This window comes from Papilio machaon, chromosome 9, assembly GCF_912999745.1.
Source record: "Papilio machaon chromosome 9, ilPapMach1.1, whole genome shotgun sequence".
Taxonomy (NCBI): Eukaryota; Metazoa; Arthropoda; class Insecta; order Lepidoptera; family Papilionidae; genus Papilio; species Papilio machaon.
Genome location: NC_059994.1, coordinates 8,196,921 through 8,304,800, shown reverse-complemented (window position 1 = coordinate 8,304,800; position 107,880 = coordinate 8,196,921). Strand labels below are relative to the sequence as shown.

Here is a 107,880-nt window from a genome sequence, read left to right as displayed (position 1 = left end):
TAGCTAAAATCCCGGTAACGCATGGGCATGGATGTCAAAGTTCACCTCAATATTCCTGACGTTTACCCACTTCTCATTTAAAAATGCACTAAAAAGTAACAAAATAATGTCATGAAAACCCTCTAAACTCTAAAGAAAGTTCTCTTCTTTCTTGTAACATGTCTATATTGTATAATTATTGTTATTTCGCAGTCGGTGTCGGCCGAAGTAAATAGGTGACATTTTATATTTGACATGTATTAGACATACTTACGTAAGTTATCATTCCCTAATAATTATTTTTACAAAATCACTTTGTTTTCTTGATAGGTAAATATTAAAATTATAAATCAACAAAAAGGTAAAACGGAACTTTTAAAAATAAATCTATTCAATACCTAAGTTTATCAATATCATCCTCGTTCCATTCAAACTAATAAATAATTCTGCAACTGTTGAAAACCCAGTAATTAAATTTTACAACATTATGTTCTCCTTGGAATTGTTTATATTGTAACCATCTTAGCTACGTTGTTTACCAGCTTCTGAGAACTTCTTGGAAATTAAATCCAGTTAATTAGGAGACTAACAATACAGTCAGATTTAACATTAACCACTTATATCTAAACGTTAAAACTTACAATGTATCATGATAAATTGCAGTAACTTCCCGGTACAATGTCGATCTTTAAAATAAACGAAAATGCTGTTGCAACCTTTTTTTTTTTATAAGATTTTTGTAACTAATACGTGACAAATAATAACTAATTTATTATTTTAATAAAACAATCTTTCTAGCTAAGGTCCTCCAGGATATAACACGAATCAAATGGGACTTTAAAATCGTTTAAGATACGTAAAAGCTACAGGTCAAAATACAGTGGACAAAAAAATGCGAAAATTTAACGCATTCCTAATGAATTTAAATAGTGATTGCTTTAAAAAAATAATTAAATCTGAAATAAACATATTATTCAGATTCTTATCCTGTTTAAAATAAAATGATCTGCTCTAGTTCAAAAAAAAATACTTACTACATGTCTCTGCTACGCATAAAAATATTACTACCACCAAGTCTAGCCTTTGTATGCAAACCAACCACAATATCAGCAAGAGTAAACCTAAGCCTAACAAAAATTAACTAAACACACAATGAATGACTTCTGGCCTTACGTGTCTGAGGTCTCGAACTCGGCAGGTAGGTGTCATGTCTACCGCGCAGTATCGTCACGTCTCTCATTGCCAAGGTTTAGTTTGCTTTTCCACTAATCGTATCGTAAATGGGACATACACTGTCGTCAGGCTAGAGAAAAGGGAGTTTTAACGTTTACAGAAAATAATGAGCTTTTAAAAATCAATATGTATTTTAGAAAAATATTAAATACGACCAAAGATTACGTTATAATGGACTTGGTGTTAATTACATTTTATAGTGTTTTTTTTTTTTTTGGAAAATATTAATTAGTACAGAACAACGAAGTGGTCAGCGTTTCAGCCCAACTACGACGTGAGGGGCTCTAAGAGTAGAGTGAAGAAGCACTTACTAATCTAGCCCTTATCATCTTTGTAACACATTACTACATATCATTTAGTAAGATGATGTCAAACGCTGGTTTAATCATTGTACAAAAGGCTAGAAAACGGTTTTTTTATATCATAACGTGGCAAACCAGTGAGTGGCCACCTGAATTTGCCGAAATAGCGACGCGATCGCTTCCCATAAACATCCGTAATTTCAGATGCGTATCTGTAATCTACGGAGGAGGGACCAACAGAAACAGTAAATTTCCCTTTCCTATGCATTCCCTCCTCCGTAAAATCCACTTCCCCTTCTCAGCCTAAAGGAAAGAGGACTAAAATGAGGTGTAATAACTTACTGGAACTTAAGAGCGAATCTCATTATTTTTTCTTCTTCCTTTACCTTAGGTAAGTAATTTAATCCACTGTCGCTTAAAGGTAGGCAACGCATCTGCAATTGCGGATGTCTATGGGCAGTGGTCGCTTCGCTATTTAGGCGGATTCAGGTGACTGCTGGCTCGTTTGCCACCTTATGATATAAAAAAAGCGTAAACTCTGACCGTATAACTTGTGTTTATGACTAAGATCAAACAACTCGTTTGTTTACCGACATCTGTCATAAAAAGACGTAAGCATCTATTGTTAAAAGATTTGCGGATTTTTAATTTGAAGTTTTTTTTTTTAATCGAATGTTATCGAATGTTCTTACTTTTGTATTCAAAAAAGTTAACATAGACGTGTTAATTATGCGTAAAACACACTGTTTCCAGTAGATTCTATCTTTATTAATGAACTAGCTGTCGGATGAGACTACGACCACGCGGAATTTAAAAAAAAAATAGTAACTTATGTGTTCTTCTAGACTATGTTCTACATCTGTGACAAATTTCATCAAGATCCGTTGAGCCGGTCTGGAGATACCTTCTAACAAACATCCATCCATGTAAACTTTCGCATTAATAATATTAGTAAGAAGTAAGGTTAAGTAAATGTATCATTTGTTCCGTGTCTTCAGTCGCATGAAATTTTTCTAGAATGATTTGAATTTGTTTTTTCAAATTAACTACTATATAATTCTTACTACATAAATAAATACAAATAGACGAGTAAGGTCGGAAAGTTTTCCGCACATGTCATGTCATTCACTGGTATTAAAGTATGTAATGAAAAAAATATATAAATCGTGGAAAGTTTTAAAATTCGGACTAACTTGGTAAACCACAATTCACAAGAAAATGTTTACAGAAAAACCCTTCCGTAGGAACAAGTGGAAAGAACGATACCCCGTGGAATAAACCCAATATTTAATTTGCATAGGTTTTTTTACCGTACTTATAAGGTGGCAAACGAATAAATGTCCACTTTCCAAATAAGAAAAGGGTGGGAAAGGTAAGAGGACTAAAATTAGCTTCCGGCACACACACTCTATAGACCAAATTTCAAAATACTTCCACTCCACGCCTCTCCTTTGTGGTCGTGTTATTGTACCGGCCGAGCGAGTTATTGCACAATAAAAAGCTTATCCAATCAAATAATATAAAATTATTTAAATTTCTTGAGTCTTACAATTAATTTGGTGTCGGTAATGACTAGTTTTGAACCCATCAGATGTTCTTCTTCAGGGTGAGTGCGACTGGAATTATTTCGCGGTCGCGGTTTTTCTCTGACTGTATGAAATCTTACTAATATTATAAAAGTAAATGTTTAGATGTATGGATGTTTGTTTGAAGGTATCTCCGGAACGTCTCAACGGATCTTGATGAATTTCGGCAAAGATGTAGTACATAGTCTGGAAGAACACATAGGCTTCTTTTCAAATTCCACACGGATGAAGCTGCGGGCGACAGCTATATAAAAATAAGATTAAGTTTTTTACAGCTCATTCATTAAGTAGTGTTTTTGCGGGAAGTAGTACACTTATATCCAATGCTAAATCAACGCATCGTATTACGTCGTAAAACATCGATTACGTCATCAAACGAAGACCACAGCAGAATCAAGGGTCGAGACAAGCCATTGAATACGTCTACGCTATTAAAATGCAATTACTATGAAACTATTATACTAAAGTACATACGATGTCGGCGACATCTTCCGGATAAATACGTGCAAGAAATGTTTTACGCAGGAATATATTAAATGTTTATTTGCATATATTTATGCAGTATTTAATGATAAAACATCTTGGAATCTATACATGTCAATTAATTTGATTTAAGATGTGTCCGGTTTTCATCGTTAACTTTATTTATTTCTGAGGTATATAGAGTACAATATATGTAAATACTAGCTTTCAACCGCGTGTCCTTCCGCCCAGAATTAAAAAAAAATTGTGACCTGTGTTTTTCCTGACTATGTTCTATATCTATGCCAAATTTCGCCAAATTTCAGCAAGATCCGTTGAGCTGTTCTGAAGATACCATCCAACAAACATATATCAATCTATCTAAATATTCGCATTTATATTATTAGTAAGATGTATGTAACAAACAAGAATGTGGAAGAAAAGTAAAAAGCGCGTTAAAACAATCGACAAACAAAATAATGTATATTCATTTTTAGTAGGGTTAAGAGCCGACTTACTCAAGTGGGTATGTTTTTCGCCCGTATGTATGTATGTTTTGTTAGAGAGAAAATCAACAGTGTACTGGTGTATCGGCGCAACACTAGACCTACAAAAATATCAACGCTTACGTCCCCTCTACATGACTATCTGACATTAGGTTTTGGTAACTTTTAGCGCGCCATTCGCTCCAAATTATTTTAACTAACATTGTCTAAAAGTTTTTTATGTATGGTGGATCTAATTTGTATGTATGTAATTTGAAGCTGCCAAGTTTCATTATGTATTTTGACTAGTGAGACGTAATTTGATTCGCGTTTCTCCTCTATCATAGGATACAGTCGATTTTTTTTTGTTTTTTTTAATTAAAAAGTAATCATTAGTTTATGTAACGTTGTTAACATTCCCAACGGTTAGTTTTTAATAATACATGAAGCACAAAACTAAGAAAAAAGAGTTTATAATTCGACTTTGTCCCGACCACCATTAATAATCTTGACATAATGATGTACATAACATGTTTACTTGATTTTATTTATATAACCCTTTTAAACTTAAGACCTAGAATTAAGTTATTACGACTTATGTAATCGCATTAAGTTTTAGATATTAATATTGTTTAGGTAAGTTTAAGTTAAGAATTATAAAAACTGTGTAAGCTCACTTCAACACCTGGGAACTAAATGTACACGAAAAAATGTAGTTGAAGTTTACATAACTGTGATTAATTTTTAATACAAAAGATGACAATGAGATTAAATCAATAAAAAACACCAAAGTCAATGTTGATGTCGTCAAATAAATTTTAGCATTTTTTGACAGCGCACTATGTGTTTTTACGACAAACATAATTAAACAAACAAAACGCCATCGACAAAGGAAGTGCAGTTATTTACACCAACAATTCAAAATCTATTTGCGTGAATTTCTTTTGATGACAGCAGGCTACGGTTTTTATAACATGGAGTACTTACCGTATAAGTACCTACTTCATATAACCCTAAGTATAGGGTTGTCAAAAAAAGTAATTTTTAATTACATAATTTTGTGACCTCTGTGACAACCTAAGCAAATATGTTACTGGATCGAAAATCGACTTGTAATTTTTTTACTGCAGCAAAGAAGCTGTTCCAATATGCGGAAAAAACAAAAAAACATTGATTTATGTTATGTTAATTTTTTCGATAGTAATTAAAATTTACAACATAACAAAAAAAAAGTTCTGGTCAGATCTATCTATCTATATATCGAATTAAAATTTAATTTGTAAAGACTAATAAATTTCGGTAAATTGCAACAAAATTATAAATAGCCATTTAGCCATTAATTTGAAAATAGAAACAAGGCAGATTGTGTACAAAGCTAACATTTATCTATGTCATTGTCTGCACTTCGTTACTCAGTCGTGCAAACAGACCAATGTAAAGTGACACCTCACTCTGACACGGTCAAGCATCGATTATAAATAAATATATACATAATAAATGGATAAAAGGTTTCGGTATTTCCCGGTGAATAATATATTTGTAATCGTCATTCGATATTTTTAATATAATATTTATATTCAATTTAAATCTCCTGGTTCAAAATATAATATTTAATTTCTTGAAACGTCACGCATGACAAACAAGACGTCAGGAAAATTTTTCAGATTTTTTACAAAATATTTTAAAATGAGCGTGAAATTAAATGATCGTATAATGGAATAATATTCTATATCCGTGGATAAAAATATATTTGTGTCTACTAATAAGCATCACCTCAAAGTTGGTAATTGATCCTCTGCGCTTACAGTTCCGCGCCACAGTTCGAAAATTTTTATTGAAACATCAAATGCCTGTTTTTCTAATCAACGGTTCATCATCATCGGAATCCTCAATTTTAATGTGATTTTCGCCGTTATATAATCTTCCTTGGAGATGTCAAAATCGTCAGAATCGTAACAAGTAAACAACAAGCATAGGTTTTTTGCGCCAAGCTGTGGTCTGTTCAGACGAATGTTTGTAAATCTAGGGTTAAGACAAATTACAGTGTACATTTAACATTAATTATTTAAATTTTAACATTTACCTAGTTATTATTATATATAGTCCTATTATTATTTTATATTTTATTATTATATGTTAACGTTAACTCTCCCGACCCCTGAGCAGGCTACATCCGCAAGTCAGTCCGGTGCAACCTCGTCACAGGAACTCGTGCAATGCAGAGAATGCTCCCAGCCGCGTTTTTTCAAAGGACAAAGAGGTTTGCACATACACAAAAGTAGGTGCCATAAGGGCCGGCAACCGCATGTAGGTAGCAATGAGGATTTTCATAATGTAACTGACAATGAAGCCCCCACCGGGGGCCCCTTATGGCAAAAATTAAATAACTTGAAGAGAAACCTCCCCTTGGTAAAAAGAATCCCTCGTGGGGCTAGACGGTGCGTAGCGACCTCTTTATCTTCCTGCGTCAGAGATGTCATCGACAAGAACGATAAACATAGCTGGGAGAATTTTCTGACATTCGCGTATAAAACGCTACATGTTAGCCAAGACAAGCATGGCAGTTCCCTTGCACAAAAAATAAAAAACAACTGTTCCCCCAATTTTAGGCCTACTTTAGACAATATTCAGGAAAAACAAATATCGTACAACATTACAAAAAGGATTGAATCAAAATTTGATGAGGGAGACATTAAAGGTGCTGCCGACCTTTTATTTACTAGTGACGTCATTGCTCCCAACTCACCAGAGACCTACGCTGCCTTGTTGTCTAAACATCCGCAGCCTTTAGCAACAACTCGCTTGCCGGATGCCCCCGAGCCTTCTGAGCCTACCCTGAGGGCTACACCGGAGGATATACGAGCCGCGATTATGTCTTTCAGGAGGGGCTCTGCTGGCGGATTAGACGGTATGTCCCCACAACACCTTAAAGATTTGATTTGTGGTGTTGTTGGTGACGTCGGCACTGCACTTCTGGAAGATTTGACCAGCCTCGTGAATCTTATGTTCTCTGGGAAGGTGTGCAAAGACATCATTGATGTCTTATATGGGGCCAACCTTTGCGCGCTTCGGAAAATGGATGGTGGCATCCGACCAATTGCCGTAGGCAATACAATTCGTCGTGTGGCTTCCAAAATCTGCTGTAGGCACATCCTGCAAGATTTGCAGCAGGAATTTCAGCCAACGCAGTTAGGTTTTGGAACCAAGGGAGGGGGTGAGGCTGCTGTTCACGCTGCGCGCACCTTTCTCAAGCAAGGTTCAAGCGAAGTGTTGCTAAAGGTAGATGTAAAGAATGCATTTAACTCTTTGGACAGGGGCGTCTTGCTGACCCAGGCAAAGGACCAGATACCTCTTACCTTTGCTTACCTGTGGCAATGCTACAGCGGATCAACCAGCCTAGCGTATAATGGTCAAGTTATACAATCAGCTGTCGGCTGTCAGCAGGGCGACCCTCTCGGACCGGCAATATTCAGTTTGGCAATACATCCCCACATCAAGAATTTGACTTCTAAATTCAACGTATGGTATTTGGACGACGGGACCTTGGGTGGAGACGCTGCTTCTGTTTTGTCAGATTTGGAAAAAATTACAAAATCTTTCAGTGATATTGGTTTACAGTTAAATTTTTCTAAATGCGAGTTGTATTTCAGCGAAAGATTACCGGCACAATGTCGCTATGAACTAAATTCTAAATTTAATGTCCTAATATTAAAATTATTGACGACCAGTCTCCTCCGTCTCCGTCTACTGGGGGCCCCAGTGCTGGAAGCGGCTTTCACCAAAATTGTAGAGGATCAAATATTAAAATTTCAGGAATCTTCCAGCCGCCTAAAGGACATAAATCCTCACATGGCTTATTTTATTATAAAATTCTGTCACTTTGTTCCCAAGACTACCTATACGCTTCGCTGTACACCGCTTTGGGCCCACAATGACCTTCTCTCTCGTTTAGATGAGACAATAAGAGTAGTTTTAAATAGCACATTCAATTGTCCTTTGAATGATAGGTGCTGGGCCCAAGCAACCTTGCCGATTCGCCATGGTGGTCTTGGAATACGGAAAATTTCATGTGTAGCACTGCCAGCCTTTCTGTCCTCGGTTTATAGCTCGGTTAACCTCGTTGGTAGCATACTAGGCCCGTCGTTCTGCGGCGTAGAGGTTGCCTGTTTAGCCGAGGCCAGGGATGCCTGGCTCAGTGCAACCGGTCCGGACCTACCCCTGAACCTGGCTTCACAGCGGCAGTGGGATGAGCCACTCTGCATGAAGACCCGAAACCAATTGTTAGAGTCTTCAGAAAACGAAGCGGAGCGGTCTCGTCTTTTGGCCAGCTGTGAACCTGAATCAGGATACTGGTTAAATGCCATTCCATCGTTTAGCGTAGGTACCCTTTTGGAGAGGACTACATTTAGTTTGGCGGTGAGCTTACGGCTAGGGGCCCGGACGAACGAAGCCCATCGCTGTCGTTGTGGGGTAGACGTGGATCCTCTAGGTCATCATGGTTTAGCATGTCGTCGCAGTGCAGGACGCATTCCGCGTCATGCCGCCTTAAATGACGTCATCCGTCGCGCCCTTGCCTCTTCCGGGGTGCCAGCAGTGCTCGAACCTAATGGCATCGCCCGGGACGATGGCAAGAGGCCAGATGGTATGACGCTCATCCCTTGGAAAAACGGGCGGTCACTAGTGTGGGATGCCACATGCGTGGACACTGTTGCCCCATCCCATGTGAGAGCGACCGCTCGCAAAGCCGGTGCAGCTGCGGCGACAGCCGAAACCAATAAAAGGCGTAAATATGCAGCTTTGGGAGAGCCGTATATATTTGTGCCTTTTGCCGTGGAGACCTTGGGGCCTTGGGGTGCGGAAGCCCGTCAGCTCTTCAAGGAGATTTCCGTACGCCTTATCGACGTCTCAGGGGATCCAAGGGCTGGCGCGCATTTCGGACAAAGGTTGAGCCTGGCCATTCAACGGGGAAATGCCGCCAGTCTCTTGGGCACCTTACCCTGCGAGCGCAGCGATTTGGGGTCGATTTTTTACATAATCTAGTTTTATTTTTAGTTTAGTATAAGTATATAGTTTAGTTTAGTAGTTTTAACATATTATTAATTAATTAACATTATATTCTTTAGGCGTACATATTTATAACTGTATGCAAGTTAAGACAATTAATGAATTAAAACTCAAAATTTCTTTAATAAATTTATTTATTATATAATTTTAAAATTAGAGAAATTTATGTACAGGTCGACGCAGCGCGGGCAGGCCTCTCGCAAGATGATGATGCAGCCAATATTGCGGGAGTATGGAATTAACAAAAAACTAATCTGTAAATTGTGTTCGGATGTATCTCTACAGTTGCGGTTTTGTGGTCATAATTTTGATGTTTTTGAGTTATTTTTGTGACGTATGCTCATATAAAAAAATCAGACATGCGTCATTAGATCTTTGAGTGGTCTTTGGATTTTATTACCTTATCGTAGCTTTTAAGATCGCTATATTATACTTTAATTTACATAATAGTTATTAAGAGTCAAAATTATTATAACTTCAGACCGCATAAGTAAATAAGTCTGGTTATTTTAGTATCATTAAATTATATATCTCCATTTTATGTAAATTATTCACTAGCTTTCGCCCACGTTTCCGTCTGCGCGGAATTAAAAAAAAAAACGTAATAAGTAACCTATGTGTTCTTCCAGATTATTTTCTACATCTCTACCAAATTACATCAAGATCTGTTGAGCCGTTCCGGAGATACCTTCATACAAACATTCATCTATCCAAACATTCGCATTTATAATATTAGTAAGAATTAATACTCTTGGAACCAGGTCAAGTTTTGTTGTTAACGTAGTAGTAATAATTAAAAAAACCTTAAAAGTTTTTAAATTATAATATTTAAACAGTTAATCTTTAGTGAATTTTAACTACCAAAAGAATTACAATTACATTAAATTAATACAATATAATATTTTTTAAAATGCAGCAATACTTTATAAACTTTTGACATTATTCATTACATCGTATTTACAAATTATGTTATAAAAAGTTATCTTTTCCGGAGTACAGGTCTATTTTATTTTGATTATCACAAATTAACATAAAAAATCTAAAATGCAATCTTAGTAGCGATCGTCGGTGGCTCAGGGGTTAAGCTAGATCCTGAGTGCGATTTTCGTTTTACATATATCGAGCGTTCTTACGGTGAAGGAAAACATCGTGATGTAACCTGCACATATCTGAGAAGAAATTCAATGATATGTGTTAAGTCAACCAACCCGCACTTGGCCAACGTGGTTGACTATTTGCCTATTCACCCCTAACTTGGGGTAGGCTCCGAGCCCCTCAGCGGAGACGTATAGTGAGCAGATGATGGTGAATCTTACTAATATTATAAATGCGAATGTTGAGATGGTTGGATGGATGGTTAGATGGATGGACGTTTGTTAAAAGGTATCTCCGGAACGGCTCAACGGATTTTGGTGACATTTTACGTAGATGTAGAACATAGTTTGGAAGAACACATAGGCTACATATAAAGCTTTTATTTAATTCTGCGTGGCGACAGCTAGTATGTTACATGATAATAAAAAATAACCAACTGTCGTCCGCATAGACACAAAAAATTCCTGATTTATTACTTTTGACGCCATTGTTTGCTAATGAAGTGTAAATTTTTTGCATTAGCAGAAAAAGTTGAAAAAATGAAATATATAAGCCAAAAATTATTCCCGTTTCTTTTCTTTTCTAAGATTCGTAGACTAACTTTGTCAATGAAAGTATTTATGTATCCAAAATTTATTACATTTTAACATATTTAAAATAATTTATTTAGTTTTTACCTTTTTAAAACTACCACTATAAAAATATTTAAAGGTAGGTTTTCACGATTTTAGGATTAAAATCAAGACTTAAAAGGATACCTAAAAAGGTATTCGCTTAATAATAACGCTAATACAAATTGATATCATCTTTCAAATCTGTCACCACGTTGATCTAAAAGTTCAGAACATTACATAATTTAAGGAAAAAAAATATATAAAAATAATACTTTACAATGTTTAATACTTTTTGTCTCTTTCCATCTGTTTAGAAAATTCTAGAATCTCATATCTCAGCATTACGAGTATAAGTTCACATTCGTGTAGAAATAAATTTGACGTAACAATAGAACAATACAAAGAAAGTATGGATGGATTGTGTGAAAGAGGATATGCGTAAGAAGGGGGTAAATTCAGATATGACGGCTGATAGAGATGTATGGAGGAGTAGTACATACTGTGCCGACCCTCCATAGGGATAAGGGCAGGTTGATGTAACAAAAGAACAATACGGACAGTGACAGGAAAAATAGAATCAAAGTATAGCATGTTTCAAACTTTTTGTCAGCTCGTAGTTAGCTGAGAGCAAGTCTGCCCTGGGTACCAGGAGGGCATAAAGTGGTAGGAAAACGTGCGCAATATTAAAATGAGAGTATTATTTATGAAATTTATCAGAAATATTTTGAAAATTTCTGCGTAAAATTAAGTTTGTCAGTTGTTGGGTTTGAATTGTTACTAAGTAGGTATAAAATTGTGTTCTGTGCATTGTTTCGTTTGAAATAACGAGCCGCCGTAAAGTTGGAACGCAAGATGGCATAAAATGTTTTTACTTTTGGTTATTCTAAAAAGAATATCTTGCTCACACAAATTTTTTAGCCTATTTAGTTGAAAAAAAAAACAAACAAAATTCGAATACACATACAAAAGGAATAAATTACAAGAGATCTATTTCCGCAACTTACTTATTGTAATATATACCTATATTGAACAACGTAATATTGTTTCCAATGTATGACAAATAGGTTGAACTTTGACACGTAATACATTAAAATTAATAAACATAACTTCTATATAATTATTTAACAGTAAAATTGTTTACCAAGTCCCATAAGAAGACTATACAAAAAAATTAAAATTTTCCGTCAACGTTTTTCTCGATCATTCTTAGACGGTGATGGGTTTAAACATAATGAATGTCACAAAGGTTTGCGATATTTGCGACGTTTTAGAGCGTCAACTTGTAATTAGCGTAATAAAAAACAGTTAATAAAAAATATGACGACGTTATCAAACACAAAATAACAACCTAAATAAAAAACGTAATGACTGAGGATAACATATAACTAATAGCTCCATCTACTGTCTGATTTAAATATTAAAAATGGCAAGTCGAAAATGTGTTTAGATTTGAAACTTACTTTTAAGTAATAACATATATAATACTAACAACGGGTCAAACTTTGCTAGAAAATAATATGTAAACTCCCTTTAAAAATTTAATAGCAAAGTTGCTTATTCGCATATCATCTTGAAATCGGAATGGTACAGAATGGTTTAGTTCTCTCATTTAGAGAACTCCTAAAAATTAATGTCTAGTTTTGTTATAATTACCTCAAGTCATTATATGTTCCCAGTGCTCATGTTAGTAATGTTATGACTCAGTGTCACTGTCAGATTATAAGATAAAACACGAAAGGAAATAAATATGAGATACTAGCTGTCGCTCGGACTGTGTCCGCGCGGAGTAAAAGTAAACATAATAAGTAGCCTATGTGTTCTTCCAGACTATGTTCTACACACGTGCCGAATTTCCATCCATCCATCTAAATATTCGCATTTATAGTATTAGGTCCTTACATATGAAATTGGCGTTTTGTATGGGAGGAACAAAAAGTCGAATATTTTTTAATATAATATATTTAATTAATCAAAGTATGAACCATTATTTTCTATGCACTTTTGCCATCTCATAGGTAGTTCATTGATCCCTTTACTAAAAAAACCAGTCGGGCGGGAATCAATAAAATCTTTGAAGGCGATTTGGACTGCCCCATCGGAGTTGAATTTTTTCCCTTGCAAGAAGTTATCCAAATTTCGAAAAAAATGGTAATCTGTTAGAGCAAGGTCCGGGGAGTACGGAGAATGTCTTAGACTTTCCAATTGAAGCTCTTCTAATTTAGTAGCCGTCTGTTGCGCAGTGTGTGGTCTAGCGTTGTCGTGAAGCAGCAGTGGCGTGGAGCGATTGACCAGCCTAGGTTGTTTAGCCGCTAGCTTTTCCATCATGGTTTGCAATTGCTGACAATAGACATCAGCCGTAATAGTCTGGCCAGATTTGAGAAAACTGTAATGAACAATACCGGCACTAGTCCACCAAACTCTTACAAGTAACTTTTTTGGGGTTAATTTTCGCTTGGGGCAGGATTTGGCTGGCTGGCCAGGATCCAACCATTGCGCTGAGCGCTTCCGATTATCGTAAAGAATCCATTTTTCATCACAGATAATGATTCGGTTTAAAATACCTTCATTATTGTGCCGGTTTAGTAATGTAACGCAACAGTCGACGCGCGTTTGCCGGTTTGCTTCAGTCAATTCGTGAGGTACCCACCTTTCAAGCTTTTTAATCTTCCCAATTTGCTTCAAGTGAATTAAAACAGTTTTATCACTAACATCGCAGCCTGCAGCTAACTCGGACGTGGTTTGCGATGGATCCGCTTCCACAATAGCCTTCAACTCTTCATTATCAACTTGAGTCTCAGGCCGTCCACGGGGCTTGTTCTGCAGATCGAAATTTCCAGAACGAAAACGTTGGAACCAAAAACGAACTGTGTTTTCTTTTGCAACACGACCGCCATACACATCATTCACCCTTCGAGTCGTTTCCGCAGCACTAGTGCCACGGCGGAACTCGTACTCGTAAATAATGCGATATTTTAAGTTTTCCATTTTGTAAAATGAGTGACGCAAACAGAAAAAAACAGAAGAAAAAAAACAAATGAATGACGGTCATCGAACCACAAATACATGAGTCTATAGCTGTACAAATTTGAATTTGGAATTCCTTACCAAAGAGGAGAAATTCGTGATTAAAGTGGCCAGTACGAAAAACGCCAATTTCATATGTAAGGACCTAATATTTGTAAGATGTACGCGATGTTCACATCTTTTCGAGAGTAGATAAATCAATAATATCAATCATAAATTAAATATTTATGTGAACACTCAATTGCTATTTTATATTTGGCAGGCGTTATCTTCATTTCACTTAAATATTACTGATATAATTTAAATAATAAATTTAATATAATAATTTAATATAATTTAATGATTATTAAATTAATTAATAAAATTTAGTTTAATAAAGTTTGTAAGACAGCTTAGCGATAAAATATTGTGATGGTCTTGCCAATGTAGACCTAAAGAACTAGTAGTAAAATAAAAAATAAAAAATTTATTGATCCACAAAATTATTTACAATTTCTTAGGACTCTGCCACCTGTGGTAGGTGAGGACCTGTGTTACAGGAGGTAGTGCCTTCTCTTAATCTATGTCTTAAAAAAATACCTTTAATAAGCAACTGGTACATACATTAACAACAAAAATTGTATTACCACGCATGCTCTTTTGTAATAACATCAGAACATTTATCTATTTATTTTAGTAAGTTATCTATTTCTTCACATATAAAGGATTGCAATACATAGGTTTATTTGTTTGTATGCAGATTAGATGTTCTATTTTGTGGAAATCAGAATTTCAACAAAGATGGCACAACCTTTGGGTTTATGTTTTACTCGTACTACTTAATTGTCTGACGCGTGTATATTATATAGTACGTTTTATATATAAATGTACATGAAATCGCGGCATATGAGATCATAAATCTCAAATCGAAGAAACTAGATACAGTCAGAAACTAATAGATACATTAAATCTGAATGACTAAATTAAAATAAAAATTTACAGCAATTTATCTATTAATTCATAATAAAAAAATATTTATTTCATTTATTGTAAAAAAATATATAACATTAGGTTAAAAAAGACTAAAACTGAGTTCCCAAAAAAATGATAAGTCAAGGACGTCTGTTTCTTAATGCAAACATTAGTGTAATACGAAGAGATTAATTTATGCATCAATGTGCGCATAAATTGTAAACTAAATCTTATGCACGAAGAATAGAGTCTAATATGCCTTGATTTGTTATCGCTGAACGCAAATAAAAAATGTATATACGATTACAAATGACAACAAAACAAACTTAGTTAGCCGCGTGCGTCGCTGGTGTGCGCTTGTGTTTTGATTTTTTTAAATCTCGTTTCGTAAAATACAACATGAATATTATATCGTTGACCGTTTGGACATTGGAGAATAATTGTTTTATAATCTATGCCGCCATGATAGTGTGTTTTATAGCGTTTACAATGTTCCACAAGAATAGAATGGAAGCGCATTACAGCAGAACTTCGGCCAAAAAGAAATTCGCGCCAACCGCCGGTGGAAGAGGTTAGAAAATTAATTGTAACCAATTTTAACAAAACTATATTATCCCTTGTGTTATATTCAATCTACACAACATCTTTTTCGTGATATAAATATGTATTTTCATAAATCAATTAAATATTTTTGCAATCTTTATATGCTTGTTAAAGCAAATTATTTTTAGTTTTGTTTTAGTCGATAAAATTTATTTCGTTTTATGTATTTTTTTTAATTTAATATTATGATTAAAGTAATGGCATTACGTTTAATAACAAATATATATTTAGAAATAGAATAAGTGGAAAGATTACTTCTACTGTACAAAACTACCGATCAGTTTTAGTTATTCGCAAATATTAATTGACATTGTTATCGTTTCGCATTACCCAGGACTGTAATGTCTGGATCTTGTATAATTTTTTACCAGTTACACTTTGTCTTGGTCCGAGTTTAGAAACAAGTAAAACCATAATTAAGTTTGTGTCACATTATCGATGCTACCCAGAGTTCACACTTCCGAAACGTTCTCATAAAACATGTTATTATCTGACACAGATTGATAGTTAAATTTTTATGTAAATGTTTATATTTAATTACTGCAATGATATGATTACAATCACTATGGTGTATTTATTAAATACTAGCTTTTACCCGCGACTCCGTCCGCGCTGAATAAAAAAAAAAAAGAAAACGGGGTAAAAATTATACTATGTCCTATTCCTGGTTCTAAGCTACCTGCCCACCAATTTTCAGTCAAATCGATTCAGCCGTTCTTGAGTTATAAATGGTGTAACTAACACAACTTTCTTTTATATATATAGATAGATGATCGAACTTCCACAGATAATCCATATAAAATTTGAACAATGGTAGAACTACACCTACGAAGCCTACAAAACCGTAGGTATCCGCTGCACAAATATATTTGCTTAGACTCATACAAAAATAAACTTTTTTTATATTATAAGGTGGCAAGCGATCAAGCGGCCACTGCACACAGAAATCGGCAACGAAGGATACACAGAAAGAAAATATTTCCCCCTTCCTATGCGTCCCCCTCTTCCGCCAAATCCACTTCCTCTTATTTCGCACCATTTTCTTATAAGGGAAGGATCGGAAAAGTGGACTACAAGTAGGCCTATGGCATGCACACTCGTCAGACTATACACGGAATTGCTTCCACATGACGCCTGTCTTCTGTGTGGTCGTGGTATTGCACCGGGCGGCCTATTCGTGCAACAGATCTTGTTGTTGGTGTCTACTACTGTTGAATTTTTGTTTTGAACCTTATTTCCCTAAAATAGTGACGTGACCACTGCCTGTAGACTTTAATAATAATAATAATAATAATAAACTCATTTAATCCATTCAGAAAGCAAACAATAATTGGGAAGTAAACACTAATAATGTAAAAAAAAAATAACAAAATAACAAAACATGCTGAAGGGAGGGAAAAACACAAAAGCTATATATAAAAAAGCAACAGGCATGTACATATTAACAGGTATAAAAAATTAAAATTCCTACTAGATTTGCAATGCTGAATGGATAAGGCCTTTACTCAGCATTGTGCTTATTACTTTTCAGAAATAAGCGCTGATATTCTGCAAAAGCCTTAGCATCAGTGCGTCAGTTACAGCAGTAAATAATTGTTAATTTTCATACATGTATAAGTGAAATAAGGTGATCCAAAAAAAAAGATGTACATATAATTACGAATTTAGGTTAGGTTGAGAGTAAAATCAAGTATAATTTGGAAAGGGGAAAAAATAATAATTGGGGAATCTTCCGATCATTGCTGAAAAACAAATGAGGGGTCTGTAGGTCTGATTACGCATTCACAACTCTTTTTGAATTTTCATCAAAAACGATCTCAATTTGCTTTTAAATGTAATTTTGGTGCGTGCGCTCTTAATCGGCGGCGGGATGTTGTTCCAACACTTTGTTGCCGCATACCGAAAGCTACCACGGAACGCGGCGGACTTGTGACGTTGGGTGCACAATTGCGGAAAACGTCGCCCCTGTTCGGAGCCCCTGCTCCTTGTAAAAATCAGTTTATTGCTCAGGTATTTTGGAGCTTCTGTGTTAATAATCTCAAAGAGCAAGCATGCTAAGTGAAGTTTTCTGCGATAAGTGATTTTTAACATGTTATGCTCATTTAGGAATGGCGTAACGTGATTTCGCGGTGGTATCGAGAAGCAAAATCTAGCACATGCATTTTGTACCCGTTGGATTAGTTTTTCAGTCCTAGCATATAAACGAGGTCCGTACACTGCGTCTGAATAATTTAATTTCGATAATACCAGCGCCTCCACTAGTTGGATACGAAGCCGTTCACTTAGATACCTCCGAACTTTGTACAACACTTTTAATCTGTAGAAGCAGCTGCGTACGACTCCCGAAATATGCTTTTCGTAGCGCAAGTTTGGTTCGAGTAGTAGTCCCAAGTTTTTGGCTTCGTAAACCCGCTCAACGACTTCGGACCCCAACGTAACCTGACAGTCTGGCGGAATATTGTTGATCTGATATTGTGATCCAAAGATCATATATTTCGTTTTAGAAGGATTGAGAACGAGACAGTTATTCTCGGACCAACGTTGTATTCTGTCGAGATCCTCGTTAAGGGACCGTACGGCGGAGGCCCATTCGTCACTCCTAAATGAAACGTATATTTGTAAGTCATCGGCATAAAGGTGATATTTGCAATTTTCTATACATTTTATGATATCCGCTGTGTATAAAATAAACAGGAGAGGAGAGAGGATGGTTCCCTGTGGGGTTCCTCTTTCAAGAGATCTGTAAGCCGAGCGTTGTGTATGACCGCTGTCCCGAGTTATTTCCACACACTGACCACGGTTTGTGAGGAAGCTCTGAAACCACTGCACTGTATCCGACTTGAAACCGTAATATGACATTTTAGAAAGAAGTAGGGATATATCTATGCAGTCAAAAGCCCTTGAAAAATCTAGAAGTACCAGCAATGTGCACAGGCCTTCGTCCTGAGCGGAGATAATGTTGTCTGTTACGTCTAACAGTGCTGTGGTGGTACTGTGACTTTTCCTAAAACCAGACTGAAATTCGGGAAGTATGTTGTTATTTTCTAGATAGTCTGTTAGCTGAATCCAAACGACTTTCTCAACGATTTTCGATAGAAATGGGAGTACACTGATCGGGCGAAGATCTTTCAATTCCTGAGGATTAGGGTTTTTTGGCAAAGGTCGAATTATAGCGGTCTTCCATATTTTCGGAAATGTGGATGATGTTATTGAACAATTTACAATAGAGGTTATCGCACTTAGAGACTGTGGCAGCGTCATAAGCAGCATTTTCAGAGTAATACCATCAATGCCCTCTGCATTTGATTTAAGATTATTAATAATTTTGGAAATAAACAGCTCGCTAACAGGATGAAGGGAGAAAAAGGTATTATTCGGATGAAGGTGTGTGTCGAAATAACTCAGAGTAGACGGGTCAGCACGGGGAATTCCCGGTATATTTAGAAAGTGACAATTAATATTGTCAGGGTCAGCCAGATGGGCAGGTAAAGTATATTTGTTCGGTGGCAATATTGTAGACTTTAAATTATGCCATAAAATTTTAGGTTTATGTAAATTATTATTTATGTTATGATCAAAATATGCCCTCTTTTCATTGTGAATAGAATTAATAACTAAAGTTTTCAGATTTTTGTAATACATTTTATGGGAATCTAATTTTGTTTTTAAATACCGTTTATGGGCTGCATTCCGAAGATTCATCATTAATTTAATTATGTCTGTTATCCAAGGTTGGTTTTGTGCCTTGATTATACTGGTTTTTATTGGTGCAAATACGTCAAATAAATAACTAACAAAGAAATTGAATGATGATACCTTACGATCTATATCCTGTATACGAGTTACTTCGTTCCAATCGATGGAATTTAATGTTAAATTAAAATCTTCTATTGGTATATCTTTGAGTGGCCTGTATCTAATTTTTTTCGCGTGTATCTTACTTCTTTCACTGAGTAATTCACAAATTAATAAGGAATGATTACTCAGAGGTGCGACAGGTTCAACCTCAATCCTACGCGTTCTCGTATTGGTACAAATAACATCAATCAGGGTTTGGCTGTGGTCGGTAAAGTGAGTAGGGGACGTGACCAGTTGTACTAAGTCCAAGCTATATAAGAATGTGTTAAACTTACCCACCTTCACATCATTAGGGCGGAGCATATCAATGTTAAAATCGCCGAGAAGTATAATGTCATCACAGACCGCTAACGAGTTAATTGATACAGTTAGTGCGTCAAAAAATGAGTCGGCGTCGAGCCACGGTGGACGGTACGCGGTGCCTATAGCAAGCATCTTGCTATCGATCTTTAGCGTTAACCACATTTGCTCGACATAAATAAGCGATGGGTCGACGGGATGAGCGTATATGCGCGCATTTATACCGCGTTTTATGTAGAATCCGACCCCGCCACCTCTGCCATTGCGCACGGAACGTGGACGCGGCGCGTGCTGTAGTCGGTAGCCGGCGGGACGCGGAGCGCTCTGCTCCTCGCCTGCGCGTAGCCACGTCTCGCCCACTGCCAACACATCTAACGCATGGCGCTCGACAAGTGCCACGAAATCATCACAATATGTGTTTAGTGAGCCGACGTTAAGATAACCTAGCTTTAAATATGACTTAAGGCCGGTTAATGAACGTACTCAAATTTTGCTTTAAATAAAATAGATTTATCGATGATTTAAATTTAATATATAAAAAGGTTCTGACCGGTCTATTTATGAAAACATAATTTATATTTTCCGATATAAGATTAACTAACACAATAAACTTCCCACATAACACAGACATATATAATAACATTATAAGATTCCATATACACCTAAATAAATAAGATTTGAAATAGTTGAAAACAAAATAGCAAAGACCCAACCAAACAGCATTGCGACAGACATATGATATACAAGAAGAAGGGAAAAAGACATACAAAAGTACAGTTTTATTCAAAATACAAAAACATGTAAACAACGAGAAATTAATTAACTGTACATAAGTCGTTGGCGCACCGGTTGTACAAAAGTAATGTGTCAAATATTGTGCAAAATTAATATAAGTTAACAAGCATTTTTTTTTAATATTACAATAACTACTTATTAAATACAATATCGCAAAACAACATTGGCAACAAAAAGGGCAAGTGCAAGCGTACTGGACCCGAAACAGTGCAAGACTAGTACACCCTGTGATGTAAAAGCGTTTATGTAGTGAACATATTACTGACCAACTATTTAAGATCCAAAAATTTTTTTAATGTCTTCTTCACTACTGATTCGTTCAATAGCCTTACCTTCTTCCTTCCTTGTGAATATTCGGCCACCTTTTGTCCACACGAACTTCCATTGCAAGCGGGAAGCCGCTTCGCGCGCCTTACCGAACAGCTGCCGATTATTCCGCGTGAGTCGCTCATTGACGTAGAATTTCCTCGGCGTCCCAGCAATGTTCATGTCGGCCGTGGTGATGCCGCGACGGACGCGCGCGGCGCGGAGCAAGGCGTCGCGCTGAGCCCTGCGCGCCAGCCGCACGACCAGCGGTCGCGGTTGCTGCGGCGCGCCTTCACCGTCGCCGCGGTTGCGTCTCACGGCGCCCCGCCGCTCCGCGTGCACGATGTCGCGGTCCTCTAGGGTCAGCCCCAGCTTTGCGGCTACAACGCTGACGACATGTAGGACGTTCTCGTTTCTCTCCTCAGGTAGCCCTGCTATTTCAACATCATTCAGCAGCAGCTCTTGGTCTCGGTCATTCAACTGTATCCTCAGGTCCGCTATCGTATTCTCGAGGTGATCAACGTTGTCGATAGTTTTAGTGGCAATTTTTTTTTCTACTTCTAGAACCTTTTCTTCGACCGAAGTTATGCGTCTACAGCAAGCTTGCAGATCGGCCTTAAACTGTTTTATCTCATCTCGTGTTTCCTTGAGGTCGCTACGAAGTCCCTGGACCTCCCGGATGAGCTCGCTGAGCATTCGGGTACAGTCGGCCTCGCCTTTTCCGGGGGCCATTATGTCATCACCGGGGCTCGAGCTTTCTGACGAGACGTCGTTCTTGGCCTTGCAGCCAGGGCAAGCGAACCGTAGAGGGATAGGACCAGCAGGCAGGCCGCTGCAGCCGCGGTGGTACACATTTATACACTTGGTGCAACGCACACAGTCAGCATTCGCCGTATATTTGCCACACGCACGACACTTCGGCATTGCAGTCAACAGATGGCGCCACTTTATATTTTACAAAAAAGTTTAATTAATAGTTTAACTAAAAGTTTAGACGACCACTTTTTACCTTTAAATCACTAATAATTGTTTTAGAAAAATAATATATACAATCTTTAAAGATTAAATTTACTGCTGCCGAGATTAAAATTATACCGATATTGTAAGGTAAGACTAAGAAACAGTTTCACACATATCACAAACTATTTAGTGAAATTGAGCGAATTATGATTGGATAATAATCACAGATGCTGTTATCACACTTTACTTCACTCCGCGAAATAATTTAGAAAGCAGATTACTTGTTTACTATTTTTTTTTACGCAATATAGTTCGCAGTAAACCGCTGCCACTGACGTACGTGACGTCACCTTCTTCTTCATACTTCATTCCTTTTATTACCATTTGATAATAATCAGAGATAACAACATTTTGTACCATATTCTAGTCAATCTACGATACACATGAATATAAAAATAGTAGACGTGGTCATACCACAGTACTTATAATAAGTACATTAAACAGACAAGACTGCCAGATGTTAATCCAGTCTGGTTATATTGGTACCAACGCCACATATAGCACAAGATCTAGGCAATGTGGCATTATAAACATTGCAATGTAATTATCACATTTCTATAGTAAAGTTATAATATAAATTATTTAATGATAAGAAATCTAATGCGAATATAACAGGACTTGGTGGCAGTAAATATAAATTAAAATTATGGCGTACTAAGTTAACAACAAAAATTAATGAAGTGTATAAATCGCCCTATCTGACGAAAACAGTTCTATAGCTTAAGGCTTAAGGTAGCTTAAGCATGTTATGGAATGTCTTAGAAAATGTAACGCTTTTCATCGCATTGATCAAAGTTACTTCTTACTAATATTATAAATGCGAATGTTTGGATGGATGTTTGTTTGAAGTTATATCCCGATAGCTTCAACGTATCTTGATGAAATTTGGCACATATGTAGAACATTATCTGGAAGAACACATTGGCTACTAATTATTTTTTTTAATTCGGATAGAATCGCTGGCAACACCTAGTATTATTATAAATCTGGCTTATATTCGTCGCTGTTGTTGTATTCAGCCAGTTATGTTTCGAACCTGAAATCAATAAATTTACATTAATAAAACACATAGAATGTACTGCAGCTGTGCTCGTAGTCCCAACTGTTAGCGTGCCAAATAATCTTGATCGTTGCCACCCACGACCTGTTTAATATATTAAACAGAATAACGACCACTTGTCTGTGTACTAAATGTAGTACACATTGTTGCCATCCCTTTCGTTATCTTTGGAAATACTGAGATAAGATTTTGGTAAACGTAAAAAAACGAATATTTAAATAATAAAATTAATCCCAAAAACAATGTACGAAGAACACAAGTAAAATCAATAATTTAAGTACAAATTTACTTTGTTTCGAATGCAATGACCTTCAATGTAAAACAAAAATTAGCAAAGAACTACAACACTGTTCATACAAGGTATATTTGGTTTAACCGACCTTATGCTTTCGATAATAGTGTCAAGATTGTTTTCAATATAGTCCGGTCACGTGCGAGGGCAACTTGCGTCCTTTGCAAATACTTTCCTTAAGTTTTTTTTTTAAGTATTCGCAGAAAGAACTATAACTGTTTTATTTGTACACGAACTGTTTCAATTTGGATAAAACAGCGTAAAATATTATATTTCATAAACAGATAAAATAATTAATGCACAAAAACCTTTTTTAACAACCCTAGAAATTTCTTAAAATTACCCAAAAATTAGGTACAAATTATGGCATGAAAGAATAAATAATAAGTTAAGTAAACTCTACTAGTTTTTAATTATATATTATATATAACTATATCTTACTTACTATGCACATACAAAAATATACACAAACTATAATACAGACTATGGGCTATCGGTTTCACAAAAAAATATAATCAGGAAGAACTGTACGTCAGTTATTTTATAAATAGAACATTATCGTGCATTGGTGTTGTAAAGCAGAGGATATCCAATTACAGGAAAACTGACCTACTGGTAAACACAGTATAAAACTGTGAGTTTTGCACTATACCTTTGTATAAAAACATATCATCGTCTCTCTCATTCACTTTGAGAAAAAGAGACAACAATATGTGCCACAGCAGGGTAAATTCACAGTAACGTCCATATTTACTCAAATATGTACGTATTATATTACATTTTACGCTTGTTTAGATTGTCGTAGGATATTGCTTGATAAAAGTCGTTTTTTTAATAGTTTAAAGGTGACAAACGAGCAAACGGTCAACTGTTATTGCTAAAAAAACAAAGAAAACATTGCCCATAGACATCTGCAATGACATTTAATGATGTGTTGCCACAGCCAAATAGGGTTACCAGTCTATACTTCCACTCCCCCTAGCAAACCCATTTCTCCTTATATTTTGTGACAGACATACAAAATGATTACAATTTTCACTAGTTAAGTTAACGAAGTTAATAGCCACATGCCACTTTCGTGTTTAGCATGCATTGTGATAAATCGTTTCAAAGGTTATCAAATAGCTTATTAGAGCGAGGGAGGAATAATTATTCTACGAGTTTTTAATTAATTATGTAGAACGCTTTTACTCGTAGTTTTAAACCTAAAAAACATCCTATTAGGCTTGGAAAAGAATATGAAGTATATAAGAATATGTGCGAATGACATTTACCTCATAAAATCGGTCTTTTTTGTGACTAGTCTCGGTTTGCCTTGAAGAGACATTTACAGTTTCAACGAGCTTGAGGTGGCCGGGCGTAAATGGCGCTTAACTTAAACCTCGTTTATGAGTAACTAAGCTCAAGGGCTCCCTTAGGAGCCTCAGCTCGGGCTGTTACTTCAATATTATAACCGGATTGGGAGGCCAACGTGATCTTAGATCGCTTTAGTGGACGCTCCATGGAGTGATTGGATTCAAGGGCCACCGAGAGTTGACCTCAGCTTGGACTGTCACTCATTACGCGTTAAATTTCGGTCAAGCCGCTGAAATTACAAGAGGTCATAAATAGACTCCTCTCCAATCTTTTCTATGGAAAAAAAAATATATTAACAAATGATTACATTTATAATCATTTGTTTCTTAAAGCACTTTTAATGAACTATATCCCAAGTAAATAAAACTCAATCTAGACGTACTTAAGATAGCACACAATCTAATCTCTAACAATATTTATTTTTGGAATATTGGACATTGGAGTTGTTTTCCAAATCTCTAATCAGTAAACACCAGATGGTGTTTGTATGTATAAGTTATTTGTATTTAAGTCTTTGAATACAATATTTATTTTGTCATTCAAACAATGTACTGGTAGTACTGCTTCATTTAATTCTGTGTTTTGATAATGTGATAATTGTCATTTAGCCGGCACGTAGCAAAGGTCATATTTCTATTTAAATATACTTCAATCTATGAGATAATTTTAAATTAATGATTAATATTCATTAATATTAACTATACAATCGTACAATCGTAATAAACTAAACAATCGTACGATAATAATCGCCCACGGTACAATTTTAATAAGTGCGATTACCCGCAAGTAAAAGCTGACCTTAGAGATATTGATTGGCACTCGGTCTTAACGCAGGAAGACGATGTAGACACAAACGTTAATTCATTTTACACAATACTCAATGACATCATAAAGAAACACACTCCCTTATTTAAAAACAGAAAGAATTCTTATCCTACATGGTTTAGTACTTCATTAATCAGATGTCTGTCAGAGAAAAACAAATACCACAGACGCTTTAAGAAGTATGGAAACCCTAGGGATTATGACACGTTCGCAATGTTGCGGTCGCGATGTAAGGCATTAATTAAGTCTTGCCGTAAGTCCTTCCTCTCTACAACTGAAGACAGCCTGAAAAGTAATCCCAAGTTCTTTTGGAAGTATGCAAACACCCGTAAGCCTTTCGCCCTACCCCAAACAATGTCCTACGGTTCGCAATCAGCAACAGATGATAAACATATCTGCGAACTATTTTCTCAGTATTTCAGCTCCGTATTCAATAACACTCAAAACGCCTCTTATACTGAACCTGATCAGTTTCTTTCATCTTTTAATCTTTCTAACATAAGCGTTAGTACCAAGGACGTAAAAGTTAAACTAAAATTATTAGACGCTAGTAAAGGCGCAGGACCGGATGGAATACCGCCGAAATTTCTCAAAGCTTGCTCAGATGAATTAAGTTTGCCTTTATATCTAATATTTAACAAATCTTTGTCACAAGGAGTGTTTCCCACTATCTGGAAAACAGCACACGTGATTCCAATTTACAAATCAGGAAATAAAAACTTATGCGAAAATTATCGCCCGATAAGTATCCTAAATAGTCTCGCAAAAGTTTTTGAGTCTACAATTTACGAACACTTTTATTTTCACTTCAAATCTATATTGTCACCTTCACAACACGGTTTTGTTAAAAATAAGTCGACGATAACAAACCTTTTGGAATATAAAAACTTTTTATGTAACGCTTTTGCTAAAGGAGGACAAGTTGACTCTATATACACGGACTTTTCTAAAGCCTTCGATAAAGTCCCACATGACCTACTATGTGCAAAATTAAATAAATATTATGGCATACATGGAGCCTTACTGCGATGGGTACAATCATACCTAACCAGAAGAAGCCTAATAGTGTTTGTAAGAAACTCAAGGTCAACTTCGGTAACAATAGCATCTGGTGTCCCGCAGGGTTCCCATCTTGGCCCTCTCTTTTTTAACATATTTATTAACGACCTTGTAAGTCAGTTACACTGTCGTTCTTTACTTTATGCCGATGACCTTAAAATTTTTAACCTAATACAAGATAACCAAGATTCTAAACTATTACAGGATGACCTAAATCGTATCTTGTCGTGGTGTCAAAATAATAAAATGGTACTAAACATAAAAAAGTGCTTTATAATATCTTTTAGTAACAAACGAAGAAAATCAGATTTTCTATATAGTCTTGATGGCCACTCACTGGAACGCAAGAATATAATCAGAGATCTCGGTGTTATATTCGATGATAAATTGACATTTCGACAACATATTGATCACATCTCCAAAAAAGCGTATCAACTAATAGGTTTCATCTCACGATCAACTAAGGGCTTTTGTAAATCCCAAAGTTATCTAAGTATATATAACACTCTAGTTAGAACAGTCCTTGAATACGGATCTATCATTTGGTCGCCATCGTACAATATACATACTGCAAGATTAGAGGCTGTCCAAAACCAATTTCTTAAAATACTAAGCTTTAGAATGGGACTTGGACGTTCTCTAAGTTCTTACACCGCAAGGTGCAAAAAATTTAATGTTACTACCCTTGAAATACGTCGTAAACGCCAAGACTTATTATGGCTTCATAAAATTATTCACTCTTCTGCTGATACACCTACACTCCTAGCCGAAATCTACATAAACGTGAGGCATGTAACGCGGTCACAAAAACCATTTCCACTTTGTACCTATAAAAACAATACTTCCTATTACAATCCTATAGTAAGAATGAGGCGTCTTTATAATAGCACATCCAACGATCTAGACATCTTCAATCCTAAATATATTGTCTTCAAAAAGTCTGTCTCAAAAATATTGCAGTGACAATACCTGGATGTTCTCATCCCTTTATTTGATGACTTTTCTAACCCTATAAATATAACTGTTAAACATAATTAATTTTTAAGTACTTAATATGCACTTTACCACTTTTTTATCACTCTTTTCATTTTGTTTCTCATTGTATAATCATGTTGTGTACACTCAGATTGGTTTATAACCTAGTTTCTTGAACTTACTTTATGTTATTTTTTAACTATGTAATGGTTTTAAACTGTATTGTGTACCTATTAAAATAAATAAATAAATAAATAAATAAATATTGAGTGCAGAATTAAACATTCTGCCAAAGAGGTGGCATACTAGCCACCAAGACCTTTGCCTTTTTCAGTTAAGTAAAAATATAGAATAAAAAAGCGCGGGAAGTCGACGAGTTAACAACGTGATGTTATATGGAATTGTTAGTGTAAATATGTAAATAGTTTTTTTAAGTGTTTTAACAATGAATAAAGCATTCAGATCAATGGATAAATAAAGAAAATTATCGAAAAGTTTTGTTCTTTTGGTAAGATAAAAGATAGAGAGAAATAAAAGAGATGTATGAACCCTCTGGTATTTTTTAAAAGAGAGTTAGTAGAAAATAAACATGTATTTGAAAAGTTTAGGTCAAGGAAACTCACGGTTACATAAATTTGTTATTTAATGAAATTGTCTTCAAGTAGCTTTTAAAATGCTAAAATCTTACTACCATTAAAAATGCGAATGTTTAGATGGATGGATGTTTGTTGACGGTATAAATTTGTCAGATGTAGAACATAGTCTGGAAGAACACATAGGCTATTAGGCTACTAATTACGTTTTTTTTTATTAAGTGCCGCGCTGACGAAGTCGCAGACTAGTATTTATATATAATCGCGTTTTAATATGAATCTGGTATAGATAATATTAAAGTAATACATATTTGAAATGGGGGGTGGATGAAAACCAGCTCGACACTGTATCCTGATCGGTGTTGGCGAAACTGAGCCACCCCCTTTTGCTATCACTGAACATTGTAAATGTCTGTGTTATAAAAATTTGTTAATTTCTATGGCAATTAATAAAGTTTATTATTATTATTACTGAAATCATAATTTTTTTTCACTTTGTTAGCTTAAATTTCGTAACTGTTTTTCTACGTTGTAAAAACACTGACAAACGAGTACCTAATTGTTACTTGTTTTTGCGTAGATTTTTAGCAAATCGACGTGCGTGAGAGATGCTCACAAAAACTAAGTATTTTATTTGAAATTATGTACACGCTCATTTTATGCAATGAAACTTGTATAATTACTACTAATGTTTAACGTCGTTTATTCTTTATAAATATGCTTCTTGCAAGAAAACGATTTCAGTCTTGGCTTAAAGATTCTTGAATTATAAAATACAAATTATAGCTTTAATGAGGTTATAAAAATGTCTGAACTAAACTGATGGATTAACAGCAGTGGAGTTCGCAATAACATCTGTTGCATGAATGGACCTCACGGTGCAATACCACGACCACACAGAAGATAAGCGTCAAGTGGAAGCAATTCCGAGTACAGTCTGATGAGTGTACGTACCAGACGCCTAATTTTAGTCCTCTTTCTCTTCCCAGCCTTTTAATAGAAAAAAGGAAGTGTTCTAATAACGTGTATTTGGTAGAGTAGGGATAAAATCCCTTTTCTGTAAGTTTTTCCTCTCCTCTGTCGATTAAAAGTAAACAACTAATTTCCAAATGTAATTGTATGAGCAATGGACACTTCGGTATTTTGACGTATTAAAATGGCCGCTAGCTCATTTCCCATATTTTACTATAAAAAAAGTATTAGTAAATAGTATTTTTTAAATATACGTACATTTAAAATAATGTAACAGATAAGTTGCCCTCATTTGTAACTAGTCACTATATTTCGTTAGGGATTGGCCAAATAAGATAACAATGGAAAGTAAACCAAATGTACGTACATTATAAGACACATGTACAAATTACTGCTCAGAAATAGTGTAGATAATACAGTGTACATCGACTAAAAACTAACAAAATAACGTCGCTAACTGTCTTATAAATATAAAACGTTACGCAGTAATTTGTGGTGAGAAATAAAATCAAGAAATTGCTAAAAACTGCAAAATAAGAAAGTATACATATTAAAAAACATTATAATAGTTGGTAATAATCTCGTTTCAGAGAGAGATTATCCTAACGACGAAGATGATCCCGACGTCTTATTGCCCGCTATTCCAGAGAACACCCCACATATTCCCTACAGACCCCTTCAGAGGTCTGATGAAGAGGTCCTTCAAAGGTCTCGTGAGTACTACGAACTGATGGCGAAGAGAAGGACTGTTAGGAGCTTCAGTACGGAACCGATACCTCAAGAGGTTTTGGATAATATAGTTAGAACTGCAGGTAAATTATTAGAAAAACTATTTACTTGAACCTATTTATAAAATAACAGATTTATAACAGAGTGGTTTTCTTCTAAATGTTTAAAAGCTAAAAAAATTATTTATATCATTTTTCTACTGTTATTAAACCTACTTTTTAATTTAATGTTCTCGAGGCGAAGAATACGATAATAAATTTCATACGGTATTTCAAGGGGATATAGCTCAGTGGTAGAGCATTCGACTGCAGATCGAGAGGTCCCCGGTTCAAACCCGGGTGTCCCCTGATATATTTTTTCACTACTTTTTTCTTTTTTTATTAATAAATAATAAATGAGAAAACATTTTATTATGTTTATTATATATTTACAACATCAACAAAACCAGAACGCAGTACAAAAGTAACCTTGTTACACAACAATCAATAATTTAACATTTAATTCAAGGTGGAATTTTGCAATGCTCATTTTGTAATTCTTTAGAAATAATTCGAGTTTTATCTCAAAAAAAAAAAAAATAGGTACAAAAAATACACAATTACATTTTCTAGGCACCTCACCATCGGGAGCTCACACCGAACCGTGGACCTTCATAGTGGTTCAAGACCAGGAAACAAAAACTGCAATAAGAAGTATCGTAGAAGAAGAGGAAGATTTGAATTACACCAAGAGGATGTCCAGGCAATGGGTGACGGACCTTAAACCATTCGCCACTACTGCCACGAAGCCATACCTGAGTGATGCTCCGGCTTTGATCCTGGTCTTCAGACAGACTCACTCCTGGAGAGAAGACGGGAGAAAAAGGATGCATTATTATAGTGAAATTAGTGTTGCAATAGCTGCTGGGATTTTACTTGCCGCTATTCAGGTAAGTGATAGTGAGATGAACTGTTGTACAAGGTTTTTAATATTTAGTCATCAGAGAAATAACTTGATAACTTAATACACAAGCTGTAGACATGAAATGAGTTATTGCTAATAATTCAGATCTAGATAAAAAAGTTACCTTTTTAAAAATCTTGTTTATAAGACCATAATTTTGTGATAGTTGAAGCGCAACGTTTATATTTGGTAATACTCTACTAGTACATATTCTTCACTTCAATAGATGGCGCTACTTGTATATAGATGACGCTACTTGTATACAGATTGCGCTACTAGTACACAGATGACGCTACTTGTATACAGATGGCGCTACATGTATAAAGATGGCGCTACTTGTATATGGATGACTTTCAAACAATTCAAACAACTGTAGTCACAAAAACTAGTATTTTGTCAAAATTATGCGGACTTTAAATTAATGCTTGCTTTCAGTACTGCGGTCTTGTGGCTCTTACATCCACACCTTTGAACTGCAACTCCCGGCTTCGGGATCTTCTCTCCAGACCAGTCAACGAGCGATTAGAGCTCCTCCTACCGGTGGGTAGACCACACTCTGAAGCTACGGTCCCTGATATAACCAGAAAACCTTTAGAAGAAATCATGATCAAAGTTTGAATAGTTTAGTGTTAAAACTTTAAGTTGAATTGATTTTTATAAAGTATGTTAGAGAAAATGCGTACATATTTTAAAACTTAAAGGAATTGCTATGGCTATGAATTTTTGTACTTTATGTAATCGTTGTAATGCCAAAAATGTTTTGAAAAGAACAGATATTAATATGCTCAATAAAATACTAGTAAGATACTGAAAAAATTTTTTTTAATTATTTCATGAAAGTTAAAAAAGTTATACCCTAATAATATTTTCCAATATTTATAGACACTTAAGCGAATTTTAAACAAAAACATTGCTTTTTGGGTACAAGAAACGTCTTGCTTATAAATCTTGTATGATGTATATTTTCATTTATTAAATTATCAACTAAATAATAAATAAATATTTGAAGTTTGCTTCATTAAAACTATCAACACTCAACTTTTATGAAAAGAAGGATCATTTACTTTAATATCTGCCCATACCTCTGCTTTATTATCGTATATGGTTCCATGCAAATTCAAACTTTTCTGTTATCTACTACTTCCGATAATTATTTGAAAAAATTTAAATTAGCGCCATCTTGCGTCAAGTAGCATATTTATTTGGACCGAGTGCTTGATGTAATTCATGTATTAATCACAAGAGTGCGTTACAAGTATTTGAAATCTTAGGGAACTTGGAAATGGCTTCGATCTTTTGTCTTTTTCTCTCTTATCTATATAACGGTAAGAATGACAAGAATAAACAGCGACCAATTGAATATAACAAAACGTAAACATGTCAGTTGTGACTGCAATTCCACGGTGGCGGGTTATGTGAAGTTAAAATCGACAAAGTTTTACGCGGTCAACTGAGTTAGTGCCATTTTTAACTTAACGTCTTTGTTCTTTATAATTATAATTTGTGAATGAAGTGCGTTGATCCGTATTCAGTGGTATAATTGGCTTGTGGTGATGTACACAAGTTACCAAGTTAACGGTATTGCTTTGTGAACTTTAGTGGTGTCAGAATTTTGAGACACACCTACAGATGCAAGAAGCCTGTTTTTGTGGCACAGAATCCGGATGCCGCAAAGTCATGTGTGATTTTTAAGTGATCGCATTATACTGTGAGTGTTTGTAATAGTTTTAATTATTATTCTAATTTATTCTTAATTAATGTAACTTCAAATACAGTAATAAACATAACATAAGAGGTTAAATAATAATACTAATGCGATGTTTTTTTCGTATGTATTAGATAATTATAAAATTTTTAATAATTAAATAACATTAGATGATAATATTTAAAAAAAAACAAATTATTACTTTAAGGTGACTCAATCAAACTAGTTTTTTGACAGAAGACTTTATTTTGACCTTTTAATTTGGTATTTTAATGTGTGAATCAGTATTCTTAAGGCATTTATACGATAGAGAGTGAATAAACGACCTTGTTGGCTTGTTGCATAGCTCCGTTGTCCGTTCTCCGGTTGTCACGCTACGAGAGGGTTTCCGAATGATTCACAATTACTTTCAAATAAGTATAAAATTAACTGTTTTAAAGACAGTTCCGGGAGACAGAGATGTGTTTCTTTTCACCTGGCAGTCTGGATATCTGCAGTTATTTAGATATTTTTATTCTTTCAATATTTGTTTCTGTAGAGGTCAGTCTTTACTAATACCTTTTTTATTACAAGATTTAAATCCCGCATACGGAATTAAACTTTTTTGTAGAAACACGTGTTGTTGGCATTGAGATAAAATATTATATTAAATAAATTTTTACAAAGCAAATGAGTAGGATGATAATAGCTATATGTTTTGCAAAAGTTTTTCTACAGTTAAAACTCACTTTTATGATACGACTAGCTGTCGCCCGTGACTTCGTCCGCGCGGAATTAAATTTAAACATTAATAACCTATGTGTTCTTTCAGACTATGATCTACAACGGTGCCAAATTTCATCAAGAACCGTTCAGCCGTTCTGGAGATACTTCAAACAAACATCCAGCCATCCATCCATCTATCCATCTATCCAAACCTTCGCATCTATATATATATAAAACAAAGTCGTGTTAGTTACACTACTTATAACTCAAGAATGGCTGAATCGATTTGACTGAAAATTGGTGGGCAGGTAGCTTAGAACCAGGAAACGGACATAGGATAGTTTTTACTTTACTACAGTTTTTACAAACTAGCATTTACGCGCGGACGGAGTCGCGGGTAAATGCTAGTTTATAATATTAGTAAGATGTTAGTAAGATTAACGGCATTTGTCACGGAGTTTACAACCGAGTAATGTGTAGATATGTGTGTAATGTGTCACTAGTCACCATTGATGCTTCTTGATTCAATAACCGACCATTTTACAGCTGTTATTCTCAATCTTCTATTATTTATGGCCTATTTGGTAAAGTGTTCGTACTGATTCACTTTGTTACGAGTTTCCACTGTTGGTAGACAATTACAAATACATATTGTGATCTGAGTTCTTCCTAAGAGAATTACGAAGGTTAATTTGTTTTAGCGTAAGTATCGAAGAAACTACGTTTCTAAAATCTAAAATAACGTCATTAGCAACGGAAATGCTAAAGCTTGGATAAAATGGATGACTTCCTCTTTTTCATACAAAATATATACTTTGTAATGAAAAATTATTTTCGACTTCGAACAGCTCATATCTAAGAATAGAAAATTATTAGATCAAATATTTTTCGGTATTTAAAAAATCCTGAAACCTACCAAAATTACGGCCCAAAGGTAGGACCTAAACCTAGTAAAAAAACAAAAATACCTAAAACGAGTCAAATCTAGGACTTGCCGTTTGTTTATTAGACCAAAATCTCTGTATAAAACATATCGTCATCATTGTTAGTATCTTTGACAAAACAGAGATAATATGTTTTAAACTGGGATTTTAGTCCCAGAAAGTCATGGTCAAAGCATAAGAAGTTGTTCCAATCCGGTTGTAACAGCCCGAGCCTAGGTTCCTGAGGGAGTCCTCGAACTTAGTTACTCATAAACGAGGTTTAGGTTAAGCGTGTTTCGCGCCCGGCCACATCAAGGCGGGTGAAACTGTAAATGCATCTTCAAGGCAAACAGTGGCTAGTCGGTCACAAAAAAAACTAAAAGACCAGTGGTGACAATGAACGCTACGTCATTTATTTTGTTCATCACTTTAATGGTGAGAATTGATTGTGCGTTCAAACGGTGCCAAATTTTGTGTCCGCGGTAATTTGCACTTGTACTTCACAAGCGGTAATTGACCCTCATATTAATTATGATAGCGTGGGATTTAGGATGCTTCTTTATTTTAGTAACGGTGACGAAGCTTTACATTGAACGGCTGAATCCAGTTGCCTATCTGAGATAGTAATTAACAATTTGTCTAAACCGACTTAAACATCGCAACGGGTTAATAGACAAAAAGAAGTTTCAATACAGTAAATTGATTTAACCTTAGTTATTGTAAGCATCAATATCATATATCCTGTTATATATTTGTTAATAGAAACTGAATGACTGGCAACTGAACAGACAACTGACTGAACAACTAAGAGAGTTTCTCTTTATATAAAGAACAAAGCTGCCTACTCCACAATGAACAGCATGAACATTTGTTTGAAGGAAGAAAGCGTTTCGTGTTATTAACTGGTTTGTATTATGGATTTTGTAATCAAGTGTCCAGTTAACTGAGTACACCGGTACTTGAGACATCAGGTTTAAATGAAGTCAGTGCGAGATGTTATACTTAAAAGGGTAGTACACCTAAGGGTTGATAAATTACATTCAATTATTAATGACCTAATTACTAAAACCTTTATTAATTGCAGACTGATAGATAACGAAATACTAAAAAAACCTAGAAATTGGTCTAAATTTTTACAGAGTGCTAACACGATGAACTTAAAAATTTATAACTTAGTTCAGTATAAAAGTGGAAGCAATTCCCCGTTTCGTCTGATGAGTGTGCGTGGCGGAGGTCTAATTATATTTCTTTTTCTCTTCCCACTCTTTTATTATAAGAAAGGATGGAGAACAGCAGACCCATAGGAAGGGAAAATGTCCTCTTTCTGGACGTCAGTAGACGTTCGTATGCGTTTCATACCAGTAGGCAATACATCTGTTATTGCGAATGTGAATGAGCAGCAGTCGCTTCGCTATTTCGACGAATACAAGTCTTCATTTGCTCGTTTGAAACCTTATGATTAAAAAAAATACCACATCGTCCGCTAGAGAATAGAAATAATAAACTTAAGATAACTTAAAGCTGAATTAAAATATTTTTAGTATTAGACCCCTGCAGTGAAACACGTTGTGAATATAAAGATTTAATTACGCTTAGGTCATAGCACTTGAGGCACTTACAGTTCGTTCACATCGTTTTATATTTACGTCCATTCTGACTTACGACTCGCTTGCGTTTCAGTGCGTGCTTTGCTAATTTTACAACGTGACTAGAGTAAGCAAAACCAGCAATGTATTCCGTGGAGGTCTAATTAGTCGAAGTTGCATGGATGGAAAAATGTTGCAAGTCCTTTTGAGATACTTTACGCTTTTGTTTCAAAGCGCTTGTTAGTTTTGTTCAGTCTCTATCGACATAAAGAAGGTTTTGTTCGTAAAAATTATGACTCAATTACATTTTTGCTTACGAATATCTTTATACATTCGAGCCAGTTTACATTTTATCTTTAAAACGCAATTTAAATACAAAACAATTAACATAAAAACAGATATTTAAGATTCTGAACGTACAGAAACATTACTTTTTTATTTTTTAAAACCTTTAAACTAAAGATGAACCAGTATTGATGAGATTTAAATTACTTCCTTATTCCAAGTTACAGATTCTCTCAGTTGCCATCACTGGCGATATCTTCAGTGTACCAACATTCAGCAAGCAACTATAAAACAATGCAATATGCAACTCTTACGTAACCCACACTCAGTTTTGTATTTCGATTTTCTTGCTCACTTCTTACTAGTTACCGCATCTTGCTTAGGGCTGTGCTAACTGTCGCATTCAATAGTTAATTGTACATTGTACATACATACTGAAACCTCTTAGATTTATCATACTTACATAAACAACCATTATGGCAAATTTACCATAAACTACTTCGATAAAGAATGTGTCGGCCGACTAGGTAGACAGTACAATGTTTTAGACAGGTTTTTGGCAATGAAAACCGACTGTTATACGCAGCAATGTGTACAAAATAGTTCAGTTGAACTTGCAAGGTAACAAAATTACTATCAATAAATTTTATTGCAGTGGCAACCCTACCTTATGCACTTAATGATTAACTTAACCGGAGGTGATTTTCTCGTGTATTAACTATATCATAAAGTTATATGAGATTGTGCAATGTGAGACATTCATGTCCGCTTTGTTTACCTAACAAGTTAACTTTAAAATGATCTTTAAGTTTACATTATAGTACCACTAGATGGCCCCCGCGACTCCGTCCGTGTGGAATTAAAAACAAACGTAATAAGTAGTTTATGTGTTCTTCCAATCTATGTTCTACATCTGTATCAAATTTCATCAAGATCCGTTGAACGGTTCCGGAGATACCTTCAAACAAACATCCATCCATCCTAACATTCGTATTTATAATATTAGTAATACTAACTTCAGTAACAAGATCAGTATAAAATAAACAATTTAAAAAAAAATATTTTCTGCAAATAAGGAACTTGTTTTGCGGATTTCCACTACACTACTGATTGCGCATATCAAAAACCAATGGTTAGGTTCAACGCTTATCTATTTCAAATCTTTGACTGCTTAGAACTTTAAAAAAAAGCTATATAAAATGACATGTTTCCATACAACATTAGTATTTACAGTTTTTTTTATTAAAATATTTATCTATCTTTATATATATAAAAGAAAGTCGTGTTAGTTACACTATTTATAACTCAAGAACGGCTGAATCGATTTGACTGAAAATTGGTGGGCAGGTAGCTTAGAACCAGGAAACGGACATAGGATAATTTTTACCCCGTTTTCTATTTTTTTTATTCCGCGCGGACGGAGTCGCGGGAAAAAGCTAGTATATATATTAAAGAAAGTCGTGTTAGTTACACTATTTATAACTCAAGAACGACCGAATCGATTACACTGAAAATTGGTGGGCAGGTAGCTTAGGACCAGGAAACGGACATAGGATAATATTTACCCCGTTATCTATTTTTTATTCCGCGCGGACGGAGTCGCGGTTAAAAGCTAGTTTGTATTAAATAAGGAAAGTTTATACTGTTCAATATTATCTAAATTAGGTATTTATTAAGTATTTAAAAAGCTGTCTAAATTCAAATGAATATCTTATTTATAAGACACGATCACTATAATTAATGTTTTTAAAAATCCTTGTGGCAATTTTGTAAGACTCTTGTAGATACCAACAGTGTTGTACTCGAACTGGCCTAGAGACTAAACAATGCTGTAAAGCGGGTAACCTAAATGCGTAATACAACAATATTGAAGACAAGGAAAGTTAGATTCAATCGTTACCATTAGCTTACCATGGTTACCATGGTTACCAATGGCTGTTTGGATTATCCGGATTATAAGTCAGAGATTTAAGTTAATTCTAATTTTTTACCGGGTTCAATGTTAAATCGATCCATCATCGAAAAAAGTAATCTGTAAAGAGGTTTTATATAACATTTTAATTCTTTTCCACGGATGGTTTGAAATATCAGCCAGAAGATCAATTCAGATCACACATTTTGAAAGATCAAAATATGCGATGTTGGTAAGCAAATTTTACCGGACGTACCAATAGACTCTTATATTAAAAGCCTCTATCCAAATATAAACTTTATTGGTTTGTGTTCAAAGTTTTAAATACTTTAAGCAGCGATGCGCTACATTTAATGAGAGATGTATTTTTAAACTTAATTTCTTTAATAATACAGAACTTACAAGTTATTACGTTCATTAAATGAAAGATAGACAATAGTTCTCTATAGACAGAATACCTGTTTTTAGCGTTGTAAATACTGGCTTACAATCTAAAATCTAAACCATAAATTAAAAAAAAAAAAACTACGCTAAAACTTTAAAATTCCAATATATTTCTGGCAAAACATTTTTTCTAATATAGCTATAGAACATTAGCTATCTTTATTTAATAATATAACTTTAATATATCTCACAATTTCCACAAAATAACTTTAAAAAATTAAATGACAATATGGCCGCCATTGCGCCATGTATCAAATTTGACATTCGTCTGTTTTCAATCGAGACTAGAGATACCGATAGAAGTGATGTAAAGAAATTTAAAATGTTATTTTAAGTTGTATGATAAATTAATTTTAAACATTTAAATAACTGTTAACTAAATTTTAAATATTTAAATTGCAAGATATAGTATTACGTTGACAGATTCATGGAACTGTGTTTTAGAAAGCTGGTATTATGTGAGCAATGCAGTTGCTCTACACAACTCTATGTTTGTATGCCGAATTACATATGCAATAGATGCCTTGAGTGTCTGATGGAATAATTAATTCAAAATTAAACATATTACGCACACAGGAATAAAATTATAAAGATTTAGCCGCGATTTGGTCCACGCGGAATTGAAAAAAATATTAGTACATACATGCCAAATATCATCGAGATTAGTTGAGATGTTCTGCAGATACATTCTAATAAAGATCCATACATCCAAACATTCGCATTTTTAATATTAGTAAGATTAATTTGTTACTTTCATGTCATATTTTGCTAATCTAACTCTAATCTTATATCTATCTATCTATATATATAAAAGAAAGTGGTGTTAGTTACACTATTTATAACTCAAGAACGGCTGAATCGATTTGACTGAAAATTGGTGGGGAGGTAGCTTAGAACTAGGAGACGGACATAGGAACTTTTTTTTTATCTTGTGTGCATTTTTTTTTTCCGCGCGGACGGAGTTGCGGGTAAAAGCTAGTATTTGTATAAACAAGTAACATGAAAACAATCACCAATAAGAAAAAAAAAGTTTTAATGGAGTTGTTTCATTTACTTATAACGGTGTAGAGCGCGCGCGCAGGTTGCGCCCTATACGGAAGCAGTTCTTAACTCCAGTACTTATGCAATGTGCGACTACACCTAGCTAAGTCTAGTATTACAAGATTCAAACTTTATAACCGCTCGTAGTTAGCTGCGAGCACATGTTAATGTATTGATAGGTGGGCATTAAAGTACAAAAATGTACATGACGCAAACAAAGCAACATTACGTAATATTGTTCCTGTCTCTGTGTACCTCATTCTTGAGGGTCGCTGCCTCCCTTTTTGATCTCTCGTAGGGTGTTTCTCTACTCTGTCAACTTCTGCTAAGCACATATTGAGACGAGAAATGCAATTGTTCAGTAGAGGCATTTTATAATACTTTACAATATTTTATATAAAACTAGCTTTTATCCGCGACTCCGTCCGCGCGGAATAGAAAATAGAAAACGGGGTAAAAATTATCCTATGTCCGTTTCCTGGTTCTAAGCTACCTGCCCACCAATTTTCAGTCAAATCGATTCAGCCGTTCTTGAGTTATAAATAGTGTAACTAACACGACTTTCTTTTATATATATAGATAGATCATGATTTAAAGATAACACAATTAATTTTGATACTAACATAAAGTTTACTCTTGTTTAGGATAGTTCGAAAAACAGTAAGTCCTTTTACTTAAAAAACGACTTACGACCTTATTCGTAGGACTCTTATATTGACCAGATCACTACCGTTATTAAATGAACGACATATATTAAAGTTCATAAGAAACCCTTATTACCTGGATACTAATATTCAATTATATGTTATGGTTCAAGGGCGATGGAGATCATGATGTCATCCATTATAACTTGACCTGTCTTACATCAAAGCGAACAAATAGAACGGAGTATTCACACCGTGAAGTGCAACGGAAAGAGTAATTGATTATTCTCTGTTATTACTAAATTGATTCCAGATTAAATTAACATAGAAGGTTATTAATGATTATTAATTGAAAAAAAACGAAGGAGAAGAGAAAAACCGTAGAGATTTTACAGTTGAGGTGAGAGCCTTCCAGCGACTATGTGATTTGGTTTAAATAGCGAAGTTTTTTTTTCTTTTTTATACCCCTTTATTATTAACTATTCATAACTTATACTATAACTTTTTTTTTATTACACCCTGTGGCGACGGATGTAGCATTTTAAATAGCGAAGTTAAGGTTGAGTTTTAAATAGCGAAGTTAAGGTTGAGTTTTAAATAGCGAAGTTAAGGTTGAGTTTTAAATAGCGAAGTTAATAGGGTTCAGTTCAGTCACAAAAGGCGATGTACGACGTACAGAAAAGTTTTACTCTTTCGGGTTTAAAAGGGTGGGATGAATACTAGAAATTGACCTTGATTTAGTGGTTGAAACTTCTACTAGTACGTATTGAGGCTGATAGAGTGAAATACAAAGAAATTCAACAAAACATTGTATCTTACAGAATAACGGTACAATGTGGGTCGTTCTTACAACCCAAATTACCTTACACGGTTGTATAGAACACGTATAGTGGATATTGAACCTTATTTCAATGCGAAAAGCGTCTTAGTTTCGCAATTTTGATTACGTGATACGAATATATTAGAATGATTTTTTATTAGAAATTGACTTTAAATTGCACAAAATAACATTGACGAGGTTAAGATAATTTTTTATTACATTTGATCGACTTTTGAAACACAAGTTCTATAAAATATACAATGTTTATAGAATTGGGACCTATTAATAGAAGAAGCGAGAGAGGTGTGTCAGGATTTCGCTGAATGGAGGTCCGTGCTCTCTGCCTACCACTCAAGGTTACAGTCGTGAGTTATGTATTGATAAGTCCGTCTTATTCCAAAAAAATATTTATTTAGTCCCATATCAAACAAAAACCTACAAGTCTACGAGACTAGAACTAAAAAGGAGGTTAAAATATTTAATTTTACTGAATTAGTACCTCCTCCTAATTTGTTAACAATGAAATAAAACACGATGTAATTTGAAATGCCTCATTAAGGCAAGCAATTGCCATCACAGTCTTTGATGACCTTTGTTAATGCCTACTTAATAATGCTGTTCATATTAGACCCGCTGGTGTCATTGCATTGGTTGCGCCATTATAGGTAAATTTATCATTATTTCGGTTAGTTACGCGGACTGCGGTTCCAAGATCACATTATGCGTAACTGTCGACTGAGCTACGACTGTTAGGGTTGTCAGATTACTGTTTACGGTTTATTGTTGTAATGGTTATAAACCAAGATTAATGTAATTTTGGCGCGAACAGATAGAAATAGGATTAAATTACTATTCTTGAATCATGTCCTCTTCTTATTCTGTCTAGTTTACTATAGTTACGACTGGATAGCCGCAATTTATAACCAAACACAGAATTTGCAATAAGCATAAAAATGAATTCAATAGTTTCTCAAAATACTGGTGACAACCCTAGTCTGTGAGTAACGGAGGCAAATTGCTGAGGTCAATTGCAGTACACGGCTGTAAGCCGCCATTACTTGTGTTTTTTTAGACTTCATGCTGGTGTAAAAGGTACTCTCCAGAGAGTACCTTTTATCTGGCAGAATCCAGATTCTGCCAGATTCTTATGTGTACACAATTCCGTTTTATTTTTGTCTTTTTACTAAATTATTAAAATTAAAAGCAAAAATTTTTTCTGCTTTCATTTTAATTTATTCAAATATAGATTAATATTAATTTACAAATACAATTAAAATTACTTTTTGTAACTAAAGATTCAAATGCTAATAAATAAAAATGCATGAAATTTGAAATAAGCTATCCTCAATAGAAGTTTAAAAAACTAAGTAACCATAATCGTAGTAAAAAAAAAGTGAATACAGGAAATCATTGACTTTGTGGAATGTTGGACATGTAATGACAGAACTGCTTCGAGATGAATAATGCAAATCTCCATTACCATGCAATCGTAGATCGAACTGTTTTTATATTCCAACACTAAACCACACATAAATACCAAACGGAATAAGTCAACTTATTGCGTAGTATTCTGCAGACGTATTCCGTCAGCGCGCAATAAAAAAAACATAATGAGTAGCCTATGTGTTTTCCAGACTATGATCTATGACAAATTTCATCGAGATCCGTTGAGCCGTTCTTGAGATACCTTCAAACATATATCCGAACATTCGCATTTATAATATTAGTAAGATTACTGCTATCTAGTATTGACGCTTTATAGATACAATACCTACCCATTACTTCAGTAATCTAAAGATCAGTTTCAAATTACTTAAAAAGTTTTTTTTTTAATGCATATCAATTACCAATTACAACATTCCTGTTTGTGGATTTACCTTGAGAAACTTGAGACTCAAAGAGACTCGTAAAACATCAACTAAATATTGTATGAATATTATATAGATGACTAAATAACTTACTAACAAAATTTACAGTAAAATTAAGATCAAACCGTAGTTGCTCCGATTTCGTCAGCACTTAAATTCTTTAAAAAAAGTAACCTTACTATCAAAAACGATTCATCCGTTGCGCAGATTACCCGAAACAAACGCGACCTTATGAAAATACAGACTAACAGGCATTTCTTTTTCGACATTACATACAGACAATCCAATCTTACTATACAATATTATAAATGTGAAATTTACATGGATGAGGCCGGCAACGCATTTGCAATTCCTCTGGTATTGCAGATGTCCATGGGCGTCGATGAACACCTTGGTGTTCACGCTGCTAGTTTGCCCCCTTCTCTTATAAAAAAAAACTTGAGAGGTGTCAAGGGACACCCGGATGGAACGAAGTTCCTTTCGATTAATTAGTGAAGGAACCGATGTTTATTCTATGAATAAAAAACTTAAGTCTTCACAAGAAGTACATTTTATTTCTATGAATTTTCGTTATATATTGTCACGTCGTTGCCATGGTTACTATAGCAAAAAGTGTCGTGACAACTTTTCGTAAGAATTTTTTCCGTCTAGCCCCCTTTCACAACGCGCGATAAGGAACTTCGTTCCAAAAATGAATAGATGGATGGAACGGCTTAACGGATCTTGAGGAAATTTGGCAAAGATGTAGAACATAGTCTGAAAGATCACATAGGCTACTCATTAAGTTTTTTTTTATCCGCGCAGACGTAATCGACAGCTAGTTTTAATGATATGTATAGATAAAGCGAACAACAAATTCAGTAATTTCTCATAGGTACATATGTAAGAGTTCTCACGACATCACGTCTGCTTACCCAACTACGAAATCTTGCGTAATGACACCATTGTTACAAATCACTCTGAATTCTTTACCGCCTGGTATGCCACTAACCCGCTTACAAAAGACTTAAATGATCTGTCATAACAGATCTGTCTCAGTTATGAACAACGTCAGTTTATAATCTTACGGTACGTAAACACTGTCTACACACTAAACATACTACACTAACATATTGTTAATAGTCATTTAAGTTTCGTTAAATCGACAAAATTTAAATTAACAGCAGTTTGTTTACTATAAAAAATTAGAGTTTTCTACAAATTTTTGTTACCAGGATATATAAAGTTAGTAGGATATATATTCATATTTCTTATTGCAAAAATTAAGATATTCGCTTTCGTACACTTTGTGGTTAAGCACGGAAGCGTCTTTTCCCTTGTGCAACAGTTTGTAGTAGTAAAAGCAACCTTGAATGGAATATGTCGAATAGGTTATTTAAATTAAACAGGAACAACGCCATCTATTGAGTATAAAATGTAAATAACAATAATAGTCTTAATATATATAAATCTCGTGTCACAATGTTTGTCCTCAATGGACTCCTAAACCACTTAACCGATTATAATAAAATTCGCACACCATGTGCAGTTCGATCCAACTTGAGAGATAGGATAGTTTAAATTTCAAATTTAGATTTTTTTTTAACTGCGCGCGGACGGAGTCGCGGGCGACAGCTAGTAATATTATAAAAAAACATATTTTAAACAACGGTTAGTTACTTGCGCGTATAGGCTATACAAATATTACCTATTCAGGTGTCAAAACGTTACCCTTATTCATTCTTACATAATTTAAATACATAAACTGAGTATTGTGGACCAATCAAGTATAAACACCATTGTTTTATTGTGTAATGAACCGCAAATTATTACGTACCCCAATGTTCCGCACACCTGGCCCTACAAACAATATGTAATTGGAACGGCGTTAGTGCTTCGCTTGATTAGTAAACGTTAAACGGTGTTGGTAGCAGGAATACTAAAGTACAGAATGTAAGTTTTATTTTTGTGATTTTTTTATTTAAATTTTCATCTAGGATGTCTATTTAAATGACAATTGTCTTGTGTAGTGTCCATAAAATAGTCGTAAGAAAACATGCTCTCAAAAAAGAATTGTCAATCGACATTGAAACCCTATTTCAAACTACTGCTGTGAAATTAGCTTCCGTGACGAAGGTGTCTGGGGATGTGATTTTTTTTTAATTATCTAATACTTTTGTGCTTGCTGTTACTTGGTGATCTCTTCTTATTCACTTTAATTTCTTTATTACAAAAGAGTCAACTTCAAACAACTGTAGGTACAGTAGGGTGGGTCAAAAAAATCAACTATTTTTTTTTTTTTACAATTAATACGGAAAAATGGGTTACTAGGCACCTTAAAAAAATTCTCACCAAATATGAACTCTTAATTTTAATAGGAAGATCCTCCGCGTCGCAGTTTTTCATTTTTTTCTCAGTCCAATAGAAAAAAATTCATTCCTCATCATTAATTGGTCGTACAGAAAAAAAAATTTAAGAATTTTGTAGGAAATTTAATGCTCTACAAAAAAGGTATCTTATGTTTTTTCCGTAAACCTCACCATTTCACTAATATTGAAGATTTAAGATTGATTATTTTAAGTCAAATGTCACTTTTGTTTATGAATTTTATAACTCGACAAGAAATGGCTATTATTGAATGGGCAATAGAAATTTTTGTAGCAAATTAACTGCTCTATAAAAATGGTATCTTATGTTTTGGCGATTAAATTAAGCGTTCAAAAGATATTCATCATCAAACTTTCATGTATACCGATTTTAAGAGTTTTTGATCAAATAATCGAAAAATTTCAATTTAATCTATCAGTTTTGAGAAAATTTCATTTTTTGTCTTTAATGTAAGTATTATTTGAATTTTGTTTTCAAAATTTTTATTCAATAATTCCAAACTTTTTATTTTTCATCATTAGAAATCACGATCATGTTGTTTTTTTATAACGTCTTCAAAACGTCTTAAAAAAATTTTCCACTACAGCTGTATATTGTCCTTGGGAAAATTTCTTCTGTAGAGAATTTTTGTTTTGTATTCTATTTACTCTGTTTCCCTTATGAACTAGCGCCACCTACATTTTTCTTTATAGTTATATTGTTTTTATTTGTTTACATTTTCTACAGCATTTCTAGTGTTTCCACAAGTTATGATCTCTTAAACTCTTAAAATCGGTATACATGAAAGTTTGATGATGAATATCTTTTGAACGCTTAATTTAATCGCCAAAACATATGATACCATTTTTATAGAGCAGTTAATTTGCTACAAAAATTTCTATTGCCCATTCAATAATAGCTATTTCTTGTCGAGTTATAAAATTCATAAACAAAAGTGACATTTGACTTAAAATAATCAATCTTAAATCTTCAATATTAGTGAAATGGTGAGGTTTACGGAAAAAACATAAGATACCTTTTTTGTAGAGCATTAAATTTCCTACAAAATTCTTAAAAAAAATTTTTCTCTACGACCAATTAATGATGAGGAATGAATTTTTTTCTATTGGACTGAGAAAAAAATGAAAAACTGCGACGCGGAGGATCTTCCTATTAAAATTAAGAGTTCATATTTGGTGAGAATTTTTTTAAGGTGCCTAGTAACCCATTTTTCCGTATTAATTGTAAAAAAAAAAATAGTTGATTTTTTTGACCCACCCTAAGGTACAATCGCGAACCTTCCCGGTGTTCCACCTCTAGGGCTATAGTCGTTTAAACGTTTCGTACGCATTGAGACTACGACGCGGAAACAATAACCAATAGGGTGCAGCCTTTAACTCTAATGTTCGAAACCGGTCTGTGAATGGTCAGCGTTGTAACAATAGACTCAATAAAAATATTATTTTCTTTGTTGTCGTTCGAAACGAAAGCAGCGTTACTTCGGACTCCATTAATTCATTTTAAAATTATTCTGTTTTAAAATAAACAACGTAAATCATCGGAAGTTTTAATTTTTTTTCTACCAATATTTACTTAGTCATATGATAATTATAAATTAAAAAAATTAAAGTATGTTTTAGAATTGTAAATAACAATAAATATTTATAATTTTAGCAACATAATATTATATAATTTACCTTGTGTTATCTTTCTTGGAAACATAATTATGATTTAAAATTTAACCTGATTTAATAAATTTATTTGAGTTCAATTAAATTATATTATTTTTAGTGACATAACATGTGTCATGTCGAATGAAACGACGAGCTTAAAACATTAAATAGACGCTATAAAATAAACTTGAATATGTTTGATTTTGTTAAGGAATGATAGTATTCGAGTATATAATAAAAAATCATACTTAGAGACTCTTTTCTGTGTGGTTGTGGTATTTCACTGATCGAGCCGTTTCACTTGTTGATGTTGTCACGCTAACAATTAATACCAAAATCATAATAAGCGCTCTCGCAGCAGCTTTATAATTTAAATTTATAATTTCACGACTTGATAATCGCCCATGATTAGCGCATGCCTATCAAAAGTTGATACATATTTTCAAAATGTCTTAAGTCATTAATAAAATATGTTTAATGATTACTTTAACCAAGATATGTATACCATACTATAACATTGAAAAATATATGATATGATATAAGAGAATCTTTTTTGATTCTCCGTTCCGCGTAGAAAGTCCCATTTACTTTGTTCTAACATTGCACTTATGTTGCAATTTAGATATCACGACAGTTACCCTTTATCTTAAAACCCGCCTATCGTGTCTGATCAGCCGAATCCGCTGAATGATAATAAAATCTTTTACAAAGAAACATTTCTCCTTGGTATCAGATGCAACAAATTATGTTTTATACGGCTGTGTGATCATTAGAATACGGATCGGATTATGATGTTTTTGTTACGGGATAGACTACAAAAAATATTATAGGTGTTCGAAGAAAAATATTTTGCTATTTGCAGTTTATGACAGTCTAAATTACTATTTAGAAAAATATTTGCAAAATTTTCGAAGAATGCCGCAGCAATAACAAAAGATTACTATCTTGTTATTGCTGCGGCATGCTTGTATCATTGTTTACTGTAGAAGCATTTACTACTTGCACCTGTTGAGGCGGCATTTTACCAAGTGCAACCGATTCAAGGAATAAAATAAAATAGACGTGCCGGGTTGCCAATGTATGAATATTGCATGCCAAGTAAACATTGAATAGTTAATATAAATATATTTCAGTATTAAAAAAATCATTATAGTGAGATTTTACTGTAACTATAAATGCAAGCGTTTATAAATTTTCAGTGAGTAAACTATGGTATTGACTCCTGGTTAAGTAAAAAATATAATTATTTTTCAAATCATTTATTTCTACTTTAATATTAACATTTTAAAGAGGAAAGAAAGGTTGTTTTTGAAGAATGATACATAAAATGTGAGTAACATAGATTCAGCGTCTTCAGCACATTATCAAAATCTTTGATAATGTGCAAACTATAGCCATAATAGGTGTTTCATACATGTGCTGCGAAAACTGGAAATATAAAAAAGATAAACAATATTTAAGAACATGTCAATATCTGTAAAAAGTATAAACTGTAGTTGTTTGTCAACTTGTTATGATTCTGAATAAAATTAAAAGTATACAAGAAGTTGTAAGAGATTTTTATTTTTTGTGCGGTTGTTTTGTCCTAACTGCTATCGTAAAACAATAAACAATTTTAAAATGAAGCACCCGTAATGCCGCTCAGGTGCGCTAAGCCTAAACAATTAGAATAATAATTGTAATTACCATCTGTCCGGGGGATTTTAGAATTCACAAAAAATGTTCCAACTAGTTTAGTTGTAAAAAAATGAACACTTACGCTAAGAGATGTGCGCGCAAATTACAATATTAATATTGATATCCTGTGATTCGCATCATCGCGTTTATACTTTAATTTATTAAATACATATTTTTAAGTATAAAAATAAAACAAAAATAATTAATTCTTTAATCTCACTAATTCATTCATTCAATTAAAAAAGTTTTGGGATGGATGGATGGATATTTACAAAAGATATCTTAAAGAAACTCGATTAAATTCCGCCTAGATGTAGAATTTAATAACAACCTTTTTTTCTCAATTCCCTGCGGACAAAATTTCGGACCAAAGTTAAAGATGAACTTAAGCTAAAGATCGAGCAAAGAGTCAAAGTATAAAAGGTTGACATATGATTAAGCTTAACTGTTACTACATACTAAGTTTGTTAGTAATGGTAATGGTAAGGCCTTTAAGGTTTTCTTTATTTAGATTTAAATAAAAAGCTTATTCGTATTTCATTCATTTTATTACATAATAAATATGGTTAATAATTATAAAGTGTATTATTGGGTTGACATCGTTTTTACAAAATGTTTAGGTTCTTAACATTAACATTTAAATAAATTATAACATGAATCTATATAAATAAAATTGAAATAAATATATTTTATACTAATATACGAGTACTTTTTATATAAATATTAGAAACATACGATTCCTATGTTATACGTATGTTTCTAGTATTTTGTCGGTCCACCATTCGCAGCTATGACGGCATCGCACCTATCTCGCATAGAGAGGACTATGTTTTGACATAAGTCTGATCCTCTAAATGATTCCCAAATTTTTTCACAGTGGGCTACTAGCTCTTCTTTGCAGCGCTCATTTCTACTGTCCCACTTTTGGACCATGACCGCCCACAAATTTTCAATCGGGTTGAGATCCGGCGACTTTGATGGCCACGAAATCGTTTGAACTTCGCTATGAGACTCAAACCAGTCCTGACCACGCGCGCACGGTGTATCGGACAATTATCTTGTATGAAGTTAATTCCAGGAAAATCTTCGACGGGATACACCGTGCGCACTGTTGGTAACATTACGTCCTGTAAAATCTCTCGGTATACGTGGCCATTTGATCGCCCGGGTATAAAAACTAGCTCCCCGGGTCCCGCGGAACTCATCCAACCCCACATATTTACTGTTATTCTGCCCGACTGGGTATTTGAAATTACATTTTGAGGAGCATACCTTGTATTATTTGCTCGCCATAAATTCTGACGTCCACATTGATTGGACTTAAAACATTTTTCGTCAGAAAATATGGCGTTTGAAAAATCGAAATCTCTAAACTCTCTAGCGAAACGTAGTCTTGCGGTGCGATGCTCTTCTGTTAATCCAATTTTTTTAGCTGGTGTCCTATTATGGACACCGTTTCTGTGTAGATAATTGCGAATGGTTTTTACCGAGCACTCAAATTTTTGAGCAAAAACTTTTGTAGCAGTGAAGGGCTGCTCGGAGTAGTGTTGCAACATCTGATTTATTTGGGGCTGCTGCGCAACACGCAACGGCATGATTCGTACTCGATCTAACAGCGAGCCTTCGTTCCCGTAGCGCTCCACCCACCGGCGTACTGTAGCTCTCTGTAAAATAACTTTTATATTAAACGAAAGACAGAAAAATTAAAATTAAAACATATGTAACGTAATATATCTGTAATTCCAACTGTTGCATCTGATTTTTATTTTAGATAATATGTTTATAAATTGATTTAATAAGTTAACTAAATAAACAGATATTTGTATATTTAACCATTATAAGACAATAGAGAAAGGTCTTGTTATTAAGTCTAGGCTAAAAAATAGTTTTAGATAAGAAGTGTTTAAGTATATAAAAAAGTCAATGTGGTTTGTGATATTTTTTTCTTTTAAGATTTTTTAATTTACCTTGCGTTGCCGGTTATAATTTACATTGGGTTAAGCTAAACCTAAGGTTATAAATATATTTGTATACACATATAAATTTGAAATATTTACGCTGTGTAATCTTTACATTACGAACTTACGGAATTGCTGATATTATGGCTTTTAATTAAAAATCGATATTATCAATCTATTATTACATTATTTCCAAAAACATATAGTATATAGTCTAATATGGCATATTCAAAAACATGTAGTTTTTAGTTTTTGAACGATAACTTGTAACAATCAGAGAACACTAAGTGGCAAGCAGATATAAACGTGTTCAAAGTAATAACGCTAATCAAAAAAAAAAAACCTACAATGAATCAAAGTAATAAATACAGTTCTTATTTATTCAAAAGTTTTGAGTTACATATTTATAACTAATCAAGTACGTTTCATTGTCTATAAAAACATATTACTTACTGCAACATTAAGTTCATCCGCTATTTGAGAGATGTTGAAACCTTCCCGATGCAAAACGATGATTTGTTCGCTTTCTTCAGCAAGAAGATTACGCGGCATTATGTTAAATGATTACAGATTAAGTCCAGGGTTCTAGCACAGGTAAACGTAAGGCGATCTATCAGTCCGGAAAACAAGCAGAGGTCACTAATAGGCACAAATCACAAAAGTCCAAAAAACAAGCAGAGGTCGTAAAACTTAAAACGCATAACAAAGACAGCGGCAGTAACAACACGCAGGGATGCAGAGCAGTACGCAACTGATTGTTTTTACTATTATCCAGTCGCTTGCGCAACTCATTGCTAACTCATTGGCTATCCGTAAAAAGGGGGCGGAGTTTGTTTCGTTGCACGGTGCAAGGCATATTTTCGTTAAGTGGAACACCGGGAATTTCCGCCATTGTACAGTCGTGCGAAACGTGTTAAAGAGAGAATGTACGACTAGTTTGAGCCGTCACCTTGACCGAGTGTCCACTACCTCAGCATTTTTAACTTTATATTTGCATGATCTAAGCATAACCCCATTTACTATCAACCGTGTACACGTTTTGTACTTGATTTAGTTTTTTGATTTTGATTTTTCAGTATTAAATGATTTTGAAGATATAAATAGTGTTGTAACAGATAAATCATACTAATATTATAAATGCGAATGTTTAGATGGATGGATGGATGTTTGTTTGAAGGTATCTCCGAAAAGGCTTAACGGGTCTTGATGGAATTTGGCCCAGATGTAGAACATACTCATGATGAGCACATAGGCTACTTATTAATTTTTTTAATTCTGCACGGACGGAGTCGCGAGCGAGAGCTAGTAAGGTAATATCCTTTAAATTCCACTAAATAATACCATACTTCTAGTAATTAAAGAAAAGGAAAAGATCCGTAGGATTATTTGAATACATCATTGATATGCTTTGTCATTACTTTTGGTCCAAAAAACTTTTTCGTAATTCCTGCTTGCCTCAGATGACCCAATAATAATGTATGGCGATAGCGACTTTTCTATATTTAATACCGACTAACTTAAAAAATAGTACGTACAACGTCATCTATTACCAAACGATTGCCAAAAATTAATACCTTTTTTGACAGATTAATCGTTAAATTAAAGTCTTTAAAAATAGAACATGGTTACCTTAACATCAAACTTGGTCAGTATTGTTCAATATTTTACGATAGGAATCAAAGTTTAACAGCAAAATAATTGTCAGAGTTTATTGCAACATATCCATTGTCTCACGTCCCGACACAATGCTTTGACAGCAAGGTGTCCAAGGTACTTCCCAAGCTATACGCTATCTAGATCTTATGAAGTTAAACATCGGAGTACAATGGATAACTACAAATTAGTACCAAATTGTAACAAAATTTAAATCTCTAAACTACACTCAAGGGTTGTTAAATGGCTCCTAAGGTAAGCACTTAGTGTATAATTAGTATGAGGTATATATTTAAAGTAAGATTCCAAATGTTCACGCATTCACAGTTATGTTCCATTGTTACATTGGATAAACTAAGGTTAATTATAGGATACCTTTTGGTTTCTAAAACGACTATCTTATCTTTCCGATTGTTACCCTGTTTGCAAATTACGAACACAAGCAATCATTCAATTAACGGTTTCCTGAAAGATCTTAAGGTACAAGGTCGGGTCGAATAAGTTAAATCAATTACTGTAGCAATTACACACAATATAGTATCTGCTGTATTGTAGAGAACCATTCATTATTCTTGTTGTTTCTATTTATTACATACTAGCTTTTACCCGCGACTTCGTCCTGGTTCTAAGCTACCTGCCCACCAATTTTCAGTCAAATCGATTCAGCCATTCTTGAGTTATAAATGGTGTAACTAACACGACTTTCTTTTATATATATAGATGACTAATTTAGAAGGTTAGGTTGATATGTTACATCGTTAAAGGTAAACTTAAGAAAAAATAGATGGATTCCCTCAAAGGTGTCATGTTTAAGAAGACAGTGAAATGACGAGATATAGATGTAAATCTGTAATTTATGTAAAAAATTTTAAGTATGAAAAAAACATTTTTTTTTTCTATTTTCAGATCGACGAGTATGGCCCGGTGGCATTGCGTCGTTCTGTTTGCGACGTTATGCATATGGACAGGTAATAATATATTATGTATTCATTATATACCTTTTCACATAGTTATGTATCAATTTCGTTTCTTTTGTTTTATGTATTTAACTCTATATACGTTATTGGAAGCACGAATCATTCAAAACACATAAATATCGTCACACGTACACGATCGTTTGCTCAAATGTTTTGCTTTGATTTCGACGTCGAAGTCATAACATTTGATTGAGTTAAATTACTGTCTCATCAATACGGTAATAATGTCATATGTATACAGGAATTCACTGTAGTACATGTGTCTATAACATAGTAATGTCAGGAATAAAATTTATTCCGATATGTTTTACCCTTGTTTTAGTTACTTTCCATACTAGCTTTTACCCGCGACTTCGTCAGCGCGGAATAAAAAAATGCACACAAGATAAAAAAGTTTCTATGTCCGTCTCTTAGTTCTAAGCTACCTGCCCATCAATTTTCAGCTAAATCAGTTCGACCAATCTTGACTTATAAATAGTGTAACTAACACGACTTTCTTTTATATAGAAGTTTGTGTTGTAAAAAATAGGTTCAGGAATCCGCGCCACAAATCGATATTAGACAGATCCAAATATAAAAAAAAAAAATAGCCGACTTCAAAAAAAAACAATCTCAAACAAAATGCACTCAAAAGTAACCTAAAAAACCAATTTCAAACAAAATGCACTCAAAAGTAACCTAAAAAAAACAATTTAAAACAAAATGCACTCAAAAGTAACATAAAAAAACAATTTTAAACAAAATGCATTCAAAAGTACCATAAAAAACAATCTCAAACAAAATGCACTAAAAAGAAACAAAATAATGACATGAAAACTTCTTTCTTTCTTTCTTCTCTCTTTCAAAAACCCTCTAAACTCTAAAGAAAGTTCTCTTCTTTCTTGTAACATGTCTATATTGTATAATTATTGTTATTTCGCAGTCGGTGTCGGCCGAAGTAAATATAATATTATACATTTTATATTTGAGATGTATGAGACATACTTACGTTTATGTCCCTACTTAGGCCGAAACCGACTCCAAAATAACAATAATTATACAATATAGACATGTTACAAGAAAGAAGAGAACTTTCTTTAGAGTTTAGAGGGTTTTTGAAAGAGAGAAGAAAGAAAGAAAGAAGTTTTCATGTCATTATTTTGTTTCTTTTTAGTGCATTTTGTTTGAGATTGTTTTTTATGGTACTTTTGAATGCATTTTGTTTAAAATTGTTTTTTTATGTTACTTTTGAGTGCATTTTGTTTTAAATTGTTTTTTTAGGTTACTTTTGAGTGCATTTTGTTTGAAATTGGTTTTTTAGGTTACTTTTGAGTGCATTTTGTTTGAGATTGTTTTTTTTTGAAGTCGGCTATTTTTTTTTCTTAAAATTTTTGTTTTATTTTACAATTTTTAGTGAATTTGAAGTTCAATTACAAATTTCCTTAATACATATAAAGACATAAATAAGACAAATAAAGAAAAGGACTTTTCTATTTGATATGTGTGTACTTCAATTCAAAAACTAATTTAGAATGCAGCAGATAACCACTTATCCTTTAAACAATGAAATAATTATCAAAATCGGTATACAAATTGAAAATTACCGAACTAATACATCGTAGCGTGCCTTTAATTTTGTCCAGCCGCGCGCCGCACTAGCATTTTTCGAATGCGCGTAGTTTTAATTATTTAGTATCTCCCAAACTATTGATCAGAATTACATAGTTTAAAGGCTAATGTAATCTGCATTTAATACTCTAGCCATCAAACATATTTATTTGGATAAGGATTCATATCGAATGTAATATAATAGCGCCGTAAGCTTACGACGCTGTTTTTCGTGTGCATTTTAATCGAAGTTTGTTCACAATAACATGGTTTTTGTGAGACATCCATAGATGATAGATATATGCCACCGAAGACTTTTATTTAGCAAATTTAAGGATCTATAATTACTCCATACTTATTTTTATATAAGTCATACTCATATAGTTTGACCTACGTAAGCCCAGAAAGCAAAATTGTGCTTTTCGTGTAGCATTTTTCGTTTCCGCGTAATTTTATTCTTACGATATCTCCTAAACTATTAGACAGAATGATATAGTTTCAATTGCAATTATAATCTACATTAAATTCTCTTGATAATGAACATGTTTATTTACATAAGGATTAATACTGACCTCGAATAATAGCGTCGGAAATAGGGCATGAATTTAATTGATATTTCTGAAGAAAAAAATGGTTATTGTGAGAAAACTATAAAAGATAGATATATGCTATCGCTGACTTTTATTTAGCACATTTAAACAGCTACAATTCGCCATACATCATTTTTATGTAGGTCTTATAGTTTAGCCTACGTAAGCGCTGAAAGCAAAAATGTCCATAATTTTCGCAACAAATTTTGAAGCTATATTCAAAATCTACTAGTCTTCTAGTTATTTAAAAAAAAAAACAAAAAAATGGGACCCACCTGCAAGCACTTCCTTTCGATTAAAATATTTTTCATCAAAATCGGACCACCAGGGGCGGAGTTTCGCGGTAACACACATAAAAAAAAAAAAAAAAAAAAAATACAGTCGAATTGATAACCTCCTTCTTTTTGAAGTCGGCTAATAAGTAAACAGAAACATTAAAAACAATGTTACGTGTTGTAAGAACCGATACAATAAATATAATCGCGAAATATTTTTGTTTTGTATTCCATGAACACATTGATACTATATTTGAAAAAAAAAAAACACTTTCCATAATAGGTGCGTTAGTCAGTAGATGTTTTCAAAGTGAAAGCTTAATACATAATACATTGTACTCGGCAGTACCTGAGTACTTATGTACTTGTTTTCTAACAACTACGAAGTAATTAGCACTATTACCTTTGACTACAGTGTTTCTTTTACACAAGGTTTTCTTTGAAACCAATAAGTAAATAAGTATCCCTTATTTACTGCCAACTCACGACCTAAAGTGGAACTTGTCCTCAAATAGGAGTCTCCTCAAAGGAACTATTTTAAAGAAATGTATCTATGAAAAAGTTTAATACCTGAATGGTACATGTGTGAAATTTAATGTTTCTATTTGCAGTGATGTTTGGAATTTGTAAGTTATCGGTTTACAAAATTTAGGCGGTCGATTGAAACGTCTCCATTCTTATGAGGTATCAAAAGTAATTGACTGAAATGAAAGACTTAAATTAAAGGATAGATGACGAAACAATACTGTTTTATTATTTCAGGATCATCAAACAAGCTGCCGGGGTTTGCGGGTGACGTTGACAACTTAGCGCTATCAGAGAGTACCCCAGTCGGTCAAGTTGTACACACGCTAAATGGAACCGATCCAGAAGGTTTGCCGGTATGTCAATTCACCACTAGTGTTATATAAAGTTTATACCAACTCGGCTAAATTTTTTTTTTTTTAATTGATTCGAGATTACAGCAATGTTATCTTTGTCACATTTTCAGGTAAAATACGATCTTGTTGGTACGAACAAGTTCTCAGTGAATTCGGATACTGGTGAGATCACCTTGATACAGCCATTGGATAGAGAAGTAAGTATGAATTATTAGGTCTGTAAACAAATTATCATCTTTAAAAAAACTGAAAAAAGTTTTAATAAAATCTACAAAGAACTGATACACAAAAGTAATACAATACATTGACTAAATCCAAACAAATTAAGAAACATTTCTTTAATATACGCATTAAACATTATTTTTCAGAGAGAAGACACTATAAAGTTCCTAGTTTCAGTACAAGACCAGGACCCCGAAGGCGTTCTCAACCTGACGCACAGTCAGCCAATGACTGTTATTGTCCTAGATGAGAATGATAACCCGCCGATATTTAAAAATGTAAATAAACATATTTTTTAAATAAAAGCTTATAAAAAACTACAAAAAAAAACTTGAGAGGTGTCAAGGGACACCCGGATGGAACGAAGTTCCTATTCCAATTTTTATTCTATGAATAAAAACCTTAAGTCTTCACAAGAAGTACATTTTATTTCTATGAATTTTCGTTATATATTGTCACGTCGTTGCCGTGGTTACTATAGCAAAAAGTGTCGTGACAACTTTTCGTAAGAATTTTTTCCGTCTAGCCCCTTTTCACAACGCGCGATAAGGAACTTCGTTCCAAAAACACATGGTTATATGGTCATAAGGACATCAAAACAGTGAATTATATAGGTAGACATCCCTTCTGGCAAATACTCTTCCCATTAAACCATTCTTATAGTTAGTACAGTTATAGAAACATTTAGTGTAACTACAGCTCAATAGGTATAAATAATCTTATGAATTATTTCTAGAGTCCATATGAAGTGGATGTAGCAGAAGACGAGGATGTAGGTAAGACAATCCTCACCAACATAGAAGTGGAAGATCGAGACTCTGTTGGAGATAGTCTGGAAGTCGGCTGTATACCTAGTGAACAGGTAATACTTGGTCGACAAAATTCGTATTCAAAATTGGTAAAATTCAAAAATACTATCGTGGGTAAATTACACCAATAATCTTATATATATATTTTGACTTCATTGTCGATGACGATACGAAGACGGTTGTCACTAATATTCATGTTAGGCCCACTTATGGGCAAAAATGAAACTAAATTTCCTGGTAGAACGATACATGATAACAAAACAACTCTACCAATCAGATCGAATAAGTTTATACCACTGTAATATGAACTTCAAGCCTCTTTTCTGTGCTCGTGGAATTTTCTCACACAATCAAACTTATTTATGCTTCACTTATATATGAAAATTATCACCTAATTACATTATTTTATCAACATTTTATGAGGTTTAACATTTTAACGAGACGTTAGCAACAACATCAGTTGTACGAATTGGCCTAACCCGGTGAAATACCACGACCACAAAGAAGACATGTTGTGTGTAGTGGAAGTAATTCCGCGTACAGTCTGATGAGTGTGGTGCCGGAGGCACAATTTTAGTCGTCTTTCCCTTCTCACCCTTTTCTTATAAGGAAAGGATGGGAAGGGGAGGTGGATTTGATGGAGGAGGAGATGCATAGCAATGGTTAAATATTCTCTTTTTGTGCGTCTCCTCCTTCGATTGGGATAGGCAACGCATCTGCAATTGCGAATGTCTATAAGCAGCGATCGTTTCACTATTTTGGCGAATTAAAAAAAGGTTCTTATGTTGTCTTCAGTGGCCACAAGCATGTGAGGTGTTTGAAGTGATGAGCTTGCACTCAACTGCGAACCAGTACACCGGTGCGTTGGTTCTTAAGAAGAAGCTCGACTATAATCAGAACCAGTTCTATCAATTCCAGTTGTACGCTACTGTAAGTTTAACTATGGGTTTCCACTCATAACACACAGAGACATTTAAGCAACATCACTCTGAGTTCCAATACAAAAAATACAGTCAGCTGCAAATATACGAGTATGTGAACATTTACACAACTTCAGAAATTTTTATACGTGTTCAGTTTCAAATACACAATTGTACGTATTCGTAATTAGCATGTATTCATAGTTGAAAGTATACGGACGGATATGTGCATATATATGTTTGAAACCGAAGGCTTATACAATTTTCTAAAGCTTTGTAAAGGTATATTTTTACAGCTGACTGTACTGTACACACGAACATTACCCTATTCCCTAAACGATCTCTATAAATGGACAGGCTATTGTTTGGAAATTACAGCTTTTGCTTCGTTCCGGTTTTAACGCGTCTCTGTTGATGTAACATGACAGTTATTTTTTATATATTCAATTTTTGTGACACAATGTTAGTTACCATACTACTTCGAAACGGGATCTACCGATTTTTATGAAATTTTATATGCATATTCAGTAGGTCTAAGAATCGGCTACTATCGGACATAATTCAAATTGGGAATTCCCTAGAAATAATTTATATGGTAAAACAAGGTTTGCCGGGTCAACTAGTTCTATATATAATATTAGTTCAAATCCACACCACCGCTACAAACCTCTACAATTAGCGCCAAAATGTCAAAAATCGTCTAGCCGGTCCATTTATAGAGTTCAGTGATATAAGGTACAAGATGTTGTTCCACTGCAGGACGGTACACTGAACTCCACCGCACCAGTGGAGGTGAAGGTGGTGGACGTACAGAACTCCCCGCCCGTGTTCAGCGGCGCACTGAGCGGCGCGCTGGCGGAGGACGCGGCTGTGGGCACTGTGGCGCTGACTGTACGCGCGCGGGACGCAGACCGCGCTCAGCCCAGGGACGTCAAACTGGACCTCATCACTAGTATGTTATGTTCGACATTACATTGTTACATACTAGCTGTCGCCCGCGACTTTGTCCGCGCGTTAGTAGCCTATGTGTTCTTCCAGACTATGTTCTAAATCTGTGCCAAATTTCATTAAAATCCGTTGAGCAGTCCCGGAGATACCTTCAAACAAACATCCATCCATCTAAACTTTCGCATTTATAATATTAGTAAGTTAGATGTAATCAGAAATTACTTCCTACATCAGATCCTCTGGACTTCTTCTGGCTGGACAGCAGCACTGGCGAGCTGAAGACCGCCAGGCCTTTGGATAGAGAGGCCCTCGCCGATCCTAATTCACCTTTAAATCTCACCGTTCGGGTAAAAAAGACCACACTTCATATCAAAACTAGTTAAAATTAATCTCTTATACCAAATGTTCGCTTAACTTCAGTTAATATGTTTATTTTATGCAAGATAATGTGAAGTGTTTCAACCAATATTCTGTAATAACAATAAAAATCATAATTTAGGGTAAAAGCTACAGTTTTCTCCCAGTAAATCAAAATCTACATTAAAAAAACATGACTGTAGGCGACAGAACTAGTCAACGGTATTCCTGTGGTGAGCAACATAACATCGACGTTGGCAACAGTGACGGTCACCATACGGGATGTTAACGATGAGCCGCCGCGGTTCAACCGCCGCGAGTACCACGTGGATATACCTGAGAGTCTGCCCGTGGGTACACCGCTACCTAACTTGGATATGGTGGTCACTGATACAGATCTCGTAAGTTATTAAGTTATTCAAGTCAAAATAATATCGTAGGCACAGAAAAAAACATAGAAAATAAACTCAAATAATTTTAGATGTTAGCAAAAATTTTTTAATTTTTTTTTTAATTTAATTTTTAACGATTTAATAATTTTGTTAATTTTCACTCTTAATTTAATTTAATTTTTAATCTTAACTTTATTAACATAGTTATAAGTATTACTTTACTAACAATGTATGGACTTGATAATGGTCTGAATTAAATGATTTTTATTTTATTTATTTAAAAATAATCAATCCAAACTTTGATTAAATTTTTACTAATAAAAAGAATAAATGTGAAATAGCGGTTTTTTTTAAATTTCTCTTTCAGGGATCAAACTCTGTGTTCTCTCTGCGACTGTCGGATGAAATGGGCGCGTTTGTTGTGGAGCCTCCGACGGCCACGGGGAGCGCCACCGTCACTCTCAGACTCAACACCAGCCTTGACTACGAAGATCCCAACCAGAGGAAGTTTATACTCGAGGTTGGTTCAAATTAAAAGTAAAATAGCATTAAAATTTCTCACTTTACTAGAAAATATTATTGTCTGAATGTCAAGGAATTTAGTGAGACCGCTACGTCTCCATAGCTTATAATAAAGTTTTTGAACGTGACCTGTTCCATTTGTGTTTCGCGGATTTTTATCTACTGGATAATAGATGGCGCTGTTTTTTAATTGGTAAAATCATCAATAGATGGCGCTAAGTTTTCCACTTTTGACAAATCCGTTTTAAAAATTCTCTTCCTTTCAGGTGATAGCAGAAGAAGTACATACATCTCCGAAGCTGTCGTCAAAGGCGAGTGTGACAGTGTCCCTTTGGGATGTAAATGATAATGCTCCTCGCTTCCCGGACGAGCCGCACGCCGCCAGTGTGCCAGAAGCTGCTCCCCCTGGCACACGTGTCACAGCACTCCGGGCCACAGACAGGGATACTGGAAGGTAAAACACTATAACAAATCAAAATGTCGTAAACAAATTAATATCAATATAACTAGAAAAAAAACCTCGAACGAAGTTCCTTTCAATTAATTAGTGAAGGAACCAATGTTTATTCTATGAATAAAAAACTTAAGTCTTCACAAGAAGTACATTTTATTTCTATGAATTTTCGTTATGTATTGTCACGTCGTTGCCATGGTGAAGTAGACGTTAAAAGTGTTGTGACAACTTTTCGTAAGAATTTTTTCCGTCTAGCCCCCTTTCACAACGCGCGATAAGGAACTTCGTTCCAAAAGTGCCCACATATAAAATAATTTCATCACTAGAAATCTACTAATATAATCGATAGGTACTTATAAATGTTACTGTTCATTTTATATCTATTATTATTTCTAATCCTCATCCTCACACCTCAAATAGGCACAAAAACCACGGTTTATAGCCTGTCTTGTATTTCTGTGTACAGATATGGTACTGAGGGTATTGTGTACGAGCTATCGGGCAACGGGGCGGAGCTGTTCCGAGTTGACAGCCGCAGCGGTGTCATCTCTGTGGCGGAGTGTGCCACACCTGGCACACCACCTTGTCTGGACTACGAGACACGGAAGGATTACTTCTTACAGTATAAAGTACATACTTTTATATACTCAATTAATGAACCAAAATAATTAATTTTATGTAAAACTAGCTTTTACCCGCGACACCGTCCGCGCGGAATAAAAAATAGAAAACGGGGTAAAAATTATCCTATGTACGTTTCCTGGTTCTAAGCTACCTGCCCACCAATTTTCAGTCAAATCTATTCAGCCGTTCTAGAGTTATAAATAGTGTAACTAACACGACTTTCTTTTATATATATAGATTACTATAAAACATATGAGGCAAAAGTTAGTAGTAGTGATGGTTATGGTCGTCTCACATGAACTTATACCCTCCATATTGACGATATACTTAAGAAAGGTGTTATTAAAGTCCGTAGTCCTCTGCCTATCTCTCTAGATTACAGGCGTGAGTTATTTCAATCTCTCCTCACATCTATCTCTTTCTCTCTCCAGGCGACAGACGAGGACGGCAGCGGACAGACGACGGTGACGTCACTGCAGCTGTCTCTCTCCGACTCCAATGACAACGCGCCTGTCTTCCTCACTCCTGTATACAAAGCATCAATAGACGAAGATGCTGTCAAGTTTGAACCTGAACTGCAGGTATTTAGTATTATAATATTACATAAAAGATATTTTTATAAAAATAAACCAAAATCCCTCTTAGTATATATTTAATATGTGAACACTACACTAAGTGAAACCTGAGTGTGGTGCCGGAAGCCTGATTTTAGTCCTCTTTTCCTTCCCATCCCTTTTCTTATAAGAAACTGATGGGAAGGGGATTTAATGGAGGAGGAGATGCATAGGAAGGTTAAATATTCTCTTTTTGTGCGTCTCCTCCTTCGATTGAAGGTAGGCAACGCATCTGTAATTGGGAATGTCTATGGACAGGTCGCTTCGCCATTTCGGCGAATTCATGTGGCCGCTTGATCGTTTGCCACCTTGTAATATATAAAAAAAAAAACGAAGTGACTAATAAATGACTCTTAATGCTCCAGTTAAAGTTAAAATCCATCAAAAAAATATATTTTTTTAATGAAAATAAAATTAAGGATGTATTTTTAGTATAAAACATGTATATTTTCAAGGTGCAAGCTCGAGATGTGGATGTATCATCAGATATTCGTTACTCTATCATTTACCCTCCGAGAAATCCCTTCTGGATCGACCCACAGTCGGGCAAGATTGCTGTGAGGGGGGAAATCGCGTCCGTCAACTCTACTGACAACAACCTCATCATACTCACTGTACTGGTAAGTCAGAACTGACGTCGCATATAATCTATATATATAAAATAAAGTTGTGTTAGTTACACTATTTATAACTCAAGAACGGCTGAATCGATTTGACTGAAAGTTGGTGGGCAGGTAGCTTAGAACCAGGAAACGGACATAGGATAATTTTTACCCCGTTTTCATCATTTTTTCCGCGCGGACGGAGTCGCGGGTAAAAGCTAGTTATTTATGTTTCATCTTTTTCTATCTAATTTTAATTATAATTATGTTATAAATAATAGCCTATGTCATTGTGGAATAATGTAGCATTTAATTGGTGAAGGAATTTTTGAAATCGGTCCAGTAATTTTTAAGTTTATCTGTAACAAACATACAAAATCTTTATTCTTTAAAAAATAAATATAAATGGTTAAAAAAAAAATCTAATTAATCACGCTCTGCTTTTAAATTATATACGTTATTTATTAATTTACTTAAAATGGAAGAAAATGGATGATAGAATATTCACTTTAATACTTAGAAAGGATGTTTAATTAAACACGAAACTTTACTTTTATAATAGAGACTATTTTTTATACTTCACAATAAACTACGAAACGTAAAAAAACTTTATACAAAACAAACTCGTTATAACGTGAAAAAAACACACACACACAAAGGAATAATGAAAATAAACAAAAGCCAACTTTAATTACTATTTTTTTTTTTCATAAATAAGTCGCGGCGTCAAAATGTGCCAGTTCTTTGTATTAGTGGCGCCATCTATTAAACTGAATTACTCTTAAACAAGGATTTAAAATGTAATTTATCTGTCAGGCGACAGATGGCGTGCACAACACAACGTGTAGTGTGGAGGTGACAGTTCGTGACGTCAACAACCACGCCCCCGCATTTGACACTGACAAGTACGACGCTGACGTCACTGAAGATGCACCCATTGGTCAGTTATCTTTTTTACCTTTTATATCTGGTACCTTTTTATAATTAGATTTTCAAGTTTCATTGAAATCTGTTAAGTCGTTTGGGAGGTAGGTAGTAACAAACATATTTCCATCCATCCATCCAAACTTACTTATCCTACTATCCAAACTTACTATAAATGCGAATGTTTGAATGGATGGATAGATATTTGAAGGTATCTCTAGAACGGCTCAACAGATTTAAATGAAATTTGGTATATTTAAAACATAATCTGAAAGAAAATAGGCTACTTATTTTTTTTTTTTGTTGTATTTCAGACGTAATCTCAGGTAATAACTAGTTTATAATATTAGTATAAATGTTTCCAGGTACGGAGGTAGCGGTAGTGCATGCTACCGATTTAGACAGCGGTATCAATTCGCAGTTTACATACGCGGTGCAGAAGGGGGCGCTGGACTCGTTCTCTCTGCACCCACACAGTGGCGTACTCACAGTCGCTGCTAAACTAGACTATGATAAGAGGAACACATATAGGATACAAATCATAGCTACTGATATGGGTATTTATTCATTTGTTTATTTATCGTTGGTTTCTGAGAGCAAAATCTCTGTATAAAACACACATTTATATGGTGGATATGCTTTATACAAGGATTTTGGGCTCAGAAACCAACTATTAGAAACTTTTAAATTTAAATAAGAGAATTTTTTTTTTTTAAAATACGTCTCTACTAAATTTTTCTTGATTTTTTACTTTAATGCCATCTAGCGGCCGAAATAAGCAACTTTGTTTTGAATGAATTCCAGTAAAATAATATTAAACACGTTAACTGCCATTAACACTATTTGCGAATTTATTTAATACAAAATAATCGTAGTGCTTTGTAGGATCGATGTAGTACAAGGTGTCATTGAATGTGTTATCACTATTTTCAGGTATCCCAAGTCAAACTGGCACTACTGAGTTAACAATCCATGTGATCAACGTGAACGATAAAAAGCCTATCTTCACACCCAGCGTGCAAAGAGCCGAAGTGTCAGCGGACGCGGAGATCGGTACGGTTCTACATAAACTGGTCGCTGTTGACCCCGATATCACAGACCTTAATCAGCTGCTGTTTGAAGTATCACATGAGATGCCCATAAGAGCTGTTGATATCAATGGAAATGAGGTTAGTATATAAATAAAAAACTATTTAATCCACATAATAGTCATTTAACAGTGGTAGACGTCAACAACAACATCAGTTGCAGGAATTGTCCTCGCTCAGTGAAATACCACGACCTTACAGAAGACAAGCATCAAGTGGAAGTAATTCCAACTACAGTCTGATGAGTGTGGTCACTGAGGACTAAATTTAGTCCTCTTTTCTTTCCTACCATTTTCTTATTAGTTTAGGATGAGAAGTGGTAGTGAATTTGGCGGAAGAGGGGATGCAAAGGAAGTTCCCTTCTCTGTTGATTAAAGGTAGGCAACGCATCTGCATTTGGGGATGTCTATGGGCAACGGTCGCCTCGCCATTTCGGCGAATTCAGGTGGCCGTGTACACGTTTGTCACCTTTTTATACAAAAAAAAAATACCACAACTACATAAAAGACAGACGTCAATTGGAAGTAATGCCGCGTTTCGTCTGATGAGTGTGGTGTTTAGTCCTCCTAAATTTAGTCTTATTTTTTTTCCCACCCTTTTCTTATAAGGAAAGGATGAGAAGGGGAAGTGGATTTGATGGAGGAGGGGATGAAAAAAAATGTTTTCTTTCTGTGCGACTCCTCCGTCGATAAAAGGTGACAATCTGCAGTTGTGAATGTCTATGGGCAACGATCGATTCGCTATTTCGGCGAATTCAAGTGGCCGTTTACTCGTTTGCCACCTTTTAATTAAAAGAAAGTCTTGACAGACAAACAGACGGACAAACAGATCCTATAAGGGTTCTGTTTGTTCTTTTCGAGGTACGGAACACTAAAAATATTAAAAAAATCTTCGGTAGTTAATGGTAGTTTTTGTACAGGTGATGGATGTGGGGGCGCTAGTGTCGTGGTTCTCAGTACGTAGTGACGGCGAGGTGTCTGTGGCGGGAGTTCTACGTCGCAATATGGCGGCCGTAGTTACTCTGCCTGTACAAGTCACTGACGCCTCTGCACCTTCGTTGCAGCGATCTTATGGTAAACTGACATTAAAATTACTAAAATTGACTGCTACAAGTGCGAATGATTAGATGGATGGATGGATGTTTTTTGAAAGTATCTAAAGAACGGTTCAACTGATCTCGATGAAATTAGGCACAGATGTAGAACATATTCTGGAAGAACAAGTACACTACATATAACGTTTTTTTTTAATTTCCGCGCGGATGGAGTTGCGGGTGGCAGCTAGTCTGTAATAAATAATAGTAGTTGAACTGATTTAAATTATGGGTACCGAAAAGAATACAAATAGAATGATAATTTCACACTTTTAAATTGACAAAGTTATTTAGGATATAAGTAATAATTAAACAGACTAATACAAATAAATACTGTAAAAAAATCATATTTTAATCCATACTAATATTATAAGAGAAAAAAATTTGTTTGCATTAAATGAAATTGTTTGAATGTTGAGAAGTTATACTATCCCCGAGTTATATAAGCTGTATTTACTATTAGTTTTTTTTTAATTCTTCACGGACAAAGCCGCGAGCAAATACTAGTCTTACATAAACAGAAATCTTACTAATCTAATATATAAAATTTCCATGTTACAATGTTATTTACCGTACTCCTCCAAAACGGCTTGACCGATTGTTATGAAATTTTATATTCATATTCAGTAGGTCTGAGAATCGGCTACTATCTATTTTACATAGCCCTATTAAGTTTTTTTTAATTGCGCGCGGACGGAGGCGCGGGTGACAGCTAGTATTATATATGCGAAAGTTTCGATGGATGGACGTTTGTTTGAAGGTATCTACGAAACAGCTTAACGGATCTTGATGTAATTTGGCACTGATGTGGAACATAGTCTGGAAGAACACATAGGCTATTACATTTTTTTTTAATTTCACACAGACGGAATCACGTGTTACAGCTAGTAGATAATAAAATAGACATTTATTTCAGGTGAATTAATAATAACTATAGTGGATGTGAACCGGTACGCGCCTGTGTTCACGGAGCCTGCGTACTTGGAGTCAGTGCTGGAGGAGCAGCCTGTGGGCACTGTGCTCAACACTTACACCGCTACTGACAGGGAGACCCCCATCGCCGGTATACTTATATACCCCCCCTCACCATACTTCCACATTGATAATGTTACTGGTGAGTACATATTATGTTGTTATATAAAATTTAATACATTAAAAAAATTAGATTTTTGAATAACGAAAAAATTTTTTAAAAAATGTGTTGAAATCTTACGTTTTTTTTAAAATATTTATTTTTCGTTTTTTTTTTTTATATATCAAAACAATGTTGAATTAAAAATATTCAATTTACAGTATCACATAATTTACGAAATGTAGTAAAAAAAGTTATCATTTTGACTTTATTTTATAGGAAAAAATTTAGATGAATTTATTTACAAAATATTTGTAGTTTTTACCAACCCATTTTCTTTGCAATTTAGTATACACACTATAATTACAGGCGTAGTGAAGATCGCGCAACGTATCGATTACGAGCAAGTGAAGCATTTGAACTTCACTCTGGTGGCATATGACTCCGGAGTGCCACAACGCTCTACATCAGCTTCTGTGTCAATTGATGTTGTCAACGTGAATGATGAGGAGCCTGTTTTCGCTGCTGCCGAGTATGACGCAGCTGTACTGGAGAATTCTGACGCTGGAACAAGTGTACTGACTGTCATTGCTGTTGATAAAGATGAAGGTATACTTTTGTTTGGTTCTTTTTGATTTCTTCATATTTTTTTTATATCATCGCTGTCCATCTAATCGACAGAGGAGGGGACGCACAAAAAGAGAATATTTCCCCATCCTATGTGTCCCAGAACCATTAAGAAACTACCATCTACAGACCATTATTTTGGTAATTTTAATACAAAATAAGAAAAAAAAACGAATAAATAATTAAACATAGAGGTATAAAGATAAAAACTTGAGAGGTGTGTTGGGACACCCGGATGGAACGAAGTTCCTTTCAATTAATTAGTGAAGGAACCAATGTTTATTCTATGAATAAAAAACTTAAGTCTTCACAAGAAGTACATTTTATTTCTATGAATTTTCGTTATATAATGTCACGTTGTTGCCATGGTGAAGTAGCGCTTATTCGTCTATAGTAAAAAGTGTCGTGACAACTTTTCGTAAGAATTTTTTCCGTCTAGCCCCCTTTCACAACGCGCGATAAGGAACTTCGTTCCAATCGTTCCAATAACAAAAAAAATGTATTTATTTGAAGTAAATCTTTACAATTAAGTTGCCGGGGCTTCCCAAAAAGTAGTCAAGAGACACTTGTGCCTCGATCTTCCAGTGTACATAGCAGTTTCGATTTACATTTTAACATAAAGAGTAAATAATTTTTTTAATAAAAACGAGTAAATAATCAATTAAACATAGAGGTATAAAGATTTAAAAAAAAAAAACTTTTGAATAAAGCATTCGTACTACACTTTTTACAGGTGAATTCGGTGAAGTTACCTACAATATATCTGGTGAATTATCCAACTTGTTCACAATCGACACAAACACTGGCATGATATCGATAGCAGAGGGCGCTGTTATCGATAGAGAGAACATCACTGACATCTACCTGCGTGCGGTGGCAACAGACAATGCTCCGCCACAGATTAGAAAAACTACTAGCGTTCCTGTAAGTATACTGGTGATATTTAAATAATAAAGAACCTATTAAACTGCTCTGTGGAATTCAAAACAATATAAAACTAAACTTTATAACTCTAGTAATAAGGTTGTTTTTTGCTTATCTAGTAATTTATTTAACGGTCCGTTTTTGAAGATAAGAACCGTTATAGGTAAAATAAATAAGAAATTTCTTATCCTAGGTTCATATTAAAGTGGTAGATGAGAACGACAACGCGCCAGTGTTCACTCAGAAGGTATACAAGAGCACTATCGCTGAGAACCTGCAGCTGGAGCCACCTGCCGCCATCCTGCAGGTGCTGGCTGAGGATAGAGATGAAGGTGACAACGGGAAGGTCCAGTACAGCATTGAGGAGCAGAGCGAGCCTGGTAAACTTAAAATTTATTTATTATCCTTAAATTTAAATAGTTATTGTACTCTCTAGGTACTTAAATTTACAAAATACTTATTAAATGTTTTTTTTTTTTTTAGTTAGTCATTACTCTTGGTTTATTTATGAAAAAGTTTTCTCTGTTACTATTTTTCTATTTCCAAAGAAATATGAAATAACTAGCTGTCGCTTGCAACTTTGTCTGCGCGGAATTAAAAGAAAAAAACTTTATTACTAGTCTACGTGTTCTTCATGACTATAAATCTGTGCCAAATTTCATTAAAATCCGTTGAGCTGTTAACAAACATCCACCCATCCATCCAAACACTAGCATCTTATCTATATATATAAAAGAAAGTCGTGTTAGTTACACTATTTATAACTCAAGATCGGTCGAACTGATTTAGCTGAAAATTGATGGGGAGGTAGCTTAGAACCAGGAAACGGACATAGGATAATTTTTACCCCGTTTTCTATTTTTTATTCTGCGCGGACGGAGTCGCGGGTAAAAGCTAGTTTATAATCTTAGTAAGATATACAATGGACATGTTGTATGTAAAATTTCTCCACAGATACATTTAGAGTGGAACCTAACAACGGAATCATTTACCCGGCGAAGGCAGTACGTGGTAACGTCACCTACCAGGTGACAGTACGCGCGGACGACGGGCGGTACACGGCGCGAGCCCGCGTACACATCGCGGTGCTCAGCGTCAACCGACACAGCCCAGTGTTCATACATCCACCACCAGACCAGCGCCAGATAGAGATACCAGAGGTTAGGAACATCATTGGTTCAAAATGTTCTTTGTTTACGACAATAGATGGCGCTGAGAACCAAAACTTAAATAGTGTTAGGGAAAGTACTAAGAATCAAGGGTCTACCGATATCCCTAGCTGGTGATTTAGGGGGGGGTGGGGGTTGTAGAAAAATAATTTCTCCCCTCAATAGAGTGCTTTTCAACAATTTTATGGTTCAATTTTTTAATGAAAAAAAAAAGTATTTTATCTATATAGGATAGTAGGTAACTTAGAATTTTGAATCAAAGTAGATATATTTAACATTTTTGAGTCAATTTTGGGGGGTTGGGGGGGGGTCAGCTCCCTCCTTGGCCTTAAAATCTCTATAAACCAACACTAGTTAAATATCCAGTACTCTTGTATTGAGCGTCGGTGACTCAGGGGTTATGCACTTGACTTGAATCTGCAGGTCCTGAGTTCGAATCTTACCATGTACCAATGTGTTTTTCGGTTTACATATGTACATTTATCCGACGTTCATATAATGAAGGAAAACATCGTGATACTGCACATAACTGAGAAGAAATTCAATGATATGTGTGAAGTCAAACCCGCACTTGACCAGCATTGATGACCTAGTCATCCCTAACTAGGAGTAGGTTCTGAGCTCCTCAATGGGGAAGAATAGTAAGCTGATGATGAACTGTTGTATTAACCACGACTATTGATTATTTTTAACTAATTTTTATCGTGTTTTTTTCTCTTTTTTTGATCAGAACGCAGCTCAAGCAGACTACTTAATAACAACAATAAAAGCAACAGACGCTGACAGCGGAGATAATGGCCGCGTGTCTTATTACCTGAAAGTTGACAACCGCAATGTTCGCGACACACCAGAGTTCAGTTTGGATACTGACACGGGAGAACTCAGAACCAAAACTTTCCTGGATAGAGAGCATAAGGCTGAATATCAGGTAATTTATTCTAGCCAATAACGTGCCTGCATTCTTTAACTACCTTAATATCTGAGTCCTGTTTAAATTAGTCCAGCTATTTCAGATTTTACCTGGAACTAACGGATTTGCGGATATACCTTACCTTATCTTACTCACTTAGGGTCACCAGTTTTTATCCTCCATATATATAATGTTATGTAACCTTTTACGAAATAATCTTTCTAGACCTATTTGCAGACAGACAGACAAACATTAATTATTTTTTTCGTTATCAACCCTTAATATCATGTGTAATATGTTTTTTTTCTTCGATTTTACATACAGAAACTCCAATTAGGATCTATAGCTGTTTATATATTATATTAATGAAAATAACACCTAACATTGCTCTCTCTCTCTCTTTTTTAATTTTTTTTTTTTTTTTGGAAAATCATAAATGATTGTTTTCTTTTCTTTTGTCACTATTGTAATGTAAAATGTAAAATTAATTGAATAATGATGATAATGGGGGAAGTGATTGGCTCCTGAAACACAGGGCTTTGCCCTTGTTCAGGAACCAAGGCTTCCATATAATTGTGTATATGAGTGTTACAATAAAGCAGTTATTATTATTATTTCCTTATAGTTGGTGATAGCTGCAGTAGACAATGGTACTCCAGCACAGTTCGAAAGTCTTCGTCTGCTGACGGTTGTGTTGTCTGATGAAGATGACAACACGCCACGCTTCACCCAAAGACATTACCAACTCACCCTCGCTGAGAATCTACCCCCCGGGATTATAGTCGGTAAGATATATAAATAAATAACACGAATTCAAGACAAGAATATAGGTACAAATATTAACACTAATTGTCACCGACACAGTCTGATGCTCAAAAAGAGGATAATTCGTCTTCTCATTCCTCAATTAAATCCACTTTCTCTACCGTCCGCGCGGAATAAAAAATAGAAAACGGGGTAAAAATTATCCTATGTCCGTTTCCTGGTTCTAAGCTACCTCCCCATCAATTTTCAGCTAAATCAGTTCGACCGATCTTGAGTTATAAATAGTGTAACTAACACGACTTTCTAACAGATGGCGTTGAAATACAATAAAATTGTAACGACATAAAAACTTTATTTTTTTATTAAATAAATTGAAATTACTGCGCCAAAGCCCATATTTAAAAGAGTTATAATTTTATAGTAAAGTTTTCCACAAAACTGTAAACTTAGTTGTATAATAAAGGGCTGTTATCGCTCGTTCTTATAAAAAGTTCTACTCTAAGATAAATTCTACAAAGATATTAACTTGTAGGATCAGTAAAAGCAATCGACAAAGATTCCGGTGATAACGGCAAGGTATATTATCATATCCTGGAGGGCAACCGCGAAGGTGCCTTCATACTGGACAGGACCCAGGGCATCCTCAGAGCTAACACTTCCTTCGACAGGTAACTTACCTAAGATACTTTGAACTCATAACAATTTTCAAGATAATAAACACTAAACAAATAACAACAGATCGGTAATAGAATTATACATATTTAATCACATTTTGCTTGGCTTTCAGTTTTTTATTCAAAAAAAAATTAAATTCAGAATCATTTAACGGTTATCTAAGTTATCCCTTAGTATAGATTTAATATAAGAATCAAAAGGAATTTAAAGGAAATTGCTAAATTAAAAAATACATTATTTACTTGCATTTTTAATCTTCCATGTCTTGTTTAAAATATTACTTAATTTTTTTTAAAATATTTATTAATCAATTTTTTTCCTCAGAGAAAAGCAAGATGAATACACAATGACAATATACGCGAGCAACAATCCGATACTTGAGCACGCGGCGGCCATCTTGAATTCCATAGACAACAGCACTGACAGCCAAGATGGCAGTGTTGCCACTGTCGGTGTTACCATACTCGATGAGAACGACAACGAACCGAAATTCGGACAAGAAGTTTATTACGCGGGTAAGAGAGAATTTATTACTCATTTCTTTAATAAAATTTCCTTCCTATTGCTACTCACTTTTGCAATTTGAATTTCATCTTATTCTCTTTGACTTATTAATTTGTTGCAATTCTTTTACCGGCACATGTTATATGCAGGTATAAAGCAGACGGCGCGCATCAACGAGCCCATCATCTCAGTGGCGGCGGTGGACCCGGATCTTCGTGAGAACGGCACCGTGCTGTACGTGGTGGCAGCATCACATCTCTACAAGTTCGGAGCTGCACACTCTAGTGGTAGCGTCGTGCCTTCACCCTTCAATATCACACAGGACGGTATGCAAGTCATTCTTTCTACTATCTAGCTCATTATGTTTGACTATATCCGCAATTTTGTGGGTAGGAAATAAATGTCCTCGTCTGTAAAATAATTACGTGGTATTTATTTCCTCATCTCGTGTCCAGGAGTTCTGATGACCGCAGCCTTCATGTCTGAGTACAACCAGGACAGGTTCGTGCTGGATGTGATGGCTCAGGAGCTGGCTCCACCACACCGCCGCGCCACTGCCAAGGTCTATGTGAGTACGACTTAATGATTAGCACCGGAGTTTAAATACGTTCTTTTAAAGATCTTGGGATTTCGTATGTGAGTCCTCTTCCCCTTTCCACTCTTTTCTTTTTATAGAGGAGGACGAATAAGAAGGGGAAATATTGTCTTTCCTTGTATTCTGTGGGTAGTGTATGCTTCGCTATTTCAACGAATTCAGGTGTTCGCTTGCTCGTCTGCTACTTGAGGATGACTGACTGACTGACTCTTTTGCCACTTGAGGATGACTTATGAAGTGTTTGTTTCCAGCTGTGGATAATAGAGCGGTCGTCTCTGATCCGGCTGGTAGTGTCGAGGAGTTGTGCAGCGAGTGCAGGCGGAGTGCGGGAGCGGCTGCAGGCTGCGGGCGGGGCGCTGCTGGTGCCGGGCCGAAGACTGCCGCTGGTGCAGGCTGACAGGCTCCATGATGACTGGTGAACTGACACTGATATTTTTCATTAAATAAGTCGATTGATACTAGATGGCGCTGTTTTTAATTTTGAAATGTTTTTTTTTTTAGTTTAGTTTGTAGGACATTAGGAAAAATCTTGAAAGTGTTGTTACAATGTTTCGTTTAAAAATACTGTGATCATCAATACTAGTGTTATTTATTCTGATCTTTCTAATTGCGACATCTTAAATAATTTCTGGTTGCTAAGGAATTATAAGTCTTTTCAAATATCTTGGCAGGTCTAGGCGATGTGCACTCTATCTTAGTTTTAAATTCTCATCTCTCGGTGTGTAGGTGTGAGATCCACTTACACGCGGTAGACCCAGCAACGTACGAGGTGCTACCTGTGGAGCGAGTACTGCAAGCCATCGATGGCAAGTACGACCAGCTGAAGGACGTGTACCAGGAGTTCGGTGTGGAGACGCTGGTGGCCGCCAGCGCGGCCGCACAGCCGGATACCTTCGACCCTGCCCTCGCAGCACTCATAGCTCTCCTCATTGTGCTGTTCACTGGCATTGTCACCTTCGTGGTGGTATGCGCTTGTCTTAAACATTGGTAAGTATTTGCTCATTTGACATGGCACGTCGGGTATAAGAGTATAGTACTGTCCGATGTGCCAACTCAAGGGTACACAATTTTTTAATTTTAAAAATGTACTTTCTGAATATAAACTGTTATGTCTTTGATCTAATCTAGATAGTATTTATAAACTTATCTTAGAAAAGGTCTAATGGTCTTTTACTTCAATATAATGAATATATTCATCAGGGTGATACCTCCGCCGTCGCTGCAGTCCAGCAAAGGTGACAGCTTGGCAAGGCGGAGGATTCTTGAAGAGTTGAGCACTACGGAGAACCCGCTGTGGCTGGAGACCAAGCTGCGGCCCTACGAGGAGCAGGAGCTCACCATGAATGTGTTCGGAGACCAGCCCGAAGCTGCCGCGGAACAGCCGCAGGTGAGATCAGACAACAGACAGACTTTCTCCCTCAGCGATATTGTTAATGATATGAGTAGACTCATTTTCAATTTCATAGTAGGATTTTCACTGTTAAAATCTGATTAATATTATAAATGTGAATGTTTGGATGGATGGATGGATGGATGTTTGAAAGAATCTCCAGAACACCTTAATGGATGTTGCTGAAATTTGGAACAGATGTAGAATATAGTCTGGAAGAACACATAGACTACTAAGTTATTTTAACTATAAAATCTTTTATTGTCTGTCTCTTGAAATCTCAAATCAAAACAAAAATTAGTTACTGAAATGAATCTAAATTTAAAGGTTTTACGAAATCATTAACTGTGAGTTTTAAAGTACAAAATCTCCATCTATATATATAAAAGAAAGTCGTGTTAGTTACACTATTTATATCTCGAGACCGGTCGAACTGATTTAGCTGAAAATTGATGGAGAGGTAGCAAAGAACTAGGAGACGGACATAGGAACTTTTTTATCTTGTGTGCGTTTTTTTTCCGCACGGACGGAGTCGCGGGTAAAAGCTAGTATTTTTATATAGAAATTTTGGTCACAGAAATCATCCAAATTAAACTTTTAACAAAATATCAGTGTTTTATTTAGAAAATAGTGAATAATGAATATATTTTGTTAAAGACTGACAACACATACGCCACTATACAAGGCAGCAGAGCGACAGAACGGTTTGGAGACTACGCTACATTGGGCGGGGACTCGCCCACGCCGCTAGAGGCCGCACTTGGCTTCCAGGTAACATATACAATATGGTTTTTTTTTTTTTCAACATACATATAATTTTACCCTTTTAGAGTATTCTCTGATATGTCTGTTTTAATATAACTTGTAACAAAACGATTTTGATATATGTAGTGTTATTATTTTCGGATTCTTTCTTGGAGTATTTTAAGTAGTCCTTTACCTTTAAATAATTTTCATTAATGTTTGAATGGTTGCGTAATACAATGTCAGAAATGCAATCCACTGAAATCTGTCTATATGATATATAAAAAAAAAATAGTTAGACTATATCTCAAGAACGACTGAACCGATTTTACTGAAAATTGGTGAGGAAGTAGCTGAGAATTAGAAGAAAGACATAGGATACTTACTTTTTATGCCATTTCCTTGAGATGTGACATAAAAAAAGATTTTTTTTTAATTCTAGGTCTATTTAAATAATTTTTCTTGTAATAATTGCTAGTAAGATGATCAATATGTAATAGTTTGATGTATTTTGTAGGGCAGTACATTCAAGCCGCCTTCACCAGACACGCCGGAGCCTCCGCCCCGGCCCTCCGCCCTCGGCCCGCTCTCACTCTCATAGTCAGTACTGATAACTATATACCTCTACTCAAAACCTAATAAGGGTTTATTTTTTTTATAATCAACAGACAATGAAAGCTAAAAACAGTGGTAGACGTCAGCAACAACAACAGTTGCAGGAATTGTCCTCACTCAGTGAAATACCACGACCTCACAGAAGACAGACCTCAAGTTGAAGTAATTCCAACTACAGTCTGATGAGTGTGGTCACTGAGGACTAAATTTAGTCCTCTTTCCTTTCCCACCATTTTCTTATTAAGTAAGGATGGGATGGGGAGGTGGATTTGATGGAGGAGATGCATAGGAAGGTTAAATATTCTCTTTTTGTGCGTCTCCTCCTTCGTCGATTGAGGGTAGACATCTGCAATTGGGAATGTCTATGGGCAGCGGTCGCTTCGCCATTTCGGCGAGTTCATGTGTCCGCTTGCTCGTTTGCTACCTTGTAATATAAAAAAAAATGTTTTTTTTTTAATTTTGTGATAGTAAACAGAATGTTCAATTTAAATTGTTCCTTTCACTAATAAAGACCAAGTCAGGATGGCCGAGCGGTCTAAGGCGCTGCGTTCAGGTCGCAGTCCACTTCTGTGGGCGTGGGTTCGAATCCCACTTCTGACAAATACTTTTTTTTTCATTTAATTTAAGTTTTTTTCTTATATTTTTTTTTAATAAATTTATTAATGTTTTTTCTTTTTTCCTTTGTAATAGTGCGATAATTTTAGCTGTTGTTTTATACTTTTTATAAATAAATAAAAGAAAAAAAATTTGAAATATCTTAAAAAGTTATCTTTCTTTGTATTAAAAAATGTTTTAATGAGTAATGTGTTTTTTTTTCCAGAATCGTCGACGTCACTAACTAGGTGTACAGAAAAATGAACTATAATAATTATGTAAATATAGGTCATAATGCAATGTGCATGTTGACGAAGTATTATTTAACGGACGTCAGATTTTTTAAAGAGATATCAAGTGAAATTTTTAAATTTTAGTTTTTATAAAAAAATCCGTTTATTAATTGCTCCTAGATAAAAAATTGTAACAAATTTAATGTCAATTATTCATAAAAAAAAAACCAACTAAACTTGGAGTTATTTTTCGTGTACACATGTTCAAAAGCGAACTAGTCAATGAATAAAGAAATTTTTTAGAATATACATCGTCAACGTCCACTTTAGTAATTAAGTTAGACCAGTTTGAGTCAGATTTATCTAGATTTAAGACCTAACTTGTGATAAGTAAACACGTGTCAATATAATTATATACCTTTGGTTTCTGAGACTGAAATACCGGTTTAGACAGATATTTTGATCTCAGAAACCAACTTTAACACAAAACTGTATAAAACATATGAGTTTTTACAAATAAGAAAGCATTTTTTACGTAAATTACGTATACAATTTACAGGGTTGTTTCCCGTTGGGCCGTATCCATAGAAACGATCGGTCCAACGGGAAACATCTAATTTATATGATATTTCTACACATTCGTTAAAACAGTCTACAGACATTTTTTTAATAAGTACTTTTTACTGAGAGAAATAAAAAATTTAAATTGTGCCTTAAATTATTATATAAAAAAAAAACTATAAATCAAATGTAGTCTATTTCATTTCATATTTATATAAAGTGCCAAATCTTACCGTAAATTATTTCTATATGCATTTATGATACTTTAATATTTAAAAAAAAAACATTTTTACATTACAAAAAAAAGTCGAAGAATGTATGAAAAGCAACAAATATTATAAAAACAGATTTTTTAATCTTAATAACATAGTGTATGTTGTAAATTGTACAAAAAATTGTATTTTTTTTAGTCAATAAATTGTAAATATATACCTATTTTTTTATATTTACAAAGTATTTAAAACAACGAATTAGTAATATATGAGTTTTACAGAAACAAAGAGTTTTATTTGGAAAATAAATTCAAATTATAAAAAATAACCCTTGTCACAAATTACCAAAAAATACCCTCGACCCAGTTTAAATAAACCCACTATTATGTTAGACATCCCTTTTACTTTTTTTTTTTTTAAAAAACCTAAAGATATTTAATTTTTTCCTCTAATTTTTCTTTTACTAAAACTTTAAAAAAATTCTTATTTACCTTTTTTTATTTATTACTTTCTCTATTCCTATTGTAACATTGTCCTAAAGTCTTCATGACTGTTCTGATGTTCTGTAAATTGTCTGAAAAACTCGACCTCAAACAATCTTCTAGTTCATTAAGGCATTTGTTCATTTGATCCAAAAGATCTGACATTGTGTCTAACTTCAGAAGTATCAGTCTCTCAAATGTGGAATCGTAGTTGTCCCTCCTCATCTGTTAAACATTAGAAAAAAAAAATAGGTAAAAAGCGCTCTCTATTTCGATATCCAGTTTGTCTTAATAAACTGGTATATATCTATTCAAATATGTTGGCGGCTCAAGGTCATGTGTGCGATGCGTAGAGCCCTCCCCTCGCATTCCATGATAGCGACTCGCAAACAGTTAAGAGCCGCCAAAATATCTGAATGCTTTATTAAAATAAATTAATGAATTCAAAATTCAATTGGTACCTATAAATTAATAATCTGCGAAAAGAGGCTTATTTTTAGCCGACTTCAAAAAGAAGGAGGTTATCAATTCGACTTAATTTTTTTTTTTTTTTTTATGTGTGTTACCGCGAATCTCCGCCCCTGGTGGTCCGATTTTGATAAAAATTATTTTAATCGAAAGGAAGTGCTTGCAGGTGGGTCCCATTTTTTTGTTTTTTTTTTTAAATAACTAGAAGACTAGTAGATTTTGAATAAGCTTCAAAATTTGTTGCGAAAATTAGGGACATTTTTGCTTTCAGCGCTTACGTAGGCTAAACTATAAGACCTACATCAAAATGACGTATGGCGAATTGTAGCTCTTTCAATGTGCTAAATAAAAGTCCGCGATAGCATATATCTATCTTTTATAGTTTTCTCACAATAACCATTCTTTTCTTTACGAAACATTAATTAAATTCTTGCCCTATTTCCGACGCTATTATTCAAGTTCAGTATTAACCCTTATGTAAATAAATATGTTCATTATCAAGAGAATTTATTGTAGATTATATTTGCAATTGAAACTATATCATTCTGTCTAATAGTTTAGGAGATATCGTAAGAATAAAATTACGCGGAAACGAAAAATGCTACATCGCGTTACAATGAATAGCACAAATTTGCTTTCTGGGCTTACGTAGGTCAAACTATATGACCTACATTAAAATGATGTATGGAGTAATTATAGATCCTTAAATTTGCTAAATAAAAGTCTCAGGTGGCATATATCTATCATCTTTGGATGTCTCACAAAAACCATGTTATTATGAACAAACTTCGACTAAATTGCACACGAAAAACAGCGTCGTAAGCTTACGGCGCTATTATATTATATTCGATATGAATCCTTATCCAAATAAATATGTTTGATGGCTAGAGTATTAAATGCAGATTACATTAGCCTTTAAACTATGTAATTCTGATCAATAGTTTGGAAGATATTAAATTATTAAAAACTACGCGCATTCGAAAAATGCTACTGCGGCGCACGGCTGGACAAAATTATAAGCACGGTACGATGTATTAGTTCGTTAATTTTCAATTTGTATACCGATTTTGATAATTATTTCATGGTTTAAAGGATAAGTGGTTATCTGGTGTATTCAAAATTAGTTTTTGAATTGAAGTACACACATATTAAATAGGAAGTCCTTTTCTTTATTTGTCTTATTTATGTCCTTATACGTATTAAGGAAATTTGTAATTAAACTTTAAATTCACTAAAAATTGAGAAATAAAACAAACATTTTAAGAAAAAAGAAATAGCCGACTTCAAAACAAAAAAAACTATCTCAAACAAAATGCGCTCAAAAGTAACTTAAAAAAAACAATTTCAAACAAAATGCACTCAAAAGTAACGTAAAAAAACAATTTCAAACAAAATGCACTCAAAAGTAACGTAAAAAAACAATTTCAAACAAAATTCACTCAAAAGTAACATAAAAAAACAATTTCAAACAAAATGCATTCAAAAGTACCATAAAAAACCATCTCAAACAAAATACACTAAAAAGAAACAAAATAATGTCATGAAAACTTCTTTCCTTCTTTCTTCTCTCTTTCAAAAACCCTCTAAACTCTAAAGAAAGTTCTCTTCTTTCTTGTAACATGTCTATATTGTATAATTATTGTTATTTTGGAGTCGGTTTCGGCCTAAGTAGGGACATAAACGTAAGTATGTCTAATACATCTCAAATATAAAATGTCACCTATTTACTTCGGCCGACACCGACTGCGAAATAACAATAATTATACAATATAGACATGTTACAAGAAAGAAGAGAACTTTCTTTAGAGTTTAGAGGGTTTTTGAAAGAGAGAAGAAAGAAGGAAAGAAGTTTTCATGACATTATTTTGTTTCTTTTTAGTGTATTTTGTTTGAGATGGTTTTTTATGGTACTTTTGAATGCATTTTGTTTGAAATTGTTTTTTTATGTTATTATGTAACCTTTCCTTGTTTTTACTTACATATTCAGCCAGACATCGATCAGCACTCTCTTTGTCTCCTGGATTATCAACGTCACATAAGTTTGACAAATATTTGTAACTCTTACGCCATTTCTTTATCTGAAACTTACATTTTTTACTAAAGAATACGTACAGTAGAATACATATTCTATTAAGGAAAAATAGTCCAGGGTGGTAATGAGTAAAATTAGTGGCCAAAGTATTTTCAAATAGTTGTCACAGTGCAAATAAAGTTTCCACGATAATTTTGGGTAAAAAGTATGATTGATTTTAGTGGGCAATAATTGTCCTAGTTACCTCTTTTCCCACTTGGTTAACAGCTTTTGTTCTATCTCTGTCAGCAGAGTTCGCTGCCTTGAGGCATTCCGCTTCTCTTTCGAAGTAGGAGCGCTTGGAATTTCTAATTTCTTTATTATGTAATCTTAAACATTCCTTCCACTAAAATAAAAAGGAATTTTATATATCTTCTTTACATGTGAGACGAAAAATCAGTACCGTGAAGAGTTCAATTTAACTTGTTAGTTCTTTGTAACACAAATAACTGCCGCAGTCAGTTTTCAATGTAGATTTTGTACGAGGTCTCTAAATAAAGAGCCTTCTTTAGTCCTCAATTAAAGAAAGAGGAGTACAAAAATGTTTCAATATGTTGACGTTTTTACTTTACCGTTTGCAAAACATATCCAGTTTTTACAGACTTGAACAAAATTATGTGATAGTTTTAACATACCTTGGTGTTCAAATTGACTTTCTTGAAGTTATGCTCTCTGTGTCGCGTCATTTCGAGTCTGTAGTGTGACGTTATATTGACCTGCTTCATCTGGAACTCCGCCGTCCAGTTCGCTAGCAGAAGCTTGTCGTTCTTGTCTAACTCATGTGACGTGTTGAGGTTCGTCTGACACTGTTGTAACACTCTCTTTACATCATTCGGTGTTAACTAAAAGTTCACAATTATAAGTTGACATTACTCCTTCTTATCACGTATAAATTTTTATTAAAAATCAATTTCTGGCCTCAAAATTAAACTGCATTCAAGGAAACAATATTTTTATAAACAGCTGTCTTTTGTTAAAGCTTCAATTTAACCTTCTTTAATTTATTTCACAACTTAAATTGACTTAATTAGCTAATAAATAAGTACAAAACATTACCTCGCATTGAATTGTAGTAAAGTGTACAGTTAGAAAAAACAGAACACAACGCAAATGTGCGATCATTGTTGTTCAACTGGTTTACTAATCTGTTCTAAGTTATCTTGTAAGTGTAAAACTATGTTCTAGGAGTCAAGAACAAGTACAGTCAACAAAAATAAATTAACAAAATCATCTCCGGTTATATTTGATATCCTTAATCGCGTATAGTATTTAGAACAGCGATATTCTATATATGTTAAGACGAGAATTTTTTTTTTTCCAACAATATATTAACGTAACAAAATAGAAAACAAAACAGTAACACTCTTTCATATATGCCAAACATACTTACAGTGGATCTACCACTGTAAGTACAATATTTGTTGGGTGCACATATTGGTCGGGTCGACCGGTGCAATACCACGACCACACAGAAGACAGGCGTAAAGTGGTACCAATCCCTGTTGCGTCTGATGTGTGGTGTCGGAGGCCTAATGTTAGTCCACGTTTACTTCCCACCTTTCTCATAAGAAATGGGAAGGGGAAGTGGATTTGACGGAGGAGGGGACGCACAGGAAGAGGATTTGTCCTCTTTCTATGCATCCCCTCCTCTGTCGATTAAAGGTAGACATCGCATCTACAATTGCGAATGTCTTTGGGCAGCGGTCGCTTCTCTATGTAGGCAGATTCAAGTGCCCCCTTGCACGTTTGCCACCCTATGATATAAAAAAAACCTGTAGATGATCGATTTTGTATCTTTAAATCTTTTTCAAGCTATGACATGAAATTATTTAATCCGAATTTTGAATTACGTCATTTTCTTTCTCTATTTTACGTTGCGTTTTGTTTGTCTGACCGTACTGTAAATCACGATAACCCCAAGTAGATACCGGCTTCGACATCGATTATTATGCACTCTGTACGCATACATTACGTTCAAGATCACACGTTTTAATACAAATACAACAGTATACAGTGCTTACATAGACTTATGTTTTTATACGTATACCAACCAATACGTATACCAACGCCTATCGAGATTGTCAGACTCAACGTGATTAAAGGAGCTCACTTTGTGTAAATTTAGTATGACAAATTTGTATTAAAGAAATTCCATAATGATCAAATAACAACAGTGTGGCGAGGAGGAAAGAGAGAAAGATTAGTATACATCTAAAAGTTCTATGATTATTGTAATTTAACTGTGTTTAATCTTATCTAGCGATCGCCCGCGACTTTGGCAGCGCAGAAAAAATGTAGTCTATAATATCCCCCCCCCCCCCCCCATATGCATCAGCTTCCTACTCGCTAAAGCCACGACACAATCGAACCAGCCGTTTTGGAGATTATCCGAACTTAATGCGGATTTGCGGACAGACAGACTGACATAAATAAGTTATTAGACAAAGCAAATCATCATATTCTCGAATTGTCTTTTTTTTTCAAACTAAAATAATTTCGACAATACATTTTTAATAATATAATATAATTTTAATCAACTAAAATAAAACAATCGATAAGAAACATTTATTACAAAAATACATTTATAATACTTTAAAACAATTTTTATCTTGTACTCAACATTATCAAATTGTACTTTCAAAATTTCAACTTAAAACTAATATTAATTAATAAAATAATTTAATCTGATGACTATCACAGAGCGACTAAATTATTTACGAATTCGCTTATTCTAGAGAAGAAAACAAGAAGGTAAAATCCCCTGTTATTGGCCACCAAACCCTGCTGTATTTAGTTACAATTTTAAAACAGTTTATCGAATTAAAGGTTATAAGCTTATAAGTTAATAATTTACAACAACGTATAATACACAAAATAACAGAGCAACAATTAAAAAATTATCCAAAACTCAAACAAACATCAAACCAATTAAATTCAACTGTTTTTTACGCAATTTTCAGATATTTTTGTTTTAGAGTAAAATGGCTTCGTCATCAAAGCGTTCGTATTGGAAAAAACTATTTAATAAATTAAAATTAGATCAATTAATCTAAATATCTCCGTCCTTGTTCTGAGTTCCTCCATTCTTCGTACATTCGGCCAGCTCAGTGACCGCGGCGTCGGCTCTAGCGGTTGCCTGCCGTTGTATGTGGTTATGTCTGCGTCGCCCGTGCAATACCAGGTCACGGTAGGAACGGCGCGAGTGCAGAATGTCGTCGCGCACGCGGTTTATCTCCTCCAACGCTAGGCGGCGCCACCGTGTCACTTTTGGCATCGTCTAGAAACAGAATGGTTTTTTTTTACCTATAGTTTTCAAATATGTAGTAGATTTTATACATTTAGATTTGAATCTTACTAATATTATAAATGCAAATGTTTAAATGGATGGATGTTTGAAGGTATCTCCAGAACGGCTCAATGGATCTCGATAAAATTTGACATACATGTAAAACATAATCTGGAAGAACACATAGGCTACTTAATAAGTTTCTTTAATTCCGCGCGGACGGAGTCGCGGGAGACACCTAGTAAAGAATGATACAGGAAGATTTGAAGATTTAAAAAAAAAAAACGATCTTCGTAATTTGAAATTATAATTACATAATTACTTACTTCACAAGGTATGCCACAGCCTTGGACAATATTCGCGCATTTCTTTATGTAGTCCTCACTCTGAAAAATAGTAAAAAAAAACGATTATAACCAAAATTACCAAAAACATTAAACTCATAGAAATAGCATATTTATTATTAAGGAATATAGTGCAGAAAATCCACGGTAGTTTTTTTGTATTTTTTTTACGTAAAAAATGTGAAATTAACACTCAATTTTCTTTTCTAAAACTGCAACTTCAACAGCCTTCAATGTAAACCACTGTACCTTATTAAGATGCATCCTGAGCACGATCATGTGAGCGAGCAGGAACTTGTGGTGGTTCTCCGCGTTGAAGCTGGCGGCGCGGTGTGCGTCGAATTCGATCTTGCGCAGACGACCGTCAAATTGAACCCGACATGATGACGGCTGAAAATACAAACATTTTAATAAATGAAGCTATAAAAAAAAAAACAAAAAAAGCAGTTTTATTTAACCAAAAAACAGTCCTGACTTTGTTTCTTTGACTAGGTTTTACGCTGATGTAATAATACTATGATATTTAAAGGACAAATATAAATCAAACGACATTTCAGTCGTCACAATTGGTTTAGTAGTTTAGGCTGCAGAAGGTGACATATGAACTTACATACGTACAAACCTAAATTACATAAAAACATACCAACCCTAAGTCATTCAAGTAAAATCATAAAGGCTAATAAATACCGGAGTATTTTGATAATTTAGGCATTCCTAAGGTTTTGATATATTTATTCTGAGTTCAGCAGTAACTGTCAAACATGTTATACATACTGGCCATCAAAACTGGTAGCTCCATTTTAGCTCTGTCGCATCGTAAACTGAGAAAACCATAAACAATCGACTAACAACTGAAAACTATTTCGTTTCTCTTGAACTATTTTTATTATCTGTTGAAAGTAAACGCAACAGTGCAATAATGCAAAGGTCACTATTTGAAGTTCTTTTTTTAATTTCAGAACGCAAACAATTCTTAAACAATTATCCTTGGACAAGATGTTTAACTTATAAAAGACTATGAACAATAAAATGCATACATCGTATTAAATAACCTTACATTATTATGTATTATGCATTACTTCATGACACAATTACCGGCGACCTTGTCAATATAGACGTTTCATTTTTTAGTTTGTTTACACGTGACTGACTTATTATAGTCCATGTCGCGTCTCATCTGTCAGTTTTCCCGCGCTTTAACATTACTAACTGTAGGTTTTTGATACCAAAATCTCTGTATAAATATCGTCATCCCTATCATTATCTTTGGAACAATAGAGACAACAATTTGGTTTAAACGGAAATTTTGGTCTTAGAAAACTATGTTAAATAATTTTAATCGCAATATGGATTTTTTTTTGTACATTTTGTCCTTAGCAATGAGTAATTAGTTCGAATTAGTCATCATTATAAGGTTGCAGACATTTGGCATGCTGCAATTTAGGCAAGTCGCCACACTAGTGGATCATTGCGTTTATTCTACGATATGATTAACTTTGCCAACGTAATGATAAACCCCGTAGTATTAAGCCTAATGAAAAATATATCCTTTTTGCCTAACGGAGGTCCAATTTTAGTCCTTTTTCCTTTTCCGTCCTTCTCTTATAAGGAGATTATGGGAAGGGGAAGTGGATTTGACGGAGGGAACACATAGGAAAAGGAAATATTTTCTTTATGTGCGTCCCCTCCTCCTTCGATTAGAGGTAAGCAACGCATCTGAAATTGCGGATGTCTATGAGCAGCGGTCGCCTCACATAGACATCACTAAAAAAATGTTTTTGTACAAGTATTTCGGCAGTGTAAACACTCGGAAATCATACGCCAAATGTGTCACAACTAATAATAGAGTGCAATATAATGGCAGAATATAAATAGTTTGTTGCAATACAAATAGCGATAATTCGGACTAGTGACAGAATTACGCGCGGCCTTGTTACATCAAAGACGAAGCATCTTATGTTACCATGGTGACCACGCTTTCATTGAGCTTGCGGGATAGTGACATCAAAAAATGGCGTAGTAGTTTATTTAGATATCAACTTGACCTTTCCCTGAAGGTCCAAAGAGTTGCAAATGAATCTTTTTAATCTTTTGACCTTTCATTGAAAATATTAAGTAAGAAATTGGCAAGCTAGTTACTATTTCATTCTAGTTTATATTTGTGACTTAATATATAATTATATTCGTGTAATTTTAAACTACTAGATGTCGCCGCGACTCCGTCCATGTGGGATTTAAAAAAAAAACTTAGTAGCCTATGTGTTCTTTCATACTATGTTTTACATCTGTACCCAATTTCATTTAGATCCGTTGAGCCGTTCTGAAGATACCTTCAAACAAACATCCATCCATCTAACCATGTGATTGTAGTTAACATGTGACTTCAACGTATAAAAGATAATAAACATCATTTAAATGTAATCAACCTTTATGCCGTTTATGTCCGGAATACGTCGATAATTCTCGTCATTTCATTGACTGAATGAGTGAATGACTGCACATCGATCTGACTAGACCTTGCCATTCAACCTATTGTAAACAAATGCTATAAAATCAAGCAAACTATATTGCGACATTGAATTTATTAAAACAATATTAGTTTTAAGTCTTAATAAATTAAAATAATTAATTTAATTCAATTCAGAGCGTCGGTGGCTCAGGGGTTAAGCACTTGACTTGCAATCTGCAGGTCCTGGGTTCGAATCCCGCCATGTACCAATGTGTTTTTCGATTTTCGATTTACATATGTACATTTATCCGACGTTCTTACGGTGAAGAAAAACATCGTGATGCAACCTGCACATATCTGAGAATAAATTCAATGATATGTGTGAAGTCAACCAACCCGCACTTGGCCAGCGTGGTTGACTATGGCCTAGTCACCCCTAACTTGGGGTAGGCTCCGAGCCCCTCGGTGGGGACGTATAGTGAGCTGATGATGATGATGATGATGAATTTAAGATCGGTCTATAAAATGTTTATCGTACAATTGTACATTTAATGTTAACTAAACTTTATTGAACATTTGGAATGCCTATTTGAAATGAACATGGCGATTAAATTGACACGAATGTTAGTTAATTAACTTTAAGAAACCAGAGATTTGTTTAAATAATTAATTTAATTAACAATAACACGATAATGACACTTTTTAAACTAGACAATCTTTTTTTAATATAAATTTTAAGATGACAAACGAGCAAGTGGCCACCTGAATTCGCCGAAATAGCGAAGCGATCTGTACCCATAGTCATCCGCAATTGCAGATACGTTGCCTACATTTAATCTAAAACAAACTCGTTAAAAACGTTAAATAAACGATAACTTTCGATTAAGTATCTCTTATTTAACTTTGCATCAAGTGCTATAACTTTATTCCAAACAATTTTAGTGTCTAAACTGGTATATCTAGATAGACTTTGTCTGCAGTTCAAACGAGAATACAAGAAAAATCTAATAGTAATCCGCACTGATCTCCTGCCAAATCCACTACGTCACTGTGATGACCTTACATTAAAATTATGTACGATATAATCAAAATAACGAACAGATTGACGGACAGACGTCTAACTAATAATATAATTTTACGATAAGAAGGATATGTATAAAAACAAAACGTATAATTTTTTTGAGAATTTACCCGTATTTTATTTCGTGCAATTTTTTTTTTATTATAGTAACCATAAAGAAGACAAAGAATCCCTTATTCTTTGTCTTCTTTTCCCAGACTGTAGTTAATTAAAGAAAACAAATATTAATAAAACAAGGGAATTCATATTAAGTCAAAACAACAACGTAACAATACTAAAAGAACGCATTAAAAATTATGATTAAATTTAAATTAAAACGTTAAAGTATATTTTTTAATGGAAAATATCAAAACAAATTTACCTAGTTTTCCAGCGAAATAATCTTCTTCTCTTATATAAAATTGTCGATGAAAAAAACAGTTAAAAAATATATTAATACAAGTGTATCGACAGTGAAATTTCACAGTAAGAGATTGTGATAACGAATTGAATGTTCTACTCGACTGTACGACATATTTAGTAATGATTAGAATTATTTATTTCTTCGCGACTGTACCTACTGGGCCTAGGGTCGGTTGTTTCGTATCTCTCGTCGGCTAAGCTAAGATTAACCTTGTATTAAAATTTACGTAAACAGGCGTATTCTACCTGCCCGATGGAATGTTAGGTCGATGTTCCCATTTCACTTCAAGGTCATGTCATAAAAAACATTTTTCAGACGTTTTATAACACTTTTTTATGTCATACATTTCTCTTTAATCACGTGTAATTGTGTACATTCGCAGTTCGACTGATGAGTTGAGAAAAATCTCAAAAAACTTCGCCATAATGCTGATTGGGTTTGTAGTAAAACGTAATAAGTTTCGTTTGTTAGTGTTTTAATGTTATGAATAAATGTGAGGTATGTACGTCGCTATTACAACGAAAATAATTAACACTGGTCGTATCTACATAGAACTTTATACTATTTCGATCTTATCAATATCACGGAAGTATGATGATATATACAGGTGGTTCAACAAACAGATGTTATCGTACACGAGAGGAATCCAGATGAATGTTTTGCTGTGCTTATCTAATGCACTATGAGTATACAGAAATTCTAGATGCCCTACTTCCTTTATCTAGACCAGAGAGTGCAGGGTATCGTATGCAAACATAACACTTTAAATGCCAAAGATCACTAATTTGGTGATACAAATTTAACATACATTGTTACATAAAATACTTTACTGAGTTAGGTCAAAAGATTTAAGACTGAATGCAGTAAATTTAGTTATATAAAAGGTTAGTTTCAATAACCTAACATACCGCATTATCCAGTAAACTTCGATCCATTGAATTTTTCGTATCAGAGTTCAGCATGGATATATTCTTTAAGAATATCTTCAGATCTCCCCCCGACCTGGAGGCATATTCACTGAAGAGCAACAGCGCATCATCGCTGGCAGACTTCAGTTCCTTCACCAGCTCCTTGGTGTATCTCTTCTCTATCTCACCCAACTCCTCGGAATCTGGGGCCATGTCAACGTAGATCCTCGCGTCCGCCACCTGATAAAAAGTTTTCAAGTTAAAATTTTAAAAGTAATACACTATTTACTACAACAATCAATTTTAATTAAGTCTACTAAAGGAGCCCTTAGTAGTAGAATTGAAAATGAATTGATTGTAAATGGCTGTTCGAAAAACCATTAAAAGTCTGTATGAAAATAATTTGATTAAAAAAAAAAAAGAATAACTCTTTTCAGACTCTTCAATAATAATCTTAAATAGTAGTATAATTAACAAGGTTATTCTGACGTAACAGTTACGTTGATGTTATCAACGTATTGCATACTCAAGACGATTGAACAAATAAATTCCGCATATTCCTGCATTAAGCATAAATTCCTATAATTTCAAATGACATTATTTAATTACTTGTAATTGAACCGCCCAACCTCGCCCTACCCTAACACCAGCCCTATCTATGAAAGACCAAAAGGAAAATTTAATAAATCGATTCAGTTGGATTACTGTCACATCGAGTCTTGATGTTAATTTTTTGTAATTTGTGAATAAAAGATGTAGATAATTTCATTTTAGTTAAATCCCGTGTTTTACATTTGAACTGAAATTCACATTGATCTGTGCTCACGAAGAATGCAAATTAATAACTATTTAATTTATATTGTATATACTATTAATAATGTTTTGTTTACGTATATTTAATTTATACTTTCCGACTTATAACCTTGATATTATTAGCATATATTTATCAAAATATAAATTGCGAATCACTAAATTATTATATTATAATTATAACTCAACTTAAAACTTTATTAATTTTATTCGATTTCTATTAAGTAATATATTGTTTTTTTTTTTTATTGAAATTAGCATCTACTATCCGGTTCACAACAGCTAAGTACTTTAACCACTGTGCCATGAGGTTGTTAAAGATAATTGTATACTAGCTATAATCATTATAATAAGCTCTTAAAGTGGTAATCTTATTGAGTTCTATCGACCATTATCAAAGCAACCTTGCTCTTCTCCTTTGACAATATGCAAGGACGTCACATAACTGCATCGGATGCACTTGTGTTGATGACGATACCTTTTTGGTACAGTGCAGAGGATAAGGCATATGGTACAATTGTAATAATAAAGTCCAACGTGCACTGGTGGCTGCGTATGATGCACTTTTGTTAGTGACGGTACAATGACGATTAAAAGAATTAATGCACTTGTGTTCACGAAAGTTCTAAAGCACATCACTGATTATTGCACTTGTGTTGGTGACATTACCAAAGTACACGAATGGTTAAAAAATATTCATTTCTGGTGTAACTAATTTGGTACAAACTTGTAAATAGTTTTATAGAAGAAAAATTTTATTTCCTAAAAAGAAAACGAATATATATTTAAAAAAAAATAGAAATAGGCAGAAAATAAGATAAACCTAAAACAGAATCTCTATGGGAAGATATTTTATTACGAGTTCCCTAATTGTTTTCGACGGATACAATTTCACTTAGTAGATAAAAAATATTCAACACCTTCATTCTAAACCCATCCTTATTTCTAATTAATTAGAGTTCAATTCGTGTTAAAAGTGTATTAGGAACCTAAACTAGTAGTAATGAAATCCAAACAAGACTTTTATCACAAACTAACATGCTCTTGATCTAAATAACTCAGTATTTATTTAACAGAAGGGCTTCTGCAGTACATTACAAATTGATACGACCTGTCTTATACACAAAATTGTAACAAATACCACACTCGATAACACGGTTGTGAGTTCGAATCCCGAGTTTACTTGGATTGTTCTCAAGATATTTAAGTAAGAAAAAATATGCTCGCATAGTATATTGTACACATAATTATCTTGTAAAGATTAATTCAAGCTGTATTTGTTTATAACGTATTATTTCGTATTAGAAAAATAAATAAGAAGGTTCGTCTGATCATATCTCTGAAATTTTCCCACTTAATAAGTTACAGGTACAATGTACTACGATAGAGGCTCTACTAAAAGGGACCTAACACTTGTTTGTCATTTGTGCAGCGGTGGGCTATCGTGTGTTAAACACGTTTATGAAAACGGAAGTCGTTTTATAAATGTAGAAAATTTTAGTACTTCCCTTGTGACATCATATTTTATGGAACTTCGTCATTTTATTACAGCGGTATTTACAAGCCGATAATTTATAATGAAAATATTTTATAGCAATCTAGATTGGACGATTTAATGCTAGTGTTGAAACTTTGCAGATAATTTTGAATATTTTCTAAACGGTACTAAACGTAACTTTTAAAATGAACTGAAAAGCTTGTAGACTTACCGTTGGTTTCTAAGACCAAAATTCTCTTTTAAAATATTGTTATCTCTGATTTTTTAAATATAAGGACAGGGTTGACGATATAATATAGAGATTTTAGTCTCAGAAACCAACGGTTAGTTGATAATGAAATTCATTAAAATTGAATAAATTAATCTAAAAGATATTCTCAGTCCATAGTTTTAAATTCAACGTGTCTTAAGCATAGAAAGCTTTCCCAATTAAATTCCTAATTAAATTTAATTAATAGATGCATACTCCATTTACAATTTTCTTAGCCATAACACTTGAAAGTAATTTTAGTTTTTCATTTTCCTCAAGATTATTTTCATAAAACATAGATCGTTCACTTTTTACAGCCTTCAGCAAAACTTACCTTAGCTCTGGCGGTGACAGTGCCGGTTAGTGCGACGAGCGCGAGCATCCGCGCGACGAACATGCTCGCGAACATCTTGCGGCGTACCGCGCACCACGCGCGCTTTCTGCACACTGCGACTGCGACGGTCATCGCTGTCGGCACATCTGATGTGCGGTGTACTGGCGCGCTCGAAAGTGTTGATAATTTTGCTTACAATATATTATGATAATGATATATGTACTGTCACACACAAAAGTGTTTTCTAATTTTCTTATTTCTTCAATGTAAAATGCCCATTAACTGTACTAAAACCATAACATTTGTGTATGGGATAGCTGACTCCTAATATCCTTACAAGTTTTTACTAGAAGTTAATTTTATAATAGTTTGCCATATGACCGCTCTTGTTCCACTAAATATAGTTTCAGTACTTCCTAGGTGCAGTTGTTATAGACAACATCTGTTTCTGCCCTCTGCTGCATCTTACTGCTATGAAGTTGGTGATAAATAAAGCAAATAAATATATATTGATTAAAATCAATTTTAAAATATAAAGAAAACAAATTTGTTCGTGATAATTTTTTTTCGCATAATTACTTACCAAAATCTTTCTAATCGAAAAAAAATACACAATCTGTTGCATGTAAATTCAGGGTTAACATAGAAAACTGTGGACTTGTCGAATTTTAAATTATTAATAATGATACCAACGATATTAAAATTTGTATAAACGGCAACCAACGGTTCATTACTACTCGTATAATTTATGTACCTACTTATGTCATGTATGTATTTAAACTCGTATTTAGCCTTGGTCTTGATCTTGAATATAATATTTTAGTCAAACTACAAGCAGATGATTAAAATTAGCTCCAACAACTGCGTCTGCTTTATGTAATACCAACGTTACATCTCACGTGCAACACCTAGTGACGCAGCTATTGTAAATGCATTAAATATATGCTACCACATAAGCTACGGACTTAATTAAAAAAAAATAGTTTTAACCTGCGCACGTATAGGCTTTTCGTGTACACATTCGATGACTCGATCAAGGTTAAATAAGAGAAGCAGGAAACGGCCGTTAATGGAAAAAAATAATTAGAGATACAAGTCCAGCACTGCATGTTCAATGTCTACATCATCATCTAAATAAATGAAATGCTTCTGGGCGGTTAGGCTTATTATTTATTAAAATGGGCTATGCATTATTTGCAATAAACATTGCACCCGATAAATGACAGAAGGACATTGCTTTCAGATCAACATTGTTAACTAACCCCAGAATTAAAAACTCCAAATTATTATTATTTTTTTTATAATACCAAATCCGTGGTTTAAGTAGTCGTAGTGTATTATTAATAAGAATGAGTGCATCGGCTAACAACAAACAAGCGGCTTGTTTGTTGTTGGCTGATAATATCTGCGGGGAGCGTGTCGGCATTCAGCGACGTGTGTCAACACTGCTTGGCACGAAAACACCGGGGAGTCACGGACCAACTTGCGTCGGTAACACTATAATGTAAACAAAAAACTCTCGCTCACTCTTACTCATTCACGAGTTCAAAACTAACTATAGACATTTCACTGGTATGTAAATAGTATTACAATGTAACAATTATTTAGGAATATGAATGGCTACAGAAAGCCTTAGTTCGTAACTATAATCCGAATTTAAGTGTAACTCAGAGTCGTTAAATGGTCACTCAGGAAGTTTCTCAGTGTAGATTTGATATGCGTCTGTTTGGGTAACAATTTCACGATTCTGAATTCGGTAGTCAGACAACTATTAAGGAAACAAAAGACAGAAAAACAATCTATGAAATTATTCGATTGAAACTACGATTTGGCAGCAGCAATTTCGGACAAGAAAAAAATAAAATTGTCCAATAAAATGTATGATCTTACTTCGCTCTTTACAAGTGAGTTTCATCTAGCGTTGCCAGGCTTCCGGATAAAGTCGGACATAGGTTTTTGATTGCGTGTCCGGTCAAAATAAACGGTGTCCGGGTTGTAGGGCTTTTGTTAGGCTATTTACATTTCTCAAATGAGAGTGGCCGAGCGCCGGCGACGAGTCGACGGACGGTCGTGTCCGGCCTTCCTACACAAATGGCCAAACTGGCTGGTATGTCCGGCTATTAGGTTTAGCGAACTGGCAACCCTAGTTGCATCTCCTTAAGTTTTATACAACCCGGAGAACTTGAGGAATCTTCTTTTAGTTCTACAGGCCTTTGTCACCCTGTCTTAGTTAAGCAATTTTTACTTCGTCAGTCGTAATCTTTAAGCCAACAAAATAAGACTTATTCGAGTAATTTAAACACTTTCAACAGTGTTAAAATATACTACTTTTTAAATAAAACCAAGCCTACCTCAATGCTGCCTTACTTAATTGTGACTAATATAATATGTCCTTACTCGACATGTCTCGATGTAAATGTCTCTATGTATGACATTCGTATGACAAACAATTGAACAAATATACACCGTAACTTATTGCAAGGATGTTTCAGAAAGTTTAAGTACTTTTTATTCGAGAATATACTTTAACACACAGTGATAAGGTTTGTTTTATCTTTCTTTAGTTAATTTTCATCGTGTATTTCTATGAAACGATGTTCAATGGTAAAGAATTTCTGGAATGTTAATATTATTATATTCTAGGACAGTTTCTTGATATATATAAAGGATATTTCTAGAACGATGCAGATGTTGTTCTATTCTAGACTATTCCATAAGGATTAACGAGATTTTGTGATCTTTTTAAATCATCATCTTCCGGGCCTTATCCCACTCACGTGGGGTCGGCACACAAGGTATAAACCTTTAAGTTTTGGCTTAAGTTTTTGTAATCTTTTTAACCATTTACATAATAAAACTAAAATTTATCAAACATTATTTATATTTACCCTGCCTTTTAAATATAATATGATGACCACTTAAAACTTTGTCTATTCCGGACATACTTAAAGATAAGTCATAGAGTTATTTGATAACGGATTTATAAAGAAATAAATTTTATATTTACATTATTGAATAATAAAAAGAAAAAAAAAACGTACAGAGATTTATTATTTACTTTTTGAATGTCTGTACCTATTTTAGAATCTAAAATTTAAAGCAAATAACATAAAAATTCAGCCAAGAAAAACTGTGCTTTTTTCCCTACCCTGCTCGAGCATAATTCATTCCTCATTCCACGTATATGATTAATTATAAGCGTTACGTTTAATCTATTAGCTGAATAATTATCTTGGCAGTCGATATCAAAAGCATCAGAGTAATTTCACTAATGCATTGAGAATTGATGTTCCCTATTGTAGAGGTGTTCTAGCTGTCACTTACATAGGGTTGCCAGGTCGCCAAACCTAATAGTCGGACAGACCAGCCAGTTTGGCCGGACATTTGGGTAGAAAGGCCGGACACGACTATCAGTCGAATCTCGTCCACTCTCGGTTGAGAAATATAAAAAGCCTAACAAAAGCCGGACAACCCGGACACCGTTTATTTTGGTCGGACACGCAATCAAAAAGTTTACCTATGTCCGGCTTTATCCTTATTGCTTGTCTGTGTCCTAAATTGTTAACTTTTCAATGTTCAAATCTGGGTATTTAAAGGTCTCTTTCAAGATAAAAAATAATGGTGGTAAAAATTATAACTTAAATAAAATATTGAGTTTTGAGACTTTAATATGGAAACAGACAATAGTCGATGAATTGTTTCTTCAAATATACATCTAGAGTTCACTACATTTTACGTACAGAAATTATTAAAACAATATAAATATTATGGCATCACAGCTGATTCGTACATCGAAATGATAAGAAATCCGATTGCGTAGACAACCAAGAGTATGTCTAGAACTGTGCTCAGAAAATCATGGACGTTATGCTCCGTGAAGTGGCGTTGAAATTGACCTCGAATTCTGCTGTAAGCCTCTGCCATGTAGGCGAAGACAGATCGCATTGTTGTTAACATGATACTAAAAATGGAAAAATTTTACATTAAAAAACACGCCATCTATTGGCAGTTAAAAGAAAATATAACAGCAACTTAATAGATTTTTAAAATAGTACTAATCAAAATTTAAAAATGAATTAAAAAATTTGTTTTTAAACGTGACTTATTTATGATAGGTAATTAACATACAAAAATATTTACTTAGAAAAAAGTAACTAAAGTTTCTACGATAATTAACGATAATTAAAATAAGTTTTTCGTATCAGAGGCATCTAACGGGCAATTAACAAAACTCGGCACTTTTGACAATGCCGCAATGTGTCACGATTTTGTTGAGAGATGGCGGTAGCTGTGTGTTAATTTTAAGTAAACCCAAAACCGGTGATCTTCCATCATAATATCAGCCTCCACTGCTAAACCTGACGCTATACTTTATTATAATTAACATTTACTCCTCACCTAGGGGAACAAGACCAAATAGCCCGATGCTGTGACCGGAACACGGGCATCATCATGGCCAAAGCATAGTACAGTCTTGACGAGTACAAACTGTTATCGGTGGTCAACGTCGACCGCTGGACTGTCGGCACTCTGGAGGTTCAACTTAAATTTAATATTTATATTTATACTGTTTTAAAGCAAAGAATTGAGATTTGACAAGAAGCAGAGAGAGAGAGAAAGTAGATGTTCGGTAGTATCTAGCTTGCTTTCTATATAATTTAAAAAGCTTTAAAAAATTACCTTCGTTTTGTATTAACGCTGATATTTGGGTCCACCTCCCAGCCTTGTATCCAGCAGTCCACCTCGCGACTCAGCAGGCTGTCGTCCGCGGAGAAGTAAGATATGTTTGTCTGCACATGAGAAAAAAACGTACAATATTATGGGCTTCAAATATGAATGATCACACCAAAAAAAAAAATCTTTCAACAATAAAAAACTAAATAAAACATAACCTTTTCGCTTTCTGGTGTACCAACAGAGATCTTCTCTATAGCGTTCAGGTCGACTTCGGTCTTCGGTTGTATGGGACCCTCTGCTTTAGGTTGTTCTTGGCGCATGATAAACGTCGTATCCGTTCTTACGTTGGCCATCATTTAGTACCTTTTTTTTACTCTAAAAGAGAGAAAACCACTGAATCGTAAAAATACACTATTTTCTTAATATGAGTGAAAAAATGTTCAGGGGACACCCGGGTTTGAACCGGGGACCTCTCGATCTGCAGTCGAATGCTCTACCACTGAGCTATATCCCCGTTGGACCAGTTACACTATTCAATTGTTGACACTCAGTAGTAAATCAATGGATCATAAAAGGTTTAAAAACAGTTAAATTTTGTTAAATATTGGTCCACAGTGCAATAAAATATTTCAAATAGTTTTGGCAAACTTTGGCACCATTTTGGCGGCTGTACTTATGCATTAACGGCGCAATTTCATTACTCGATAATTAAGTTATTGTACAGCATTCGTGAAGTCACGCATTCGGGCTAATGGCAAATGAAAATGATTGGCCGATGTAAAGCACGTCGTGCGGGGACTGAGTTGACGACTATAATAAACGGTAAAGAAAGGTAAGAAAACACATCTCACCTTTTTTATTTTATTTATTACCTATTTTTATTTATACATGTTTAATTCTTAATTTACGACGCTGTGTTTTATTTACGCGGATTTTATTTTTGTAGCATTTTATTTATGAATTGAACTTGGTTTATAGTTTTTGACAGATTTGATTGACACCTAAATGTCATCATTTTCTTGAAGTATGAATATTATTCTAATAGCTTAATGGCTTCTGAAGTGATTTTTAAGTATTTAGTTTTATGTTCCAGTTATTAAATTGGTGGTATGCAAACATATACGAAGACAAGCGTGAAGTGGAAGCAATTCCGCTTTTCGTCTGATGAGTGTGGTGCCGGAGACCTAATTTAAGTCCTCTTCCCCTTCCCACCCTTTTCTTATGAGGATAGGATGGGAAGGGTAAATGGATTAGGTGGAAGAGGGGACGCCTAGGAAAGGGAAATAGGTATTCTATTTCTATGCTTCCCCGTCTCCGTTGATTAAAGGTAGGCAAAGCATTAGCATTTGCTGATGTCTATGGGCAACAGTCGGCTCGCCATTTCAGCGAATCCAGGTGGCCGTTTGCTCGTTTGCTTCCTTTTGATATAAATAAATATATGTCATTTGGTACATCTCTAGCCATGTTTAGAAAAGAGTGTTAATTTTAGGGTACGTGAAGTAATTGTTTTAAGGCATCAAACTTGCGTTTTTTTTATTTTTGTACCTAATTATATGAATGGAAAGTACAGTTTACATACAAAGTAAATCGAATGTTAACTTTCGATTAGCGATCTATGTTTCTATCTATCTAAGGGAAGGCAATCTAAAATCATAAGGAATTGTACCGTGACTGACGTTCTACGATGGATTGTTAATTATTAATTTCTTAAAGCCCATGGACACAATTTGTTAATTCGGTAGCCCGTATCAAGTTTGAATATAGAATATTTTTTTTTGTAGAAAATAACATTTATTTCTCTGTCTGTCATTCTTTGTGTGGTCGTTGTAAAAAGGCGCGAACTGTTGGACGCCATTGTCTGAATTCGATTCGAATTTAGAATGTAGACGTCCCGTCGGTTTATTATTCGCGGTTGCCAGTGTGAAAAAAAATATTATTGTCATTTTTAAGTTTTGTTGTTCTGTCGGTGTTCGATAAAGATTTTTTTTTTGTAATTAATTGATACGTTTTCGTGTCAATAATTACCTTAATTATTTTTTTTTAAAAGAAAAAACTTAACGCTTGTAGTTGTTTATGGGAACCGTTTACTTTGCTATTCTAGGAATGTCAGGTGACTACTAGCTCTTTAGCCATTCACTATTAAACAACTTAAATTCTAAGAATTCAAAGCCAAGGTATGACCCAGAATTGTCTTAAAAGTATTTCCTGGCGAAATGTAAACATAATTTAAGAGTGCCAAATGTTAAGACATAAAAATATCATTAACAATATCAAAAACGAGGTGAATGAATGAACGCAATTGTTGAAATGATCGACAAAATTATATGCTTGTTAATGTCATCAAATGCAACAAGATGACTTAATCAGGAACATCCTGGCTAAGGGTAGTACTTGACTAGTGTGATACTAATGTTGCGACCACATCGCAGACATTAAGTGCTTATAGAATGGTCGTAAGTTGCACCTTACTCTGCTTTACTTGCACCCTTGCTTTTGTCTGATAGTTTGTACTGTACTAGAGTCTGCGATCTTGAAGGTACCTTGTCATCATTCAAGCTGTACACCTTTACAAATGTACCAGCTCGCTCGTAACACTATGCTTTGTATACTGGTAACTCTTATATTAACAAAATAGGTTTCTGCATTATGAAAGCGTATGCACGTTTATAAAAAACTAGCTGTCGCTCGCGACTTTATCTGTGCGGAAAAAATGTTGTTGGCTATGTGTTCTTTCAGACTATGTTCTACATCTATACCAAATTTCATCGAAATCTATGCAGCTGTTCCGGAAATACCTTCTTATAAATATCCATACATCCAAACATTCGCATTTATATTATTAGTATGATTGTAGTAAGTAATCTGTCACTTGTTTATTTTATTTGCTTTTCCTCGATGGCTTCTCATGTTACATGTTTTACCTCACCGTTAGTTTCCACTCACGAAACAAAATTGTGTTCCTACGAGATTAAAAAAAATTAACGTTGACAGGCATCATGTTCCAATAAAAGTAGGCGTGAAAAATTGCATTCGATGTGTGGAATTTGCTACTTTTTTTGTATGTATCAATCAATGTTTTTGTTTGCGTTCACACCGCACGCCGCGGTAGTCACTGACCACGCCGCGGGGGATGCCGCACGCCGCACGCTGTGACGTACGGAATGTGTTACAATTTTTTTACATATAGCTACCGAATTTGATTTAGGTCAAAGACAAGCTGTGATTTTAATTGATTTGGCGATCGAGATTGTTTGAAAATTATAAACTTTTCTTTTTACTTTATTATTAAATTATTTTATTAATTTTATTACTACCTTTTACCCGCGACTCCGTCCGCGCGGAATTAAAAAAATGCACACGAGATAAAAAAGTTCCTATGTCCGTCTCCTAGTTCTAAGCTATCTCCCCATCAATTTTCAGCTAAATCAGTTCGATCGATCTTTAGTTATAAATAGTGTAACTAACACGATTTTCTTTTATATATATAGATTGTTAAGTATATAATACGAGTAATATGTAGTAATGTAAGATAAGTTAATGTTGGTATATTTTTTTTTTCTGCAACTTACTTTCCGTGGGTTTCTGAGACCAAAATCGCTATTTAAAATATATTGTTATCTCTGTTTTGTCAAAGCTAATGTCAGGGAAAACAATATGTTTTAACTGAGATTTCGGTCTCAAAAACTCACGGTTAATAAACTAAGGCTGAAATTTATAGTCGGTACTTGGACTTTGCTTAGACATTTGCTTAGCTAATGCTAAGTCACCAAAATCGTTGACTTAGCGAAATCTGACACGTTTCTCGACTACTTTTAAATTCGTATAATATATGCATCCGTAATTGCAGATACGTTGCCTACATATAATCGATGGAGGGACAGAAAGGATATATTTCCCCTTCCTAGGCGTCCACTCCTCCATCAAATCCGCTTTCCCGTCCCATCATTTCCTTATAAGAAAAGGGTGGAATAATGAAGAGGACTAAACTTAGGCCTCAGACACGCCCATTCATCAGACGAAACTAGGAATTACTTCCATTTCCGCCTGTCTTCTGTGCGGTCGTGGTATTTTATCAGGCGAGCCGACCCATTCATGCAAAAGATGTTATTGTTGCTGGTGTTTACCACTGTTCTACGATTTCGAAGGAGTTTACTAATATGCAATTGGCATTATATCAATATGGATTTGTTATTGTTATGGTTGTTTCGAAGTATGTGCGTACTTTGAACCTTTTTTATATATTTTGCATTCACCTGATGACCACTCCGTTTCCAAGGATTTTGTACCTGCCTACTCTTACAAATACTTCTTTCTCCCTTTAAAGGATTTCAATTTTGCTTACGACATGGATTGCTACAATAAAATAAACAAACGAAAACCATATTCTGAATATTTAAGAAGAAATATATTTATTAATATACATATATAATAATTAAGAATATTGTTCAGGCCATGCAGGTTGTTAGTGCTACCCAATTATTCCAATTTGTGTATGTAGGTGGATAGGGAAACGTATAAATTGCGATAGAAGTTGACTCAATTTTCTTGAAACTTTATTTATGATGACGTACAGTGTAGGTTGGCTTAAGCCTGGAAAATATCCACAAACAGTCTACAACAGAAAGGAGAAAATTAGTACAGAGTTAATGAACATTGTCCATACGTATTTTATACGGGGCTCTCTTGAATTCACGTTTAGCTGATATACTCGTAGGTAAAGATCTATGGTGTAAATGTAACAAATATTGGGTTCCAAGCTTGTCCATTTTATCTATTCGAGACAATATCCAATTTGTCCGTTCAATAAAATCCATTCGACAATCTTTGTTAGTTCGTTAGCCAAATCCAAATGAAAGATAAAGTATGGAAAGCCCGTAAGAATACGAGTCCAGGGTAAACGTCAAAGGATAGAATCTTTGTATGTCCAGGTAGATGAACCAAAATCCAGAAGAAATGCATAAAATGGATCTCTAGTAACCTCAACAATAACAAAATTAAATAGGTTATGGGTTTGACGTTGTCATTTACTTTGTCAAGTCAAATAATCTCGTTCCGTTCTACCGTATACCTAACCATAATTTTACAAAAGTGTTAATTTAAAAATGTTAATTTCGTCGTTTTGCTTATAATTTCGCTAGCAAATTATAAATAAATATAATGATTCGATTAAATCAATAAGTTACATGATATATGGATCATGTATTTTAAATATATTTTTTCTAAATACTGAGAAGTACCAAGAAGATATTGTGCAAATAGAAACTTTGTAAAACTCTGTTGCTTAGCAAAATCCCTGTTGCCACCTCGGCTACTTCAAAATGTGCTTAAAGACCTGTTATAATATGCCTAAATATACTATCTTTTTAAAAAGTCCTCCAAGTATTAAATGTGGCCTATTAAAGTGGATCTGCTATACTCGTTGTTATGAATGCCGAACTAAATTATATTAAAAAATATATAATGATTACGTGAATACGTCTCGTGATTTCTTGAATACGTCTCAAATGCATCATGTTCATTTTTAAATTTCATTTATATCTATATAAGTTAATATGGTAATAAAAATAATGATATATGCTAAATGAGAAAAATGTGCTAAATGTCCTAAAATTCTGCCAAATTTTGGATAAAATATGCTAAATTGGCAACACTGACAAAATCTCAGCCCAGAACGACTATAAATTCGAATCTGAGATAACTTTAAGCAAATGCTTAGATGAGTTTGCCATAAGATAAACCTAAGTCAAGTCGGAGCTAAGTCCGAGTACTGACTATAAATTTCAGCCTAAGTAGCGATATGAAAATATGGAACGCTATTACAATGTTTACGAAAAAGATATCCTAAATTTACCAAACGTCATAGCCAAATATTTGTTGAAATATAAAAAAAATAAACCATCCATATGTTGGACCAATAAGTTAACCCTTTATTTGCTAACGAGGGCTCGTTCGGACTTCCATTATAATATTTAATGCTAAACAAACAACGGATTTTACTGTCCTAATGACTTTATTCGGGATTGCATCCATTGTAAGGGGTTAAATGGTTCGGAGACCAAAAAAAATGGACGCCGTTTAATGTTAGGACTACATTCTGCCATAACTTTGATAGCTGTCAATGTTTTTTTTAAATCACCAACGAAATGATGCGGACTTTTGATGGTAACTGATACCACTGATTGTAAGATAGGATAGCTTATATTTTCAACTAAAACTTGGCCAATACTGAATTAGTTCTACTTTGATTTTAAAAGTTTTTCTGTCTGTAAGTTTTCTACATTAAAAGTTTATCAAATCAAAAATATCTCTGAAATGTTATATATATACATAACTAGATGTCACCTGCGACTTCGTCCGTCCGTCCATTTAAAAAACTTAATAGGCGCATGAAAAATAGATAGTAGCTAATTCTCAGACCTATTGAACATGCATATATGTATAATTTCATAAAAATCAGCCAAGTCGTTTCGGTGGAGTATGGTAACTAACATTATGACACGAAAATTTTATATATAATTAATAATCCATCCTTATACAGTCAAAATCTGATATACCGACATTGAAGGGACTACTCATATTGAGTCGTAAAAACCGATAGTTGTAACAACCGGTGACAGGTATTAATAGGAAAGATATGTTTATTCATGTAGGAAATTATACAAACGTATAATATAAAAGAACAATATCATTTTTCCATCATTTTTGTATGCATAAAATCTGTAATTTTAGTTTGTTTGAAACATTTCTGTAGTGCATACACATTTTGTAATTCACATTGGATTTTAATCAGCGTATCGTCACAATTTCCCTGCATGTGGAACTCTTCATTAAAAAGAACAATCTTTCGTAATACACTAACAGCATTAAGACCGTCAATCAAAGTTGGCACTGTAAATTGTTCTTCCGAGTCTTCCTGTTCATTTTCATTTTCCTCTTGAATTTCACGCACAATATCATCCTCCGTAGCTGGTACAATTACAAAAGACCCTAAACTTTGTTTACTTTTACGATAATAGCCATTGACTATTATACTGTGCCAGATGTGGATACTGTTACCTATTCAATTTGTTTACAATACAGCTGAGCCGGTCGTTCTACAGATATAATTCTCCGAAAACATTAACCAAATGTGGTCGCTTAATGCGGTATGTCGTAGTAAACAATGTCGTAAAAACCAATGTTTTCGATAAAGCGATCATATAACATTCAGCCAGGACCTTTGATTTTGGTCACTTTACCCGGTATGTTGTTCTAAACGATGTCGCCATAAACGGTTTTGACTGTATTATGAAGAGGAAAGATTTGTTTGTTTGTGTGTTTGTTCGTTGTTTTTTCGTTTGTGTCGGAATCTCTAAAACTACTGAACCGTTTTGAAAAATTATTTCACTGTTTGGAAGCTACACTATCACCAGGTGACATAGGCTATATTTATTACTAGACTAGCTGTCGCCCACGACACCTTCCGCGTGGATTAAAAAAAAACTTAGTAGTCTATGTATTCTTTCAGACTATGTTCTACACCTTTGCGAAATTTCATCAAGATCCGTTGAGCCGTTGTGCTGATACCTTTAAACAAACATCCATCTAAACATTCGCATTTATAATATTACTATGATACTATAGTATAGTAAATTGAGGATCACTCTAAAGTTATACTTAAAATATTAGATTCTTTCAAAAGTTCATCCAAAATAGTTATAACTATTTTTGATGGATAGAAAATTATCAAAGTATAACTTATACTTACTTAACGCTTATTTATGTAAATTAACTTTGTTTACATAGTCGGCACTTTGATCTTCTGGTGGTGGTTTTTGTTTGTTTTAACCCTTATTTTCGTAAAGGATGGAAACAACCTATTCACTTAATTTCTTCATTATCAAGGATAAAGGTTAAACGGTTTTTAATATTTTATTAAATCATAACTTTTCTCTTATTATATGTGTATAAAAATTGTAGCTTTATATTGCCTTTAAACATAACGGTTAAAAAAGATAATTGTCAAGTGTTATTTAAGAAGTCGTTTACAGTTACTTAAATAGTTTCTTAGAGTAAATTTCTCTTATTAATCTCTGCCATTATACTATATGACTCCCTCAGTGACCTTTTATGAACTCTGAATACGGCATTCGGTCTCTATTAATATGATAGTAGTAATTTGAACAGTAAACAAACTATAACTTGATGGTCCAACACATAAGCTCCTACGAATAATGGCGAATGTGCAAATTGTTAACTTGTTAGGAGGGTTTCAAAGTTTTATCCATATAGGAAAATAGACCACATAGGAATTTTTACTTCAGCAAAAAATAACATTTACTCCTGTCAATGTGAATTTTATTTAGTGCATGTTGTTAACTAAGAGGTAGCTTTTAACACAAAAAAGTAAAAATCATCAATTTGTTACTTTAGCCCTTAGGACCCATCGTATTATTACAGGTGCTAGATGCAATTTGAGTAATTTTAAAGATGAAACAAGTAGGTAATAACAATTAAGAAGCCTGACAACATACGACATATGGAAAGTATCTATAAACAACTAAAAACACACGACAAAAACTTGTAATGTATTAAAAAGGTGTCGTTTTGTAAACTCTCTAAGTCAATGTATCCTCACATATGCCGTTTCCCATCTTATAAAGAACACCCAATATCCTGTTCAAATTCGAATTATCGATATTCGGGGATTGTTCCCGAAATTCGCGTCAAAGCCTACCCCATTTCCTTAGCCCGCACGTGTCCGCGGCGCATGCGACCGTTTTTGCAATACAACAAGCACTACCGACTAATGAATTGTATATCTTTCTTTGTCTATCGTATACTTTTATGATATATTAGAGAGGGAGGTGAAATGCAACAGTTGGTACGGCGTCTGCTGCCACCATATGTTGCTTTGAGGTTTCGAAAATTACCCGCCAGTTGGTGGCAAGATGGCGGACTGTGAACACTGTTTTGTCTATTAATTACACGTTGCGACGTCGCACGTGCTAACAGTTGACTTCTTTAAATGATAAATAAACGATTATTATTACAAATATTTGCCTTATTTAATTTGCAATATTTGCAAGCAGTTCACCTGATTTAAGTGAACTCGACTACAAGATACATTACTTGGAATTGTGGGCAAAAACTTGTTGTAGTTCTGAATTGTATCTTACATCTGATGTCACAGTGTACAATTCATCACATATTTAGCTATTGATGATAAAATTAATCAAAATAATTTTATTTTAAACAATTTAACTAACAATCTATTCATTACAATTTTTCCTTTTTTATCATCTATGCTTAGTAAAAATTGCTTCATAAAGAGATGGGAAGTAGATGTACGGAATGGGTGGAAAAGATTAGTCCGAGATATGGAAGTGTGGAAGAATCTAGTGGAGACCTATGTCGAAGGACAACCTGACAAAGAAACTAGAAGATGAAAAAATTCTTATGTACTTATATTTGTTTATTTTTAAGTGTATGTAAGATAAAAATTAATTTAAGTTAAAAAAAAGTTCTGGTCAGTGAATAAAGGCTTGTCTAAGTTTTATTACGTAGTCCATTTATAAAATTCAAACTTAACAGTTTCTCTAAACTCTAAACGATGCAACCGTTATAATGTTCATCCGTTGTTCGTCGTCGTCCGTTCGTCGTTCATGCAGGCCGTTTTTAAAGTCACAAAAACAAATAGAAATCGTCAATTATAAATCATAATATCAAGTTTTTTACAAAATCGATTTGACCCAATATCCGTTAGGCTTTCAAATTGAAATCATTCAAGTGTAAAATAATATGAGGCTTTATGATTGTCAATTTCTTTATGTTTTTGTGTCTCTATGCTGGAACTATATTAGAACCTAAATTCTTCTTGTGCTATATTTTTAAGTAATGTAGGCCTAGAACGAAAAATTACGAGAGTATTCGTAAACATCAACATCTTAAACGAAATTTGTATGAGACTTGTCGTTACTGTTATCGTACAAATCTTCAACAACTATTCTCGATGGCGCTACGAACACTTTCTCGCATATTTTCAAACTAGGCTCCCTGATCATAGTGGTAAGGTTTTTATGATATTTATAATTTCGAGAATTATTTTGCAAAGTTTACGTACGTTTTACTAAGTTTTTATGATAAGTTTAAAACTAATCATAACAAGCTAAGACATAAACTTTACAAATTACTAATATGAAGTGTCGATAAGCAGTTAATATTATGTTCTTATTAACAAGTTCTATTGTAGTACCAGTGGATTAACCTGCCCCCAGTGGGAGGGGTTGACATATGGCCGGCGCGTGCGCATCGCCTTGCCACCCTTCCTGTGTGTTACGGACCAGGGAGGAAACCAAGTGCTCTTCTTTATATTTTTATTTAATAAATAGACGAAAGCACTAGGTTAAAACTTGACATTAAGTAATAATATGTTCGAAATATAATTTGTAGTAGTTTATTTAGTTTCCATACATGAGTGTTTTTTTTATTCTGAATTTTTCACTAATTGTTGCGGCAACACTGACCCCAGGGTTGTGTGGCCAGTGCGCAACGCATGTCATAGATTAACCTTCTTTCGTTTATTTTTTACTTTTTACTTTTATGTCATTATTCATATAACCATTCTTGTCATTGTCCTTTTTTCTTTGTATTTTGTGCCTATTTGGTTTTCTATATTTTGGCGCTTATGATTGTGGTTTGTAGCGATGGTGTGGATTGTTTGAACATATACAATCTTCTGTTCCTTGAGTTGAAGTTCTTACATTCATAAATTAAAAAATATAAGCAGGATGTTATTATGTACGATTTGATACAAATATGAAATTATAAAAATAATAACTTACTTTCAATTGTATTTCACAATAGAGTTAAACTTTTAAATCATGTAGCTGACGTTTGTGGAAGCCTAGCGCTCCGCCCCTCGCCCACTTTATGACTTCTCTCGTGTGGTCTAAAGTACTGCTATTGAAGTTTTATTTCTTTGATAATAAAGTGTTACAAATTGCTAAGTAACATTTGAAATTGTCAGTTTTCAATCTCAAAACTCGTCTATAAAACAACTTGCATGTAAAGATCAAAACATGGTTGCGATTCTCGCAAAATATTCTAGTCTTGCACAGCCGCTTTGTGAAACTGTCCTCGACGCTATATCCAAATCAGTACGACTTTGGTTTAAGAAGGCGAGCGTATCACTTACTAAAAGGTCGGCAACTCATCTGCGAGTCCTCTGGTATTGTAGATGTGCATGGACGTTGATGATAACCTCGGTGTTCCCGCCGCACGTTTGCCCCCTTCTCATATAAAAAAAAACCGTTTGATTTTTCCATTCTTTGTCTTATTTGCAATAAATCTTTTGAAAATAATAGCACTAGTAGGTAAATGAACTTTTGTATAAAAGCACTATACTTAAGACGTGACTATTTCTAGTAAAGAATTTTCTTGAATTTTGCAACTTCTTCAACGTCTTTTTTTTTCTACCAAAAATTTTTATTAAGTAATTTGTTTTAATAAGCTATTAAATTTGGCAAAAAATAAAACATAATGGTGCACTGTTGTGCACTCGGAAGTTTTATGGGTTCGCCGGATCCGTAAAAGATCCGGATTTTAAACATCTGATAATAGATATATGATAACATTTATTGATCTTCCGA

The 107,880-nt window shown here is 34.3% G+C and overlaps 4 protein-coding genes and 3 non-coding genes across 7 annotated transcripts; 4 read left to right on the top strand and 3 right to left on the bottom strand.

The window, feature by feature from the left end:
• Positions 1-15,137: 15,137 nt before the first annotated feature.
• Positions 15,138-31,154, top strand: LOC106711132 (iodotyrosine deiodinase 1). Its single transcript, XM_014503365.2, has 4 exons — positions 15,138-15,366; positions 29,400-29,621; positions 30,150-30,466; positions 30,916-31,154. The coding sequence occupies exons 1-4, from the start codon at positions 15,195-15,197 to the stop codon at positions 31,096-31,098; spliced, it is 894 nt and encodes a 297-aa protein (XP_014358851.2). The 5' UTR covers positions 15,138-15,194; the 3' UTR covers positions 31,099-31,154.
• Trnac-gca lies at positions 29,814-29,885 on the top strand. Its single transcript has one exon. It is a non-coding gene; the product is annotated as a tRNA-Cys (tRNA).
• Positions 31,155-31,880: 726 nt separating the features above from the next.
• On the top strand, positions 31,881-76,564 carry LOC106713475 (cadherin-87A). The gene is made up of 36 exons (XM_045679526.1): positions 31,881-32,188; positions 52,627-52,688; positions 55,912-56,030; positions 56,141-56,227; positions 56,399-56,530; positions 56,989-57,114; positions 57,857-57,991; positions 58,741-58,933; positions 59,164-59,276; positions 59,490-59,687; positions 60,046-60,198; positions 60,467-60,654; positions 61,121-61,283; positions 61,710-61,859; positions 62,348-62,512; positions 63,311-63,434; positions 63,784-63,975; positions 64,352-64,587; positions 65,426-65,579; positions 66,516-66,713; positions 67,041-67,280; positions 68,032-68,222; positions 68,416-68,602; positions 69,177-69,382; positions 70,122-70,319; positions 70,927-71,086; positions 71,599-71,734; positions 72,066-72,256; positions 72,395-72,571; positions 72,701-72,813; positions 73,092-73,255; positions 73,567-73,827; positions 74,041-74,227; positions 74,888-75,001; positions 75,492-75,574; positions 76,410-76,564. Coding segments are annotated over exons 2-36 (5,487 nt in total). The 5' UTR covers positions 31,881-32,188; positions 52,627-52,636; the 3' UTR covers positions 76,411-76,564.
• On the top strand, positions 76,106-76,189 carry Trnal-cag. Its single transcript has one exon. It is a non-coding gene; the product is annotated as a tRNA-Leu (tRNA).
• A 1,122-nt stretch (positions 76,565-77,686) lies between the features above and the next one.
• LOC106707294 lies at positions 77,687-81,345 on the bottom strand. Its single transcript, XM_045679425.1, has 5 exons — positions 81,267-81,345; positions 80,846-81,052; positions 80,416-80,556; positions 80,119-80,217; positions 77,687-77,896 (listed from the first exon to the last, which is right to left on the bottom strand). Exons 1-5 carry the CDS (start codon positions 81,330-81,332, stop codon positions 77,687-77,689), a joined length of 723 nt encoding a protein of 240 aa, XP_045535381.1. The 5' UTR covers positions 81,333-81,345.
• Positions 81,346-83,161: 1,816 nt separating this feature from the next.
• On the bottom strand, positions 83,162-91,716 carry LOC106713473. Its single transcript, XM_045679406.1, has 5 exons — positions 91,574-91,716; positions 88,682-88,921; positions 84,090-84,230; positions 83,823-83,882; positions 83,162-83,487 (listed from the first exon to the last, which is right to left on the bottom strand). The coding sequence occupies exons 1-5, from the start codon at positions 91,703-91,705 to the stop codon at positions 83,260-83,262; spliced, it is 801 nt and encodes a 266-aa protein (XP_045535362.1). The 5' UTR covers positions 91,706-91,716; the 3' UTR covers positions 83,162-83,259.
• Positions 91,717-96,692: 4,976 nt separating this feature from the next.
• On the bottom strand, positions 96,693-96,764 carry Trnac-gca. Its single transcript has one exon. It is a non-coding gene; the product is annotated as a tRNA-Cys (tRNA).
• Between the last annotated feature and the right edge of the window lie 11,116 nt (positions 96,765-107,880).

What these genes read in the sequence shown, in the direction of transcription:
- LOC106711132 (XM_014503365.2), top strand. Translation starts at nt 15,195, where the DNA reads ATGAATATTATATCGTTGACCGTTTGGACATTGGAGAATAATTGTTTT. An exon ending in GCCAACCGCCGGTGGAAGAG is followed by an intron (nt 15,367 to 29,399) that starts GTTAGAAAATTA and finishes ATCTCGTTTCAG; the next exon opens with AGAGAGATTATCCTAACGAC. An exon ending in TTTTACTTGCCGCTATTCAG is followed by an intron (nt 30,467 to 30,915) that starts GTAAGTGATAGT and finishes GCTTGCTTTCAG; the next exon opens with TACTGCGGTCTTGTGGCTCT.
- LOC106707294 (XM_045679425.1), bottom strand. Translation starts at nt 81,332, where the DNA reads ATGATCGCACATTTGCGTTGTGTTCTGTTTTTTCTAACTGTACACTTT. An exon ending in AAGTCAATTTGAACACCAAG is followed by an intron (nt 80,557 to 80,845) that starts GTATGTTAAAAC and finishes TTTTTATTTTAG; the next exon opens with TGGAAGGAATGTTTAAGATT. An exon ending in ATCGATGTCTGGCTGAATAT is followed by an intron (nt 77,897 to 80,118) that starts GTAAGTAAAAAC and finishes AATGTTTAACAG; the next exon opens with ATGAGGAGGGACAACTACGA.
- LOC106713475 (XM_045679526.1), top strand. Translation starts at nt 52,637, where the DNA reads ATGGCCCGGTGGCATTGCGTCGTTCTGTTTGCGACGTTATGCATATGG. An exon ending in AATTCCAGTTGTACGCTACT is followed by an intron (nt 57,992 to 58,740) that starts GTAAGTTTAACT and finishes GTTCCACTGCAG; the next exon opens with GACGGTACACTGAACTCCAC. An exon ending in CTTTAAATCTCACCGTTCGG is followed by an intron (nt 59,277 to 59,489) that starts GTAAAAAAGACC and finishes ACATGACTGTAG; the next exon opens with GCGACAGAACTAGTCAACGG.
- LOC106713473 (XM_045679406.1), bottom strand. Translation starts at nt 91,705, where the DNA reads ATGACCGTCGCAGTCGCAGTGTGCAGAAAGCGCGCGTGGTGCGCGGTA. An exon ending in CTGTCACCGCCAGAGCTAAG is followed by an intron (nt 88,922 to 91,573) that starts GTAAGTTTTGCT and finishes ACTTTTTATCAG; the next exon opens with GTGGCGGACGCGAGGATCTA. An exon ending in TCAGGATGCATCTTAATAAG is followed by an intron (nt 83,883 to 84,089) that starts GTACAGTGGTTT and finishes ACTATTTTTCAG; the next exon opens with AGTGAGGACTACATAAAGAA.